General features: G+C 43.5%; 3 protein-coding genes and 1 long non-coding RNA gene across 9 annotated transcripts in view; 3 read left to right on the top strand and 1 right to left on the bottom strand.

Annotated features, from left to right (window-relative positions):
* LOC102453500 (uncharacterized) overlaps positions 1-13,297 on the top strand; it is a 91,999-nt gene extending 78,702 nt beyond the window's left edge. Inside the window, exons 2-4 of the long non-coding RNA XR_331905.5 lie at positions 7,142-7,258; positions 12,225-12,419; positions 12,651-13,297. This is a non-coding gene — a long non-coding RNA (uncharacterized LOC102453500). The remainder of the gene's footprint in view (positions 1-7,141; positions 7,259-12,224; positions 12,420-12,650) is intronic.
* A 17,352-nt stretch (positions 13,298-30,649) lies between these two features.
* LOC102450862 (uncharacterized) lies at positions 30,650-68,712 on the bottom strand. Of its 5 annotated transcripts, none has more exons than XM_075940239.2 (12): positions 68,579-68,609; positions 67,427-67,493; positions 63,089-63,121; positions 58,558-58,638; positions 48,645-48,727; positions 46,824-47,039; positions 40,441-40,567; positions 37,404-37,603; positions 36,263-36,538; positions 35,335-35,553; positions 32,317-32,454; positions 30,650-31,019 (listed from the first exon to the last, which is right to left on the bottom strand). In XM_075940239.2, the coding sequence occupies exons 2-12, from the start codon at positions 67,483-67,485 to the stop codon at positions 30,958-30,960; spliced, it is 1,494 nt and encodes a 497-aa protein (XP_075796354.1). In that variant the 5' UTR covers positions 67,486-67,493; positions 68,579-68,609; the 3' UTR covers positions 30,650-30,957. The 5 variants fall into 5 exon arrangements, with proteins under 5 accessions (XP_075796354.1, XP_075796355.1, XP_075796356.1 ...); XM_075940240.2 differs by having other exon boundaries at positions 46,824-47,036; positions 68,579-68,608; XM_075940241.2 differs by lacking the exon at positions 63,089-63,121 and having other exon boundaries at positions 68,579-68,712.
* Positions 68,713-73,728: 5,016 nt separating this feature from the next.
* Positions 73,729-84,986, top strand: CNEP1R1 (CTD nuclear envelope phosphatase 1 regulatory subunit 1). 2 transcript variants are annotated; one of them, XM_006121148.5, is made up of 6 exons: positions 73,729-73,913; positions 76,548-76,619; positions 80,432-80,505; positions 82,795-82,904; positions 83,003-83,057; positions 83,634-84,986. In XM_006121148.5, the coding sequence occupies exons 1-6, from the start codon at positions 73,889-73,891 to the stop codon at positions 83,673-83,675; spliced, it is 378 nt and encodes a 125-aa protein (XP_006121210.1). In that variant the 5' UTR covers positions 73,729-73,888; the 3' UTR covers positions 83,676-84,986. The 2 variants fall into 2 exon arrangements, with proteins under 2 accessions (XP_006121210.1, XP_006121211.1); XM_006121149.5 differs by lacking the exon at positions 73,729-73,913 and adding an exon at positions 74,134-74,290.
* Positions 84,987-96,573: 11,587 nt separating this feature from the next.
* HEATR3 (HEAT repeat containing 3) lies at positions 96,574-142,057 on the top strand. Its single transcript, XM_075940245.2, has 15 exons — positions 96,574-97,005; positions 104,379-104,551; positions 105,844-105,931; positions 116,155-116,267; positions 120,257-120,366; positions 121,287-121,427; positions 122,717-123,000; positions 126,069-126,159; positions 129,313-129,470; positions 132,653-132,735; positions 133,049-133,185; positions 136,252-136,340; positions 137,824-137,967; positions 138,069-138,245; positions 140,469-142,057. The coding sequence occupies exons 1-15, from the start codon at positions 96,871-96,873 to the stop codon at positions 140,589-140,591; spliced, it is 2,046 nt and encodes a 681-aa protein (XP_075796360.2). The 5' UTR covers positions 96,574-96,870; the 3' UTR covers positions 140,592-142,057.
* Positions 142,058-144,179: the final 2,122 nt, after the last annotated feature.

Below are 144,179 nucleotides of genomic sequence, written 5' to 3'. Positions count from 1 at the left end.
ATAGCTTATTTTGAAATACATGTGCAGTGTTGATGGAGCTTGAGAAGGAAAGTGATGTCAGCCCTTAGCTAAGAACCAGTAGGCTTTTAGATCTTGTGGTAAAGCAGAGATGGGCAAGCTAGGCTAGTGAGTGGGTCACGAGTGATCCTCTTTCATCTCAGTGGACCATCTTGTTGTAACCAAAATGGTCTCCTGATACACAGGAGTTTTGCTAACTGCACTTGCTGTGGGGTATGCTGAGTGAACCATAGCAGCTCTGATTGGATTCAGAGGGAGTGCGTGGTTCTCAAGACCAATATTGTGTGTAATCAGCATGCACCTCACTTCATGTGCCCTTGTTTTACGTGTGTATCACTTCAGTAATATTGGTAGGAAAAAAAACCTATGTGGACGGAAACCAGTAGAATCTGACAATGCTGCACATACATAATAGTAAACAAAATGTCTTGTGGGCCAGATATAGAACCCTGATGGGCTATTTACCACCTGTGCCCACTAGTGTGATAGAAGCCAGTTGCTTCAGCTCTAAAGATCTCAGGTTCAATCCCACTCGCTGACCACCTAGGCCTGCTGGCCTTGAATAAGGATTGTTTTATCTGACAAGAATATGAAAATGAAAAATGAAATTCAAGGGGACCAAAATCATCTCTTTTTTAGCCAGAACCTTTTTGGTTGTCAGGTTTTTGAGGAAAAGTCAAAGTTCCCCATGGAAGACAGACACTTTGGCTAAATAACCACTTCTTGCGCAAGAGCCGTTCTTCCTGAAAAAAATGCGGAAGAACGGCTCTTGCGCAAAAGCCTCTTGTGCAAAAATGAGGTCTCATTAATTATGCAAATGAGGTGCAGCAATATTCCACACTTTGCCTCATTTGCATATTTTTTGCACAAAATGGGGGCAGTTTAGACATAGCCATGTTGTGAAAATTTCATCTTTTCCTCAAAAACCTGATTTTTCATTATTTAAAAAAAACACCCTATTTTGATGGAAATTTTTTGAGCAGCCATATTGCTAAGGGAAGAACACAGCATCCTCACAACCTTTCCCTAATTAGCTACTGAGCTGCCATGCCCTGACAGCTGGTGTTGGTGGGCCCAGCCTTCATCTAGAGCACATGAAAAGAATCACAGGTGTGACAATCAGTAATGCACAGTTATTGTGGTACGAAGGGGAGCATGGCTGCATGAGGGACCTGAAACAGAAGCATCCTGTCTTGCTTGAAGCTCCAGGAAATGGGACCAAGGAGAGGAACGTCCTGGTGCAGCCTCCGGAGTGGAGATCACAGTCTAGGAGTCTACTTGTGCCTTTAGGCTATGTCTACACTGGCAGCTTCTTGTGCAAGAACAGCTGTTCTTGTGCAAAAATTTGCCTGCTGTCTACACTGCACAAGCATTCTTGCACAAGTACATTTACATTATAGTGTTGTAAAACAGGGCTTCTTCCAGAATAGTTATTCCTCTCCTCACGAGGAATAAGCCCTCTTGCACAAGAGCTCTTCCACAAGAGGGCAGTGTAGAAGGCAACATGAATTTCTGATGGTTAAAATGGCCATCAGAGCTTTCTTGCGCAAGAGCGCATCCACACTGCCATGGATGCTCTTGCGCAAAAGCACATCTCTTGCACAAAAGCACATGGCAGTGTAGACACGCTCTTTTGGAAGATTTTTTGCACAAGAACTCTTCCATGCAAGATTTCTTGCACAAGAAGCCGCCAGTGTAGACGCAGCCTTAGAGTATAAAGCCCCATTGTGCTGGTTTTGTTTATGGGAACTGTAAAGGCAAAACCATGTGTTGCTTGTGCTCTTTTACGCTTCTTCACAGCCAGTCTATAAAATCTTACAGTTGAAAAAATGAAACAGAATTGCTGTGTTTCCTTTGGAAACACCTTCGACATGCCAGGTCTTAGCTTCCCTTTCTGGTGTTGGCTGGAGGAGTGCTTGGAAAGGTAGGGAACTGAAGTGGCATCTTTCACCTTCCCCAGGTGAAGGGGCACCAGGTATCAAACAAACTCCACTTCTACCTCCCCCTTTGCAAGCTGCCTTCCATAAATGTTTTATACTTTGTGTCTTTTTTTGGCAAATAGAGCAGTTGGCCTAGTAACACTGAAGCTGTGTCTAGATTACATCCCTTTTCTCAAAAAAGGTATATAAATTAGACACTTCGAACTTGCAAATGAAGCCGGGATTTAAATTTCCCACCCTTCATTTGCATAATGGCAGCCGCAGTATTTTTCAGAATGGCGCTTTTCAATAGAAAAACGGCAGTTTAGATGGAGATCTTTCAAAAATAAAACCTTTTTTCGAAAGACCCTTCAAACCTCATTTTTGAGGAGTACAGGGTCTTTCGAAAAAGGGTTTTATTTTCAAAAGATCCCCGTCTAAACTGAGGTTTACAGGGTATTTCAAAAAAGGGTTTTATTTTCAAAAGGTCCCCATCTAAACTGCCGTTTTTCTATTGAAAAGCCCCGTTTTGAAAAACTGCGGCCGCCATTATGCAAATGATGCGCGGGAAATTTAAATCCCGGCTTCATTTGCAATTTCGAAGAGTCTAATTTACATCCCTTTTTCGAGAAAAGGGAAGTAGTCTAGACACAGCCTGACTTACCCTGAACCATCTTATAACTGCAACCACAGTTCCAGCCCAGGATAGACACTGTGGGTACAAGCACATGGTAATCTTCAAACATTCTCCATTCCTGTGCACATGCCAGGCTCATCATTCACATACACAACATTTCTGCATTCCAGAAAGTGGTAATGTAAACACAAGCTGGATATTTTAGGCTAGGAGGCAGTATGTGGCTTTTAATATAGAGAGGTATTTTTAAATACTGGCAGCCCTTCAAGAATACCAGAGCCAAATCAGTTCTCTCAGAATTTTCATGGTATCTCTGATAGCTAAAAAGCATTGACCATCTTGTCAGTGTTTGGGCTTTTTTAACAGTTATGTGAAAACAAAAACAGATGTGCTTAGTCAATGGGAATTTAGCCACAGATTAAGATAGCTCTGAGATCTTCATGCTCCCATTCTCTGTTTCTGTTTTTTCCGTTTGTAATAGCTTTCTCTTTTTGCCGGAACATTGATCTGCAGAGAAGTTTTTTACTTTGTCCATTTTTTACCTTTGATCAGGGATTCCATTTGTGTCTGTGCTTTGTCTCTCTTCATTTCTGAGTCTCATAACGTCCATTTTTCTCACTGCCATCTCTTTCTTTCTCTTCCCTTCTCTCCCATTCTGCATCTGCTAAGTAATTCCATTACTGTTTAATGGTTACAGCAACCACTTTAGTGGATGGCCTTGATCATTGCTCAGGTTTCCATTGGTTGCCTATCAGAAACCTTTAAAAAATATCTTCAAACACCAAAGGGAATAGAGATAGAGATCATTTTAAATAGAGAGGAGGAAATCAGTCCATAGACCATGCAAGTATCTTCAGTGCCTTTAAATAAGATTTTTACACCTAGGTAGCACAGCATCCTCACAAAGAAAGGGGCAAGTACTGGTCCTCCTCTAATAGGCTGTGGGAAGGAGGAGGGATTTTTAGGAACAATTTGAAAAATAATGGAGCACTGGGGAGGTTTGTTACAAAACGGAAACATTTTCCTCCATTTCCTGCTGGGTCATTCCACTTAGGACTCAGAAAATCAGAATCCATTTTAAGTAGTCTGTAGTGAGCTTGCTATTTAGTACCAGGTTTATTTCTGCCAAATCCTAAATAAAGAGGAGTCATTATTTTTCATCATTTGACCTCAGCTTCTTCAGCTATTCTAGAAAGAAGCTAGAGCCTAATCATAATGGCCATCCTCCCCCATCACCTCCCAGGAAATCCTGCTATCAGCCTATTACTACATATTACAAGAGGAGCAGACCACTGTCAAGTCCTAGCCTGGTACTGTTCTAGGACTTCCAAATAATGGTTCATTTAAAGTATAGAAAAACTAGTTCTGAGTAAGGACTTGTGGGCAGCACACGGTCTCTGTCCTTGGATTAAAGTGTTCCCTGTAGAGGCAAGAAGCCATGGTGTTCAAAAACATGCAGTCATGCAATGAAATAAGTGCAGTTTCGTGACAGAGGATTGCTAGAGAGAGTTGTCCCATGGCCTTCACAGGTCAGGTCCAACTGATTAAATAAGCTTTAAATAAAACAGAGAATAACAGTCTCTCAGACTCCCAAAGTAGTGTTTGGCGATGAGAGGCCTGTGGGATGGTCCAGACATAACCATCACTCAGTAAATTCCTTCTGCACAGCTCAAGTGCAAACCAGGGCCTGCCAACCAGTTTTCTTTGAGAGAACTGAAGACAGTGAGTGACATCCTGGCCCTGTTGAACTCAATGGTAAAACTTCAATTGACTTCAGTAGGGCCAAGATTTCACCCAAAGTCTCATGGGATCAATTACAACTAGGATGAATTCAAGTGATATTTTGTACAGTGGTGGTTTGGAGGTACATTGATAAACTTGTTACATTCATGCAGTGAATCAGCAATATTGCTAAATGGCCCAATGAAGATGACAGCTACACCAGAACACTTCTTCAGCTACAAAGACAAGAATACAGTGAATTACATAAGGTTGCATTAACACCAAACCAGTTTGTCCTGCTCTAAACAGCCACAGGGACAGGAGATGACTGGCTACCTCTAGTGTGTACTCTTTTGCACCATGCCAGAATATAGCTGGGGTCAGTTCCTAGTGTGGTGGTTGTGTTGTTAGGAAGTTAATATGTAAGATTATTTTCTGTAGAGGAATGGAACAAAAAAATTTCATTCCGTAACAGGTATTAACTAGAAGCATTTTGCAAAGTAACCAGTTCTGGGAATGTCCATGAACCTATTAAATTCATTTTCATGTCAACTACTCTTGCTTGAGACCCAGCCAGGGACGAGTTGTGTTGCAGAGGTTTTCTCTGTCAAAAGCCCTGCATTATGTAACTTGTCACAAAATGTGATATTTATTTCTGGGTAATATTAGATGTAATACTAACAACAAATGCAGTGAAAAATCAAGACAGGCTGAAACCTCACTTTTCTTATTAAAAACAGTGATTTATTTGCTCTTTTAATTTCAGTTCAGCTTCCTAGGGAAAGCAAGGCAGATGAACTTCCATCATGCACAGTCTCATTCCTATGTTGATGTGTCATATTCACCTCCCTTACTCGTGCCTTACATGTTTTTTAAATCACATCTAGCATTGTTCCTTTCAAAAGTCAGTTTACAAGCAGAGTCATCAACGGAAAAGGTACACAGAGTTGGAAGTTATTTACTTTTTCCATAATTGTCTTGTACTCTACTACACTTAAGAATGGCTATTGAGCAAATAAAAAATGAAATGTTACAGTAGTTGCTGTCAAGTATGTTACCCTGTCAGGATAAAAAGGAACAGAAACTGTCAATAAATCCATAAAAAGTGAAAGATTGTGAAAACTACTCATAATTGGGAGTGAAGATTTTAAATCATGTAGAAGTGCATCTTTTAACAGTTTTAACATTAAGCAGCAGCTCTAGAGGCTAGTCTCAGTAAAGTTGAGCAACAGAGTATGAGTGTTTCAGTTCAGCTTCAATATCTTCACAATTTTGTAACATTTGACAAGCGTTAAAGCAATGCACTCACCTATGAACTATTCCTTTAGCACAGCACATCATACCATTCCTTTGAACTCCAAAGAGAAAGTCATTGTGCCACCTATTATTTAGGTTGTCTGACACTTCACACAATAAGAATCTTTTTACAGTTGCTTATAACTTCACCAGACTGACTGTTTGGACTGAAATTCTGCATGCTGGGCATTTGCTTTAGGCCAAAATTTTCTGAGCAAAAATCAGCCAAAATGGTTCCGCTATTTTCAGGAATAAAGCTAGGAAAAATGTAATTTTGCCCATATTAAAACACTGAGATAACCCTTTCAATGAACAGCTCTAGATCCTCCATGCTTTAGGGCAGGTATGTGAAATTTGGAAGAAGGACCTCTGCATCGGAGCTGTATGGATTTGTCATGTTCACGAATTTGGCAAATTATAAGCCTCTGAAAAACATATAATTTGCACATGGTACATAAGCACCTGATTTTTAATTGCTTACATCTCTGAAGAGTCTATCTGGGTATGTTCAAGCCTCTCTTATTTTCTATAGGTTTAATCTTTTTAGTCTGGCATGCTATGGTCCAGCAACATCTGTGGTCTGGCATGATTTTAGTATGTTGGATGTCCATTTATCATAGGTGTGGTTGAGATTCTTGCAGTCCCATAGTGTATTTACAGTCAGCAGCAGTGTCTCCCAGTATGCTGTGCTGTTATTTAGCTCTAATTTACCCCTAAAATATCTTCCAAGAGCCCAGTAAGTGTTGGAAGTGTTGTAATGCTGCTAGACCATATTGATCTCCCATAGTTTGGCACTAGTCAGATCCTGAGAGTGCAAGACTAGAGAGGTTCAACCTCTAGTGCTGATCAGCCTCACAAAGCAACTGAGCATGCTTCAACCCTTCATTGCTGCTAGCATTGACCAGACTTGAGCCCTCCCTACAAAGCAACTGAGCATATGCTCCGCCCAGCTCAATACTACAAGAGTGAAGTTGGACTTCTTCTTTAATTGCTGCTTTGGGCTAGCATGAGACCAAGCCCTGGAAATGAGAGCAGTGAGCCTCTCTCTTCTTGCTCACAATGACCTCTATAATGGCACTCAGACAGTGAGAAGGAGAAAGCCATGCAATCGGGATGCAGAAGGAACAAACTAGAGCAGGACGTGGAGGGGAAAAAAGTAGATTGGGATTGGCTGGGCAAGCCTGAGTAAGCAAGGAGAGCGGGAGTGGAGTAAGGAGCTAGGGATGGGAAGATAGAGGCATAAGGCAGTGACAGATTGAGAAGTCAAGTATGTCTCCACTAGAGGCATTCCAAAGATTGGAATCAAACTCAAGATTTCCAGGTCTCAGCATGGTTCTGCTGCTAACAAGTTGGTGAAATTCACTGTCAAAATATGTCTCATCCCCTGCAAATGCTGGTCCACACAGAAGATGACAACCTCCGACTGCTAGTTACTCTGTTAACTCAAGTGGCAGAGGGCTATACGGTGTATCTAAAGGTTTGATGATGACCCATGTGGGCCTGCTTTTTTATTTAAACCTATTTTGCTATTCTGCTATTTTTTCCACAGGATCTCTGCCTCCTGCAGCCCATAAAGTGGACCTGAACTGGGGATGAAACATGATTGTGGAGTGAAGAAAATGGTTGTCTGCAAGACTCCTGCCTCATTTGTTGCAGAAGTTAGAAGGTGTGTGGTAAATAAGACAGGGGACTGAGGGAAAAGAAAGAACCATCTTATGACTAAGAGTTGAATGCTGCCGTGCAGAATTGGAATCTATCCCTAACTCTGCCACAGCATTTCTGTGTGTGATATGGGCAAGTTAATTAAACTGAACTTTTCATAGGCAGCCACCTATTAGGAGTTTCTTATTTTCTGGATATTTTCTGACTTCCAGAAGAGCTGATCACTCATAATTTCAACTGAAGTAAATGGGAACTGTGCTTTAATGTATTACATCTGAGGGCCTTCAAATTTAGCAGGTACTTTTCTTCTCAACCACTCTGTGCCTCTTTTGCATCTGTAAAATGGATATAATGTACACACACCTTTACCTCAGAGGGCTGAGAAAATAAATCAGTTAATATTTGTGAAGCACTCAAGTACCAGTGATGAATGCCACAGAACAGCCCAGGAGGAAATTAATCATTTTGTCTAGAGAAGACAGTTTGAATAGCATGTAGCAAATAAGGCCTGAGGTCACTCGCCGACCACAAGGAGAGAATAAAATATTAAATAGATGCTCATTTTCTATCCTGTGCATTGAATGAGGCAGGGGTCCTGTTGAAAAAACTAGTATGTGAGCATGTGATTAAATACTTTATCATAATGCATATTCATGTAAGGGCTCAATTAATGTTGCACAAGCCCCATTAATTCTTGCATTCCCTAACTTCTAGTGCTTGACTTTGGAACCTTAATAATATTCTTTTAACATATAGTTTTATATGATCCATTCCACACAGGACTATAACAATACACAGGGTATGTCTACCCTATGCACTTATTTTGAAATAAGCTGTTTTGGAATAACTCCCAAAATAGCTACTTCAAAACTGCGCGTCCACACAACAAATGCCCATCAAAATGGTGCAGATCTCTATCGAAATAGCACGTTTACACTGACTGGAGGCTGAAACGCATTTAAGGCTTCTGTCACAGGGCTGACTCACCACCCTGGCACCTCCAGGTGGCAGTCGTGGGAATTAGCTCGCTGGCCTCACTGGGTGCCTCCCTCTAGGTGGTGTCTCCCCATGTTCCTCCTGTCCATGGCGTCCTCTTCAGGACACTGCCCTCTGGCAGTACCCACTCCAGTCTCTCTGTGCCCCCTTGCGGGGGGGGATGTTGTTTACTCCACTGCACACTTCAGGGTCCTCCCCTCCCCAGGACCCCCAGTTCTTCTCACAGGAAACACCGAGTTCCCCTGCATCCACCTCGCCTCAGCAGGGCTGGCTCTAGGTTTTTTGCCAGCCAAGCAAAAATTTTTTTGGCCCTCCCCCTTTTTTTGTCTGGAGAGGGTCCGCCCGCAAATGCAGCTTGCACAGCTTGCTGGGGGTGTGTGCACAAATGCAGCTTGTATGGCTTCCTGGTGGGTGGGGCGCGCACTTCAGGGGGAGCCCAACCCCCCCCCCCAGGCATTTTCATCTCCTAGGAGAGCACCAGGGCGCCCCACGTGAGGACAATGGGAGGTCAGGTTCATCCACAGCAAGCCAGTTAAAGACTTCCAAAGCATGTACAGCTGTTCACATCACCTAGTACTGGAGTCCCAGTCCCACTCCTCACTCTGCAAAGGGATTTTATTATTAGAAGCCTTATAATCACTCAGACTCCAACCCAACATATAAGCTGTACAACTCTTGATGTCCATGGACAAGAATCAGCTTCACTATACAAAGAAACAGTTCAAAGGGATTAAGAGAACTTTTGTTTCAACTCCCCAGTTCAACTGTCCAGAACAAGACAAGCACCAGACAACAAAACCCCACTAGCCTAGGACCTATTTCATGAGTGCAACCCTGTGCTTTCTCCTTCAGGGACGGACCAAACAGCCTCTGAAGCAGGGAGGATTGATTTAAATAGCTTTGATTTAAATCTCTCATTTTAATCATAATTTAAACCGGCAAGCAGAAAACCTAGGTTTAAATGAGCAATTAATCATTTAAATTATACTTTTAAAATATTTTCCTAAAGGATGGTTGAGTCTTATTGATTAGCAACCTTTAAAACATGTTGATTTACAACTAAATATAACCTTTATGCCAAATTTGGTGCTTCTATTTACTAACCAGGAGAATACACTCAGTACAGCTACCAACTAAATAAATGCCCAAATAATTGTGTAACTTAGATGTAATCAGATTCTTAATTTTTACATTTTTATTTTATTACAAAATGGTGTGTAATAGGAACACTTAAGAGACAGGTTTTACCCCATTTATTATTCACTAAGTGGTGGCTACTTTTTTTAAAACATATGATTTGCATCTACTTCTGTCTGGACAGAAATTCTATTTAAAAAAAAAACAAACCAGCATTTAATTTTTATATGAAATAAAACTACCTTCAATGTGAAGGACATATAACAAAAAAGTATCCAAACACATTTTGCAATAAAATTCATTTATTAAACAAAGGAAATATCCATAGTGAATTTAACAGATCGAATCTAATCATCATGTTCTTCAAGATGTTAGAAGGCTCTCATAATCAGTTTTTTACTGAGAGAAGAGGAAAACAAGTTTTTCTGCTTCGTCAACTCTTGGTTTTGCAATGGTGAATGAACTAATCATTGGATTGAACCAGCTGAATAAACCAAAATGATAAAAACATTCTCTCTTCACCTGCAGAAGAAGCTACTGCTGATATAAATAGTGGTTCTGGGTACTTACACTAGTGAACTGGTAGAATTTCTTTAAAAATTGACAGAAGACATGTTCTATTTAATTTTTAAATTTAATTCATAAGCTATTTAAATAGGTTATGATAAATTTAGGCCATAACAATTTTAAAGGTATATTATTTAAAACAAAGCCTATTTAAATGGGATCACAATTCCAATTTTAATAAAGGTCTCCTGCCCCAGACAGGAAGGGACTTGGGGACATCGGCACTGGCAACACCAGAATTCCCCTTCCTCAGATAAAGGGAGAGGAAGAATCACCTGGGTCCCAGGCAGATGTGAGGTTGTAAGGCACAGCACAAGGGGGCTGGGTTCCTGTTCAGGTGTGTGTGGGGGGGGAGGAGGGATCAGGGCCCAGAGAGTAGGGGGAGGGAGGATTGTTTAGAGAGCCAGACAGGAGATGGGGATCCAGGTGGGAGGCGGGGTAGAGGAAGGGAGAAGAGGAAACAGGGTCCCAGCAGGGTTTCAATGGGACAGGAGGTTGGGGTTGCTGGGCAGAGGCCGAGCCAGGGGCGGGTGGGATCATGGGACAGTGGGCAGGGGCACATGGGCTGGGAGGAGGGAACACAGCTGGACAAGAGGAGTTCACAGTCAGGGGAGATGCGGGAGAGAGAACACAGGTGGGGGGAAGCGGGGGAGGAGGAGTTGCGGGGAGGGCACACAGGAGGGGGCGTGGCTGGCTGGGGGGGCACACACTCACAAAGGTGAAGAAGAGGCTGCCGGACTCAGCCTCACCAGCTGCGGCAATCCCACGCCACCCTCCCAGCAGGGGCCGCGCCTCGGGGCTGCCCACGCAGAGCTCCTAGCACCCCGGAGCCAGGCACAGGCTCCAAGCAGCTAGGCGCAGGGCTCCTAGCTCAGGGCGGCATCCGCGGGGCTCTCTGCTCAGGGGTGGAGCCCCGCCACAGAGCCCCAGTGCCCCCCGAGCCCCTGAACTCTGCTCCAGTGAGCCGGCTGCTGGGAGCAGCCACCATGGCTGCAGCCTGCCCCGCCGGTCTCAGCATCACCAGGCGCAGCCACCCTCCGCCAGAGCCAGGCGCGGCCGCCCTGCGCTGGGGCCAGGCGCCCAGCCCTCCCAGCGCTGTGCCCCTCTCCGCCCTGTCCTGCCCTCCCAGTGCCCGGGGCCAGGCACCCCGCCCTCCCCGCGTCCCGCCCGAACCTCCCCTCCCAGTGTCCCGGGCCAGGAGCAGGCTCCGAGCAGCCGGGCATGGGGCTCCCAGCTCAAAGTGGCCTCTGGGAGGCTCCCCACTGCCCTGCTCCTCCTGCGAGCCAGAATGCCACCCCTGGCAATGTGACACCCCAAGCACCTGCTTCTTTTGCTGGTGCCTAGAGCCAGCCCTGCGCCTCAGTGACCCACTGCCAGTCTTCATCCAACCCCTGCCTCAGGGGCAAACTGCAGTCTGTAATGGCCACTCATCACTGGCAAAGGGGTGTGGACCTGCTGTCCCTGCCTACCATGGCTGCCCCTCACAGCCCCAGTAGCTTCAGGCCTTGCTTCAAGCCCTGCAGCCTGGGAGCTTGCCTGGCCAGACCCTCTTGTGCTCTGCCTTCCTCCCCCAGCACTGCTCTATCTCCAGGAAGGCTTCTGCTTCCCTGGCAGTCAGGTCCCCACTGCTCTGTGTCCTGAACAGCAATCAGTTCTCCCCCCTCCCTCCAGGAGTCCATTATGTAGCCCCCAGCGGGGCCCTCATTAGCAAGGATGCCTCAGCCCTTGCTCAGGGCTGGGGTTTTGCCCTTAAAGGTCCAGTGCAGGGCAAACGCCCTGTCACAGCCCCCCAAAAGCACTCCAGGAAGGGCATCAGGACAGCAGTCACTTCCTGGAGCTGCTGCCTGAGGCTATCTGAGGGTCATGCTTGAAGGGTCTCCCCTCTAAAGCCGCGTATCAGGCTCTTCACCTTTGCCTACCTCCTTGAGGGACAGCAAACACCACACTGCGTGCTCTGGTTGCCCTTGTGGACACCACAGCACTCCAGTCATGGAGCCAAACCTGCTGCAAAGCACTTGCTGGCTCTTAGACCTCACGGCGCAGTTACTGCAGGCTGCCCACGTAGCCTTGCAGAACAGGACCCACAGTTCACTGCGGGGCAGCTCCTCGCCTCTCTCCACATGCTGCTCACGCAGCATGACCTCTCCCACCCTCCGCAGCACACCGTTCCCCACTGCTTCTGGTGTCGGGACACTAGCTCCTCCTGGTAGAACCGGATCGTCATGGAGCGGTGGGATGACCAGCAGTGACTCCACATGTTTCGCTTGCAGAAGGACACCTTCATGGAGCTGTGTGAGTAGCTCGTCCCTGCCCTCTAGTGATGGGACACCCACATGTGACCTGCCATCCCCTTCCAGAAGGGAGTTGCCATCGCACTTTGGAAGCTTGCCATGCCGATCAGCTACTGCTCCACTGGGAACCTGTTTGACATGGGGCGATCGACCATCAGGACTGTGCTCATGCAGGTTTGATTCTCTCACTACTGTTCTAGGAGGGTGGTGAGCTACTGGAAATGGGGTTCCCTAAGGAACAGGAGGGACTCTTCCTCTCTAGAGGTTTTGCTGTCCTGCCTTCACAAAGCCCTGCCAGGGATGGAGAGTAAGTTGGGGTTGCTCCTGTTGTGAGAAGGGGCTTGGGCTCAGGGAATCCCAAGAGCTATGGCAACCCTGTGATTCTCTGTTTGTATCATTCTACAGGTGGTGAGGGCCATCAACACCATCCTGTTGCTCAGGGTTGTCATCCTGGGCGACGTGGACCCCCTAGACACTGGCTTTGCTGTCATGGACTTCTCCAACTACAAGAGGGCCATTGACAGCACCCATATCCCCATCTGGGCTCCTGACCACCAGGCCTCCAATTATATCAACCTGCAGGCCCTCGTGGACCACTCCGGCAAGTTCACCAACAGTGTCGGATGGTCAGGGAAGGTGCACAACCCATGTCTTCAGGAATCCTACTTTGTTATAGAAGATGCACGCCGGCACATTTTTCCTCTGACTGCACCATCGGGGTCAGGGACGTGGACATGGACAGACCAATGTGCATCATGGAGGATGTAGCCCATCCTTTGCTGATGAACCCCCACACGTGTAGTCCTGAAATTTTGTAACTAATAAGTCAGTTAGTTATAATGAATGTATGTTATAGCAAAAGGTTTGAATTAAACTTAAATACAAGATGTAGTTCTCAGACAGGCCAGGCAGCTTTGTTAAATTAGCTCCAGCTCTGTTTGATGTTAGCATGTTCTGATGTTAAAGTGAAGGATGGAATATTTGTAATGAATAGTGATGTCAGCATTAGATAAAACCTTGGAGTAGACAGAAAGAAGTTTAATGTTGAAAAACTTTGTTAAAGTGACTAGAAGTACCCCTTTGTTCTATGCTGCAATTCTGTAAACGTATTGTTTGTGTGAATGAGAGAGAGAATATTTTAGGAGAGATGTGTGAAGGCCACTCCATGCTCAAATGGTCAGAGGAGGGGCTGGAGACTCAGAAGCACCAAATAATTATCAACTAAGCTAAAGCACACTGAAGACGCAAATTGGACATAGGCAGATTGACCAACCCTGAAGTTAGTGGGTCAGCAGCATATGGATATCAAATGACTGAGAACAATTTCTTCCTGATAAACACATGTAGGAAGATTGAGTGTGATTCTGAATGACTGATAAAGGCCTGACAAGGCAAAATGCATAAACTTGCATGGAAGGAAAATCCTATAAAGGATGGGGTGTCTTGTATGGTTCTTCAGGTTCCCGTCCTGCCAAGTGGAGCACCAGTTCAGACTGACAAGAACCGGGCTCCTTCCTCGCACCCGAACTATCTGGCCAATAGGTTGGGCCGAGCAACAGACAGGTAACTATTCCATCAGCAGGATGTGTGTGTGTGTATGTGTGTGTGCGCGCGCGCATGTGCATGTGAGAGTGAAGGCATATGCTACTTTGTTATATTATCACTAAATGTGGCCTGTTGCCTTATCCTCCTGGAAAAGATCCCGTGTGCTTCTTTTAAGCATAACACCCCACCATCCGGACCCCACCAAGGAAAGTTTCAATGGCAGGCTCAGCAGGGTCTGCATCATGGTGGAGGACACCTTTGGCCATTTGAAGAGAGGTTCTACTGTCTCCTCACTCACCTGGGTGAAGTCCTGGGAGGAGGGTACTGGCTTCAGGGACAGGATGACCTCCTGGCTGGTGCATCATGTCCACGCTGGCCTCATCTTCCTCCTCAACTTTCTCTTTCTACTTGTCCACTGTCCCACCCTCTGAGATGCTGATGATGGGTGTCTCCATCCAGAGTCCAGAACAAGGAGGGAGAGGAAGGGACTGACTCGCCTCCCTCCTAGGATGCAGTGAAGCTGCTGCACTCCAGAGCAGGAGCTCCACTCCCTCGCCTTTGTGTAGGCCTGCCTGGGTTCTTTAACTTTCATGCACACCTGCTCCTGGGTGTGCATGCGGTTCTTTTGGCCCAGGCTGTTGGCCATCTGGCTGTAGATGTCCTCATTCCTGTGCCTGGTGTGGAGATCCTGGAGTTTTGCCTCCTCTCCCCAGACCTCAATAAGATCCAGGATCTCTGCACCAGAATAGCATGGTGCCCGCCTCTTCCACCCTCGGGCAGGGTCTCGGGAGCTGGCTGCTGGCTCAATTGCAGCCATGAAGGGCTCGCTGGAAGTATGGGGGTCTGCCATGGCACCACAAATGTGTCCTGCTGCATTGCTCAGTGCTGGCATGGCCTTCCTTCTGCCACAAGCAGTTTCCCCTGAAAGAGGTAGCCTGAAGAGGAAGGGGAACTATAGAGTTATGATGGGTGTGGGCAGAGCGGCCACCAGCTCAGCTGTGAGAAGCCCTAGAGGCCACTTCTTCTGAAATAACCACAGCTTCACCATCTACACACACACACACACACACACACACACACACTTTCAAAATAGCTATATTGAAATAGGCATTATTCCTCATGAAATGAGGATTTATTATTCCAGAATAAGAAGCCTGTTATTTTAAAAATTATTTCAAAATAATGGGTTTGCTGTGTAAACGTTCACCTTGTTATTTTGAAATAATGCTGCAGTGTAGACATGCCCACAGATGGCAAGATACCTTAAATTGATGTTCCTGCTTTTATTATTTTCAGAATCTGCCATTTGGTCTAAGATCTACCACTGAAGTGTAAATACACTATATGCAGAATATGAAAGCAAACATTTGAGTGATTACTTATAAGTGAAGTAATATTAAGAAGACAAGATATCAAACAGTTTAAGTATTAAGCCACTAATTTACATAATTTCATTCATGATAGACCTGAGAATGAAAATCCCTTTTCCCCCCCAAACACATTCCTTAAATGCAGTGTTATAGTAATAGTAAGTAGTATAAAAGGTTGCAAAAATAAAGCAATACCAAAGAAAAATATGCAATAAAATATTTACTTTTACAAACATCAGAAAGTGTACAATACACTGATTAATACTAAAAAAGCATACGGACTTTGCGTTCACACCATTTAGCTTATCTACAGCCTTAAAAAATAAATCAAGCAACATGCAACATAACTAATTTTGTGTGACAAGTGGAAATACCATGCAGGATCTTCATGCAGTTTTTCCATTTTAAAAAGCACTCATGGTTAACTACAAGCTTTTTTTTAAACTAAGCAAAAAAAAAAAAAAAAAAAGTAGTTTGTACAAAAGGCCCATAAACTTAGTGACTACTACAAATAATTTCCATAAAACTCTTTGGGGACAAATGATAGAATTAGTGAAATATTTAAGAAGAAGGAGTTACTCACCTTGTGCAGTAACGATGGTTCTTTGAGATGCATGTCCCAGGGGTGCTCCACTGTAGTTGTCGACCTTGTCCTGGTGCCGCAGATCGGAGATCTTTTCCAGCCGTAGTCTGCCGGACTGCACATTCGCAATGGGCATCTCGTGCCTTTCGCACCACCTGTGTGTGCATGCTCTTACTCCCGCCACTTCCTTCTGATCCTCTATGGTCTGAAAAACATAAGAAACAAGGTACTCTGAAGAGAGGAGGAGGGCACCCACGGGCCATGCATCTCGAAGAACCATCGTTACTGCACAAGGTGAGTAACTTCTTCTTCTTCGAGCAGTGTACCATGGGTGCTCCACTGTAGGTGAATTCACAACAGTTGCTTGTGTAACGGAGGACGGATTTTGAACTATTGTGCTGCAGCAGTGGAGAGGACAGGTGAGGCAACCGCTGTATTGGCTATAAGGAGATTGGGTATGGCGTAATGTTTAGCGAATGTGAAGCCGGAGGACCATGTAGCTGACCTGCAAATGTCTTGTAAGGGGATCCCTATGATGAAGGCAGTTGATGTTGCCATCGCTCGCATTGAGCGGGCCTCCGGCGTGTGAGGAAGAGGCTTATTATGGAAGGTCATTTTATACAGGAGACGATGATTGTGGAAACACGTTGCGCCAATAAAGGATGGCCCCTAGAGCGCTTTGCTGTGGACACTAGGAGGCTTCTGAGATTTGTGAAAGCATCTTGTCCTATCGATGCAGAACGCCAACACTCGACGGACATCCAAGGTATGGAGGCATGCCTGTTGTGCTGAGGAGTGGAGTTTGGGATAGAACATGGGAAGAACAATTGGTTCATTTATGTGGAATTCCAAATTTACTGTCAGTAGAAAGGCAGGCTAAGGACACAGTATCACTCCTTTAGGGGTAAATATTGTGTAGGGCGGTGACGCTGAGAGGGCAGACAACTCCCTGACCCTTCAGGCTCAGGTTATTGCCAACAGAAAAATGACTTTAATTGTTACGGTGTGTAGATCGCACGTCACCAGAGGCTCGAAGGGGGGTTGCATTAGGGCACTCAAAAGTAGCTCCAGGTTCCAAGGGTACGTGGGCTGCCTGTGGTGTGGGAAAACGTTAGCCAACCCTTTCATAAATCTTTTAGTCATTGGATGGGAAAAACACAGAATAGCCATCCACCTAGTGTCAGAAAGCAGTGATAGCCACTATATGCACCTTGAGGGAGGAGCAGGTGAGGCCAGAATTTTTACGATATAAAAGATAGTACAAAATGTGATGAATAGGTGCTGAATATGGATCTAAGGCTGTGTCAAAACACCATGAAGAAAAGCAGCTCCACTTATGGAGGTAAGTAGTCCATGTATTACGTTTTCTGCTATGTAGCAGAATGTGTTTGACAGCTTGAGAACCTATCATTTCTGTTTGTTGGAACCAGCCAGGTACCAGGCTGTCAGAGCAAGATGGTCGAGTTGAGGATGCATCAATCGCCCGTGGTTCTGCGTCAGCAAGTCATAGCATCTGGGTAGGTGATATGGAGAGTGGATCGACATGTGAGACAGGTAAGGGAATCACGTCTGTCGTGGCCAGAAGGGGGCTATTAGTATTATTGTGGCTCCCTCGATTGCTATTTTCTCTAAAACTCTTGGAATGAGGGGAGTAGGCGGGAAGGCGTACCGAAGATGGTAACTCCAATCACATAGGAAGGCGTCCCCCATGGAGTTCCGTCTGATCCTGGCTCTCGAGCAGTATCAAGGACATTTCATGTTGCAATGCGTGGCAAAGAGATCTACTGATGGGAACCCCCAGTGATCAAATATGGGATGGAGTACCTCTGGGTGTAGCTCCCATTTGTAGTTAGTGGAGAAATGTCTGCTTAGTGCATCAGCGGTGGAGTTCTGTTCACTAGGGAGGTATGCTACGATGAGCGTAATATTGTGCTGATTGCACCAATTCCATAAATGTATTGCTTCAGCGCAAAGTGAGAACAGGCTCCTCCCTGTCTGGTTACATAGTATACCGTGGTTGTATTGTCAGTAAGGACTCAAATAACTCGACCACGGATCAGAGGGAGGAAGTACCGACATGTGTTGAAGACCGCCTGCAACTCGAGGAGGTTGATGTGTAGTAGTGATTCTTGGGGGTACCATAGTCCTTGGGTTTGTTGGTCCTGTAGATGGTGTCAGCCAACGGTCAGGGCAGTGAGTGGTGTGTGTGTGTGTGTACTATACACCCAAGACTTCAACTGCTGAGACCGGGGTCCCTTGCAGTGGGCAGCCTGGAAGAGGCTGAAAGGCGCCCCAATAAGTGTACAGGGAGAGCTTATTACGCTTCAGATTTCAGCTGCTAGAATTTCATAATTCCTTCGCAGCGGGCAGCCTCGGGGAGACTGAGAAGCGCCCCAACTGAATTTTGCCACCTGGGTGTGACACAAATCCAAACGCCCAGGCTCTCCCTATATCTGTCCCTTTATGACCGGCTGAAGTTCTTTTAAATTGTGCTTGGTTCTATTACAGCAACTGAAGGAGTCAGGTTAAAGCTTAAACAGTTACAGGTTTATTTGAGGAAGCTTATAAATCATGTGGTTGCAATGGCTATTGTTCTATTTCTTAACTGCTGGCAAATTAGATAGATAGATAGATAGATAGATAGATAGATAGATAGATAGATAGATAGATAGATAGATAGATAGATAGATAGATAGATAGATCTTTAAAAAAATGGTTACAAGGAAAATAAAGATAGGAAATAGAAAATAATGGTACCAAATGACAGTTTAATCTTTAAAGAGCTCTATTCTATGCATGCACTAAAACAAAAGGACACATACAGGTACAATTTTTACCCCTTTCTGCGTCACTCGGTCCCAGCGTGTCAGGCCAGGATCGGTCCCTCAATTCCTCGGAAAGACGAAAATACGAGGTGGGCGTCCCCGTGGACCTCGGGAGGTCAAACACCTAACCCGACCAGCAGGTAAATGGTAGTTTGACACTCAAAGTGAGTGTGTGCTGGGCCCATCTTATATACCCATTGGGTCACGTATTTTCTCTTTCTTATCTGTAATGCCAATTGATGCTGGTCTGTCTGCTGTGAGACCAGTTCTCACAAGGAAGTTGTGAACTTAATTTACACTTGTAAGAGAGAATTGAGATGATTAAATTTTGAAGTACTGGACATTGTTTTCTCAGTGGGAAATTCCTCTTCCTGGGACTGTGTGTTCGAATCAACATAGGTGCCAGCTGACACTTCTTGCAGCCTCGAGCTTAGCTTATTTCCTTAATCGTTACTCAGAGTCAGAAACTTGCATATCCTGGTCAAAGCAGATCAAAGCTTAATGGCTATGCTGATCTTCTTATTGTTCCTTCTCTGCTCTGTATACAGACGACATCTCAGAGGGCAAGCAAGATTGTTTGAGAAAGGGTTGGGCTGCCTGGCTGCAGATGGGTGTCCCAACCTTGGAGTGATGCATAGGGGGTAAGTTGCATTGTTGGTTGAGGGCGATGAAAGAGAATCCAATTGTCCATCCAATTGTCAGAGATGGTCCACCAGAGCAATGATTTTCTTACGTGAGAAGGTATCGTAACTCTCCTGTGGACGTCTTAGCTGTTTGGGATATATATCGTAGCCATCCAATGCTGAAGACATCGGAAGCGTAATCTTGCGCATGCTACAACATACTTTGTGGACGCCATATGGCCATGAGCTACAGGCAGGTGAGTACAGGTGTCCTGGGACTGGCAGAGAAAACTTGTACTAAGTCCTGGATCTCCTGGAATCTGTTCATGGGTAAGAACGCACACACCTTGGTCGAGTTGAGGCGTGCGCCAATGAACTCTATCAATTGTTGCGGTATCATGAACGACTTCGGGACATTGAATATAAGCCCAAGTGTCCCAAATACACATCTCGTGGTGTTGGTGGCGTGAAGCGCTTTGGTGAACAAAGGTGCTCTCATTAGGCAGTCGTCGAGATAGGGGAATATAATGATTCCCAGTTTTCACAGGTATGCTGTGACTACTGCCAGTGTCTTTGAGAAGACCCTGGGAGCCGACGAGAGACCAAAAGGCAGGACCTTGTACTGGAAATGGTCTTTGCCTATTTGGAAACTTAGGAATCGTCTGTGGGCCGGGTGAATGGCCACATGAAAGTAGGAATCCTGTAGATTCGGGGACGTGAACCAATCTCCGCTGTGCAGTGCTAGTATGATAGTCGCCAGGGTCACCATCTTGAAGCGTTGTTTACGAAGGTACTGATTTAAAAGTCAAAGGTCCAGAATGGGTCTCTAGCCTCCCGACTTCTTCCGGGTCAAGAAATAGTGGGAATAAAAGCCTCTGCCACCTTCTCTATTGCTCCGATGGTCAGGAGACGAAGTGCTTCTTGTTTTAAGAGAGGCTTGTGAGATGGGTCCCTGAAGAGGAACGGGGTGGGAAGAGGCAATGAAATGAAGGGGATGGTGTGGGAGGGGTGGGAGGAGGCAATGAAATGAAGGAGATGGTGTAACCTAATGCAATCAGCTGTAGGACTCATCTGTCGGTGATAATATGGTCCCATTGGCGGTGGAATGGCCTTAGATGGTGATGGAACAGTGTATTGGCAGCGCAAGTATGGTTGTCTAGCGGTGTGGTCCGCAGTCCATCGACTGAGACATCAAACTTGCTGTCTGGTGTTTTGCTGGCCAGATGCTTTGGGTTGAGGTCACCTTCTCTGCTGTCTCTGTCTGTTGCGTTGGTGGTCCTGCTGTCTATAGTGGGTCATTGGATGCGAGCACGGTCTCTCCCTCTGGTAGGGTGTGTACCTCTTGTGCTAGTAAGGCGGGGTGTACATGCCTAGAGTTTTCAGTGTGATTCTCAAGTCCTTGCCCGAATGGAGAACTTGATCCATCTTTTCTGCAGGAAGCCTGTCAAAGGGGAGATCTTTGACTTTGGACAGGAGGTCCTTTGGTACTGCTGCTTGTTGCAGCCATGATGTCCAATGCATGACCACCGAGGTGGCGGTGGTCTGCGCTGCAGTGTATGCTGCATCAAGGGCTATGTGCAGGGCTGTTCTGGAAGCTGCATACCCTTCTTGTACCACCGCCTTGAGAACGTCGCGTTTGTTGTCTGGCAAGTGTTCAGTGAGTGGAACCAGTTTTGAGTAATTATCAAAATTATAATTGGCCATCTGTAGGGTTAATGTCGCGAAAGAGTAGACTTTTTGGCTGAAGAGATCCAGGCGCTTACTCTCCTTGTCTCCGCTGTTGGCTTTGAGCTGCGGAGCTTTTGCCCTCTGCTGTGCTACATCCACAACGAGAGAATTTGGTTGTGGATGTGTGAAAAGGAATTCCATGCTTTTCGTGGGAATGAAATACTTTTTATCTGCTTTCTTGTTAATAGCAGGAGTTGATGCTGACATTTGCCATATGTCATCTGCTATTTCTAAAATTGTGTCATTGATTGGTAGTGCCACTTTGGATTGTTGTGATGGTGGGAGGTTTCTGAGAAGATGGTGCTGTTTCTGTTGTACCTCAGAAAGTTGAACCCGTCGGCTACCCTTTTGAACAACTCCTGAAATTGGCAGAGGTCATCAGTTGGTGATGCATCGCCTGGAAAGACTGTGTCATCTGGTGATGATGAAGGCTGGTTAGTGGGTGAGTGCCCCTGTGGTTCTTCACATTCGGATGACTGCTGTTGTTGCAGATCTCTATGAGGTGGCACGGACGGGTCAATTCCCGTCGGGGTAGGTGGTCTTCTTGTGGTCAGAACAGATGAATGAGCCCTGGTACATGAAGGTTGAGACGGATGATGGGACGGTGATGGTAATGTGTCCTGGCAAGTGTGAGCGATATCTATCGTAACAGTAGGGCCTCGAAGAGCAATCGTAATAGTGCATGCTGTATGGGAACCTGGAGAAGTATCTGCGCCTATGTGTCCCATGGTGTCCTGAATAGTTGGAGACTGTAGGGGATCTACATGATCATGACTTTCCCCTTGAGTGTGTGGACAATGCTGGTGAGAGCTGGCGCCAATGGTGATAATAAGGTGAGGCATAAGGAGAATAATGACTTCGCCTTGTGGTGTGATGTCCCAGTGAGTGCCTTGACAAAAATGAATGAGCTGGAAATGGCGAAGGCGGTTCTGGAGAGAAGTGCATTTGCTGTGGGCTCTGAGAAGGTGTGGGTAACTTATGGGGCTTTTGGCGAGTCTTAATCTGCACCTGAGATTGCTCGGGTGAAGATGAACCCTGGGTTGAAATGTTCCTGGGTGCGGGCTGCACTGCAGCGTGAAGAGGTGGTGCCGCTAGTGAGCTGTACTGCGGTGCCGAGTGTGTTGGCAGTGCCAGCTGTGCTGGTAGTGCCGATGTCAGTTGGTGCACTTATGCCAGTTGTATGGCCGGTGCCAAGGTGGTTGTTGGCGCTGAGATGGTTGTTAGTTCTGATGCTTCTATTGGTGCCGGCTCAGGGCTCAGTGCCAGGTGAGCTACTGTCAACATTTTCGGTGCCACATGCCTCGATGACAGCGGATTCAGTGTCAATATGCTGCAGCCCTACTTCATTTTATTGGGTCCGTGCGTGGGAAACGTACCCAAGGTGCCTGGCTTATCCCCTGTGCTAACGTGCGTCAGTGGTAAGGAGCGTGAAGGAGAAGGCCTCCTCTTTGCATGGGTATGCTTAAGTGACGAGGGCCGGCGTCTACTGGTTTTCATGGGTTCCGTTAGGCAGGAGGAGACGGTCTCTTGTAATGCCTTGTAAACACGAGCATTTTAAGCCGCATCTCCCTGTCCCGTATAGCTCGCGCTGTAAGCTTAGAACAATGGGGACATTTCTGGGGGATGTGAAGACTAGGACTATAACAGAGTTTAAAGAGAAGCTAGATAATTTCATGGAAGTTAGGTCCATAAAAGGCTATTAGCCAGGGGATAGAAATGGTGTCCCTGACCTCTGTTTGTCAGAGGCTGGAGAAGGACGGCACGAGACAAATCACTTGACTATTGTCTGCAGTCCACCCCCTCTGGGGAACCTAGTGCTGGCCACTGTCGACAGACAGGCTACTGGGCTAGATGGACCTTTGGTCTGACCCCGTATGGCCATTCTTACGTTCTTATGTGTCCCTCGCTGAGGCACCGTATGCATAGAGCATGCCCCTCTGAGGAGGGCATTGGCTCACAGCATGCACCGCACTTTTTAAATCCAGGTGATCCCGGCATGACTCATCGGCGTCTCTTGTAGTCTACAGCGGACTAGACGTGTTTGAAATTAAAAAAACAATGACTAATGTGTCGCCTCAGAAAAACACTAACTATAACAATTTTTTTTTAAATAACTATATCAACTGGAACAGTAAAACTAAGGAGGATTACGACTATGTAAACAACTATTATAACTAACTAACTAACCACAATTTTTCTGTGTCTGTTCACTCCATCCACTGCTGGTCAGGAGGAACTGGCAGGAGCGGGATCACGCGCACGCAAACAGCATGAAAGGTACGACATGCGCATTGTGTATGCGTGGTCCGGTGGACTACGGCTGGGAAAGATTTCTGATCCTCGGTACCGGGACAAGCCTGACCCCTACAATGGAGCACCCACAGTACACTGCTCGAAGAAAAAACCTATATTATAAAAGCATTAAAATGCTTATTTACCAAAATGTCAAGAGGCAATAATAAATAAAAGTGTTCATCTTCTCATAACAAGTACTATAATTAAAATATTAAGCTTCATTTACATTTTTCAGCATACACTTGTGAAGGTTTCATGGGTATAGACATAAATTTATTGCCTTGATAAGCTGAATAAAAGTAGTCAAGCTCCTGGTCTGCATGCCTTGCTTTTAAAATAGTTTGCAAAGAAAAAAAAAAGAAACTTGCCCTTTTCTTCTTTTTTATGAGCCACACATTTACCCTCTATGGGTGTGTCTAGACTACAGGATTTTGTCGACAAAAATAGACTTGTCGTCAACAAAATTATACCTGTATCTACACTACCGCTGAGTTCTGTCGACATAACGGCAGGCGGTAAACCTCATTCTACGAGGAATAACACCTTTTGTTGACAGAGTTCCGTCGACAGAAGGTGTTATTGCATGTACACTGTCCTTTGTGTCTACTCTCATGTCCACAAAGTGGCTTGCTTTGTCGACCGAACTGGACGTAGTCTAGATGCTCTTTGTCGACAGAAGCTTTGTCGACAGCCTCTGTCAACAAAAGTCTGTAGTCTAGACATACCCTATGATTGGGAGTTTGTGTACACACATCTTAAGAGGTTTTTTCGCCCCTAATGTAACAGAAACATTACAATTTTTGCTCTTTAAAAAAAGCTGCATCTCCTTTCTGCATTACAAGGAAGCAGCAAATGGGCACTAAAACACTTCCCCCTACCTTTTTCCAATTATAGTTAAACAACCTGTTCAGAACTAAACCAGCTGTGCTAATTCATGGATTAGTCTGACCGTAGACATGTATCAAGAAACAGCCATTTTACCAAATGATGCCTTTCCTCCTGTACAAAGACAGCATCATGGCTCAGTGTTGGCTGCTATTACAAAGCTGCTGAAGCTATGGGAAAGTGTTACAAGCTAGTTTGTGTTTCTTCCCCTCTGCTAAAGCGCTCTCACAGAGTTCTGCAGAGGGGAATGAGACTAGCCCTAAATGCTAATGTCACTGAACCTTAAGGTTTCCCTTTGCTGTGCTGACTCACTGTGCAATAGAGCTGAGCCCTGCACCGCAGATGAGTGCAGAGCCCGGTGCCCTATACCAAGTCCAGCTACATCTCCAGCCAACCACTCAATACAGCCACTGAACTCCCCTGCATCCCTGCTCAGCCACCCTGACACACTAATAGAAGGCTTTTCCCGCCTCTTCAGCCATAATCTTGCTCTCCATCTACCGATTGTCCCTTCCACCCAGTCTGCCTCTAGGAATGATGCTACATGTAGAAAACTATCAAAAATAAAATCTCTAAATATCAGTTTAATTTAATGTGGGGCTGAAAAAGTGAACATACATTAATCCTAAAGGCTACTGCACCGTCTCACTAAGGGAAGAATGAGGCTTGTTTGAGAGCCTACATTGTGTATTTCTTCAGCGTAACAGAACGCGCTGGTTTTGGGAATCATTTCAACACGTATTAGGTGCATACTCATGTTTTACAGATATTTATGCTCAACTTTAACTCCCTGGTCATTTTTCTGTTTGGGAATTCATATAGAATCCTTGGGAACTAGTCCAAGGTATTGCATTCTCTCCCCTGCAGCCTTTGGATAATGCACATTTCTCTCCCCACATCCCACCTCCTGCTATCAACCATTCCTTACACTGTTATGCTGTCAAATAATTTGGTAAAAAACTAGCTGGTGGGGTCTATGCTTAGTCTCAGCTCATTCCAGCTGTTTTCTGATTGAGTTTACAAGAAAAGATCTTTTAGCTGCTAGTCCTGCAAACTCAGCCTGGAATGTGAAGGACCAGTTCTTTGGCTTTGCTTACATGGGGTGACACACAAAAATTCATCAGGCCTTAATTCTTCGTTTTCTTCTTTGAGAGGATATGGGGGCAGAAGGAATTTAGTTAAAAATTCTGCTTGCGATGTACAAATGGACTAGAATCCAGCATGCTCAACCCCAGCTCTAGTGAACGAGCAGCTATACAAGAATAAAATGCTTTGTAAAGAATGGGATTTAATAAGTTGGTAAGTGATTAGTCATGGTCTGTTTAACATTTTAAGCGATTAATTTAGCTCAGTTGAGGGCTTTATACCCAATTTCTTGTTTTCCAGAGTAGGTATGTTAGTTATGACAACAGCACCTGCCTGCAGACAACCAGCTGCTGCTCACAGCAACAGATGGCTGCTTGGGCATGCATGTGCATGTGTTTAATATAGCAACTGCTCCCTTCTCTCTTCACCTTGGGTGGGGGAGGAGAGGAGAAAGGGAGAAACCAGCATCATGACTCTTTTATGCCTCTCAAAATAAATGGGAAGCTGAGGGAAGGAAGTGATCTGCTTACTCACACTTGTCCAGCTGAGACTGCAGCAACTCTAGATGCCTGGTAGCCGTTAGATCAGCTAGTGCAAGAGAAGCCCCCAAAACCTCTCTCACTCTCTAGCCTGTGTGTAAATTCCAAATTCATAGTGAGGAGCTAGAAGATAGGTTTGGGAGTCTGACCTTTTTGTGTCAGCCCTTTAAAAACTGAAGTGTCCATAGCACACCCTAATGCCTTTCAAAGTGCTCACAGGTGGCTTCTCTTTTTCATGGATTTTGCAGGGCAGACCCATGGTTCTTGCTCCTCCCCCTCCAAGGTCTTCCAGCTGATGTTGCTATTACCAGAAACACTTCAGTCTAATGCTTTCAAAGACACTCCTGTATTGAGTTGCAAAAAAGAAAACGAATAAAGTGTCCTAGAAGGTGATCACATGTCCCAGTATTAAGGGCTTTGTCTTACATAGGCAAATATTATTCATCACCCTATCCCACAGAGACCTATTCAAAAAACAAAGAAAACATGGTCATTAAGTCACCAATATCTTCCCTTTTCAAAATGGGAGGTCAAGTAAACAAAGCAATAATATTTTCACCCAGACTCAGTGTTATTTGCAGAACAGGATCATTGCTGAACAAGAGACTTTTCTTTGTCAACAGGATGTTTTTACTACTTTCCTAGATGTACAATACTGAGTTCAGAAGCAGACAGGTATCCACTGGAAAACTAGTGAAAAAAAATCAAGACATACTACCAGAAAAGCTAATTAGAATATACAGGGGGGAAGGACAAGAAACTAAATACAGTTTTGTGGAACTATGATATTCAACAACTAAGGGTACATCTAACATTGCATGGCTATTTTGGGATACAGGTGGCATCCCAAAATAGCTACCCTGTGCCTACACAAGCCACCCGTTATTTCAAAATATTTTTCAAACTAACATTCCATGAGGGCTAAGGGATACCTCAAAATAGCACGTTATTTCAAAATTTGGTGCTGTGTAGATGTGCCAGATTTCAAATTAAGCTATTTTGAAACAGATTCGAAATAATATACGCAATTTGCACTACACAAATTGTGTATCTTATTTCAAGTTTAGGGTGCTGTGTAGATGCACCCTAAAGGACAGAAGTCAACTGAAGTCTTATTGGTGCTAGAAGTGTTTAACAATTCAAGCCCCCTGGTCCATACTAGCTTCAAGTTTACAGAGAGTAGATCTTCACTTGAGCACCAAATCAAGTTTATGGTTAAGATCTCCCGCCTTACTTGTTAAACAAAATTAAATATTATAAATCACTAGAAAGTACAAAGTAACAGTACTAAGCCAATCATTTCAGAGTATATTGTAAGGATGGAAAAATTCATATCCATTTATACCTTCAACATACAAACTTTCACAGTACCGGAGGAAGAATATTTATTAATTGGAAAAACTTGAAAGTGTATCAAATAAAAGTTAAAGCTATTATTCCTCTTTAAAAAAAAAAGAGTACAAGCTGCAGATTTGATGCAACAATCTGTAATTAGGTATCTGCGAGGTGATGCAAAGGTTTTTGAAAAAGCCTTCCAAAACCCATTGGTAGGCTTACAAATTTACCTGCAGCACTTGCACCCACCTCCATGGATTGCTTCAGTGCTTTGGGAAGTCAGCCTGCACTGGCCCTGGCAGACAAGTTATTTTTTGCCCTTCTACTAGGAAGCCTTTCATTTGTGCATTTCAATGATGAAGTCTCAGCTACCTACCATCAGAATTTAGAGCATGAATGATTGGCAAGTTGAGTCTATGTCCCTAGCCAAACCAGTAACAGAGCACATCAGGTCTGTCAGAGCAGTAACTCAACTCCACTTGCTAAGACTATGTTGTCATTGCAATCAATCCACCAAGGAAAAGAAAGGTCCTCCACCCAGGCACTTCTTGATACAGAATCCTAATGGAGACAAAGCAATGTAGATTATACCTTGATGCAGGAAGCTAAAGTAAACTCAAGGCCTTGTATCCACTATAATTTATATTATGATTGCTACCTAGATGAAAAAAATCCACATACTTTGACGTAAAGACATAGTTTCACTCCCATGGGCTTTCATGCCTGTAGGATCAGGATCTTTATGAATACAAACTATATTCATCTTTAAACCCTTCTTTTAAGGAGAAGGAATTCTGTGATTAAGGCATTACACTGAGGTTCAGATCTATGTTCAAGTCCTAGCACTGAGACAGACTTCCAGGAAAGTCCTTCAATCTGTACTTAAGGTCCTCATCTTTAAAATGGAGACAATACTTCTGTACTTCACAAGGGTGAAGATACATATACAGTAAAAGTCCTTTTAACTAGCACTTCACCAACCAACAAGCTCAATAAACCAGCATTTCTGATCTGCACAGAAAGTCTAGTTTATAGTGCTATCAGTATGGGGCCAACAGTGGGCTGGTGTGTAGGAAGGACTGCAGGGTGCACTTTGGGAGGTAATTTGGGTCCTGGATGGTGCTTGGGGCAGAGATTGGAGCACAGAAGGTGATGGGGCTGCAGATGTGAGAGGGCGCTCACATCCACCAGCCCCCACAAGTAGCTCTCTGTCCTGGCTGTTGTTGACAGAGGCCTGGCTAGGCGGCTCTGCAAAACACAGTGCCTCCAACTTCCCATTTCTGAGTACTGACTCTGCAGCTTCCAGCCCATTGGCCAAGAACTACAGCCAATGGGAGCGGCAGAGCACAGCATCTACAGATGGAGGCAACATGACTCCCGGCCTGCAGAAGAGCTGCCTGGCCACGCCTCTGGTCGGAACAGCAGGGATGGGGAGCCGTTTGCAGGCACCACTAGAGATGGATATCCTCTGACCCAGCATTCTGAGGCCTCATGTACCCCACCTCCCTAACCCAGCCTATGCCCCACAGGTCATCTCCCATCAATCCCACACTCCAAACCCCTTTGTCTTCATTAACCGGCATCTTTAATTTACTGGGGTGCACACACATTCCCCCAGCATGCTGCATAAAATGGCTTTTACTGTATTAATGTTCAAAGCTCCATGTTAGCAGGCAGATAAACACACAGGTAGAAACTATATGGCCTACAGTTATTTCAGATGACCTGTGATAGCAGCTTGCTTACTGACAAGAGCTTTGAAACCCATAGCTATTCAGAAAAAACAAACAAGTTAGGGTAAGATTTGGTTAAAGAATAAGTTACAGGCAGACACACAATTTAGTTTTGAATAAAGGTTTGTTATCTGACAACTAGTTCTTAATTCAGGGTGATCAAAAAATTAGCTCACGTGGAGCCACCTCCTCCATCCCTTTGCTGCCTCCCACAGAGCCGGTTCAAGGGGCAAAGCCCATTGAAAAACCTGCTGCCCACTGGCACCAGCTTCACAGAGCTGCCTTCCCCCCATGCTGCTGCCACTCCCAGAGGCAGCAATGTGGAGGCAGCTGCACGGGGTACAGGGAGCTCCCTGGGAGTGAACTGGCTACCAACCCTGTCACCAGTGACTATAGAATAATTGTGTAACCAATAATATTGGGTGTGGTTACATGATTATTCAATTAAACGATATAGAAAATCCCTAGTTTGTGTTGCAGACTGTACTTTGCAGTGGCTTTGCTGAACGGAGACTTATAGGTGGGTACTTAACTAAAGTTAAATAAATGTGTTTGTTGAAAAGCAAATTATGACAGAGCTGACCCACTAAATTCTGTCTACTATGGTAAGAAAATTGTACTGTAGTTTTGCAAGGTTCTAATTGAGCAAATGCTCCGCACTCTGACATGGAGTAAAAACACTCAAAAGTCACTACAAATATGCCAGTGAAATGCCTACAAAAAGATTACAGAACTATTATGTTAATAAAACATGCACATTAGTCAGAGTCGCTTTAGCACAATGCGTTAAGACTTGAAAATCTTGCATCCATAGAAAGATTAAGAAACATTATAACACACATCTGACAAAGTTTACATAAAAGAAAGAATTCTCCAGGTTAATTCCTATTCTTAGAAAGGCACACCAATTCATAAAGTCATGTTTCTATCTGAAAAAGCATTTTTGTCATCATCACGAGTGATACTTATGATTAGTATATAACTGAAATGTTAAAGAAGTCTTTTCAGTTCTAACCTGCATATGTCCGAAATTTAGCTCCTGAGCTAGCTGATTGTTTTTACTGTATTGCTGTTTTTACTGTATTGCTATTTTCTCCTTTTGTTTGTGTTTTCTCCTGTTTGTTTGTTTGTGTTTTTCATAAAGGAGAGAAAAAATAAACCCACAACTAAAAAACAAAAACATGGGGATAGTATTGTAATTCAGAACTTACACACTAGGTGGGTAACTGGATGCTGAACAGTTTTTGGCAAGTCAGTTATTTTCTGAGACAACTTACATGGAATGGAGAATGGCTGTACACAATTTTTTAAAACGTTTTACAAAATGGAACTGCATAGCAGTAAATTAAGGAGTTAAATCTGGTACATTACTGGTTTGTGTAGAACATTAATGTCCTTAATTGTACCTGGCAGAGTACAATTAGTACAGCATTTTTCTTAATCCTTTCACATTTTATCATTAACTTTAAGTTACAATAGAAATTGAAAGACCCACATTCCAACACATTAAAGACATAAGATATCACAGCATAATATAGTAATCAACACAAGCTCTCATTTCAAAAATATTAGAAGTCAGCTAAGCAAGTGACATACTGAATAAGAGTTGAGATATGGCCATGGTGTATTCACCTTTGCTCAAAGATGCAAGGAGAGTAGAAGCAACACTTCTGTATTAGTGAAAAATACAAAATCCTAACAATCTATGGACAGCTCACATTTAAAAAAAAAAAAAACACACACCTATCTACGCCTTCCCAGCACCATACTGATATTACGTCTGACTGGGTCTACTTATCTTTCTAAAATAATTATATGGAAGATTTAGGCAAAACTTAACCACAAAAGAATCAGTGATGAGTTGTATAAAACAAGTAGTTTATTTTGTGACAATATTTATTTAAACAACTTCTAATTTATACGATCATGAATCTACAACACTGACTTTCCACAAATACATATTGTGTTTGAACAGAAGAGCCTCCTGAAATTTAAAAAAGTTCCCATAGGAATGTGTATAACAGAAAATGAGATACATTGAAGTTTCTCTGGGTGTACAGACACTAGCAATACAAGTTTTTCATGCTCTCTGCCATCTTGGAAGAGGAATGCCACCATCATGTTTAGTGTGTTCCATTATTAGTCATGGCTTCTCTGATGTCTTCTCAGTTAAGCAAAGGCTTTGGTTTAGTTGCCCGTTGGTGCTGCACAGGTTTAACATGAACAGCTGTTACAAAAATAAAAATAAAAAGAGTAAGTCTGTTTTCTAAGTTACTGTAAAGAACTTCAGAGGGGTAGATGCATTAGTCTGTAACCGGAAAAACTTAACAATGAATCGTTAAGCCGCCAATTGGTTAGGACTAGCCCTGCCTCTAACTTTCCCACTACTAAGGCATCTGCTCTCAGATTTAAGATCAACTGTTCATACCCTTGAAGTCACATCAGACTCCAGGCTAAAAATCTCAGCCAAAAACCACTTCTTCCACATGTGACTCGTCAGAAGAGATTGCACCCCAACCCTTTGAATATGGCCACAGAGATCAATATATTGATCTTGCTTTATTATTTACATTCCTATACAGGAACAAAACCCACTCCTGAATGAAAAGGCTCTAACACAGGGGTGGGCAAAAGGGCCTCCGCGGGCCAAATCCAGCCCGCCAAGCGGGTTGATCTGGCCCAAGGAGGCCCTGCTGCTTCCCCGCTCCCAGACCTCAGGAAAGAGGCTTCACATGCTCCCCCCAACCTTAGGCCCTGATTGGCCTGGGAAGCGCAAAGCCTCTTCCTGCCCTACCCCCACCCTGTGAGGAGCATGTGGCACTCTGAAGTGCCGTATGCTGCTCGCAGGGCGGGAGGAGACACCACACGCTCCCCCGCCCCCAAGCCCTGATTGGCCTGGGAGCAGGAGAAGAGCGCAAAGAGTACATATTTAAAAGGAATCTCTACTATGGCATCTTTTAAAAGTTTCCACGCGGCTTGTGTAGTGCTTGCTTTTGGCATTATACCTTTTAATTTCTCTTCAACTAACTTCATTTTTGTGTAGCTCCCCTTTCTGAAATTAACATCTACCATGATGGTGGACTTCTGCAGCGTCTTCACTCCTCCCAGAGATGTTAAATTTTTGTGTTATGGTCACTATTACCAAGCAGTTCAGCTATATTGACTTCTTGGATCAGATCATGTGATCCACTTGGTACAAACAAATGGAAACGTTGTATTAAAACACAATCTAATTAGTACCAAGTTTTCCTGATTCTTTGTGTTGCTCTCACACTAATTTGCAATCATATATACAAAACAAACATATTCTTCATTAGCTTTTTAAAGGAAGATCATTGCATTTTTCATTGGAAATGTCAAATAAGTCTTTTAGTTAGGAGAGAAAATCTGGCTGGATAGCATCAGAAAGCTTTTAGCTACAAGTGTTATATAAACTACAGATTTAAACTTTTCCAAAAAAAGCAAAGTGACTGGTCTCAAAATATTAGTGATTCTAAGATTCTACAAAGCTTGCCCATTCTCACCAGGTGTTGGCAAAAGGCCAGGTTTTTCCCCAAGCAGTGGCCGTTTTGCAGGCAGATGCGGAGAGTATCCTAGAAGACCAGGTCTTTTAGCAGGTGCTGCTAGAAGAGGTGGAGGTTTACCCTTTGCACTGGATATCCCTGTTTGGAAATTAGAGGCTTTTTATTTTTAATAAGAACAACATATAATTTCTTTGAGCAAGATACCCACATTTTCTATGTAAACAGATTTTAAATAACAATATCTGATCATAACTTAAAGCAAGGTAAGAATTTGGTTGTGCCAGGAAAATGGGATATGCCTGGAATGGGATTGCTTCTCATAAAACCATACAGAAAAAGACTCACCAGGCATGTACAAAGGGGGTGGCTGGGGGTGTCCCCGCTCCTCTCTGGGACTGTCCCAGCCCTGAAACTCCCATCCCCTACACACCCTTGAGAGAGGTATGGGGAGAGGGGGTCTAAAGCTCCTTCGCCCAGATTTGCTAACTGTTCCCCCTCGTCAGGAGAAGAGCACAGTTTGCTGAATTCCTCACTCTGGATGGGGAGCGCAGGGCATAGGTGAACTGTGGATTAGCTCTTGCCCCCTGAAGGGACAGGAAGGGAAAGAGCCAGAAGACCTGGCATGAATCTTGGAAGGGAGGCCTGCCACCCCGTCACCCTCCTTCCCGCCCCACACAGTCACCTCCTCATCCACCAGCCTTGACTCCTGCACCCCTTACACCTCCAGCCTCCTGTCCTGAGCCCCTCCTTAAGGGCCCGAGCAACACCAGATAAGTGTGCTAGTCAAATATATTTGACAAAACCCTAGGCAGACTTAACTTCTTTAACATAGCACTTCAAGACACCAGTTGCAATGCAAATTTGTACCTAGCATCAGGCCTGTGGCTGAAGACTCAGATCATGTACGCATCAAATTATGAATATATGAAAATTCTGTCTAATGCTAACATTAAGCTAACCTGAATTCCCAATAACTGTTAATAAGCACCCCAATTTCAATTTAAAAACAACAAGCATTTAATTTTAAATTAACACAACATAGGCTTACGCAACAGTCTTAAGCATCTAGGGGTACATCTATGCTGCACACTTATATCGGAATAAGCTATTTCAGAAGAAATACTCTGAAATAGCATCTTTTGAAATAGCGCGTCTACATGACAGGGAATCCTTGAAATTAGTCCGAGGCAGGCTCCCCTAATGTGAATTCATTACATTGATTTAGAGCCCCCAGAAGCAGTAGGGAGTAATTACTTTGAATGGCCCTGGGGAGAAGCTATTTTGAAATAGAAGTAGTGGAACGTCCACACTACGGCTATTTCAAAATAATTTCAGAAGAGGTGTTATTCCTCATGGAATGAGGGTTCCAGAACTCAGAACTCGGAAACCATCCATTATTTCGAATTTCTTTCAAAATAATGGATTTGCTGTATAGACGCTCACATTGTTATTTTGAAATAATGGACATTATTCCAAAATAAGGCTGTTGTACAGACGCACCCTAGGAGAATTCATTGTTGAAAACCTGAACTGCTCTCACTGTCCCAGATGCCCTTTAATATTCTATAAGCTTTTGTAAATTAAATTAATTCTTTCACTAGAGCTTAACTTTGGCAATTGACGGGGGGGGGGGGGGGGGAAGCCTTCCCAATGGAAAAAAGCTTTTGGTCAGGTGTTTGCCTCAATCCACATCAGCTTCAAAGGCTACAAGGACAGTAAGAGAATTTAATTAAGATTAAAAGCATGAAAGATCCTAACACCCTTAAGTATCTATGCTTCTATAATATTACAGAAGATTCATTTTTGACAGGAATAGAACAATTGTTTTTCTCTACCTTCCTATCACATCCTGGAAAGTTTGCTATAAAAGGCAATAAAGGTTAAAAACATCCAACTTGAACTATTGTGGCTTTTTTTATTTAATACTAAATTCAATATAAACTCCCATGGATTCAGTTTCTGGTACTATAGTTTCAAGCTCAAAGTAAAAAATCACTACATGTGCTTTTCACCAATGTGGAGACTCTAGGAACACAAGATGACCAGGGACAGTAGCCACAGACAATCACAAGTACGACGTTTTATCTGCACTACAAGTTTTATTAAAGCAATAAGTTACCTATGCATATATAAATCCCACAAAATCCATGCAATGACTAAGACTGTCGTCATACTCACACCCTAGATATTCTAGGGTCCAACGCACTTTTTAACAGATGATCATTGAGGGTCTTTCAACTTTTACCCAACCAGGAAACATCTTTTATAGAATTGTTCCACATGCATATCCATGAGGGTTTCAAACCTCTTTTTCCTTATATGTACATGAATATCTCATGAATATCAGGGTGCCCCATTTTACATAGATTATTTCTAAGTTCTTCTTACTCTCATTAGCATCTACACACAACATACAACTTGTGATCAGGACATGATGTTCCATGATGTTACAATCAGATATTTTATGGACTTGACCAATACACTGTAGTCTATTTCAGTTTGCTGTAACATCGCCTATTGTTGCATCTGCTGCAGTAATCTTGTGACCTTATGGCATTGGGTTATTCCTACATCACCCATTCATGTCAACGATTCTGAAGCGAATTACAGCCCTCAGCCTATAGGCCTTCCATTCCAGCCCTCAGCCTATAGGCCTTCCATTCCAGCCTTGTTTTACTTATCACACTTCTATAACTCTACAATTTAGGTCAATTTAGCATACATTGATTATACGTGAAGTACTATATGAACTGACCATAAAAACCAAAACACACCATAATGATACATGGATGACAAAATAAATTAATTGGCTACACTATTTAATTACCACCCTCAATATTTGTAAAGGAGCTAAAAAAATTAGTCAATCTCACTCACATTATTTTACTTTCCATAATGATTATAATATTGCTGTTACATTTTTAGGAGCAAATCAGTCATGAAAAAGTTCAAAGTAGTAAATTAGACTTCAAAATATAAAATTTGACACAGGAGGAAGTTACAACAATTGTTACTAACCCGGTGTTGGAAGAAGAGCTCCTGACGGCCTATCACCCAACAATGAAGGTTTAGCTGGAGAAAGGAGCGACTGGCCTAAAAGAACATTCCTGTTGGGTGTTGGCAGAAGAGGTGGAGGTTTACTTAAGGTATGTGTGGCAGTGCTTGTACTTGGCATCATGTTTCCTTGATACAATGAGTCTTCAACTTGAGTTGAAGGATCACTTCGTTCAACAAGGGCTAGTTTAAGAAAACAACAAACAACAACGTAAGTAATTCTTAAGAGCACAGCTTTATGAAGACTGCATAACCTATAATGGCAAGATTATTTCTAATTATCAACCCCTTAGCCTAGAGGTTCAAGAAGTCTCTGTAGGACTGCTCCTATGGATCCAGAGAACACCAGAATATCTTTCCAAAATACATGTTTTCTGCAATTTATGCAAGTTTGTTGGTTTGTTTTATCTGTTAAAATTGTTCTGCTGAATTTCTCTTGAATACTTTGCAAAATTTATATAATGGTTGAAATAATGTTTATCATCAAACCAGATGTGAAATTCTGCACAATGGCTTCTTCTATGTGACTTTAATTTAGAATGCTTTTATACGTGTATGTTATTATCAAAACTTAAAGGTGTAATGTTAAAAGAAGTGCTACAAAAATTTACTTGTAACAATGAAGCTTAAGGGAGAGTGATTACCCAGTAGGGGGCTTGGATATAAATATTTAAGTGTTGGATGTGTAACCATATCTAGAGGGAATATATATATGACTTTAGGATAAATATACACGTGCTTTAATATACATTGACATGTACAAGTGGGCTTTTGACCTTCATCTATATTAATAGACTATTTATGTGGAATGTACCTGAGAGCTAGATTTGTAACAGTTCGATTTAAAAATATGTGTAAAGCTGTATTTTTTTGGGGAAAAAAGCATGAATACCTTCAAGCTCATCTTTCCTCGTCTTCAGGTAGTCACTTACTGAGTTCAACTCCTCACGATATAAATATTTTCCCTCACTTAACAGAAAGAGGAGATGTCTAATGGCTAGAGGCACACTGTAACTCCCATTGAGCTCCCGTTCTATGTAGTCATCCGCCAGATCAGCTGCTTTGTGTGAAACTGCGGTACGCTCCTGCTGCTCACGCTCAGCAAAAATTTTCCCAAATGCTTTAACTACGAGAGCCAATGCATCCTCCATGGGCATATTACGGTGTACTACAGAGAAGAGAGATAGCTTGCTTTATCAGTCTTGTGTTCCCATCTACTTGACACATTTATAAAAAGACAAAAACAGTGCTATTAAGTCTGTGTGTAATTCAATAGGATGAAATTTAAATGGTTTCTGTTTCAGGATTAACAGGGTTACCCTGTAATTACAAAGGTTAGTTTGATTCAACACAACTATGTGCAATGTTACTTAACTACAAATTAAATTTAAAAAGTTGCCCAATTAAAAGATACTGCGCACTTGTCAACTTAATTTAAGCTTGGGCTATAAAGATTCTTGATTTTACCCTTGAACAGTAAAGTAAGAGGAAAAGTAGTATTAGCACAGACTTACTACTTGAATTCAAAACAAATTTTACCTGAATGGAGGAACAGGACAGTTAGATATTTTTAATTTAAAGAGAAAGTACCTTTATAATAATGTCTAGAACACTTGTGTTTTTGTTAAAAGGGAAAGATGTGACATATGAAGATAAATGTTTGAAAACCGAAGACTTAAAATAGATGGATTTTAACTTGATCCATCTATATAGCTGTAAGAGAAGAATGTGAACTGTAATCATGTTATTTATATATAATGCCTTACTATTACTTACTATGCTTAACAGCTTTTGTTGCCTATGTCATGCCATTTATGAAAAAAATTCAGGGCAGATGGATGTGTGTTTTGTGAATTATTGGAAATTAATTCAATGAAGTATTTACAAATCAACACATCTTAACTTGGTAAAAAAATCTGACCTAGAAGTGTAATGTGTCAGTATTAAATATTTTAACATGTTCAAAGAAAATTAAATTGCAGTTTTGAATGGGGACTATTTTAAGTGACATTTCTACATGAAGCTAAACTTACTTTTGATAGACTCATGAAGCATGATTACGGTGCAAGAGGAAAGTGCTACATTTGACTGTTCAACAAGAATACAAAATGGGGAACCATCATTTTTAACTTCTTGGAGGGCGCGTGTGAGACCCAACTCAGATGTAAGGTATATCATTTCCACCACAAGGCCATGATCCTGCAACCGATGGCCTATGACTGTTGCATATTCCCTTAAAGAAAAAAAAGAGGCTGGTTATTTTACAAATAAAAGTCTGTGTCATTGTTGTTGCCATGCTGTAGTTCATGTTTTGTATGTTCTCAGTTACAGGTAACAATTCTAGTTATGTGACGTGTAAGAAAGAAACAGTTTTCGTTCCACAAATGGAATGTTCCCTAAATCAGATAAGCTCTTTTAGATGACAAAAATGCAGATTAAGAAGTACATATACCAACAATTTTAGAAAAAAAGTCTCGGTGTTCTATTGTTTAGAAATGTGATCCTTTCATAGAGGGACATTTTTAATTGAGGATCCCTATGTGGTCATGTATTTAGTGCTATTTTTGGAAAGTATGTGCATATATTATTACACTAGTGATTGAAAGTATTTATATTTAGTTTTTATTTATTCTAATTCATCTATATATCACAGATAGTCAAATACATTCAATTAAAATTTGACTTTTTTTAGCATAAATTGTTATGACTGGTATTAGTGTAAGCCTTTTAATTGCATTAACTAGTTGGCTTTTTAAAAAGAAAAAAGTGTGAGGAAAAAAAGGAAAGGCGTTGAGAATTAGGCTTAAAGGGCATTTATGCTTAGCAAATGTATAGCACACATTATACTACATGTACTCTGCTCTATGTGTAACTTCTGAGGGCTTGTCTACATTAGCAAGTTATTGCATTGTAACTGTCTTGGTCAAGGGTGATAAAACACACATGCACACACACCCCTGAGCACAGCAAGTTACAGCACTATAAACAACAATGTAAACAGGCCCCTCGTGGAAGTGGTTTACCCAGAGCACGGGTGCTGTTACCACACTGTCATGCTTGGCAATGTAGACAAAACCTGAGTCTTATCTGTTTATTTTACAGTTGAAAGTTTATTAGTGTTAACACCAGGGAAGCAATAGGACAGGGGAAGCCTTGTTCATTCTGGCTTCATCAGAATTGTTAGCTTACATTCAATAACATAATATACATAAGAGAAAAACACAGATAACTTTGTACCATGTGGTACAGACTATTTTGGCAGTTAGGAAGATGTTACTTTAATATGTAAATTAAGTATTGATGTGAAAGCAAGTGAAGAAAAATGGAGAGCAAGATGTCAATTTTACACAGTTATTTTTAACTGAATCAAAAGTATACTTTTACAAACTGCTTACAGAATCGAGTGTTATCACTGCGCGATATAACCAGTATTATCTGGTGACTCAACAAGCCAATCTAAGTTGTTCCTTCAGACAAAGCTATAGTTATGGCAGTGTTTTCACCATAATTGCAAGTCTTTCCACTACTGAATACAGAACATCCATTTCACTGAGCACTGACTCTTGACATGTTATGCAGGGTACTGACAGTGCATTTGCCAAGTGCATTTGAAGTGATCACCTATTATAACATCTTTCAGATGGTGTCACGAATTAAGAGATGATGAAAACCTCTACTGTAATTCAAGTAACATCTGAATATCAAAAGACTAACATGTCAGATGGAGGGAAGAAAGAAAGGGGATTAAGGTAACATTTATAGCTACAGAATCCAATATTCAAAAGAGAGCAGCAGTATCAGCACTGCTTTAGACTGATGAATTTGTTGATTCACTTACTAGACGTTGTATAAAAGTGTAAAAAGTATAATAAATCATCCACAAGTAGTCTCTAAGGTGCTGAAAGACTATTCGTTGTTTAAGTTTTCCAAGTTTCCATGCAGTTAGTCCATTTGAAAACAAGCGTATTGGTAATTAATTTTGTACTAGACACTAAATATAAGTACATTTATTTTCTTATTGAAACAGAGGGAAGGGAGAAAGGAAATAAATAGCATTTAATTGGTGATACTGACCATTAATGAAACATCAATACTAAATTTAAGCTTTCTTGAACCAATCCTCCTTCCTCCCCTCAAATAAAATCTATTCTGAATGCATCAATGATTGCCAAGACCTCCATAATGAAGTTGATCCTGGTCATCTCTATGAGATGGACAATTGTGATATGAAAGTTAATAGTGTATGATAACCAAGAAGAAATCTCTCTGCATTCTACTTCATGTAATGTTCCTGTGTTGCCAAATATGTAATTTCAAGCCTTTATACAGTTGTTAGAAAATTACATTGAATCTTTAAATAGAAAGTGTAAGGTTTCACTATGCACATTTCACTACTCACAAGGATTAATCTGGAAGAAAACAAAAGTTACTTAACATGAAAAAAGCCTAAAAGGTTTGCTTTCAGTTTAAAGGGAGGCTACACTTAAAATTTTTAGAACGGTTTAGTGTTTGTTTTTTTGCTGTAATCACCATTTAACAGACCAAAAGATTAAAGAAAAAACATACTTGAGTTTGTGCATTTGATAGTGCCTTATATTATAGCTAGTTCCCCTATTGTATATGTGGATCTTTCATTTGGCAGCTACAGAGAAAAATGTAAAATACTAAAAATTGTTGAGATGACTCAAGGACAGGTGTAGGATCTGAACTTACTTTTAACATTTTATATAGATTAGATTTCATGGTTTCTAAAAAAGTGTTTCTACTACTAAATGTTAAAATATAAGCAACAGTAAGAGTTAACTAAGAGTTAATTTGCTTTAGAAATATCTTAAAGTTCTTCTGTGTGCCCCCATGTATACTTAATATACTCACTGGCCTGGGAGATGCATAACAATTTTAAATACTTAAGCAAAAACTAAATAGAATTATGTTAAGGAACTTCAGAGAGAAAAAAGTAGGCTTAACATTCAAATATTACCTACATCCTCAGTTCTGAGAGAATATCATCGTCAACTGAGTATCTTAACTGAAAACATAAAACATCTCATTTTTTAATTAGAAACCTACGTTTGTTCCTTGCTGATGGCTACAATGATACAGTCAGAAGGTCTTTCTTTATCATACTCTTTTTGTATCTGCTGGTAAAACTGCATGTATAGCTTCTCCCTGCGACCATCCCTGGTATAGTCATCCTCTAAAATCAAAGAACAAATTGATTAAAAAGTAACAGTGACTGGTACCATTACTGGAGCATCAGGTTTCTTTCCCATTCTATTTCCACAATACTTAATTGAGAAGTCCACTAAAAACTGAATTGATCTTGGACACATAGCAAGACACAAGGAATGTGATTTAACTAGGAAGCAACTTAACTAACAACTGAGAATTATCCAGTAATAACTCATTTTTTGTATGTCACCCTTCCTTCCTAAATCTGTTCTACATGATAAAGACTGTCTTGAGACCTCTACTTCAAACCTGATCCCAGTCCACTGTTAGGATCCTATTACCACCCCTCATAAAACGCTGGGGAGGAAAGGGGGCTGATTTCTCACTCTATGAAGTATTTGGGGGCCCAACCCTATTCCACACCTTCTTTAGGTTACTTTCCCTAAATCTACTTCCAACTCTGGTTCATTAAAGAACCAGACTTCTATTAAAAAAGTACCTGCACTGGAAACACGCTACCAGGAGGAGACAGCAATTAGCTGGGCTACTTCCCCTCATCCCCAACCAGGTTCCCATATGTTAACAACTCCTTCCCTAATATTGGCCAAAAATATATTCAGTCTCTGTCAGGGTATTTCCTGAGGAGCCCAGATAACCCATTTTATTGTGTAAGTGTGATCAGTTCTGATTTACACATTTTCTAGCCTCATGAACATGCAGCAGCCTAGTGACTCTCTACTATAATCTCTGCTGAAAGACTTCAAATTGCAATTGCTCATAGGAAAAGGTTCTGCCCTCTCTTTGCCCTAGTTATTAAAGCAATCTTCTCACAAGATTCCCAAATTGTTTTTGCCTCGTCCTTTGTTACCAAAAATGGTAAGTAGATATCAGCTAATCTTGGAGCATGTGTCTTCTTCCATGCAGTTATCCCCTCACCACTGTGAGCCTTCTGGGCAACTGGCTTCCCACTTCTAAGCCCAGTGAACAATATTTGGGCCCACAGATCCAAACATCATCTCTTGTAACCCGCTTCCTTGATACAGAAAACTAGGTATGCAGCAAAACATAGAACATCCACACCAGCAGCCTCTACTTCTCAACTGGAGGCCTTGAATGCACATCAACCAACTGTATCCCTCAGACTCCTATTACTGTACCCGTTTCACTGCAGGAGTTGCAGCCCTGATGCTGAAAGAATGGCACCCAAATTCGCCAGCACACCACAAACTGGAATTTTCTGGAGCAACTCCTATCAACAGGAAGAAAGAGTGGCCCAGCATTAGCCAGTCTCAGCAATATGTAGGTCCTTAATGCTCTGACTGGGTAAGTCCCTGCCTTCCCATACTCTTGCATTACTATAAACTTTTTTGCCCCTCCCTGGTCCATTGACATTGTAAGAATCAAAACGACTGATTATTCCCCCAAATGTAAGTCCCCAAATTCCAAAGCTCTACCTGAAATACTGCCATGCTGATCTCGGCACAAGTGCTTCGATTAAATGCTTAAAAAACCCTCCTTGCGGCAGCTGCCTCGTTCAAATTTGCATACTGGTGATATTAACTTGTGATGAAGAATTCATACCACATTCCAAAGCATCTGAATAATGAAAGGCTTATCAGGGATGTGTTATAGGACCTGTGAGGTGAGACGACCCATCTGCAGCCTCCTAACTAAATATCTGCCACAACAATCCAGATAGCCCAATTTTCTACAGGCTGAGCCTCTCTAAACCAGCCTCTCTTGGCTGGCAACAGCCGTGCTCTGGCAGGACCGTGGATGTTCCAGGACCAGAAAGTCTTGGTGGAGTGCTGTTGGCTGGAGCCCAGTAGTGGGGGTGCCCTGTGGCAGGGAAACTGGGAGACCAATAGCAGGGCTGCTGCCTGGCAGCAAAACTGTCCAGGACACCAGGAGGCAGCAGGGCTACCACCTGATGGTGAAACCAGGAACTAGGAGTACGGCTGCCATCTGGCAGCAAAATCTGGAGGACCAGTAGTAAGGGAGCACAACCAGCAGCCTTGCAGCCCAATAGAGGGGCTGCCTGGTAGCAAAGCTGCCACAACAAAAAGCCCAGCAGCCGTGCTGCTGCCCAGCGGCGCAACTGGACCCTAGCAGCAGGGCTGCCATGCCAGGGCTGTCCGGCAGGGGGGAGCCATCTGAGAGGCTGGCAGATAGGCTGTGGCAGGGGCAGAGGGAAGAGGGGGGAAAATCAGTGCCAGGGAAGAAGAAATGACTTCTCCTGGTCCAGCAAAATCCCTCGTTCAGGACTAGTCAGGTCCCAGATCAAGGAGGTCCAACTGGTACTACAACAGGTCGAGGCTGATAGACGGAGACCGTCATTGATGCCAGCCAATAGCATATCAGACACCACGTACTTCAGGAACTGGCCAAATCCATCTATCCCAAAAATGAATCAGTTCCCTAAATCCCTAAGCATTCATTGGGGTACTGATCTCCACATTAATCCAAACACAATCAGAAGCCAACGCTCCAAAAGGCCAGCATCATGTGCTCAGGCTCCTTGTTAGCTGTTAGTTCCAAGTCCCAAAATCCATTCATCTGAAATCAAGACAGCGTGGTCAATGCCATTATGAATTGCAGGGACATGTTAGCAGTAAATCAAATTTTACAAATTAAGCACTTCAGGACAAGTGCCCTCATCAACCTCGTAATTCTGAGCGATTTGGATTAGTGGGTGTCAAACTGTCACTATAGAATTTAACTTGTTTGTGAGCTCATGCCCTCCCCCGCAAGTCACTTCAACCAAAATAGGGGGAAACACCCAGTAATGTTATATACTTTACTAGCTCTCTGACTATAGGATTCCTAATTGCCTCCAAATACACTACCCATTCTGATTTAAAAAAAAACAACCTGGTGTCTCCAGTGAATGAGTGAATTTTCAGGTCTGACTATCTACCCCAGCTAGGCATCGAGGCAGCAAAAGACATTACTTTTTCCAAAATTAACACAATTGAAGTGATTTAGGAACTGAGCAGTTCCCATGCCCATAAATTCACCTTCATTTCTTTACACACACTTATAAAATGGCTGGGCTTAGCTATCCCTGACATGGCAACTGATGGCAGGGCACAAAATGCCAATCCATGGACTACCAGTCTGCATATAAAACCAAAAAAGGCAAAAAACAAACTGTAGTTCACACAATGTAATCTACTTGGTTCCTCTGTTCTTGTTAATCTGAAAATTCTGCCAGTTTATGCGCAGGAAGCCTAGAGATTCCAGTCTCTATATCTAACTTGATCCCTCAACAAGTCTTTAAGTGAGCACCCCTTTCTCTTCTGCTAGCAGTAATCACATGCACCAGCTAAGAGATGATCTACAGGCTGCCACGGTTTAGAATTTATCCTGCTGATAAATAAAGTGGCATCCAGGTAGTATGCTACTTGCTGTAAGCCTGATTCCCATACCACTGATCTCCAGCTTTGGGCTAAGGACAGTACTGAGCACCCCACTGATATGGCCATTTGAAAATAGAAGTTGACCTACCAAATAAAACCCCAGAAGTCTGAAATCTGAAGGTTTACCGGTAGCAGTTAAAAGCCAATCTAATGTTGCACTTCACTAATATTGCCCGGGGGCTGCAAGCCCTCATCATATCCACAATGAAACAAATGACAGAACTATGTAGCACTTTAAAGACTAACAAGATGGTTAATTAGGTGATGAGCTTTCGTGGGCCAGACCCACTTCCTCAGATCAATTTGTGGAATTTTCTTCCACAAATTGATCTGAGGAAGTGGGTCTGACCCACGAAAGCTTATCAACTAATAAACCATCTTGTCAGTCTTTAAAGTGCTACATAGTTCTGTCTTTTGTTTCAGCTAGACCAGACAAACACGGTTGCATCTCTATCACATATCCACAATGGTATCAAAAGAAGAGTAACATATTGAACATTACTCCCTGAACATTACTCCTGGTCTGTTGCATCATACATGGAGCTTCCTCATGGATACAATAGGTGGTAGATCAAGCAATACTCCTTGGTGCCATTTTGGGGACCAAACACATAGGATAAATTTGCAGTCAGTCATAGATCAGAGATGTAAAAGCCCATTTAATTAGTTAACTGGTTAAATGTTCCCAAAGAAATACCTAAACCACCTTGAGCTGGAGATAAAGTTCCTTTCTTCATTCCTGCTACAGGCAGTCCCCGAGTTACGCGGATCCGACTTACGTCAGAGCCGCACTTACGAACGGGGCTCTCTCATCCCGGAGCTCGCAGGCAGCGGAACCGCCCAGAACACAGCGGTCCCACCACCTCGACCTCCAGGGCGAGAAAAGCTACTCCGGGTGCCCCTGGTCTGCTGGGGACCGTCTCCAGCAGACCAGGGACACCGGGAGCAAAGCCGGGGAGGTGGAGGGGTCCCGCGCCTCTGAGGCTTTGCTGAGGCAAAGCCTCAGAGGCGCGGCACCCCGCCGCCGCTGCCGCTTTGCTCTCGGTGCCTCTGGTCTGCTGGGGACCGTCTCTAGCAGACCAGGGACACCGGGAGCAAAGCCGCAGCGGCGGCGGCGTCCCACGCCTCTGAGGCTTTGCCACAGCAAAGCCTCAGAGGCGCGGCACCCCGCCGCCTCCCCGGCTTTGCTCCGGGTGTCCCTGGTCTGCTGTTGGGGGGGGGGGGGGCACAGCTAGTGCACCCCCCCCCCCCCAGCAGACCAGGCTTTTGTTGTGGACCCTGGGGTAGAGCATCTGGGGTGCTGCCGGGTTGGTCCTGCAGGGACCTACCTGGCAGCCCAGCTGTTCTGTCCCAGGCTGGAGATTCAGCCGCTGTTGAAACTGATCAGTGGCTGATTCCAGGAAGCTGGGGGCAGAGCAATTCTGCCTCTAGCTTCCTGTATTCAGCCCCTGGTCAGTTTCAGCAGCAGCGGCTGAATCTGGAGCCAGTTCCAACTTACATACAAATTCAACTTAAGAACAAACCTATAGTCCCTATCTTGTACGTAGCCCGGGGACTGCCTGTACTTGGTCCTGTGTTTAGGGACAGAGGGAGCATCTGACTGATCTCTCCTTCTACTGGTCTGGAACTTTCCACAAATGCTGTGGCAAATGAGTGCCCCACGAATACCAAAACACTTCTCTCAAATGATTTTTTATTTGCATCAGTTCCAGAAACATCCAGGGAAGTCCCAGTATACTTAACTGCAAGAATCAGATATCTGGTTAGCCTGCTGTAGAAACAAACTGCTGTTGGTATGTACAAATGGCACTGATTAAGCCAACGTCATTTGCTCTAAACATCGGTCATTATGAATCCTGTCATACCTAATTTGTGGACATACCTGCAACTTAAATTCCTTGTCTTAATGGGCCCATGTTATATACTCAAACATACTGTGTGCATTTGTATAACGCTTAGCCTCTTCCACTATGTACCATACTTCACATCTGCATATATCACAAAGGCAGGATGCCTGTTTTCCCAGATTCAAGTCACCATTTGATCTCTCACATTCTTAGCAGACTCTTCTGCATTCTGCCTTCCCTCATTGCTACCCTGCACACTGAGAATATTTCTCGAAAGACAGTTAAAAATACAGAAAGTGTATTTGTGACCCTTGATTAAAGATGACACTCCTGTGTAAGCATGTCTTATTTTCACCTGAAAAACAAAAAACTGACAACTGCACTGGAACCCATCACATTACCTGCTCCTCCCCACCCTGTCATGTACCCATTTCGATAGCCTTGACACCTATCCCTATGTTCCAAGCCTAAGTAAGATACAGCACCTGCATTCCTATCCCTCCTTGACTGTTAGCTCTTTCTCTGCTGATGAGACTAGAATCAATCTGGCTGCTGCCATTACCCCAAACTGAAGACCATTGGGTGAGCAATGGTTCCCATGTTAGATTTTCCTAAAGGAAGTTAGGGGATAAAAAGAATAAACTTACTTAAACTTGAGGTCCCAAGAATACACAACAGTGTTAAGTTTGGCCACCTGATTGGAAGAATAATTTCTCCTGCAGCCAGTACCCCAGACTGCCTGGGGACACCCTTCCCCCAAAAATGGGATAGAACCCTCTGTGGAAGCACACCCAGTCTCTCAAAGACGAGCGCCAGTGACACTCTCCACCTCAGACACCCCCTCCATTGTCCCGGTGGGAAGATCTGCTGCCCCAACTAATTCTGTGATTCTGTCCCTGGAAGAGGCACAGCCCTTCACATTGTAACTTCCTGTTCCCCCAGCACCACCACCGCCAGTCCAGAGGTGCAGCTTCAAAAGTATATGCCCTTGGCACTCCCAAGAGTCAAAACTCACCCACTACCGGCAAAGGAGATACCCCAGCCGGGGGAGCCACACTTGTAGCACTTGCTGTTCTCCACTTGTCCCGGGAGCAAGGGGTGGTTGGGCCAGCTTCCATTGCTGAAGATTCATGCTCCAGATCCTGTCGCCTGGAAGAACCTGGCTGCTGGGCTGCCACTGCTGACTCTTGTCTTCTGGGGATCCCTGGGGTCTCATGCAGACTGGGACCTGCTGGGACCACCGCCATCAACTTGATGTATCTTGGGATTCCCTCACACCAGAAGGCACCCCATGCTCCCATTCTGCTAAGCTACTTCCCTGCCAGCGTGTAAGCTACTTTTTTGAGAATATAAGGATCTCTCAGCCGGATGGAAAGGGCTTGGATGCATATGAGTTCATGGGCTTCCACCACGCTGCTCAGACCAGACAACATCCCAGATAAAACCAATCATCTCTTCCAAACCCAAGAGGAAGCTAAATTCCTAAGGGGGTGGGAGACCCTAAAGACCCGTCTCCCCAACTAGGAAGGACTGACATACCTAGTAAGGATGTTAAATAACAAGTAATTTAGCTGAATAGTTGATGGAAATTCCATCGACTAATCGTTGATAGGCACTTCTGCGTTCCTCTTTGAAAAACGTACAAGAGCCCCGCTGGGAGGAAGGAGGAATGCGGAACTCCGCATGCAGCCCGGGGCCAGTGGGAAGTGCATTTCAAAGCAGAAGCGCCCTCATGGAGTCTTGAGTCAGCGGGACTTCTCACTGGTCCAAGGCTACACACAGCGTGCCAGCTTTGAAATGTCCATTTCAAAGCGGAAGCACCCTCATGGAGCCTGGGGTCAGCAGCAGACTCAGAGACCCCTGCTGACCCAGGACTCCATGCTGTGCTGCTGCTTTAAAATGCCATGTGGAGCCCAGGGTCAGCTGGGGCATCTCCAGCTGATCCCAGGCTCTGCGCAGCATTTCTCCAGAACCCGGGGTCAGCTGGGGATTCCCCAGATCACCCCGAGCTCTGCGCACTTTGAAATGCCATGCTGGAGCCTGAGATCAGCTGAGGACACCCCAGCTGACTCCAGGTTCTGCGGAAATGCTGTAGGGAGTCCCTAGATGATCAAGGGCTCTATGCGGCACTGATGCTTTGAAATGCCAAAGCAGCATTTCAAAGGGGCAGTGCCGCACAGCTGATCCCAAACTATGTGCAGTACTGCCCCTTTGAAACATCACCCCAGCGTTTCAAAGGGGCAGCACTGCATGGAACCTGGGGTCAGCTCCATGCCATGCTGCTGCTTTGAAGTAACCTCTCTTCCCCCGCTTTGCTGCCTCTATCTAATACAGGCAGCAAGGGGGGAGAAAAATCAACTAGTCAACTCGACTATCTGATAAGCATTTGCTTATCAGATAATCAACTAGTCCTTAACATCCTTAATACCTAGAGTGGGATTTGGACCCTCTCTCAGATTTCAGCTTTATCTTTCCCACATAAACCAATTATACTTGACATGTCTCTGCCTCTCAATGCAAAATCTTTTGGAGAAGCCTAGTGATTCCTTACAAGATTCATTTTTCCTTGCCCTTTGCCAAAGTATTTTGCCTCAGGGCCTGCGTAAGTCAACCACCACCTTCCTATAGCTCCCCATATAACCCAGGCATTTCCTACAAGAGCTTCCTTGCTCTGGGCCTGCCACGGAGACATCTGCTGGATTTAACAGTAACATGATCCCTAGCTGACTGGTCATAGATGAGGTTGGGTCAGCCACTGAGCTCCTTTTTTCCCCCATGCAAAGGCTGCTGATGTTATAGTCTAACAAAGGAACATTAACTAATTACAGATTCTTACCTTTTTGGGAATACTGATATCTCTCATAGTAATCTTCATTCCCTGTTGAATAGTCATACTGTTGTCCAAATAGCTCTTCAAAACTAAGGAGGAAATAATATTTTGTGGGGGAAAAAATACACTCAAAACAGGATAGGTGAATTCATACAAATATCCACACAAACTAGGATGATAAAAGTTTGTAGCAGTTGTAGTGTAAATTACTGTTATGGAGTTTCAGAGCTAATGACTTTAAGCTATGGAGAAGTGATGTGTGTTAGTCTTTCCATTCTTAAAGCTATGCTAATTTTTCATTAAAAAGTGTTTGACATCCCAAGTAGCTTCACTAAAACAAAACTGATATGTCTGACTTCTTAAAATATATCTGATGTGATGCCACAGTTGCTTTTAAAATAGTTTGAGGCAAATCAAATAAGTTCTTTCAAAGGTGAGTATTATAAGAGTTAGGTATTTTCAAGTACAGGACTGACTGCGCTGCGCGGCTGTGCCGGCTTGTAATCTACTCGCTCGTGGCAAGTAGATTACACTAATTGTCAAGCCCTGTTCATGTATTGCAAATTTTAACAGCCACCTCAGAAACAAGTTTTTTCCCCTATGTTGGTACATTTATGTAGCTTGTAGATTTTAGCAATTTAATTACATGCAGTTTACATAAATATTGCAGTTATCCATTTGGTCTAATGTGATGCATGATAGTGATCTACATTTTCAATGCTCAGCCTTAAATCTCGGCACAGGCAACTCTCCAATCATCTAGGGCCAAAAACTACCTTAAGAACATTAACACAGCCATACTGCATCAGACTAAAGGTCCATCTAGTCCAATATCCTGTCCTCCAACAATGGCCAATGCCAGATGCCCCAAGGGAAGTGAATAGAACAGGCAATCATCAAGCAATCCCTCTCCTGTCATCCATTTCCAGCCCTTGACAGAAAGAGGCAAGTGACATCATTCCTACCTTTTCTGGCTAATAAGTATTGATGGACTTAACCTCCATGTGTTTATCTAGTAGTTTTTTTGAACCCTGTTAATGTCCTGGTCTTCACAACATCCCTGGCAAGGAGTTGCACAGGTTGTGTTTTGTGTGCTGTGTGAAGAAAAATTTCCTTTTGTTTGTTCTAAACCTGCTACCTATTATTTTCATTTGATGACCCCTAGTTCTTATGCTATGGGAACAAGTAAATAACTTTTCCTTATTCACTTTCTCCATGCCGGTCATGATTTTATAAACCTCTATCATATCCTCGCTTAGTCTCCTCTTTTGTAAGATGAAAGATCCCAGCCTTTTTAATCTCTCTTCATATAGCACCCATTCCAAACCCCTAATGATTTTTGTTGCTGTTTTCTGAACCTTTTCCAGTGCCAAGGTATCTTTTTTGAGATGAGGTGACTACATCTGTACACAGAATTCAAGATGTGGGCATACCATGGATTTATATAGCAGCAATAAGTCTGTCTTGTCTATCCTTTTTAATTATTCCTAACATTGTTTGCTTTTTTGACTGCCGATGAATATTGAGTTAATGTTTTCAGAGAACTATCCACAATGACCAAGATATCTCTCCAGTAGTTATAGCTAAATTAGTCCACATCATTTTGTATATATAGTTGGGATTCCCCCCCCCATGTGCATTACTTCACATATCACCATGAAAATTCATTTGGCATTTTCTTGCCCAATCACCTACTTTTGTGAAATTATTTTGAAGCTCTTCATAGTCTGATTTGTTCTTAACTATTTTGAGCAGTTTTGTATCATCTGCACATTTTGCCACCTCACTGTTTACCTCTTTCTCAAGATCATTTATAAATAGGTTAAACAAGACTGGTCCAATTACGGACCCTTGGAGGACACCACTAGTTAACTTTTTACTTCAGCACAGGAAGGAGAAATATAAAAACACTCTATATACTTCTATATAGCCCTCTGTTGTGTGACAGTAACTGTGAGCTACGATGGGTTTAATATTATCTGCTCTATAACCAGAAAGTTGTGACAAACTATAGCTATGCCCATAAATAGTACTCATTCACGTATTAACTTTATCTTTATAGCAGAAATACCCACTGATGTCTGACTCCTCCCTTCCACAGACATGAGGCTTGACGCTGCAGCAAAGATAGTCTAAGGACTACTGCTATCTATTCATAATTAATTTTGTTCCCGTCTCCATACAATGTACAGGCAGTCCCTAGGTTTGTTCTTAATTTGAATCTGTATGTAAGTCGGAACTGGCGTCCAGATTCAGCCGCTGCTGAAACTGATCAGTTTCAACAGCGGCTGAATCTGGACGCCAGTTCTGACTTACATACAGATTCAACTTAAGAACCCCAGGCATCCCCAAGTCAGCCGCTGCTGAAACTGATCAGCGGCTGATTCCAGGAAGCCCGGGGCAGGGGCTTCCTGTAGTCAGCCACTGGTCAGTTTCAGCAGCGGCTGACTTGGGGATGCCTGGGGCAGAGCAGCTGGGGTGCTAACGGGTTAGTCCAGCAGCGCCGCCGCTCCTCGGCGCCACTGGACCAACCCAGCAGCACCCAAGCTGCTCTGCCCCAGGCGTCCTGATTCAGCCGCTGCTGAAACTGACCAGCAGTGGCTGAATCAAGACGCCTGGGGCAGAGCGTAACTCGGGGACTGCCTGTAATGGCAACCACTCACTCCTTTTCAACCGTATGTTGTTTGTTTCTGTCCCAGTGACTAACCCTCATTGGCTTCCTTTCCACACAAGAAAACATTCTAAAAATATATTCAAAGCAAGAGAAGAGCAAAGACAAGATAGACCCATTAATGAACAGGGAAAAAAAACAGAAAGTGTAGAAATGGCAGAGGTGTTTAATGATGATTTTGTTTCCATTTTCACCAACATGGTTGGTAGCGATTGCCAGTTAAAATGGGGTAGGTTCAGAAGTAAAATAGGTAAAGAATAAGTTAAAAATTACCAAGGCCATGTCTGCACTACAAGATAAGGTAGAATTTATTAAGGTCTATTTCTTACCACCCGATTTCGTCAAGTCAAAGGTCTGTCTCTCCACAGTGTGCAAGAATTCAATGTAGTTCGAAGCAGCGCATCCCTAGTAGGGAAACTGCTATCAACTTTGAGAGTGATGCACTGTGAGTAGCTCTCCCACAGAGCCTGCACCGCTTTGCATTCTGGGCCATGCTCTTGGGGCATGCTGGGACCAAAATTGTGCAGCAGGTGGTTCTGGATTCACGCCATCAGTGTCCTGTAATGCACTCATCCACTCCCTTCACCCATGCTTGAAATCAACGGGAAACAGTCGTTTTGAACCTTTTTTGGCCCTTGTTACCTGCATGGCTCTCTTCATGAATCTCCTTGTGCATCAAAGCATTGTGATGTTGATGTCCACCTTGGTGTGCTCTTGAATATGCTGCCATGGGGCAGGGAAGCCTCCTCCCCAGGAGCCAGATGGGCAGGGGTTTTAAGCTTTATACTGCAGATCCCCCAGCATATAACCATGTAACTGCCAAGATTTTCAGTGTGATGGGGTGCAGTCACAGAAGACCCCTCGGAGGTGCTTCCCAGGGTGCTGGCAAGGCCACTGCCACTTGCCTTTTTGCTCTCTGGGACTTCTCATCGCTCCATCCCGCTGGGCCAGCTCCCTGGTCTCTCCCAGCCAACGCACAGAGCTGAGATCACTGCCTCCCCGCCCAAGAAATAGTACAGACACTGAAACTCTTCAGGTAAAAGGAAAGTGCAGTTTGGGGCACCACTTCCCAGGATACCATTCCCCAGACAGGATCAGAACCCCACTTGAATTATTTAGGTAAGCCCCCTGTAACAATGAAAGGGGGAATGTACACATTGGTTGTTTCCGCCAGGTAAAAATTATCTACACTGGGTTTGATAGTAAATTAAAGTGTTTTACTAAATACAAGCAGTAGGATTTAAGTGGAAAAAATGAGAACAGGCAAAGCAAAGCAGATTACAAACTTAAGACAACAAAACTCTTAGCTAATTCTGACATTAAAGCTTCATTACAAACTCAATTAGAAACTCACCCTAAAAGTGTTCCTTCTCCAGCTAAGCCTTCAAAACAGGGCAGCCCCTCAACCTGAGCTCTTTGGTTCCTTCTTTTGGGTGTGTCCAGCAAGCCAAAGACCTGCTAGTTTCCAATTGTTTTCAAGATTTCACTTTGGGCGGGAATTGTGTTTCTACATTCCACCCTTCCATTGCTTGGTCAGCTCCTACCAGTTGGGATGGACATGTGACTTCCTCAGACCAACTGTTGCTAAGACTTAGAGGACAAAGGAGATTGTTTACAGCTGGTCATGTAGACATTGAGGGTAACACCCTTGATGGCTTCGTTTGCACATTTAAAATCATAAACCATTCCATAGTCCTTGTATCTAACTTTACACACAAGAATGATACATACACCAAAACGAGATATACAGACCCAGCGGATTAAGACATTAAGAGTAAGAGGTTACATGAAGCCATTTGTCAAAGAATCTTTGAGTTATGCATGCGTGTCCATAATCCATTTTATGGATTTATGGACACAAATATGGGGAAGGCGGGTCACAACACGGTTACCTGTTTTAACTGAATTTTAACATCCCTAGCCTCATCCGGAGTATTATGTCCAGTTCCAAGTGCCACAATTCAGGAAAGATGTGGACAAATTGGAGAAGGTCCAGAGAAGAGCAACAAAAATTATTGAAATTCTAGAAAACATGACCTATGACAGAAAAAAAACCCTGAAAGAATTCTATTTAATTAGTCTGGAAAAAGAGAAAACTGAGGGGGGAATATAATCACAGCTTTCAAGTATTTAAAAAGGTTATTACAAGGAGGAGGGAAAAAATAATTCTTCTTAACCTCTGATGATAGGACAAGCAGCAATGGGCTTAAATAGCAACAAGGGAGGTTTTAGGTTGGAAAAAACGTCCTCACTGCCTAGGTGGTTAAGCACGGAAATAAATTGCTTATGGAGATTGTGGAATCTCCATCACTAGAAATTTTTAAGAGGAGGTTGGACATATACCTGTCAGGGATGTCTAGATCAGGGGGACTCAAACTCCCAGCTCTCAGGTGAGTCCTAGTCAGAGTGAATGTGCAATCTGCTACACCAGTGGTCCCCAACCTTTTTGGGTGGTGGGGGCTGCTAGTGTGCCCGGAGGCGGCACTAGGCAGGCACACATAAATGCCCTGATGGGTTCCATGGTGCCCACGGGCACCACATTGGGAACCACTGTGCTACACTCTGCTTCCCCCATGGCTTCTGCCGCTGCGGGGAACATGTGGGGAGCCACAATCACTGCTGCCTCATGGTACCAGGGCTCCCCAGTGATCCACAAAGCTGCATGCTTGGGGAACAGATGCCATGGGGAGAGGGTTAGGCTATAGCAGAAGGGGTGGAGCTTGGGAGCTAGTAACAATCAGGCCCCCACTGGCCCTCCAGGAGTCCCAGACAAAACTGTGCAATCGCACCAGCAGGGACTGGCTTGCGGGCCGGTACTTTGAGACCCCTGGTATAGACAGTGCTTGCTCCTGCCATGAGTGCAGCGAACTGAACTTTATGACTTCAAGGTTCCGTTTAGTTCTATTATTATTCTACAAGTTCCCTTCAGTTGCCAGGTATCAGAAGAGTCAAATACACGCTGAGAGGGTCCACCCAGGCATGGAGGGTGGAGAGCACAGATGGGGACTCTTGATCGCCACCCCACCTCCACATGTGGGAGGTATACAGGAGTTCACGTTTCACCACTCCCCACGTGTGTGGGAAGGTAGGGGGAGTGTCATCCCTCCCCATGTGAGCACTAAAACCTTAAAGATACGGTAAATAAAAAGGATCCAACTCTGCAGTATTTCTTTTTAACAGGGTCTCAGTCAACAACGTTAATTTGAATATTTGTATCGATTGCTGTTGAACTCACTTGAATAAGAGTAATTTTACCAAGTGTCCCAAACTCAGCATAGAGAAATATGGTCACCCTATGTATAGGGATATTTCTTTTCTGAGTTTCTTCTCTAGAAATACTAGTCCTTTATGTATGTATATTATCACATCTCTATTTATATTGCTATAGCATTTCCTCTTGGTTTACAAGTCACCAGTACTGATGCTGTCTATTTTCAGCACTAAGCTTTTCCCCCTAGTTTGAGATATATGAAAACAAAAAACCCCACTTAGGTACCTTGGCGTGAGGCTCTCTCTCTCTAATACTGCATATATTTGGCAGTCACGGAATCTCAGAACACTAGAACTGGAAGGGACCTCGACAGACCATCACGTCCAGTCCCCTGCTCTCATGGCCGGACCAAGCATAGGCCATATCCCGGATACATCTGTCTAACCAACTCTTAAGTATCTCCAGCGATGGAGATTCCACAGACTCCCTAAGCAATTTATTGCAGTGTTTAACCATCATTATTCAGAAAGAAAGAACTGATATTTACTTCATAAATATACCTAGCACATGGAAAGTACCGTTAACTAAGTCGTATATGTAAGATTTTCATTCTTAAATAAAAATGTCAAGCAATAACTAAAGGTTTGGGGGAGGGGGTCCCTCAGGAAGGGAGAAAGCAGGGAACAACTGTTTTTCCCCACGTCTTAAAAATATTAGATCAGTAAGTGAACAAGAGCTTAGACACTGCAGGGTTTCAACTCAGAGTTAGGGGTTAGCGACAAGGACCTAGGGAGTGTTGGGTTGCCTCAGGCTATTTGTCCTTAGTTGCAGGCGCAAAATCACCAATAGACCAGTGTTTCTTAAACTATGTTCCATGAACCACTCGCAAGTGTGCCACGACCTCTTCTTTGTCTTTTTTTTGTCTGATTATTTTTTTTACGAAAATGTTCATAGGTGTGCTGCATAAAAAAAATATTATTGTTTCATGTTCTGTGGTCTCAAAAAGTTTAAGAAACACTGCAATAGACAGTATTGGCCAAAAGAATCTGAACTAGAAGGCACAGCACACACGTACTCCATCAGCGGAATATACATGGACAAGCACCCTAAACTGAGCTACTGGTTCTAGGGAAATGAATGGTTAAATCAGTTAACCTTACCGGCTGATGCTTACTGGTCATGGTTACCCCTCCTACATCCAGAGCAGCCCATCAGTCTGCCAGCCCAGCCCAGCCCAGCCAGGAGCAGCTCACTCCCCATTCCCATTTAAGCAGTTAACTGGTTAATCATAACATAATGGGATTTTACAACCCTAATTGGTTCCCAATGCAGTGGGAGTTACACCTAGTGAGGTACTCAAAATCAGCTTAATTATATTTCACCACCTGGATCGGTCGGTCTTCAGCTATCGTTAAGATTGGGCAGATCACAACACATCCACTAGTCTTCTCGCATTCTTGCCTTTCTTCTCCACATTCGTCCAAAACGTTTAACAATGTCATCTTCCCATCTTCTTAGAGGCCAACCGGGAGGTCTTTTCTGTTCTCATGGGTACCACTCCGCAATAATTGAGGTCCACCTATTGTCCGTGAGCCATGCTGTGTGGCCTGCCCATCGCATTTGGTTATGTCTGCTTTCCACAATGATATCTTTCACACCGCTGCGTTCTCTGCTCATTTCATAGGATTTTGCAGCTGCGAAATCCTACCTCAATGCCTCATTGTGGTGTAGCGGTGACCCTGGCCGTCTGACAGCTATGGTAGTGGGGCGTATACCCTAACAGGTCTAACCATGCTACAAAGGTGTCAGACTATCCAAACCAGGGAGAGGATTGCTCTCTCAGTTTTTCCTTCTCCTTAGAGGAAGGAAGCTAGCTAAGTTTGAGGAGGTACGCACGCCTGCCCACCTAGCCAGTGGGATGGCTTGAAGTCCATGGCTAAAACAACACGATTAATTATATTTATTTTGTCAAATTATTCTGGACCAAAAAGGAAGAGAAAAATTCCAAGAAAGATCAGAAGCAAACTTCTAGCTTTTTCTTATTACACCACGTAAGTTGGGTGCAAGTACTTAAGCTAAATCTATAAAGCCATCAAAGTTCTTGGGTCCAATTACTAGAGTCCAGGCAAGACGGATAGAGGCATTTCCACTCTGATCCATACACTGAACTCAGAGATAAGTGGCAGGGCAACCTCATCAAACAGCTTTCTTGTCCAAAATTTCTTCATCCCATGAAAATTCAAAGTTTGGTATCCAAAGGTACAACCCTGGTAGGCTTTACTACTGGGGTATGACCATCAAATACAAACGATATTATTTTAAAACAACTGTAGGTTGCCCAGGTGCGATAATATTAGACATCATGACCAAACTAGGGTGGTGGTCTCCAACCTTTTTATACCCAAGATCACTTTTTAAATGTCAGAACAAGCCAAGATCTACTGCCCCCATCCTTCCAAGACCCCACCCCCTTCCTTGAAGCCCCGCCCTCTCTAGTCTCCTCCTCTCCATCACTTGCTATCCCCAGCCCTTATACACTCTACAATGCTGCTTTTTTTCCCAATTCTTCTGTAAGAAGAGGTTTTTCCAACATTTGGCCTGTCTAGACTGGACCAAATGTCAGAAAAAACCCTTCTTTCAGAAGCCCCCTTATTCATTGTTGGACAAGAAATACAGGAGTTACCGAAAGAGCATGTTAGCCCTTCCACTTAAAAAAAAAAACAAACAAAAACAAAAAAAAAACGGAAGAACAAACGTGTCTCTGGACACGCTAGAGTTTTTCCGAGATATCTCTGGAATGCTGGAAAAACTTCTGCAGTCTAGCTGTACCCTCAATGAGTTGAGACAGGATGTGGACTCTGGGGTGGGAATGAGGGATTTTGGTGTGGGAAGGGGTGAGTGGTGTAAGCTCTGGGAGGACATTTGAATGCAGGAGGAGGTGGAGAAGGGGACGCTGGCTCGGGGAGGGGGCTCCAGGTTGTGGACTGTTGGGGTCAGACAGAGGGTTGGGGTACTAAGTAAGCTACAGTCTTGTGGATGTGAAGGTGCAGGAATTTGAGTTGGGATATGTCAGGGGCTCAGAGCAAGGGGTTCCAGTGTATGATAGGCTCGGATCTACAGTCTGGGGATGGGGGGCGGTGCAGGAGTGTTATGATGCTGCAGTCAGATGGGGGCTTGACGGCCAGTATTTCATTTTTAAATAATAAAAATAGTATTTCATTTAAAAATATGAAATACTATGTCAAACACAAAAAGTTTCTGCACTGACTTTATTTATGAGAAGGGCATGGAACCTGTTTTGAATCAGGGTCACTGACCCACGGAAAAGTCAGTTGGAGCCACACAAGTGAGATGCAATAACTCTTCCAGTCCCCCCCCCAAGCCTCACTAATGTGGCTCCAGCTGTGGTGGTGGGAGCAGGGGACATGGTACTAGGGAAGGGTGCTGGGGCAGGGGACAGGGGAGAGGAGACAGGGTGCCGGGGGGGGGGGGAGGGAGTCCCCCACACCCGCCTCCTGCTGGGCAACTCCCTCTCCTCCCTCACAGAGGAGGGAAAGCCCCAGCACACACCTCCTCTGCAGACTTCCCCCCGCCATCCCTCCGCAAGTTCCTGGCACACCACAGACCTGGGGGAGGGGGAGCAGGCAGCACACTTCCGGAACCCCTGGAAGTGGCGCGCAGCTGCTGGATTTCCGTCCACCCTGCAGGAAGCTGGCGCTACCTCCATTGTCGCTGGAGGTAGGTAGTGGGGCTTCTTGGAGGTGGGGGGGAAATCAGAGGGGGAGGGGCCCCAAACATCTCGCAATCAACTGATTGGTGACCACAGAACTAGGGGTTTAACACACACACACACACACACACACACACACACACACACACACACTTCTGTTAAATTCCTAGTTATGTAAAAAGGGACAAAATAATTATTACACAAGTGAGCTTGTTTATAGACATAAGTATCTTCCCACAAAAACATGAGTAATTCACAAAGTCTTTAAATAATTTATGAAGTTATCTTATTGAAAAGTGTGTCTTACCTATTCAGGTCTTCAAAGTCCTTTGAATAACCATCTTGGGGAGAATACGGACTTTTCTGGTAGGGTCTGTAAGGATTTATACTAAAAGGCAAGAAATATAAGAATAGGTATGTTCTGTCAAAAGAGCTTTTACATGGCTACAAATAAAAAGCTTTAAGTTTTATATACTGGTACTCTAAAAATACGTAGTACACTCTCCAAATTCCTATTAGTTTTGGTTTTAAAACAAATGACATTATAGAAGAATCTGCATAATGCCAGGGCTGCAGTACTATATTATGGGGACAAACACTTTCCTTTAAGTCAAAGAAAAGACAAAACCGCTCCAAAATTTTTCCTCCACAAATCTTAGGTTCCTGTAAGCAAGTGATATTTTCATATTTCCTTATAACGTTTTGCCAACATTGAGCTAGGATTACACTACAAGCTAGGGGTGCAATTCCTCTGCTCCTTTTGCATACTTACCTTAGCTCTCAAGATAGCTCAGATATAAACAAAAGCCCAGCCACAGTAACATTGGTAGTGACCATGGAGGCATGGCTGAGCCATGCTGAGTGTGTGCTACCTTAAGCCAGCTCAGTTATGCTTCCACAACTATCAGTGCTGATGCAGCTGCACTGCTATTTATACATGCACTCTCTCAAGAGCTAGCATTTATGTAGGAGCAGGAGAAATCCCAACCATGGCTTGAAGAGAAGGCCCGGTATAAGATAAATACTTTGTAATATATAAGGTTGCTATGTTTCATTTTCAGCCAGCTCCTGCTAATGTTTTATTCTTTTTAATGAAATGCTGATGTCACATGAATTGGCATGAAATTTTGCAATCACTGATGAGACATTTAAGGTAAGCACTATTTACATTCTGTTTACATAACCTCTATCTGAAGCTTTGGATGATCCAACAGTTTTCCGTGAACCCATAGTTGCTAGCGAGTTTAGAACAGGAGTAGACAATTTTTGATGGGAAGCCACTCCAAGAATGTGCTAAGTGGTCAAGGGTTACACTTTTCTAGCCTATTAATGGACAGAGTATGCGCCTGGGACGGAGGTTGGATGCAGAGTGAGGGATCTGGGAGGGAGTTGTGACCAGGGTCAGAAGTGCAGGAGGGGGTACAGAGGGTTTGGATTGTGACCAGGGGCAAGGATGCAGGAGTTTAATGGGGTGCGGGTTGAGAGAGGGAATGGGGTGCCAGATTCAGGCTCTGGATGGTAGGTGCTTATTGTAGTAGAACACTCAGGCGGGCTCCCTGCCTGCCACATCTCCACATGTTGCTCCAAGTGGCCAACTACTGGGGCCAGTGGGTGCATCTCTGTGCAGCGTGCACTGTTGGGGTGTGTCTAGACTACATGCCTCCTTCGACGGAGGCATGTAGATTAGCCAGATCGGAAGAGGGAAATGAAGCCGCGATTAAAATAATCGCGGCTTCATTTAAATTTAAATGGCTGCCCCGATCTGCCGATCAGCTGTTTGTCGGCAGATCGGGGCAGTCTGGACGCGACGCGCCGACAAAGAAGCCTTTCTTCATCGGCACAGGTAAGCCTGGTTTCACGAGGCTTACCTGTGTCGATGAAGAAAGGCTTCTTTGTCGGCGCATCGCGTCCAGACTGCCCCGATCTGCCGACAGTCTGGACGCGATGCGCCGACAAAGAAGCCTTTCTTCATCGGCACAGGTAAGCCTGGTTTCACGAGGCTTACCTGTGTCGATGAAGAAAGGCTTCTTTGTCGGCGCATCGCGTCCAGACTGCCCCGATCTGCCGACAAACAGCTGATCGGCAGATCGGGGCAGCCATTTAAATTTAAATGAAGCCGCGATTATTTTAATCGCGGCTTCATTTCCCTCTTCCGATCTGGCTAATCTACATGCCTCCGTCGAAGGAGGCATGTAGTCTAGACACACCCTTGGGGGGGGGAGGGGCTGTGAGCTGCCTGTCCCTGCAAACATGACTCAGGCAGTTCCCATTTGTCTGTTTCCAGCCAATGGGAGCTGCAAGGATTATGGGAGCAGTGGCAGTGTGTGGAGGCTCTCTTCCCTTCCCCTCCTCCCCCCAAGAGGCATGCGCTGCGCAGAGACCGAACATTGGTGGCCCCGAGGTGTCCGACAGGACAGATCCAAATGTATGATGGGTTGCTTTTTGCCCACCCCCAGTCTAGAGTCTGAAGCACATGCTGTTAAGCACCAATTAACACAACTGATTTTGAATCTTGCTGTTAATACTTCACTGATTTGTTGCCCACAACAAGAAGTAGATAAATAATTTAAGCAAGAAACTTCTGAATGGTAGTAAACATCAGTTTGCCCATCATTTTAAATATTTGATCTTCTACAAGAATCCAGTCCTATCTACAGGTTCATTTTGTTCTGTGAGACACGCCTATGCTAACAAATCCAAATTTATTTACACAAAGGTCACAGGGGTGTGCTTCACTTTCTTACTCTAATATTTGTATTATGGTGGTAACCAGAAGCCCCAATGAGGATGAAGGTTCCAGAATGCTATGTGCTGTACACACTGTTAGACAAGCTTCCTAATTCAAAGAGCTCAGCAATCTAAAACAAGCAACACAAAAAGGGTGGGAGAAAAGTGAGACAACCTAATGCGTATATTTACACAAACACACGGTTTTAGCGGCCTTGGAGTAGAGACATCATAAATTTACATACAAATTAAAGACAGAGAATGAGTTTAGTTTATCTATTTCATAATTATATTAGTCAGACAAATGAAATTTTTCTGCACTAGCAAAAAGATTGACTAGATATCCTAATATAACTTGATCTCTAAATTCCATCTTTGTTCTACTTCAGAAAGAGCACGATAGGATTTGACATATAGAAAGGACAAAATATACACAAAAGATCACAAGAGTTACTTGGGAAAATGTTCTTACTCTGAGGTGAATAAGAGAAAGCTAGTATGGGATATGCAAGTCAATAACAGACCTGAGTTAATAAGAATTACTCAGGCTTTGGTACAGTTGTATTTCAGGAAGACAGTGCCAAATATGAAGTCCACAGAATAAAAGGAAAAAGCAGATGGCTCAGCATGAACAAATCAAAAGAAAGATGCTTTAAATGGGAATGCAGACCGATTTAGGATGCCTAAAAGCAAAATCAGTAGCCACAAAAAAAGCAGCATAATATTTGGATCCTAACTAACCAATAGGAGAAACAGCGAAGTTAATACAAAGTCTCTTGTCAAGGGATCAGAAATCCTGCAAAACCAGCGGAGACCCAGCTTCATTTGAAATAAACATTGTAGCTGACTTAAGTTATTTGCAAGTTTAACGATGCTGTCAAAGTTACAAATATTTTATCACCTGAAAAATGGAATTGTTAGCTATTCATGGTGAATATAATACCGTGTTGGAAATCCTACATTAAAAAACTATTCAGGAACTAATTAAACATAAGCTAGATGTGCCTAAGGCTTAGTTGCACCACATGTATCTTGATGAGGCAGGGCCAATTTACCACAAGACAAATGGTTACCGGAGCAAGTAATACAGATAACCACATTGCTCAAGTACAGAGGTGCTAACATCTGGGGAGCTGTCAGCCATATGACACTAATGGGAATCCTGCAATACTAGTCTGTTGTACTTGTAGGCAGCATCACTGCTATCAGTGCTTTTCCATGGCTGCTGCTGAGATAGCAAGAAAGAGACAAGGATTAAAAGATGACTGGATAAAGAAAAGTGATGGTCCTAATACTAGTCCAAAAATTCTTCTGAAAAGAATGAGAAGAGGACATTTTCATATCCAAAAGATTAGAAGAACGTTTAGTTTGAAAAACAAAGTTTTTCAATCTAGCTTGTAAGAATTTGGATTCTCCAAGAGTCTTATTTTGAGGATATAATCGGATCAAAGTCAGGAATCTAAAGTGGATAATTGTAAATAAAATATTGTTCCAGAAAACACAAACTTAGTAACTGCTATACATTTTCATCCATTATAAGAAAACTGGAGAAAGCCCGTTTAAAAAAAAGAAAAAAGAAAAGTGAAACTGTAAGGTCAGAGTTCACATTTTAGAACCTCTTAAAAACAGTCATCCTGGAAAGATTATTAGAAGTATCAATGTGCATCTCTGAACAGGGAGAAATTGGCAAAAACCTTAAATCACTCCGTTAGTAGTATGAAACAGAATATGACTGAAAAGGAAATAAAGTGGGAGATAAGAGGCTAGGGAGTCACTACTTGGTAAAATGATAATAGAAGAAACTGGGGAAAAAAATCAAATGCACATTGTAAAAACCTGAAGATTGGTTAAGAGCTGACTTACACTAGTACTAAAAGAATATTAAGGAAAAAGTGAATAAAAACTGCAAGATTGTCCCCTCTAACATTTTGTAAAGGAGCCTTTTTTACTTTGATAGAAGTCTAACTTATGAAGACATCTAGAAGGGAAAACAAGTGTACACTTACAAATAGAACACACAATAGTGTCTTTACACAAAACTGGATGAAGAAAAAGTTCACCTTATTATAATCCATTTAAAAACCTCAATAAATCTGTTACATATTACTTACTCCAGAAGGCGTGGAATCCATCCGGGTCTATGCCTGGACCCAAAATGAAAAGAGCTTGGATTAAGTTATATTGAAGACAAATCGTTTAAAAAAAAAAAAAAAAAAACACAGCAGTTAAATCAAGATTAGTAAAATGTTCTGAGTGTTTTCTGCTGCATAGACCTTATGCATCTCATCTTTAGATTATCACAAAATGTTTTAAAGAGTGAAAGAAACTAGAGAAAAAAATGTAAATTATGTTGTGTGTAAAGGAATCTGATTTTTGGAATAGGCGTGTTCCTTGTAGATCTCTTATAGGCCCCACATACCCAAAGGCATATGCAAACCTTATCTCACCTCAATTGTAGAAAAAGAGCAAAGAAAAGAGAATTAGTGATACTGATAAAATGAAATCCAACCACTAAACTGTATTTTATCCCTCAGGCCATGAGCTACACAGCAATTATGAGCCAGATAGCAAGGCATTATATTGTTCAGAAAATTGCCATTTCTAATATAGTATCAAGAGATGTATAAATTAATTATTTTATATGTATTTATACAACATACGCACAAAATGTTTCAGTAGGTTGCTCTGCTACTGGCTAACAAAAGACTTCCCTTTTTCAAGATGCAGTTAGTTGGTAAACCTGACCTTTCCATGACGAACTTCAAAAGGTTTTATAATGCATGTTTCTGTTCACCTGGCAAGAATAATTGTGGGCCAAAATAAGAAGTCATACATTCTGATCTCCTTACCAAAAGACATCAATGGATCTGTGTATTAACAATTTTCTTTAAGGAAATGAAAGTTTGGAAAGAAATAAAAAGGTAATTGCTTGGTAAATATGAAATTTAGAAATCCACTCAGAAAAGAATTAGAAATGGAGTAAGAAATTACCCTTGTGAAATGGAACCAACATTAGGATAATCTTAATCCTCCTGAATTTCTGGATGAAGTAGCTGCAGTAATAAATAAAGGATTTATGAAAAAGTCGAACTGAGAGAAGACCTACTCAACTTCTTTAACAGCTTGAAAATTTTACAGTAGATCTTAAAAGTGACATGGTGCAACAGGAGAGTGGATTGTGCAGAGAAATAATAAGATGACCAGAACAGGGGGAAACTAATGAACAAGTTAGCTATCCTAATTATTTCTACAGTCACTGCTATCAGATGCTCTTGGATTATGCTCCAAGTACCACTATGATATTTTGTAAGAGATACCAGCAGATTGGTACACAATCAGGGAAGCTTTTTCCTCTGTGCACAACAAAGAAAAGATAGTTCATATCTAATTCTGTGCTGAAAATGCAGGAGGTCTTCAGATATTTTATTAATTTAATTACCGAGCAATCAAAATTTACTCTAAGCCTTTCTATTTAGGCTGTTCATTATAAGGCTTCACACACGACAGCAGAAGGTACATCTAGGATTATACCGACAGATGTATTACTTCCAAGAAACAGATTCTTCAAGCTACAATGATAGTATACTGATGAGAGCGGTTTAGTTTTATTTCATTTACCTGGACTATTCTTGAATGAATTGCATTTGACAGGAGAACATAAACTACTTCAATTCTACTGATTTTATGACTTCTATTTAACTGCTTAAGTTAAAAAAAAAAAACGCATTTTGAAATATCCTGGGAGTTTAACATTACATCTGAAGATTAAAAAAAAAAGGTTTTGACTCAGGACATCCTGGGTCAATTATCATTGCTATAAAATAGTTACTTGATATAGGCCAAGCCTTTGAGTATCCCAAAGGGTCAGAAAATTGACAAAATTATTAAAAATATCTACTAGCAGAAGTAAACCTAATAGTCAATGACAGATATAAAAGGTAGGTAGAGAGCCTTCACATCAATGAGCTCTAGGAAAAATCTGTTGTAAACAACACTCTCCTAACATAGGTAATGGAAGTGCAGTGCTAGAATTCATGCACGGGACTCTAGCTTTCATATCACCATCTGGCTACTTGCGATCTGATACATTTGAAGCTTCGCCAACTTCTAATTACTTGAAAGGAAAAGATGCTCTCTGGATACCACAAGAGTAAGGAAAATACGGAAAGTTTTCCAGTTCTTTAATGGGTGGCGGGGGGGAGGAGGGACAGGCAGGGGAAAGTCTGTGAAAAACTCTAGCATTCGATTAATGCTGATGATGATTATGCTGAATGCCAGCAGACAAAAACTAATACAACTATTTCATTGCTGCCCATACGGAACGATTCATCTTGTTAATTTTACATTGCTAGTGGACAAAGCTCAGAGGAAGTGCAGACTCAGGAAAACTCCGCCACCATAGTGGCTTCTATGCAGTAGGTTATGTTCAGAACAGAACTGGCTAGAAATAGCCTTTTTTTTTTTTTTTTTTTTTAATTAAGACTTAATTCTGCAAAGAATTGATAGCTAGGCATCCTCATGCAGAGAAGGCTGCCCACTAGTGAGCAGACAATATGATTTTTTTCAATCTCTACTTTTGATGTGGTAATGCTTTGATGTGTGTGTTACCCTGGATAAGTTTTTCCAAAAGATATTTTAAAGATAATCCATCTTTTCTATTTTAATCTACTTTTAATTTACACAATTAGTAATTTAGTTATATTTTAGTCCTTTATTGGACACCTTAACCCCAATTACAACACTTGAACAAAGTAAAGGAACCTCTATACCTTCCCCACCCCCTTAACCTTTTCTTGAACAGTATTCCACATTGAAAATAAATGGAAGGCCAAAACCTTTCAGGAATTAGCTGGTAATTAGGCACAGTAGTTCCTCTAAAAAAAAAAAAAAAAAGCTGTGAATTATTCCTTCTCAATCGTTGGAAGACTAGGCTCCTCAACAGAAGCTGGCTCCCTACTTTCAGTTTATCAGTTAAGGTCGGACTTATTATGCCTATTACTTTGAAATGTTTAACAATAATTACAGAAAAGTGTATGAAATTCTTTGAGTCATAAACTGACCATCCACTAAAATGTCAAATTTATCCTTGTGGATGGGATTTCTGATCAATTTTAGTGCAAGGAAGCTTTCTGTTATGCAAGCACAAAATATTCCTTTTACAATCATCTGCCCCTTTGAAAAACAAAATAAGAAATTTGACTAAACCATTTGTCATAGACTAATCCTTGCTGATATATATGAAAAATTATGTTCATTAAAGTCTTGATCCTGCAATTTACAACATTTAGGCCAACTATTCCACTTTCAGAACCCCAGTAAGTGTCCTCCGAGTATGTTCAAATTGTACAGTACTACCAATACAACCAGATAGAGTAATTCCTTATTCCTCTGTAAATTACAGAAATGATGCTAATAAGAACGTACAATATCCATTTCAAAATTTTTACAAATTGTGGTTCTAATTAGGGACATTATGGACTAGTCGACTATCCAATAAGCAAATGCTTATCTGATAGTTGACAGGATAGTAGACTAGTTGCTTCCCCCGGGCTCTTCCCCAACTTGCTGCCTCTATCAGAAAGAGGCAGCAAGGTGGGGGGGGAGAGGGGAGAAACGGACAAAAAAGGGGTACTTCAAAGTGGCAGCCCAGGGTCAGCTTCTCTGTGTGGTGCTGCCACTTTGAATGCCATGGGCAGCATTTCAAGGCAGCAGCACTGCTTGAAGCAGGGTCAACTGGAGACTCCCTAGCTGATCCCGGGCTCTGTGCAGTGCTGCCCCTTTGAAATGACATGCGGAGCCCGGCATCAAGCTCCTCATGGCATTTCAAAGCAGCAGCGCTGCCCTATAAACTAATCAAATAGTCAATGCAAAAATGCATTGATTACTTGATTAGTCAATTACACAATACTTAACATCCTTAGTTCTAATACTGACTATAAAAGTTCCTTTCAATCTATTGTTCAAAACATATACTGCACATAAAAATAACAATTTTCCAGAAGATACCAAATGTTAGCTAAGCATTTAAAATAATGTTATTTCATTTTCTAGATTAAAGAAACAGAATATAACTGATTCATTTTAAAGGTAGGCTCCAATTTAAAGCATATTATTAACTTAACACAAGTAGGCCCACTCTATTCAATGGAACAACTCACTGCATTAAGTCAATATCCTGAAGTCTTCCCAGGACTAGGGAGGCCTAAAAGAGCATAATTCATGGACTTACAGTAAATAGATTTGGGTGTGACTGTTTCTAGGTTTTTTTTATATATTCTTTATATGTACATTTGTTTTGTTAAAGACATTCAACCCTTTAAAGTGACTGAATTTTAAGAACTGTGACAAATTACCACAACTTTCAGTCTGTTGTATGAAAGTAAGTGTTAATTTTTCTGAAAGCATAGGTAGAAACAATTGTTGAAGTATTTATATTTATTTTACTTTACCTTTTATCTGCAACAGGTTTCTGAACTTGACTCCTGTTAACTTTAACCCAAGATGACATTTTAATTCCTAGGAAAAGATAGGTTGCATTTATTCTCTTCACAAGTGAAAAGAGTCTTAAAACAGCCAGTGCACATTGCAATTTTTTAAACAGTTGATAGCTTGCAACTTGTTAATAATGTAGTTCATAATCAAACTTGTAGATCTTGAATGAGATCCCTTTATATGTTTCTGCTTTGGACTAGGAATGTTAAATTGCCTTTTATCAGCTAATTGAGTAGTTGATGGAATTTCCATTGACTACTTGATTAGTCATTAAGGGGGGAAAACTGCAGAGCCGCAACAAGGTTAGCCCTGCTGCAGCTCTGCCTTTTAAATAGAGTAAGAGCCACCCGACTCTTACTCCATTTAAAAGGCAGAAGTACATTGGGGGGACTGTAGAACAAAGAGAATGAAAGGAAGAAAGAGAATGCATCCCCGCCCTGCCAGAGAAGGGGGCCTACTGGCCCACTACGAGCGTTTAAGGACTGGTCCTACAGCCAACTGAATTTGAGACCCCTGCCCTCATACATTTAAGGTGCCACAAGATTTCTCTGTGTTCTGCGGAACGGGAGCAACAGGGCTAGCTGCCTGAATGGTAAACCCTCCTTCCACCCTCGCTAGTTCACCAGCGCAAGCCCCTCGCCCCCCTGACATGGCTGCCTGTGGGAGGTGGCGGGGGCGGAAAGAGCCCGCTCCACACAACACGAAATCGGAGCCGGGAGGTTTCACGCGCGGCGCGGGACAGCGGGCAGGGAAACAGCAGGGCCCAGGCGGGACTCGGCAGCCGCAGGCCGTGCTCCCCAGGGGCCGGGGGAGACAGGCCGGCCCTGCAGACCCAGCTCACCGCAGCTCTCCCAGCCGAAGGGGAAGGATTCCCCGAGCAGAGCCCCCGCCAGCCATTCGGGCCTTCGCGCAGCATCCCGAGCCCGGCTGGAGGCAGAGACACTGAACCCTCCCCGAGGCGGCCGCCGCAGGGCGCGCAGACCCCTTCCCGCCGCTCCCGGATGGGCTGCCCGCCTCGGACCCGGACCCCAGGGAAGAGCGGCCAGGGAGCGCCCTTCCCCCGCCCGCCGGGACCCAGCAAGCCCACCCCCCGGCGGCCCGGCACTCACGGCTGGGGGCTTCCGCGCAGCCGCCTCCACTTCGCGCCCACAAAGCGACGGCGGCGGGTTTGACTGAGGCTGCTGGGGTGAAAGGGAAGCACTTCCCCGTCCCCCCTCGGCGCCACAAGAGGGAGCATCGGGGCCGGCAGCGGCCGCAGTCTCCCGCCACAGGGACCCCTTTCGGTAGCACCGGGGAACTGTGCCCCAGCCAAAACCCATTCGGGCAACCCTCTCTCCCTGCCCCTCTGGGAGTTTGGTTACCATGGGGACCCCTCTCCCCCCTCCGCCGGGTTCAAGGCAGCTCTTCGCTCCCTTCCACTCTACAGAGCTCTGGGTACCAGGGGATACCCCTCAGTTACCTATCTGTCCCCCTGCCCATGCCCTTGCGGGTCTGGTTACTGTGAAGAACCTCTTCCTCCTCCGCACTCTCCCTCTCTTCCCATCCTCTCTCTGACGTCCTGGTTTCTATGCAGGACGATCATACATGTGAATAGCGATCAAATTCATTAATGTGTTGAGGTGCCAGTTTTCTAAAGCTGACAGTTTACAGACTACATTTGCTAAACATTATACCCAGTATTGGAACTGAATTGGATAATTGCTCATTACTGAACCCAGAGAGCTTTAGATTACTAAAGCTAGATTATTTTCAGGCCAGCTTTTACCTTGAACAGTACTTATCAAATCAGGATACTTACCCAGACCCTCAAAGGTATTTAAACTGCCATTAAAATCAACATTTAAATACCTTTGAGGATCTAGATAAGTGACCTGATTACAGTTAGGAACCTAAATACCTCTGGATCTTAGTTACTATTAAACAATCAATATGTTAATTGATCAAGAACCACACTGGTGCATCATCAAGTTTGATTATGTTTAGATATTATCTGGTCTACTCACCTACCACACCCTATCTTGAAGCCAGGCAATGGATAAAGATAGCATTGAGGTCAAGCACAAGCATTTATCCCATAGAACAATAAAAGTAACCAAGAGTTTTAATTATATTTACTTAAAATAATCAGAGGTATAGTCATGTTAGTCTGTAACTTTAAAAAGAATGAGCAATCCTGTGGCACCTTAGAGGGAATGGAAGTGGGGTTGGCAGGATTCCTGTGCAACGGCACAGATGTTAGCAAGGCAGGGGGAGATCTAACCCTGACATCCCCATGTCCTTGTGCTGGGGACTAAGTTTCACGTCTTTTGTAGGATCCTGGTTCCTGCCTGGGCTCCTGAACATGGAGGAAGATACTATCAATTTATATGGTCTTACCAACCCCGAGAGTTCAAAACTCATGAATCGGCCCTCCCACCCCTCAAAAAGAGAATGGCTTCTTGATATCACCAAAAAAAAAATACAGTTTGGGATTTTTTTAGTTGGCATCTGGTGTTTGAGGTCTTTGACTGGACTCAGGGCACATATTTTAGCTTTTCTTCACAAACCATGAGACTTAAAGTCTTGCTTTAAAGAAAAAAAGAAGGCTGGAATTCTCTTTTAATACATGCATCAAGCCATGAGCCTAATCTACTCAGCCAGAGTGATCACAGACAATAGGGCTGTGTCTACACTCGCAGTTTCGTGCGCAAGAACATCTTGCACAAGAAAACGTCCACACTGCCATGTGTGAGCTCTGCTTTTGCACAAGAGCGCCCATGGCAGTGTGGATGCTTTCTTGCGCAAGAAAGCTCTGGTGGCCATTTCACTAGGAGGGTGGTGAAGCACTGGAATGGGTTACCTAGGGAAGTAGTGGAGTCTCCATCCCTAGAGGTGTTTAAGTCTTGGCTTGACAAAGCCCTGGCAAGGTTGATTTAGTTGGAATTGGTCCTGCCTAGAGCAGGGGGCTGGACTTGATGACCTTTTGAGGTCTCTTCCAGTTCTATGATTCTATGAGGAGGAGTTGTGAGACACACAGAAGGGAAGGGAACACCAGAAAGGGGAGCTTGCTGGCCCACTTCTTCAGATGACTGGAGTAATGAGTTTAGGATGTGAACATTCATAATAAATGGGAGAGGGGAAGGGGGGAAGAATAAGGGAGGGGTGTGGGAGACAGAGCATCAGTAAGCATCTCACTTCTTCCTATCCCTATTCTGACTGTATCTGAAGGCTCCTGCAGCAAGCTGTTTCCAGACTGGTAGTCCCTCCTACCCCAAGTGGATCTACTAACTTGAAAGTGAAAAGCCTTCCAGTGTGCCAGCTCTATTAGCCTAACATTGAACCTGTGAAAAAGCCAATAAGTGGTAGTGAAGCCATTTAACAGGCATGTGTAACCCTGAGTTTACTAACAAGAATAGTTGTGCATTATTATGTCTACAGGACATTAACATTTGCTTTAAATATTTCATTAATTTGTTGCTGAAGATTATAAAATCACATCTCTAAAAATCCTTGCATAGATTTTTAGATGCACAATCTATTCAGTTTAAGCCTTAAATGCTTGGGTCACCAGACATGTAGTTTTTAAAATAAACTATTCTAAAGACCATAATGATCTAACATACACATTTTAATTGTAATTAATATAGTACAAAAACTTGCTTACAAAGTCTTCCTGTCCTTTCTATCCATCCTTACTCTCCTTTTACCCCCAACTCCCCTATTAAAGAGCCCTAAAGGGACAACATTCCTGGGACAACATATGTGGACAAATGAATTTCCCCCTTTTTATTTGTCTATTTGGTGAACTAGTTTTAAGAGAATCCTCCACCAAAATCATTACCTTACTAAGATACAAAATTCTTTATTATGCTTAAAATCAGTTGCTGTTAGACACGGTCTTTTCTAAGAAATCAACAAGCCATCTTTTGAGTGTTATATTTAAATAGTAATACAAGTCATCCAAATTAAACTCAGCCATCTTTCATGTCAGGGTAGACGTGGCAACCAAGCATTTTTATAATTTCTCCATGCTTAGGAGGCTCCCTGTCAAGCATACAGCAGCATCTGCAAAGCTTCATTCTATAGATGCAGATGAACATCTGTTCTGGAAAGCTTCATTCTATAGATGCAGATGAACATCTGTAAGCCATTTCAAAGGTCTCCTCTGTGATTTCCTGGGTATCATCCAATTCACCTTTGAATCCACATTTGGGGCACTGCATTATCATTTAATGGGTTAAATGTTATCACAGTTGCACAAAGGGGAGTCTTTGATCTTCCACTATAGAAAAGTAGCTGCATTTCCTATAGCTTGTTCTGATGCAGTTCAATGTGGTCCAAAGTCTTCCTACAGTTCAAAACCAAAAGGGTAGCTTTTTGAGTCTCTAGTCATGTGCTGCTTTGGAACAGTAGATGTGTTCCACACTTCGCTTGTCCTGGCAATGATTAATATTATCTTTTGCAAGAAGATTGAGATAGAAAAAGAATACATCTGTCTGAATTTAAACTTTCTTGGCTTTGGAAAATCAAATCCATACATAAAAAAAATCAGTGATTATCACAAAATCATAGTGTTAGAAGACCACAAGGGTCGTCCAGTCTAACCTCCAGTTTTAGTGATTGTGACTTGTCTTGTAGAACAGATTGGGGCCAGTGTATGCTCCCACCCAGTGGCATAGGAGCAGTATTTGGAGCTGCACCCCTCTTGACCTGTGTCTGTGCCCCTCACCACCCATTAGAGCTGGGGCCAGCAACCAAGACCACACATGTGGGTCAGTGGCCTGGACCCTGCACATGGGGACAAAAGCCAAGAGGGAGTCAAGGCTGGAAGCAGAGTGTCTGGAAAACAGTGGGCCCAGTGCCTGGGTCTCTGCACAACAGCATATGGCTGGGATATCTAAAACCTAGAGATGCTGCAGCACCCCCTGCACCCCTATTTCCAGTTACGGATGTTAGGGTGTTCCTGTTAACACTATTAACCAATAAGCTTGGGCTCATTGGACAGAAGCAGCAAGGTGGGGGAGGCAGGAGCCGATGCTCCTGGGGAAACAGCTTTTAAGCCAGCTCCCAGCATGTGCTGGCTCCTACGTCACCAACTGCCCCCCCCCCCTCCCCAGCTGAGGGGCTGGGGAAGTGGGAACTGGTAGATGCAGGGAGCCAGCTTCAAAGCCAGTTCTCCACGTGCAGTGGCTCCCACTGAGCCAACTACTCTCAAACCCACACTGCTGCTTACGTTTCAGAAGCAGCAGCCTGGGAGCGCAGATAGGAACCAGCTTTTGAGCCGGCTCTCTGTGTAGGCAGCAGCATGGAAAGGTAGGCGGAGCTGGTTCTCAAGGGGAGTTGACTTAAAAATTGACTCCCCACAAGCACTGGTTCCCATGGAGCCACCTGTCCCTCTCCCATTTCTGCCTCTGATAGAGAGGCAGTAATGTGAGGGGTGAGGAGGCAGTCAGTACACGCAGGAAGTCAGCTTCCTGTGCATACCACTCCCAGAGGAAGCAGCATGGGGAGTGAGGGGAGGCAGGCAGGAGCCAGTGCTCCTGAGGAGCCAGCTTTAAAAGCCAGCTCCTGCAAGTGAGCACTCCCATCTGCCCTGCTGCTGTGAATATGTAACAACTAAAAAATTCAGCAGTTACACATTTACAAAAATATATTTTTTAAACATCCCTACTTCCTGTGCCTCTGCTCCCATAGACATAAGAGATACATACAGATACTAAATACTGTGGCAAAGAACTGAGAGAAAATGTGTCTCATTTCTTTTCCACTGCATTCTCCAAGCCAAGCAGTTGTTTTTCTGGCTTTTTATGTTACACATCCCAGAACTGTTGATCTGGATGTAATTTATTTAGATTAACAATTCATAAATATTATTTGGTTTACAATTTCTTTGCCCCCCACAACCCAATGCAGGAATTTCGTCTTTAACATGAAAGATGGAAATTATTGAAAGGGGCAAGTATCTTGCACACGTTCTTAAGGGAGTAACTGTAGAATTGCCCCTGGCCTGTGCTGCAAGAAACCCAGGCAGGCACCTCAAAGGAAGCTGCTCATTGATTCCATTGCCTTTGAATCAGGCCTCTTGTCGCTCTAATTGTGCGCACGCAGAGCCATGCACTCCCGGCTGCAAACATAGGAGACTAGCCCCAAAGTTCGCCGCACGCACGCACTCTATTCTCCCGCCCCTTTCCTGGGCTCGTCCCACCTGAAGCCACGCCCCTTCCCTCCCCAGCCAATGAGGAAGGGGTTTGCTGAGGCAGCGTGCGAGCCGGAGACATTGTCCAATGGAGTGCAAGGTTGTTGGAGGCGCGGAGGACTGCGGAAGGGGTGGAGAGATGGGACCAGGAGCCGGTGTCGCCCCGGGTCTGTGATGCGACCGGCTCCGAGGCGCTGAGGAGGGGGCGGCGGCTGTGCGTGGTGCCCTCCCTCCCCTGCCCGCCATGAATTCGCTGGAGCAGGCAGAAGGTAATTGGGGGCCCTGTTCCGGGGGAGGCCGGGGGCAGGAGGGGGCTTGTGTGTGCGGCTCCCGCGCCCCGGATCTGTCACTCCGGCCTAGGGGCTGGGTTCAGCTGGAGGCGTCAAAGGACGCTGCCCGGGAGCGCGGCGGTGGCCAATGGCAGCTGGCGGCGAGGAAGGGAGGGGCAGTTGGGAGGGGCGTTCTCCGCTGAGTGGCACTGTGACAGCAGAGCCTCCGAAGTGGGGCGGTGGGGGGAAGGGGAGTGAGGGACGCCCCAGACCGGCGGGGGAGGGGGGCTGCGGTGCGTTGTGCAGACCTGTCGCAGGACAAGGGCCCTGGATCCCGAGCCCCCGTGCTGGGGGGATGGCTCAAAGGCCGGAGGCTGGTGAGTCAAGCAGTTTTGCGAGTGGTTGAGAGTTTAGTTCGCTCCCCTTGGTGGAGGGAGGGGCAAGCTGCTGTTCTGCTAGCGGTGCTTGGAATAGCGAGAGAACGGATTCGGTTTCAAAGGCAAACCCAGTTCTGTCTGTTCATTAAGTTAAGTGATTTGAATGAGAACGTGCGTATCATTTTTCTCCACCGAGAAGAGACCAAAAAGCTCTCGAGTAGTCTACAAAACTTCTTTTTTTGGGTCACCTTTCTTTGGTTGAGTTGTATAGTGTGGCCTGTTAAATTTCTTATTTCTGCCTTGGTAGGAGACTTGCTGTACAAGTTGGAAACCTGTCACACAATATGTACTCATTCCTGTCCTTTTAAAATGTAAGCCATGTATCCAACACAGCTGCAATTCTTTAGTTATATTCTATATCTAAAATACTTTAAGAGGCACTAATTAACTGAAAAATTATGTTCTTGTTTGTTGAAACAGATCTATGAAACGTATTGTTTTACATTTTGGTATAGCGTTGTAGTGAAGGCTATTAGAAGTAACTTACAGCTGTTTTCTTTCTGCAAAAAATCAATACAACAGAGTATTTTGATGACATACCAGTACTTCTAAATACAGCATTTACTAATCTAAACAAATGTAGATATATTGCCAGAAATATTAGAAAATATGTAATACTGACTTGACTGTCAACACTTACTCTGTGTGTAGTGTGTATAATATAGGCAATGTAAAATTAGTGTTCCAATAAATTGTTTACAAGTTCTAATCAAAGAGATAATTATCTCCATATCCATCAAAATTGTCTCTTTAGTTAGAATGTGGGGACACTATTTTTAACACCAAGACCATCTTTTTTTAATTTTCTTGATAATTTGAGTATTGAAACTTAAATTGTAGTGCAAGCCTTTTTTTGTATGTACTTTATTTTTTTAAAAGTTTTCTATTGATTAATAGTTACATTTGTTCCCACAGGGAACATTGAAATAATCTTTGCATATATTTTAGATTAAGTACACACTTCAGTAACAGTTATATATTTTAATAAAAGTATATTGCTTGTATTTTTTGGAATTGATACCTTTATTAGAGCTTGAGATGCTAATATAATATTAAATTATTTTCAAGAATAGTGGTTGTCACTTGGAGCCAGTTTGAAATTTTTATTAATAAGTCAAACTTCACATTGTATGATAATGGATAGTTTAAGGCCCAGAGCTTGTCTGGTTCAAAAGGAAATCTTCCCAGAAGTTAAAATGAGTAGTTGACATTTTTCAAAATCTGAAAATATTTCGAAAGTAGACTTCTCCATGTTAAACAATGTTGCAAAGCCAAACATGCTACTTCATTAATCAGATTCTAAAAAAGTTGACAATTTGTGATTGTATTGTAAACATGATCGACATGTTAAAAAAATAGGTTATTGGAACTGTAAGGAGTGTAAAAATCTTAAATGATTCCAAATGACCTAAGAATTTCTGTAGCGTTACGGTGATCATATTCTAATCCCAAAACACCAATCTCTATTTTAATTACCACAGATAATAATGGAGATTGTCTATCTCCTAGAACTGGAAGGGACCTTGAAAGGTCATTGCGTCCAGTCCCCTGCCTTCTCTGCAGGACCAAGTACCATCCCTGATGAATTTTTGCCCCAAATCCCTAAATGGCCTCCGCAAGGATTGAACTCACAACCCTGGGTTTAGCAGGCCAATGCTCAAACCACTGAGCTATCCCTCCCCTGCAATATTTGTTTTAGAGTATTTTAATCCATTAATATTAATGGCTTGCATTTGGACTTACAAAGGGATACTTTATCAAATCATTCTATTCACTTTCATATCGATATTGATAGATAGATAGATATGGGGCTTTTAGATATATGGAGATGCCTGTCACATACATTACCTTTTGGTAGAGGGCTTAATTAAAAAGTATGGTTAGCTTTAAAGCTTACCATACTTTTTAATTAAGCCCTCTACCAAGAAGTAATATACGTGACCGGATTCCATATATGTAAAAGCCCCATATCTATCTAATGTGCTGAGATACAGTGCTATACATCTTTCAATCCATTTAGCTTAATCTTAGATGCAAGTGATTTTTGATGATTTATTACAGCTTTCCTCTGCAAGTTGAGACTAAACTACACATGGCATAAGTAATATAATAGAATCTGAAGCATTAACTATTAAAAGTTCATCTAATAGATGGACGACTTACTAGATTGCTCTCTCTCTCTCTCTCTCTTCCTCAGACCTCAAGGCTTTTGAAAGAAGACTTACTGAATATATTGCATGTTTGCAACCAGCTACTGGACGTTGGAGAAGTAAGCTTAATATTTTAAAGGAGAAGTTGGACTGACTCTTTAATATGTTAGTTGGCATTTACCCCTATTTATCCCTATAGATTAATTGTGTTCACAAAAACAAATCGGTGCTTTGAAAATCTCATTGTACGTAATTTGTTTATGAGCCTAAAAGTCTCTTAAATATTTGAAGATAACACATACAGACAGTGGTCAAGGCTGTTCCCCGTTCTGGCGCTTCAAATGCAAAAGCTGGGAATCCCGTGAGTGACCTTAAAAATACCTTGCCTCTATACGCTTCTGCTTAAAAAAACTCCCAAAGGTCATAGATTCCCGGACCTTGGAAGGGTTGCTGCCACCACCCAAGTGTGAAAAAACTCCTTTCTTCTTGAACCCAGGAAGAAATCTCTGGGGAACTTCTTCCAGAGGGGTACCCCAAGCTCTTTTAACACGAGAGCTTGAAAAAACAAATGGTAATCTCAGATAGCTGACCTCTCAGTCTTAGGCATGCATACACAGAACTCCTATTGCCTTCCAGGACACAATAATGTGATCATAGCCTTAAAAAAGAAACGATTTTTATTAACAAAACAAAAGATACACTTGGTAAAGCATACTTGGTTTCTAGGTGTTATGGAGCAACTGAGAAAACAGTGAAGCATAAAGAATTTCTTCTCTGGGATTCAGCTTTAAAGTTATGGTGTTTAGGGGGGCACATGGTCTTAACCCAGATAAATTTAACCAAACAACAAAATAAATAACCTGATAGCATCTAAATAAACATTCCCTGTCTACTCGAGTATGTATCCATACTTCCAAAGACCAGTCCATTTCTACAATTGGGGGTATTCTCTTTCTGGGAATGGGGTGCCCCTGCCAATTTTAATTCTTCCCCCCCAGCTCCTGGCTTAAACTCAGACAAAGAAAAACAGAAAGCAGATTCCCTTTCAATTCAAATCTCAACACTTGCTTCCTATTGGTTCTCCTGCGTCCCTGACAACACTTTCTAGCTATGTGGGTTTAATCCTTTAGTTACTGAATGCTGGGATGGTTAGAAAAGGACAGCACTCCTATTCATCACAATAGTAACAGTAAAATAATGGTTTAATGCTATTGCATCTATATTATGTGCAGAAAATGCTAAAAGCATTTGTACAGTTTCTATTTAAAAGTAGATATAGGCTGACCTCTCTTGTTAAGTCTATCTACCTGAGGACCTGACTGTTGCTAAACCAGAGACTTTGCTGAACCATAGGAGGTCAATATTATCTGGCTGTATTACCAACACCTCCACTGCTTACTGGGCTCCTAGAAGATATTTAGGGATAAATTAGAGCTAAATCATAGCACAGAATACTGAGAACCAGGACTGGTGTCTTGTAAACAAATTTTATAGGATCACAGGAAATTTGGCCACATTCATAAGTGGACATCCAGCTAACTAAAATCATTCCAGATCATGGATGTTCTTGGCCCAGAGAGCGCTGGACTCGAGAGGTTCAACTTGTATTGGCAAAAACAACACAGCTAGAAGTATAATCAGAAGGAGGACGATTTTGTAAGCAGCTTTAGCAAAGAGGGCAAGGATTGAATGGGCTTTGAAGACTGAATTCAGCTTTTTAAAAGGAACTCTTCATGACACACTGAGGCTTTGTGATTAAGGCCATCTCTATGCTACTGCTTCTGTCACTCACCCCCCATGAGTGACAGAAGTTTTGCTGGCATGTGTGTTAGCAATATATGTGCTTTTCAGCAGGCGAGCTCCCGCCAACATAATTATTGTTTGGTTTGATTTGTCACTGGCAGAGCTCTTTCGTAAGGCTAGAGTATGTACATGAGATCTTATAGGAGCACAGCTGCATAGGTACAGCTGTGCCACTGTGAGCTGTCTAGTGTAGATGTAGTTGAAGCCTGAACTGGGAATGCAAAGGGGAAACATTGCTTTCCTGGCATGCTTACCAGGGTAACCAGTTAACTGGTGCCTGCTCGACCAGAACAGCTCTTTGTGTTATGAGCAGGGGGTTGCTCTAGCCCATCAGGGCCCACCACGCCACAGGAAGGGTATACTCCAGCAGCCCACTGCCCATGGCGTGATGTGGTGGGCCGGTTAACATTTTAAACTGAATTTTACATCCTTAGTCTGAACTGCCTTTTTTCAGTCTTGTATCTATTTTGTGGCTGAATAGAGGGGTTTGGTTTCTAAGTTGGACTGTGTTTTCATGATAACGTAAAACAACATGGTTATCGATGACATACTCCCATCCCTTATTATGTTTTTCAGGGTTTCCCTAAAACCCAATAAATTTTAAGTTCATTGGTTCTATAATTGATTATTTTAATGGTTGTGTTCACTTTCCAACTGTCTCTTCCAAACCTGTTCAGTTATTTATACAACCAGACTAAAGTTTTACTGACTTAAGGCACACTCATGAAGAAGTTTTAAATTAAAATTGGCTGTGGCGTCTATTGACTTCATAATTCTGTTATCTATATAATAATTACTTTATTCCTGGGAAACTGTTATTGATGTGGTTAGATCTTTATTATCTTTCTGTGTAAATTGGAGAAATAACTTTTATTTTTATAAGGCAGAGCTTTTTTTCTGTCCCTTTAGAATGTGTCAAATCCAGCCCTTACTTGGACTATTTTTATTTATTAGTATTCTCTGACCCCCAAAATTAAGGTATCACAAGTCTGCTTTACAAGCAATGGGGTTTGAACCTTTAGAGGGTGCATGGTTCACATCTTACAGGCTTTTATCCACAGTTGTGAGCAGAGGGCTTGAAATCAAACTTAAACTTTTAAGATTGTTGCATAATTACTTGTCTCCTGGAGCGGGAGCTTTAAGAAAAGTACAAAATATTGCTACACTTGCAGTAAAACTACAAGAGTTGGCAACACTGCCTGCCTCTATGTACAGAGCAGCTTGCAGGACTGGAACCTTAGTGGTGTTGGCCTTTACTGCAGAGTAATGTGTGTTGTTTGGTTTTGTTGTTTTAGCATATTGCTTAGAGCTAATTCTGTACTATTCCTCAATTTTATAAATCAGTGCCCCAAATCCTTAAGTGGCCCTCTCGAGGACTAAACTCACAATCCTGGGTTTAGCAGGCCAATATTCAAACCACTGAGCTATTCCCCCCCCCCCCCCCCCGCATGAAAGTTGTTCCTTAGGAAGCTTATAGAATTTTCAAAGTACAGTAAAACTCCAATAGTCCGGCACTCCTGATAGTCCGGCATCAAAATGGCAAGAGCCTAGTGAGTGAGCTTCGGCAAAAAATGAGTAACACGATAACAGCCGCAGCAGCTGAACTGAGCAAAAAGGGTAAAAAAAAAAAGGCTTAAAAACACCTAAAACATTACTGTATATAGTATGTACAATAAAAAGGGTTAAGAACACTTTATATACATTATATAATGTATAGTGTGTGTGTGTGTGTGTGTGTGTGTGTGTGTGTGTGTGTGTGTGTGTGTGTGTATATAAATAAAAATAACCAGCTAATATCCGGCACATCTGATAATCTGGCACCACCTAGGTCCCATAGGTTCTGGATTATTGAAAGTCTACTGTATTGCATTTTTTTTAAACAATAAAACTTTTTTTTACCTCCTTCCACTTGGACTTAAATAGAAAGGTGGAAGTCAAGATAAGAAACCAACATGATATGGAAGTAAAACTCTTCAAAGAAATCTTGCATTTCTTCAGCCATTGTAGTAAAAAATCTGGAGGTGAAACAAAATAGAATGTAATCTCTCTTTCAAGGCTTTTCATGAGACATTGAGTATTTTCTCATGAGTATGAACCAGCTGTGTTTATGACTTCTGTTTTCCATCAGTGATTCTTATAGTGGTATCAGTCTGCACAGCTACTGGTGCTTGGAACTGGTTAATAGATCCTGAGACACAGAAGGTAAGTTACATTTTAAGGTTGAAATACTAAATTCTCATAATATGTGACCTAGATAATAAAAACCAAATGTATGTAGTTGGGAGTTGTGGACTGCCTTGAAGAGTGAAAAAGCTAATAGCAGAGTTATTTACCTAACTGATTGAATCAAGACATTAGTGACTAAGAGCAAATTCAGAGGATCATTTACATCACAAGGATTAGACTTGGATTTGAAGGGGCAACTAAGAATATTTGAGGCATTCCACAGCTGTGCTGAGTAAGGGTGATTTCCCCAGAAGAATAACTTTGTTTTCTCTATCTATAGAGCATAATATGCTGAGGCCACCTTCAACTAAACTGATTGATGATCAAGAAAATTGAACTTGTGAGGACACTAGCAAGCTAATTGGTCCTGAAATTTTTTTTTTCTCCTTACATACCTCTGCACTTTAGAAGTACAGGTTGGACCTCTTTGGTCTAGCACCCTCGGGGTCCCAAATTAAGGATGTTAAATATTGATTAATTTACTAGTCGAGTAATCGATGGAATTTCCATTGACTAGTCAATAGGTACTTCCACATTCCTTCTTTGAGATGTACAAGAGCCCTAGCAGGGGCTTGTCTGCATTTCAATGCGGAAATGCCTGCATGAAGCCCGGGATCTGCTGAGGACTCCCCCGCCGACTCTGGGTTTCACAGAAATGCCACACGGAGCCCGGTGTCAGCTAGGTAGCCCCCACATGGAGCCTGGTATCAGCTGTGCAGCGCTGTCTCTTTGAAATGCTGCCACAGGTTTCAAAGCGGCAGTACCGCACGGAGCCTGTGCGGTGCTGCTACTTTGAAGTACTGCCTCTGCTGCCTTTGACAGAAGGGGGTGAAGTGACTAGCTGATTCGACTATGTCGACTAGTCCTTAACATCCTTATCCCAAATAAGGTAATTGGCCAGACCAGGTGTGGTCCCCAGTTACTGGTCTTTCCCAGCTCACTGCCCTTCCCCACTGCTGGCCCCAGCCACTCCCCCTAACTGGCTGCAATGCTGCTGTGGCCCTGGCAGCTCAGACTGCCTCCATCCTGCTGTGCTACAGGGGCTTCAGCCCTGGTCCCAGTCCTGCTGCTGCCAGGCTCCCAGCTCAGCAGGTCTCCCAGCTTGCCACTGGGCTCCCAGCCAGGACTCCCTGGTGCAGGAACATGTTGCTAGACCAGAGAAAGTCTTGGATTTAGGAGGTCCAACCTGTATTTCCTTTTCTCTTTGACATAACTCTGTGCAGCAGTGACACTGTTTAAAATTTGTCACTGTAGATCTGCATACAGCACCTGTGCACTTACGTTTTTGTATAATACGAATATCTGAGATGATCACAACTGATTTTTTTCCCCTAAAGTGTGTGGATGGAGTAGACCAAGATTTGATATTGTAAATTTCAGCCCAAACAAAACATTTTGTGGCGTTTACTGAAATGATGGCAGAGTTTTTGCTACATTATATCTATGAAACTGAATCTGAAGGTGTATTTGTTGAATGACCTTTACATGGATTCTGAGTTTTGTGTGGAATATAAGAAGTTCGCTTTACCATCCAGCAGAAAAAATTGGTAAAGGAGTCTAAACTTATTTTCATTTTTACGTCTTTAGCAATAAACTGAGGTAGAGCTATAGCATTTTATTCAGAAGTGGAAGGAAAAATACACAATGAATGATGAACAATTGATTTTTTTTTCTGTGTCAGTAACAGAAAAGTACTCTTTAATTTTAGACTGTTCTTATGGAACCTAAAAAAAGAAACTTAATTGCAGAGATTCAAACAGTTTTACTACAATAAGAAATGAAGTTATCAAATCAGAAAATGAAGATAAAATATCCTAGGGAATCTCATAGTTTTAAAAATCTTTCTTCATGTGTTAACTGGCTATTTGGTTCTGAGTTTAAAAGGGTGCTGTATGATCCAGGGTAGAACTAAAATGTTACTTGGTGGGTTTTTTTTCTTAACTCAACACTTAATAGGGCAGCTTCTCTAATTGGGACATTCCTAGGAAATGGGAGACTATTTTCTCTGTTACCTTCCAAAATATCTGAAAGCAGAAAGGACATTGATAGGGAGGGTGTTTTGGCAGAAGCCCTTTTTGTGAAGAGTAGCAGTGTTAAACACGGGGTAACTTCTGAATAACGAGGGAATTTTAAGTGATCCATTCCAGCTAAGTCTAGTGGCCTAAACATCAGATTTGAAATGCTTGGTCTCTAACTGGATGATGTCCCTTCAGTTATGGATTCTTTTAATAGTGTTTCTTCAAGATAATTTGATTTCTTTCCTAGGTGTCCTTTTTCACATCATTGTGGAATCATCCATTCTTCACAATTAGTTGTATTACTCTAATAGGCTTGTTCTTTGCTGGAATACACAAAAGAGTGGTGGCACCATCGATGTATCCTTTGATAGTTTGTCATTAAAAGCTGAGAATTCTTACTGTATCTTCAGCCCACTCTAAATGTTTAGAACTTTCCTTTGACCAAATCCACACAGTATAGCAGCACGATGTCGAACAGTCTTGGCAGAGTATAATATGTCCTGCGATGATGTAAGTAACTAGTCTCACTGACTACATGTGCATGTTTAAGGCAGAAATAAATGCAAAAAAGGAGGAAATTGCTCTCCATGAGTAGACAGTGCATTCCCTGCTGCACAAGTATTAATAGCTGTGTAGAGAGTAAGGCAATGTTTAGGTGTGTGGTCTGGCTTACTTACATGAGCTGCTTAAGCAGTGCTTCCCACATCTATACTGTGAGATACTTTGCTGCTAAAAATAGTGAAATAATATGCAAATATTGGAGCTTTCCCTGCTGTAGGGAAAGGCTTTGACAGCAGTAAAGGCTTGGAAGCGGGGGGAGCGGTGCATTGTGTAGCTACATGTGCAGTGCCTATACTATGCTGTTATAGGTAGATAGTCTAAGACCACATATTTACATTTTTTAAAGCTAATGTATGACCAAAATGTGAAACTACAAGTTACTTAGTGGTTCTTTGGATAGAAACCCTTAGTTCTCACTCCCTGTTGTTGCAGACTAATGACAAATGAACACAGATAACCTGACTATGAGTTGAATGTTATGTTAAATTTTGGGGTTTGTTTGAACTTCAAATTTTTCTTTTGCAGACTGGAAAGCTAATTTTGAAACCTAGGCCCCATGTTCAATGATGGCAGTCTTCTTTCACCTCTGTCTACTACCATGGAAACCAAAAATGACCTTTTCTCAAGGTAGTGTGGCACCAAAAAGCTGAACAGGACTGATTTGCAGTTGCTTAGAAGTGAGAGTCTTAGTCACAGTTGACAGCGAAAGTGTGCAATATTACTGACGGGCATATTTGTCTAAATTCTCTTTTGACTATCCTGATATCAGTGCTTTTGCTACTTTTGATTACCTCTTTTTTCAGTATTAGTGTCACTTATGTTGTTCAGGTAGAGGAAAACATACAGGTAAAATATGTTAATTGGTTACTAAGTTAAACTTGGAAACCCAACGTCATTTTGTTTTTTATAATGTGTTTTTTGCAGACTCTTGTAAATAGAAAATCAATGCCAATGTTAAGCAAAGAGTAATACAGTTCTGTGATTTCTTGTTTTCATTAACCAGTATTTAAAGGGATGCTTATTTGCCATTCCAACAGATTTTTATTAATATACTTATTAATTACAGTTGTCTTTTTCATTCCTGATTACAATATTTTTGAATCAGCAAACGAGAGACTTAAAAGAAATCTGTGGTGGGGTGGGAGAAAGTCTTATTATGTTTAAGAATATTGCAAATACGTTAGTGTCACATGTTTACCTACATACAGTACTTAGGCCACTTTCTCTGTGGTTATCCTTAGTTCAGTGCTTTCATCTAATTCAGAATTACAACTTGTTTTTAATGTTTTTAGCATTTTAAAATCTCTTAAATATATTTACATCTTTCCTATTATAAAAGTTCTGTACTTTATCTGAATTCCATAATCACACCATTTTAAGAGTGGATTTTTATGCTGTGGTAATCTGGCTATAAAGCTAGTATTGCAAATGTTGAATGTTGTATCAAAATCATTTGATAAAGGAAATATGATCAGTGCCACAAATAAATTAATACAAATTTCTAAAGTGTTATGAGAAATTACATGTGGCTCTTATGTATATGCAGTATAATAGCTCTTGAAATATTTATAATAACAGTTTAATTTTAAGTGTTCAAGGTGCCTTTTTACCTTTTTCAGATTTTTTTTTTAAATTGAGCATAAATCTGCGTTAAAACAAAGCTATTGCCGGCATAGTCATCTCTCACTACATTTAAGACTAGGAAGACTGCCTCTTTAAATGAGCATAGTTTGATGTATTTAAATTTTCATTCATTTGAGGCAATAAAATCATTTGCTCCTAAACTCTTTCAGAAAGTTTGTACTTCTGTCCTTTCTTTTTAACTGATGTAAATTTTGTACATAAATACATGCATTAAATAAATACTTTATATATGTATATTGTGGTATGTTTGGTTTTTTTGTATTGTAAACTGGCATGCAGATGTTATGTACTTTAATTATGAATAGCTGAAGACTCTAATGATGGAGATATTATGTTTTTTTGAGTGAAATGTTATGTTTGTAATTCTGGATATTGAAGACTCCGAAACAGGGAGAGCATAGAAAGTAGCAGTCCTGGTCCTTCTACAACAGGGGTGTCCAAACTTTTTTCAAAGAGGGCCAGATTTGATGAAGTGAACATGCGTGAGGGCCGACCATTTTACCTGACATTCTTTGAACCATTAAAATTAAATGCAAATTAACTATTTTATGCAAAGTTTATTGCAAACGGCATACTTTTCATTTCGTCACATGGATGACAAATCTAAACAGGTGTTAAATCACTCTGCCTTTCATATCTGAAGGCCAGATGAAAAAAAAATCCAGGAAGCTGAAATATATGTCAGGAACATTGTAAAGTACATTACATATTATTGGTAATAAAGGTTGTCTGTCAACTTTTAAGTTCAAAAAATACGAACAGGAACATAACACCAAGTATACATGTTGTGTCCAAATATATTTATAACTGATTTAGACCAACTGACATTAATTGAGATTTTACAATGTATTCATCTCAATACATATGGATTCGTTGGGGGCCATAAAAGATAGATATTGCCAAATTACCTGTGGGGCCGTATTAAACCGGAACACGGGCCGCAATTGGCCCGCGGGCCGGACTTTGGACATGCCTGCTCTACAACAATTCTCTAGTGTATCTAAATCCTGTTCCATGTATATTCTCATGACAATAGCAGGTATTGTCTCTATCTCCATTGATTCTGTCCTCTCTGAGGCTTCAGGAAGGCCCCAGATTCAACAAAGCATATAAGTATGTACTTGGATGTTAACAAAGGTGCCAGAGACATAGATGTGATAGGACTACTTGTTGATATGGTGGGCTTATGTCCAATTCCTGGTGAACATATATCATGTAAGCTCCTGAATCATCATATCATCTTCCAAATTGGGCTGGATGTGGATTTAAACTAATGACCTACAGGTCATTCAGCTTCCCTGGAATCCCTATATCTGTGGCTGGCTATCTATCCAGAATGTTGTACTCCTTTCAGGAGTCTGATTAATCTTGGGTATCCCCAAGTATCAGCAATGGTGTCACAGCATATGGTTACTGACAAATTGCTTACTTCCTAATTTTTATCATATAATGCTCTTCCAATATATTTGAGAAATGTGCATCTGTCCATCTGAATTAAGCTAAGAGCTAGGAACACCAAATTTGATAGGCCATTTCCTCTTACCATAACTTAAAGGAAGGTAAGGGTTTGATTGAGCTAGGAAAATGGGATGTCCCTGAAATGGTATTGGTTCTCATAAAATGGAAAGCAATGGCTCTGTTATATGATGACCACATGGGGGCAGCAGAGCATGTGGGATGGGAAGCTGGAATAGTTATACTGTGTAATGACCAACAGGGGCAGCCAATAGCCAGAGGCTGGAATTGGGACAGCTATACCCCCATTGGGCCAACAGGGATGGAGAAAGGATAGCTATCTACTACATATTTGAGAGAATTTCGGTGTGTCTGTCCCTCAGCAGGGAGACAAGCATCCTTCCCCTGACTGTGCCTGCTGGATCTGCAGTGGGGGTGGAGAGGTGCTTCTCACCTGACCCCAAATTTGCTGCTGTGAAAGAGGACTGGGGTAGTCCTCTCTTCCTAGAGCAGCCTGCATACTGGACCCCTCATTACTCTGGACTAGGGCTGGGATGATTTTAAATTAAAAAAAAAAAAGAAAAATGAATTAAGGACTTGAACAATGCCAGGTAAATCTTCTAGTTTAAAAAAAATCAATTGGGATATAAATATTGTACATTTCAGCATAGGGTATGTAGAGCAGAATAAAAAAGTATTGTATGAAATTTTAGTTTGTATCTGTCAGGGCCATGAGGGATGGCCAGCAGTCTGGGGACTAAGGGGTTAACTATGTCCCTTGTACCTAGCCAGGTAGCAGTCAGCCAACAGAAATGCAGATAGGGATTTCAAACTGAGACAAAAGAATGTTGGGGTTTTACCTCCTTTGTCTCTGAGCCAGTTTGCTCTCTAGATACTGAGGGGCTACGTCTAGACTGGCATGTTTTTCCGCAAATACTTTTAACGGAAAAGTTTTTCTGTTAAAAGCATTTGCGGAAAAGAGCGTCTAGATTGTCATGGACGCTTTTCCGCAAAAGCACTTTGGCATGGATGCTTTTCCGCAAAATCTAGACGCGGTTTTGTGCAAGAAAGCCCCGATCACCATTTTCGCGATCGGGGCTTTTTTGCGCAAAACAATACCATGTTGTCTACAATGGCCCTCTTGCACAAAAGCATTTGATTCAGAATTGAGGCCATAGATACTCTTCACAAAGCTGATTTTTTTTTCTTATTCACTGCACAAAAGCAGTATTTTACCCATACTTGTAGGTAACTGCCTTTCAGGTACACTTTTCTATTGAAAAGAGTACTCCAGTAAACTGAAGGTTCTTAACCAACACCAAATTCACAATTAATACCTAAGCTCTTACCACTTTTTCCATTCACTATAAATTAATAACTTCTGTGTCAGTGTTCCCTCTAAGCTACCTGGCTGCACAGCTTCACAGGTGATTAATCACCCCCATCCAGTCAGAGGCTCAGGGCTTCATTCACAGAGCTGACTCACTAGGCAGGGCTGATTAATCACCTGTGAAGCTGTGCTGCCACTCAGCTTAGAGGGAACACTGTTCTGTGTCAAACTTAAGCAAGAACGGCTCCTTAAGTCTATTTCTCCCTGGCTTTGTCTATACTGCAGGGTTTTTGCGCAAGATGCTTTTTTGCAGAAGAGATCTTCTGCAAAAACTTCTTGCGCAAAAGCGCATCCACACCTCAAAAGCACATTGCAAAAGCATGGATGAATCCACTGCATGGATGCTCTTGAGCAAGAAAGCTTCGATTGCCATTAACAGAATGGCCATCAGAGCACCTGTGCTTTTTCTGATAGGCTCTTTTTGCACAAGAAACCCCTGCGGAGTGTGCACACGTGCCTTTTTGTGCAAGAGCTGTAGCGTAAAAAGGAGTTATTCCTTGTGGGGAGAAGAATAACTCTACCGGCAAAAGCCCTCTGTCCTGTCGATTCCCTGTTTTTGGAGGGGGGGCGTTGCACGGAAAGGCGCTTGAGGTCTGTACGCTACACCTTTTTTGCGCAAAAACCTTGTAACGTACTCATAGCCACTGTGATTAATTTCACTGAATGCACTGGAACCACTCAGTTTGAAAAATTCAGCGTAGATTAGTAAATTACTAGAACTGGAAGAGATCTCGAGAGGTCATCAAGTCTAGTCCCCTGCCCTCTCAGCAGGACCGAACACCATCTAGACCATCCCTGATAGACATCTATCTAACCTGCTCTTAAATATCTCCAGTGATGGAAATTCTACAACCTCCCTCAGCAGTTTATTCCAGTGTTTAACCACCCTGAGAATTACAAAGTTTTTCCTAATATCCATCCAACCTATGTCCTATCCAAGCATGTGTAAGGTATTTGCAGGAAAAGTTCTTAAGTTTTGTTTTCTTTATATTGTGGTCCTTTTATTGCATTGTAAGATTTTAACTAATAGGGTGAATAGGGTTAAATCAGAAGGGTTTTAATCACAGTTTTAAATCAGCAAACTGAAGTAGGAAAGCCTTGATTAATATTGAGGGCTTTGCATTTGTATTTTTGGTTATTTTCCTGAAAACATGTCGATTCTCATTGGTTGATAACTATTAAAATATGTTCCTTTGCAGCTAAATTTAACCTTTATACTAAATTTGTTATCTTGTGCAAACAAGGATACATTACACCCATATAGTGTGGGTTTTTAAAGCAACTGTATAGCTCAGGTCCTTCATTTTAACTATTCCTTTTTATGTTAGAAAATTATGAATGATGAATTTATTTACTATATGGTTATCTTTACTAGCAAGTTGTCAAGCTCTGTTTGTATTGAAATTGAAGTTCAATTAAAAATGCAACATTAAAAATTAGCATTTTAAGATGGTTTTATTTTTTGTATACGCTGTTCTCAAATTGTAGGTCAGGACTCCAAATTGGATTTTGATATGATTTGATTTGTCAGAAGGGGGCTGTGGTGCAACAGAGTTTGAGAGCCCCTGACTTAAGACTACCTTAAATGTGCTGGAGCAAATGTTTACCAAAATCGGTTTTGTATTTAAAACTGATGTATTAAAGAATGGAAGTCTTAAATCTAGTTAGTGAACTAAACTAACTGTTCTGGTCACCATCCTTCAAGAACTGTAATAGATCTCATCCTCTCTCATCTAGTTTTCATAGATTGACAGGAAAACCAGTTTTCTGCTTTTTCAGCTCAATTTCTTGACTTGAAATGAACTAGTCACTTTACTTGAACTAGTAGAATCAACTGAAAGAAAGCAGGTATCTTGGTAGAAAAGGCCACTACTATCAATAGCTGCTTTAGCACTTCAAATTCTGGTTCTAGGTGCTCAGTTAGATAATTTTACCAGTGCAGTTTCACTTTCCTACTTTGACAGTGAAAGTACTATTTAAGTACCTGGTTAAATTTAAATTTTAAATTTTAGGCCTTACTATAAATTGATATTCATTTTTTATTTTACAAATCTATTTAAATATCTAGATTTAAAACTATTTTTAATTTTTCAAACCCTTATTTTAGCAGTTTTGTCAGCTAATCAAAATCATTTATCAAATGAAAGGTTTGACTGCATGTCTCTAGTCTCAAATGTTGTTCCTGAAAATATAGTAAAAGCTTAACAATTTCCAAAACAAGGCATTTATTTCAATGCCCCTTGTTTTAAGCAGTCAGCACACTTTTAGAAAATTGTAGCCTTTTTAAGATCAGGAAATACTGGATATCTTGTCTGATAAAACATATATTCAAATTATGGCTACTAATATAATTTTAGTCTGAGTTCACTTCTATACCCCTTGGAAATAAGGGCATTTGCCATATACTTCAGTGGCAGCAAGATTGGGCACTAAGCAACCTGGATTTGGCCTGGTCTACACTAGGGTTATGTCTACACTCGCAGCTTCTTGTGCAAGTATGGCCATCCTTGCGCAAGAATCTGCAGAGCGTCCACACTGCCCGCCCGCTCTTGCGCAATGAAATTTACAGTTCAGCGTGGTAAGAGAGGTCTTCTCGCGCAAGAGTTACACTCTTTTTTAACACGTGTAAGCCCTCTTGCGCAGGAGCTCTTGTGCGGACGCTCGGCAAGGATTTCTTGCGCAAGAAAGCCCTATGGCTAAAATGGTCACCAGAGCTTTCTTGTGCAAGAGAGCGTCCATACTGCCATGGGAGCTCTTGCACAAAAGCACAGCTTGCACATGGCAGTGTGGACATTTTCTTGGGCAAGAGTTCTTGCACAAGAACCCTTGCGCAAGATGTTCTTGCACAAGAAGTCGCGAGTGTAGACATAGCCTAGGAGTTGAGATCAAATTTAGTTGCATAAAGTTGATTTTTTTTCTTTCTTAACAGTGAGTCCACACTACCAAGGCTGAATTTGTCACCTTTAAGGGTCATTGAAGTCTATTTTGGATATTCCAGTTTTTATGAGTAATGCAAAATTTGACCTGGCCTGATCAAGATAGTGTAGACCCAGTGTTGGGAAAGTTGATGTGCTGAGTCTCTGGGAGCCAATTCACAGTGTCTTGCTCTGGCCAGAACTTGCACCTCTACTGTTCTGTAGGGGTGAACAGGAAAAGCCCCAGGCAAGTTTGAATTTCATTTCCCATATAGACAGTGTTGTGCTCACATCTCAGAGCAGGTGCCTCATGTAGCCATGACTTTGAGTTCATGTCCCATGAGCTCCAGTTCCTAGGACCACAAAAGAGAGCCAGCATCGAGCGTGCAGAAGCTCTTGGACCTCACTGAGGCATGGGGAGAAGAATCCATTCTTTCAGAGCTCAGAAACAGCAAAAGAGACACTGATATCTTCATGAAGATAGCATAGTGCAGGGTGGAGAAAGGATACTCCAGAGCCCCCCCAGAAATGCAGTGCTAAAATAAAGGAGCTGAGGTAGTCCTACCACAAGAAAAATAAGCAAACATGTTGTCTAGTGTAGTAATGGGTAACCTTTTGTGGATGAGTGAGTGGTGCTGACCCTCAGAAGTGAGAAGTTACAAACAAGCCCAAACCCTCACTCATGCGGCCTCCGACGGAGAAGGAGACAGATACTCCCCACATTCCCCTTGCATACCAGAGCCTATGAGCTGCTGCCAGCATAGTTTCAGTATCTGGCACCCTCTCCCTCCCAACCCCAGACTCCTGTGGAGTAGCACTCTTGCGGGAAGCCGCATGTGGCAGACATAAGAGGGAAGCCATGTGAACCATCCTGCCTCTGTCCCTAGCATGACTGGACTCTATCCCTCCTTCCCCCTTGCAGGATCATGCACTGGCAAGTCCCTTATTGTGCCTGCTTGCAAACTGTGAGAGTCCAGATGTTCTCTGGAGAACTCTGTACCTGTTATACCGTGGCTGCATTAAAGCATAACTTTTAGCTTTGCACAGAACACATCTCTATCATATTTAGAGAGACCTTCACTGTATGTTAACAGATGAGGTTTTAGGTTCCGCAATGTATCTCCTGTAAGGTGCGCCTTTTGTAACGTTTCGTTACAGGGCGAACAGCAGGCAGCTTGCTGCATACTCCAACTCTAGCAGCTGTCTATCTCGCACAAACCACAGATGAAAATGGACAAGAGAAGACGTGTTTGAAGAGCAAATGGGGTAGAGTAATACACTCCTGGAAGACAGGATGGTTGACCAGCTGGACAAGAAAGTGTGCAGGGAACTGCAAGCAAAGTATCAGGAGAATATCTTTGTCCTTGACTGCTGTATGGAATGCCTGGCAGAGAGCCTAGAAAGGAATTTCTGCCCCACCACCACCCCCAAATACACCTTGCAGAATAACTTTCCCTCCTTGCCCAGTTCTATAATGGCCACCCTGACAGTGGGGGAGATTCAAGGCGAGCCTCTCACTCAATCTACAGGGCCTTAGCAGAGAAAAGGGTGTCCTAATGTTTCTGATTTTCCTCTTCCCGCCCTTTGCATCCCACCATGGATTCCTTTTTTATTCCTGCATAATTTTGCCTGAATAAAAACACGATTTATGAACAATAGTCTCTTGTATTACGGAGGGAGGGGAGAGGGGTTACAGGCAAACACACTGAATGCTCTCAGTGAGAGCAAAGTGCGTGACTCTGAAAACTGCCACTTATAAAACTTTCTTTCAAAGCTTCTCTGATTTGCACTACTCCATGCTGTGCTCTCCTTAGCACCCTGGTGGCTGGCTGCTCAAAATCTCAGGCTAGGCATCCGCCCTGACATATAAAGGTTCCCTTCTTGCTCTCACAAAGATTATGGAGCACACAGCAGGCTGACACCACAAAGGTAATGTTGTGTTTGCTGAGGCCTAACCTAGTCAGACTTCTAAGCCTTCCCTTAAAACACCCAAAAGCACATTCCTCCACTAGTCTGTACTTGCACAGTCTTGTCGTGGAACTGCTCCTTACTGTAGTCCAGGCTTCCCATGTACAGATTCATGAGACACAAGAGCAAGGGATAGGCTGGGTCGAGGATCACTACAGTACTGGCGTTTCTACTTCTCTGATCTTTTTTTTCCAGTCTGGGGAAAATGTTCCAGTGTGCAACTTTCTGAAGAGGCAGGAAATGCTAAAGATATGTGCGTTGTGTATCTTTCCCAGCCATCCCATGTTCTTGTTGAAACGGATCTTGTGATCCACTAGCACCTGCAGCACCATCAAGAAGTACTCCTTGCAGTTTGTGTACTCCTTGGCAGGGTGGCTGGGGGTGAAGGTAGTGATGGTATTGATTGTTTTGGCCAGGGCTCGACAAATAATGCAATCTAGTCGCCCATGGTGAGTAGATTGCAACCTGGAAGAGCCGGGTTCGGGCGATCTGCGCATGTGCATATCGCCAGACAGTGCGGCTGGCGAGCAGGGCTCGCCACAGTTCGGCGAGCCCTGGTTTTGGCTACTTATATAACAGCCCCCACTGTGGATTTTCTCACTCCATGTTGATTCCCAGTTGACTTGTAGCTGTCTGGTGTTGCAAGCTTCCACAAGGCAATCGCCATTGTGGAAGAAAACATTGTCCTCTCTCTGCATTTGTAAGCAACAAGTAGCCAGAGGGCAGTTTTATTACGAGCTGCAGCAAGGGAAAAACTGATTCGGATGGGGGGGGGAGCGGAATCCCCCCTCCCCAAGGCAGATCTTCGAATACAAGCAATTACGAAGCAGTTTATATACTATCCATTAGATATAATAACAATTAGTCTCCTTCCCATTACAAACTCCAATGGCTAACAGTTATTTTAGTTCCACCCAGATGCTCCTTATCTCAAGGTCCCTGCCAAAGTCAGCATTCTATCCTTATCTCCGTATGGAGGCGAGAGGCGAAGGCAGCGTCTTATTACAGCTCTCACGTTGTCAAGAGTCAGAATTAGCCTGACTCTTGCTCACAAGACTAAGATGGCTGCACACAAATTCCCTTATTCCCTTTTCCCTGCCTCCCCACCATGCGCTTCTCTACGGTCAGTGAGTCTCGAGTGCCCCAGGCTTCAGGGCAAGATAAAGCCATTTGTGAAGTTCCATGAAAGTGGCCTTGTGCATTTGGAAGTTCTGCAGCCACTACTGATTGTCCCATACCTGCAGCACTGTCTTAGGGCACCAGAACCAGCGTTCCACTATTTCCAGAGGATCAATTACTGGCTGTCTTTTTCCAATTCACTGAATGCAAGGGCTTGCCTGTACAGCGCATCCATGGCACTCTGAGGGTGTATCTAGACTACACCTCTCTGTTGACAGAGAAGTATAGATTAGGCACGTCAAAATTGCTAATGAAGCTGGGATTTAAATATCCCACTCCTCGTTAGTATAAACATGGCCGCCGCTTTTTTTTGAAACAGAGCTTTTTCAAAAAAAACGGCAGTCTAGATGCGGCTCTGTCGAAAATAAAGCCTTTTTCAACAGATCCTGTAAACTTCATTTTTTGAGGAATACAGGATCTATCAAAAAAGGCTTTATTTTTGACAGATCCACGTCTAGCATGCCATTTTTTTTTTTTAAAAAAAAGCTCCATTTTGAAAAAACCGGCAGCCATGTTTATGCTAATGAAGAGCGGGATATTTAAATCCTGGCTTCATTAGCAATTTCAACGTGCTTGATTTGCATGCTTCTGTTGACAGAGGGAAGAGTTCTTGTGCAAAAACTCTTCCAGAAGAGAGTGTCTATACTGGCATGTGCTTTTGCGCAAGAGCATCCATGCCAGTGTAGATGTTCTCTTGTGCAAGAAAGCTCTGATGGCCATTTTAACCATAGAGCTTTCTTGTGCAAGAAATTCATGTTGCCTGTCTACACTGGTCCCTTGCACAAGAACAGTTGAGCATGAGGGCTTATTCCTGAGCAGGAGCATCAGAGTTCTTGTGCAAGAAGCACTGATTTCATACATTAGAAAGTCAGTGTACTTGCACAAGAACTCGTGGCCAGTGTAGACAGGCAGCAAGTTTTTCGCACCAATGTAGACATAGCCCAGGAGTCATTTGTTTCTATATTTTGGAAAATAAAATCTTGACTGGATGATGTAGTGTGATTGAATTACTCTGTTCTTGTAAGTTAATGGAATGGAGATTCAGCCGTGGAAACGACACAAGGGTAATCCATGCCTGATTGGGAAGAGGAGCATAGAAATCCCCAGAGGCAGCTTGAAATTGTCATGTTTTGTCCTTGGCTATGCTGAATCTACATTTATGCAGCATCAATCAAAAAAATTATGGACAGCACTACATGGAATCTAAGAACACTGTGTCTCCCTGAGAAGCAACTTTATGTAGGGGGATTTGCAGTACAGTAAACTTCCGATACTCCGGCACCTTTAGGACCCAGGAGGTGCCGGATTATCAAATATGCCGGACTATCAGAAGGGGGGGCTATAAGGGGTCTGGGCTGGGGTTGGGGGAATGGCGCTGTGGGACCAACCCGGCAGCACCCCAGCCGCTCTACCCCAGGCATCCCCAAGTCAGCTGCTGCTGAAACTGACCAGCAGCTGACTTGGGGAAGCCCGGGGCAGAGCAGCTGGGATGCTGCCGGGTTGGTCCCGCAGAGCAGAGGGACGGTGCTAGGGGACCAAACCAACACCACAGCTGCTCTGCCCCAGGCGTCCCCAAGTCAGCCACTGCTGAAACTGACCAGCAGATGACTTGGGGGAGCCTGAGGCAGAGCAGCTCCAATTGTCCAGCTGCCTGGAGCACTTCCGGGTCCCGGGTGGTGCCGGACTATCAGGAGTGCCAGACCACTGGATGCCTGACAACTGGAGTTTTACTGTACGTGGGGGAGGGAGACAAAGCAGTTTGCTAAAATTGTATTAGATTTTTAAAATATATCACGAAAAGTTTAAATGTTAACATATTAGGTACATTTTACTTAGAGTTGCACAGGTTGCAGCCTAAGCAATACCCTTAAAAAAACCCCATCATCCTGGAACGAAAAAAATGTAATTTTTTTTTTTTACAATGTCCAACTTTGGTTGTACACAACTTAAATTATAATAGTTACAGCCAATATTCTCTCTCAATTTTTTTCCATCCATGTGTGGAATATATTTTATGTGCATCAAGGCATGTGCAGATGTACACCACCAAAACACATGCTGCTGGCTGTGGGCACTCTGCTTATCACCTGGGTGGAACCTGAATCTTGGGCCTATTTGAAATCATGGGAAGGTGGGTGGGCAAAGCCCGCCCACATTCTAAAAGCCCCTCCCCAACCTTATGGGAGGGACACTGAACCCATGTTCAATTGAATCCGGGGGACAAAAAATGACAACAGGGTCAAGGAGTGCGGGTCACAGGTTTAAAATAAGGGAGCCGGATGGGGACACCGAGCAGAGACGCCCACTGCTCCTCAAAGCTGTCGATGGAGCCAGTGGACGCCGCCCAGAGGAACTCTGCCTGGATTCGTGACACGAGGGAAGAGCGGAAATAGGCCCCACAGTCGCAGAGAACCCCCTCGTCTAACTTCCTCCTCCTGAATCTTGGGTAGCCAGCCTGCTAAAAAACATACTGGCAAGAGTGGGGAAAGGGGACGGAATGCATGTAGTCTACAGCAGTGTTTCTTAACTTTTTTTTATAAAGTACCCCTTTTAAAAAAATAAGTACCCCCAATACCTACAGTTTTCAGACACACCATTTTTTTCTACCATTACAACACATTTGTTTAAACAACTTACTAGTAGCTGGGCGGGCACTGACATTTGTTGGGTGTAAAGAGTACACAAATAATAAAACGCTGTAAAACTTAAAACAAAAATTCAGTTGTCGCCAAATTTCAGTTGTGTTGATGCACCCGCCCCCCCAGCTTATCGGTTAATCAAGTCCACTGTTACATCCTTACTGGGAGATGCAGGGTAACGTTGAGCTGCTAACAGAACCAGCAGCCTCTCACTTTGGAAAATGTAGCAGGGCAGCCTTGCCCCCCCCCCCCCCCCCAGGGGAGAAGGCGGGCACTGCTTAGCATACAGGAAAAGGAGCAGGCCTGCCTGGGCCTAGTCTCCCAAAAAGCAGCGAGCGCTGCCCGTGCTACTTGGTTTCCTACCAGCCCGGGGCCCGGCCGGGCTGTGCCGAGAGAGCCTGCGGGTAGCACGCTCCCTTAGCGGAACGGGCAGCCGCAGTTTCCTTTCCCCGGCGCTCGCCGCGCCTGCGCCAGGTCCAGGGCCGGGCTGCAGCCGCACACGTGGGGCTCAGCGCTCGCCTCCGACCCGGCGAGGCAGGGACGCCGCCGCCCCCCGTCCGCGGGCAGGCACCATGGGCAAGAGCAAGGCCAAGAGGTTCCGGAGAGCCCCGTTCTCCCCAGCAGGCCCGCAGCGGCCGGTCAGCGCGGAGGCGCCGGCCGGAGATGGCGGCGATGCAGGCTCCCCGGCCGCTGAGCTGCTGGAGCAAGTAAGTGAAAGCGGCTCCTCCCGGGCGGCACGTCGGTGTGTGGGGGCTGAGACAGGCCGGCGTCCTGCCGCGCCCGCCCGCCTGCCTCTGCCCTGCAGGCAGCGGCTCTGTGCAGGGGGAGCCTCCCCTAGAGCCTGGATGGGGACGGGTTGTCCTCCCTGCAGGTGGGCTGGGGCCCCCTAGCCTCTGCGGAGACGGGGGGGGGGTGAGTTGTGCCCCCCAAGTGGGCTGGGTCCATCCAGCCTGGATGGAAACTGGGGGTCCATTGTGCCTCAGATGATCTAGGGGGCTCCGTGTGTGGGATGGGGGGGAGGCTTGCTCTCTCCCCATGTGTGCACGGGAGGAGAAGGCCCCTGTGTGGTTTCACTAGCATGTTTGGGGCGATTGATGGGTGTGTTTTTGAGCGTGGCATTACCCTCCCCTGGCTTTGGGAGGGGAGCTGGAGTCAGTGCCAGAAGAGGATGTACTCTGCACCTGGCTTAGGCTTGAGCTGTGGTGTGCAGGAGGTAGCTTTGGAGCTAAAGCCTGGGCTGACCAGTTTTCCACCTGGGCTATGTGTGCTAACCATGTGCAGGGAGATGAACTTTTTTGTTCCTGTCAGCATCTCTTCAGAGGGGAAGGAGCTAAGATGTGGGGAGTAGCCTCTGGGTGAGAGAGAAATGCACAGATTGATGGTCCAACACCAAGTATCAGGTTGCCACTCTCTGACTCAGAATCATAGAACTGTAGGGCTGGAAGGGCCTTTGAGAAGTCATCAAGGCCAGTCTGAGGCAAAACCAAGTAAATGTAGACCACCCCTGATGGGGAGTCCACAACCTCCCCTGGAAACCTATTACAGAACTTACATAATTAAAATGCTTTTCTAATATCTAATCCAAATGTCCCTTGCTGGAGATTAAGACCATTATTTCTTATCCTGCCTTTAATGGACATGGATCACCATTGCCTTTATAAAAATCCTTATCACACTGGAGACTGTTTCTGCCTTTTCCAAAGACTGAAAACATGCCTAGCTTTTTAATCTTTCTTTGAGGTCAGGTTTTCCTAACTCTTTTCTTGTTGTGGCTGCTCTGAGTCTTCTAAAGCAAGGGTTCCCAAACTGGGGGGTGTGCTTCCCGGGGGGGGGGGGTGAAGAAATTCCAGGGGGGGGTGTGAGGCAACCCCACCTTCCCGTCAGTTCCTTTTTTGGCTCAACAAGTTTTGCTGCTATTGGGGGAGGAAGCGAAGGGGGCGTGAGGGTTTCTCAAAAATCAAAAAGGGGGCGTGATGCCTAAAGGTTTGGGAACCACTGTTCTAAAGTGTGGCACTCAGAATTGGACACACTATTCTAGCTGAGGCCTCATCTGTGCCAAGCAGAGCAATTACTTCCTGTATCTTACATGTGATGCATGTGTAAATTAGGGTTGTAAAATCCCAGTTAATCAGTTAAATGTTAGATTGACCTAATGTTTAACCAGTTAACTGACTAAGTGGGTTCCGGGCTGAATCTGCCGCTGGCTTCTGGCTTGAAGCCCCTGTCCCCAGTGGGCCCGGTCTTCCTGCAGACAGAGGGAGGAGCCCCTGACTGGAACTAGTAAGAATTACCTGTTTAGGGCACTGCTTACCTGTTAATTGGTTAACCAGTTAACCTTTCACATCCCTACTGTGAATACACTCCAGGATATAAGTTTTTTTCCAGAACTGTGTCACATTGTCAACTCATATTCACTTCGTGATCCATTCTAATCTCCACCTTCTTTTCAGTAGTACTGTGATTTAGGTCAGTGGTGCACATACCTTTTCAGTCATCACCCCTCGTTAGCATGAATGGAATCAGGCTGCATTCCCCCCGCCCCCGCATCACTTCACAGCCCTGGGTTCCGAAATGGAGCTTGGGCTGAAGGTGGAACTGGGAAGAGGGAGAAGCTGGGGATAGAGGCAGCTTACATGTGAGCTTTTGTCACCCATTCCCTTTGAATGTAGTTTAAAACCTTCTTGCTCAGTTGGAGAGTTAGTGCACGAAGATGCTTTTTCCCTTCCTGGTCAGGTGGACCCCATCACTTCCTAACAGACCTTCTTCCCAGAACAGCATCCCAAGGTCGAGGAAACAAAAGCTCTCCTGGCACACCAGTGCAGCCCTGAATTCATCTCTAGGATGAGCATATTCATCCTTTACCCTCAATTGGGAGGATAGACAAGAAGACAACCTACATTTCTGATTCCTTCACTCTCCCTCCCAGAGCCTTATAGTTGCTGTTGAACTTTTCCAGATCAGACCTGTCAGTATCATTAGGACAAGAAACAATGGGCTTAAACTGCAGAAAGGGAGGGTTAGGTTGGACATTAGGAAAAACTTCCTAACTGTCAGGGTGGTTACACATGGGAATAAATTGCCTAGGGAGGTTGTGGAGTCTCCATCTCAAGAGATATTTAAGAGCAGGTTAGACAGACACCTCTCAGGGATAGTCTAGACCAGTGTTTCTGAACCAGTGGTAAGAGTACTCTGAGGAGTTCTTGAGAGAAGTCTGCGAGGTACGTCAATACAACTGAAATTTGGAGAAAACTGAATTTTTGTGTTAAATTTTACAGCACTTTATTATTTTTGTACGTTTTGCACCCAAAAATGTCATCACCCGTCCGGCTACAATTAAGTTGTTTAAACAAATGTGTTGCAATGGTAGAAAAAATGTTTGTGTCTCTGAAAACTGTAGGTACTGGGGGTACTTACAATTTTTTTTAAAGGGGTACTTTATTAAAAAAAAAGGTTGAGAAACACTGGTCTAGATGGTACTTGGTCCTGCTGTGAGGTCAGTGGGCAGCAATTGATGAATTCTCGAGGTCCCTTCCAGTTCTGGTGTTCTGTGATTCTATTATCATTGTGAGCTTCTGCAGCCTTTCTGTCATGTCTTAGATGCAAGCTATAGGCAGACAGCACACCTCCCATGACATCATATCAGAACTGGAGTGTGATGCCTCTGTCCAGCTCAGAAGAGAGTCCTTAATGACTAGCACCCTACACTGCCTCCTCTTGGCTGCAGTTGTCCTGAGCTTCCCATTTTGGGGGCAGGTGGCTCCTCCTCAGCCATTGAAGTCTGCTCCTCATCTCCTGTTGCTGGTACTGCATACTGGTATTCAACCTTGATGAAAGAGGGACCTGGGATGTTTGTGGTGCTGTCTATCGCCTGAGATTGCTGGCAGCCAGTTCTTCTCTGATGCAGTCATCTGTAATTGGCTTGCATCCTCCATCCCAGATGTTTCCATGAGCATCCTGCCAATAAAGCCTTCATACTCTTGGATACTATGCAGACAAGTTGCCTTGTTTGGCAGCTCCACAGGTACTGAAAATAGGAGCATGGCAGCAACACCCCCTGGCTTGAAGTGGTTTCCATCATATACAGGATTTACAGTTTGGTTTAATGGCTCTCAGCACCTCCACTACAAAAATTGTTCCAGAACCTCTGGGCAGCTCTTATGTCTTTCCTGAAGACTCCACCAACAGACTCATTTCACACCAGGCAAGGATGTGTAAGCTGTGTTTTCAGCAAGTCACAACCAACACCTGTGTGGAAGCCTCTAGGATTTGGATATGTCTGTCAAGGGGCCCCACAGAAACAGTGTAAAGAAAATCTAGCAGTGGTATTGGCAACCATCACTCTTCCCTCATGGCAGCTTCTTCTCTGTAGAGCAAGGGTGGGCAATACTTTTTAAAGTGGGGGGGAAGGCATTTTTGGAGGGAGATATACCTATCTCATAGAGCTTGAAGGGATTTTGAGAGGTCATGGAGTCTAGTCCCCTGCCCTCACGGCAGGACCAAGTACCATCCTTGACAATTATGCCCCAGATCCCTAAATGGCCCCCTCAGGGATTGAGCTCACAACCCTGGGTTTAGCAGGCCAGCCCTCAAATCACTGAGCTATCCTTCCCTTGCGCTTGGCGGGCTGTATCCGACCCCTGGAGGCTCTCTTGCCCACCCTTGCTGTAGTGTGCCTGCAAGTTAAGGGAAGGGAGACAGGGAAACAAAAACAAAAACAAAACCAAGAACAGAAAGGAAAAAAGGTGACCTGGAAAACTACAGACTTGTTAATTTGACCTCAGTTGTATGCACAGTTTTGGAACAAATTTTAAAGGAGAGCATAGTTGAGGACATGGAGGTAAATAGTAATTGGGATAGATGCAACATGGACAGGTAGATTGTGCTAGACAAACACATCTCCTTCTTTGAGAAGATTCCTCTGTCTAAAAAAATCAGTTGATCTAACCTACCTGGATTTCAGGAAAGCAATTGATACAGTTCTACATTGGAAATTATTAGTTAAATTGGAGATGATGGGAGATTAATATGAAAAATGAAAGGTGGATAAGGAACTGGTTAAAAACAAGTCTACAGTGGGTGAACTACTGAACGTGAACTGTCCAGCTGGCCAGAGGTTACTAGCGGAATTTCTCAGGGATCGATCCTGGGACCTGTCTTTTTAATATTTTTATTAATAGCCTGGAACAGAAAGTGGGAAGTGTTAATAAAATTTGCAGATGACAGAAAGTGGGAAGGTATTGCCACTATGGAGGAGGATTGGAATATCATACAAGAAGATCTGGATGACCTTGAAAACTGGAGTACTAGAAATAAGATTAAACATAATAGTGCAAAATGCAAGGTCATGCATTTAGAGACTAATAATAAGAATTGTGACTATAAGCTAGGGCCTTATCAGTTAAAAGCAACAGAAGAGGAGGAAGACATGGGTGTATTGATTGATCACAGGGTGATTGATTCCCCCAGTGTGATGCAGCCATGAACAAGGCTAATGCCAGTCCTAAGATGCATCAGGCAAGGTTTTCCAGTAGAGACAGGGAAGTGTTGTTAATCTCCTACCACAGTGTTTTTCAACCAGTGGTACGAATACATTTATTCTCAGTAACTTGAAGGTTTTAAACCAGTGTTTCTTAAACTTTTTAAGACCGAGGCACACCAAACAATATTTTTTTTTATGAGGGATACCAAGGATTTTTTGTTGGGGGGGGGAGGGGAGGGAAGTCGTGGAGAAAGTTATTGAAAGAAAAAAAGGTTGCCTGCCCCTTTAAGGGCAGCAGTTTTGATTTCTGTTCTCTGCGGCACATCTCCGACTGCCTCGCGGCACACCGGTGTACCATGGAACACAGTTTAAGAAACACTGTTTTAAACCATGATTTGAGGACAAGACCATCCCTACCAATATGCAAAACATGCAACTTCATATGGCATCCAATTGCCCTGAATTTTATGGTGCCCTGTGCATCTGTTGCATATAGACCGGTGCCAGCTTTGGCAACCTGCAGCCCCCACGCCCTTACCCTGGGGACTCTGTGCCAGCTCCAGTGGCCAACCTGCCACCTCACCTGGCTGCACCCAGCCACTGTTCACTAGTCAGCAGCAAGTGGCCTAGGCTGGAGGACTCCAAAGGAGCAGAGGCCAGCCACACAGCTGGTGGCTGGAGAGAACTGGTGCTTTCCCCTTCAAAGCATTGCTTCTCTCTGGCTGTGTGGCCACCCTCTGCTCCTCCAGACCACACTCACCATGCCCATGCCTCCTGTCTACTCCCCTGAGGCTGTCAGGTGAGCCCCTGCCCTGCTCCTGTTTAGGGCTGTCATCTCTGAAGAGAGACCATTTGTGGCAGTGGTTTCTAGTATGGGAGAGTTGGTAATGCTACTTCTGTGGCAGGTTCTAGTGCTGGGCTGTGTAGGGTACCAGCACTGATGAGAGACAGTCTTGTTTGAGGGCTTCAGTAACTCCACCAGAGGATATGGGTTTATTACAGGAGTGGGCAGGTGAGGTTCTGTAGCTTGCAATGTGTAGGAGGTCAGATTGGATGATCGTTATAGAAGTCTCCATGTCCAACCATACCTCCCTGCCTTCCTGACAAACTCTTAGACTTGCAGGTGCTTTCATCTCACCAGCCACATGTTTTGCCCCAGCTCTTCCCTTGAGTCTTGCTGCCATTCTTGAGGAGAAAAAGAGGAGGCAACTGAATGTCTGAAGTTTGACCTTTTTTTTTCACCTGGACTATTGTTTTTCATACAGGGGAGGATCACACAGAGTAAATGACCAAACTTGCTCTACCTTTGAAGAAAAATAGTGTAGTTTAATCTTTGATATGTAAGCCCCCACCCCCTCTTACTAACCCACTCTTCTCTGTTCTTCTGCTTCGTCAGCAGAGGCACTGCTCTGGCGGACTGGAATGTGACTGGAGTGAGCAGGGGCAGCAGTGACTTTGAAGGGTGGCACAGCTGTGCCTCTCATCCCCTCTCTTTTTTTTTTAACTTCTCTATTATTACTGCTCTTTGAAACAGCTGTTGTTGGCCCACTGGCCTTTAAACCATGTGACAAGCTCAGGGCAGCCTGGGGATTACTGTGGGGGCCTGGTGCTGGCATCAGGGGGTTAGGCCCATCTGTGCACTCCTCAGTGGCAGCAGGAGCCGTGAGAAGCGAAGTGACGCAGCCTGAGCATGCAGTGCTTTGCCATCTCCCCGCTCGGTCTCTCCGCTTCATTGTGGCTGTGAGAAACAGAGCAATCCTGCCCACTCTGCTCCCCCCAAGCAATGTGCCTGGGACTTGGGCTGGGGGGGAATGGAGTGGCCTGGGTCTGGGCCATTCCACTTCCTTCTGCTGTGATGAGTGGGTGGGGAACCCAACCCCTGCTGCTGGCATCAGGCCCTCTGGTAATCCCCTGGGCTGCCTCACTCAAGGGAGGGGATTTGGAGAAGGGGTGCAATGAGGGTGGGAAGAGGTAGGACGGAGAAGGGGTAGGACTTGAGGGAAGGGATAGAGTGGGGGAGGGGCCTGCGATGGGGGGGGGGGAGTTGTCCTGGACACTGCACCCCTATAGGGATAGCTGTTCCCTGTGAGAATTTGAGTCTACCTGAGCCGAGCTTTTTCCTGCAAACAGCGAGGGAGATAATTAAGGACTCAGCAGTATCAAGAGAACAAACATAAACCCCCCCAAAACTAGTTTTAGCCTTTCACCCATCGTAACCCTTCACATTTAACTGTCATGGAAGAGGATTACACGTAAGGCCCAAGTAGACATGTTACATGAGTGTGAGAAGTCGCAGCTGTTTTTCCATCATTAGACTTTGTAGTCTCATTACTTGAACTGATTGAACAAATGCTTGCTCCCTATTTCTGATTATTCTTTTAAGATTTAATTTTTTACTTTCAGAATTTAAAACCTAGATGAGGATCTTTGTTTTTTTAAAGTGTTTTTATTTTAAAAACTGTTAAATCTTCTTTACAGAAATAAGAAAACATAATAATGAAGGGGGAAGACAATGCAGAGCAGGAGAAAGGATAGTTGTTTTTTTTTTTTTTTTTTGCTATAATAGTGAACTTGCTTTCGGATTTTGTTGCATCTCTTTAGCTGCAGCATCCAAGTGCGGATGTAAGAGAGTTTGCCTGTGCCAGCCTTTCCAAACTGTTGCAGCAGAAGCTTGCAATCCCAGCCTTTCTGCAGAGAGATGTTGTCCGGTGTTTGGGTCCCATGTTGCTTGATCAAAGTTTAGCTGTTCGTGAGACAGCTGCTGGAGCTCTCCGGTAAGTGATTAATAATTCTTATGCTATAAGAAGTTGTTACTGTTGCTGCAGCAGCGAATAGGAGTTTCTGATATAAGGAAACTAACTTGAATATAGTCGTCTAATAGTGTCAGGTTGGCAGAGCAGTCTAAGATGCTGTGTTAAGGTTGCAGTATCCCCTGGAGATGTGGGTTGAATCCTACCTGACAGTTGAGTCCATGTTCCAGGCAGCGGCTGGATCTCATGGCACCTTTTGGGTTGGGGATTTTCTGGGGCATCTGGTATTGGCCACTGTCGGCAGATGGACCACTGGGCTAGATGGACCATTTGGTCTGACCCAGTGTGGCTATTCTTATGTTCTTATCTTTGAAGTTTTTACTGTAATCCTATTATATGGTACTATAATCTGAAATCAGAGGGGTAGCCGTGTTAGTCTGAATCTGCAAAAGCGGCGAGGAGTCCTGTGGCACCTTATAGACTAACTGAAGTGCATCTGACGAAGTGGGTCTTTGCCCACGAAAGCTTATGCTCCTACACTTCATTTAGTCTATAAGGTGCCACAGGACTCCTCGCCGCTTTTATAATCTGAAAAGTATTGATGGATGAATGACTACAGTCCTAATCTCACCATGAGGTTCATATGGGCAGATGCTCATTGACTTCAGTAAAGTGCAACCATGTTCTCATTGTAAGATCATGGCTTACTTTAGTAGTTGTTATTCTATGGCCTGCCTCTTGTGGCATGTTGTTTTCCATCTCTGTCAAACAAAGAAATACTAAGGGAAAACATTTTAAATGCTTGAAAATATTTAATGAGGAAACTTTCGTTTTGATAATGGTTTGGGAGCAGCTCATTAGTGAGAATTCAAAATAGCTTTTTTATCTGACAATTTTATGGGACTGTGTGGCACTCAGGCCTACAGTTGTTTTTCTTTATTTGCACAAAAACATAATGTTTGTGTTTCTTTTATAAAAGTATTTAGTAACAGTTTCCTGGAAATGTTTTGCGCACACATGCTTAAAAGATTAGCTTCCGGGATATCAGAAAGAAAAGCCTGGGAATAAGTTTCCCAAATGAAATCTTGCCATGCTATCCACATGAGACATCACTTCTCTGTTTTTAAAAACTGAGTTTTAATATCTTTTTAGATTAAGAAATGTAATAGACTAAAAGCAGGTGATTAATACAGCAGAACCTTTGTAATTAAACATTACTTAAAAAAAAAAGTAAATCTGTCTTAACCTCTAAGTCTGTTATCGTAGAAATTAAATCTATTGTCTTTGAAATATTCAAGGCATTTAATTTGTTCCAGAAATCTCAGTGCTTGTGGAGGATTTGAAGTTTGTGATGACATGGTGACTAAAGATATCATGACACCTCTTGTAGCACTTTTGAAAGAGGTATGTTTTTTTTAACTTTTATACAATTTTTAAATTGTCCTGATCTTTCTCTTTTCAAAACTATAGTGAAATGTTTATATAATTATTTTGAAGGAGTCATTTGATATTTAGGCAGAAATTTTGTCAAGATTAATATATCTCAAGTGTTAGAATTATAAGGCTACGTCTACACTGCAGGGTTTTTATGCAAAAACGGCCCAAACAGAGAGCTTTTTGCGGCAAACCTCCTTCTATAAGGCATAACTCCTTTTTGCACCACAGCTGTTTTGCAAAAAGGCATCTGTAGATGCTCTGCACAGGTTTCTTGCACAGATAGAGTCTATATGAAGAAGCACAGATGCTTTGATGGCCATTCACAGAATGGCCATTAGAGCTTTCTTGCACAAGAGCGTCCATGCAGTGTCCATGTGGTGTGGACATGCTTTTGCTCAAGAACTCTTCCGCAAAAGACTTCTTGCACAAAATCCCTGCAGTGCAGAGGTAGCCTAAATGTTTTTTTTTCCTGTTCGTAGTAGATATAATCAAGCAGAATTAAAACATTAGCTGAAAATAAATTGCACTTGTGACAATCAGAATCCTGAAACTCCAATGGGAAAACGGGATTTGAATCCTAAAGAATAAGCAGTTAAATTAGTTAATTGTATATGATATTATTATACTAGATCAGTGTTTCTTAAACTGTGTTCCATGGCACGTGGGTGGAGAACAGAGTACAAAATGGCCACCCTTAAAGGGACAGGTGACTTACCCCACCCCACCCCATAACTTCCCCCTGACACTTCTCCCTCTCCCCTCTCATTCAACAAAAAGTCCTTGGTGTTCCTCATTAAAAAAATTATTGTTTGGTGTTTCTCCATCTTAAAAAGTTTAAGAAACACTGTACTAGACAAACATGTCATAGTCTTATGTGAAAGGATGTAATGTTCTGAACTTAAAAATCATTGAGATAACACCCCTGTACTCCATCTCCACAGATGGGGGGGGCATGACAGGGCTCAGAATGGGGGGAACTTGCTGACAGCTGCTCCTACGTCTGAATGTGCTCAGCATATTTAAAGGGGAAATGCACATCTGTCACTCGTGGAACGAGGTGTACAGAAAGTTCGGAATGGCTTGTTAGTCCGAACTATCTAGCCTGTGCCGCGTGTAGCCGCGCGGCACGGGGTTCGCACTAGCCGGCTTTTAAAAATGGCGACGCCGGCTTTATGCTAATGAAGCCCGGGAAATTCAAATCCCGGGCTTCATTAGCAAGTTCGGTATGCATACATTACCCCCCTAGTTCGAACTAGGGGGGTAGTGTAGACATACCCTGTCACCCACACATATTGTGTCTCACTCACACACACTGTCTTTCACACTCACCTCTTGACCCAATACATTGTTGTTGTTTTTACTTCTTTCAAAGTGTGTTTTTAGATTTTTGACCGATCTGTGCATTTCATAATGTAATTCTTCGAGTAGTGTGTTCTAAAATGTCTATGTAACCCACACATCTAGTGTGGTTCACTGTCTCTCATGTTGTGCCATGTAGACCACTTACCGTAAGAGGTAAGAACAAGAGACCTCTACAGCCTGGGCTGAGAGCCAGCTGGCTTTTAGCTCAAACAGTAGAGGCTCCTACACTAAGCCCTAGAGGTCCTAGGTTCAAATCCACACGGTGGCTGTTACACCTAACCTGTTGTGGCTGGTGCACATCCACACATTACCTCAATAACAGAATTCATTCTTTAAATGGATGGAAAAAAAAACACCCTAGAGGGAACACCAACAGGGAGTGTTCTCGAATTGGATTCAATCTTCTGGAGGCTCCTGCAGCTAAACTGGGAGATTGTCTACTAACAGTCCAGAAACATGGAACGAAGGCCAGTGGGGGCAGTGCCTATAGGTGTGGGTCAGTGCATGGAGCAACCTGCCCCTCCACCCCAGATAGACATGCTGACTGCTTTTGGGAGTTGCACAGGTGCAAGTTGGGGATGAGACTGATTTAGCCCTGCTGTTCCACTGTGCAGGAGCCATCGGAGCTAAGCGGTGCCCAGCTGGAGCTTGCATCCCGAGTCCCTACCCCAGTCCTGAACCCACGACTGTCATCTTCCCCACACTCAGCAGATGCCTCCAGGAGATCAAGTAGATCCTGGATTGTCCTTAAATTAAAAAAGCGATCTTGTGTTTAAAAAGGTTGGAGACCACTTCTCTAAACAGACAGAAGAGCATTCTCCTGTCATCTTAACTCCACCTCCGCAAGAGACTTTAGCTGTGTAGGTAGAAGATACTCTCCTGCCAGCATAGCACTGTCTCTACAGGAGGATGAGATTAGTATAACTGTCGTTCAAGGGTGTGAATATTTCATACCCCCCAAGTGACATAGTAGTACCGAAGGAAGAATGTGGTGTGTAGACCATAGGGAAGGCTACATCTTTGGTCGCCTGTGCAACTTGCATGTGTTTGCTTTCTTGACTATTCTGGGCTTTTTTCTATTCAATCCACATCTTTTGTAGTTGTTTATCCCCAAGCAGAGCTCTGTGGTGCAAACTGTATGGCATGTGTGTGTGTCAATGTGAACTGATAACTAGGGGCCCTGTTTTATGCCTTCATGGGAGTGGTCCAGATGCCTGATATTTAAGAGCTTGAGGAGGAGTTAATACTTTAAATACTTAAATAGTTCTGTTCATTCCCTCTGGGGCACTTGACATTGGCAAGTGTTGGAAGACAGGATACTGGGCAATGGACTAGGGCAGGGGTGGACAACCCATTCCAGACGAAGAGCCACAATAACAGAGGAGACAACGTGAAGAGCCAGGGCAAAGTTGTTGAGTGTCCAAAAAAAAGAAAAAAGAAAGAAAGGAAAAAAAGTCAGGGCTGCGAAGACCCGGGGAAAAGTGTCGTCCCCCCCCCTTCCCCCGGTCAACAACTTTTCCCCGGGTCTTCATGGCCCTGCCCTGTCCCTCCCGCCCCCCCTCTTTTTTTTTTGCACTCAACAACTTTGCCCTGGCTTTTCACGCTGTCTCCACTGCTATTGTGGCTCACAAAAAAAGCACTGGAAAAGAGTGAGAGGTACAAGCTCTGGGAGGGAATTTGTGTGGAGGAGGAACATAAGAACGGCCGTACTGGGTCAGACCAAAGGTCCATCTAGCCCAGTATCCTGTCTGCTGACAGTGGCCAGCACCAGGTGCCCCGGAGAGGGTGGACCGAAGACAATGATCAAGCGATTTGTCTCCTGCCATCCCTCTCCAGCCTCTGACAAACAGAGGCCAAGGACACCATTTTATCCCCTGGCTAATAGCCTTTTATGGACCTAACCTCCATGAAATTATCTAGCTTCTCTTTAAACTCTATTATAGTTCTAGCCTTCACAGCCTCCTCTGGTAAGGAGTTCCACAGGTTGACAACACGCTGTGTGAAGAAGAGCTTTCTTTTATTAGTTTTAAACCTGCTACCCTTTAATTTCATTTGGTGTCCTCTAGTTCTTCTATTATGTGAACTACTAAATAACTTTTCTTTATCAGCCCTCTCCACACCAGTAGAGAAGAGGATGCTGGCTTAGGGAGGGGGCTCCCAGGCTGGAGAGTGTTGGGGTCAGATGGAGGGCTGGGGTGCTGAGCAAACCGCAGGGTTGTGGCTGTGAGGGTGCAGGAATTTGGGCTGGGGTGCATTAGGGGCTCAGGGCAGGGAGGCTGGGAGTATGATGGGCTCAGGACACAGATTTGCAGTGTATGGATGGTGCAGGAGTGTTGTGGCAGAAGACTGGTGCTGTAAGAGGCAGGAGTTTGGGGATGAGAGGCTCAGGACACGGGATTCCAGTGTATGATAGGCTCAGGTTTGGGATCGGAGGGGGGGGGGGGGAGTGTTATGATGCTGCAGCCAGATTGGGGCTTGGCCCCAATTGGGGGCTTTTTGGCCATGATTCATTTTTAAATAAAATATGTCAAACAAAATGTTTCAGCACTGTCTTTGTGAGAGGGGCCGGGAACCTGTTCTGAGGCAGGGGTCACTGACCCACAGAAAAGTCAGTCGGGGCCACACAAGTGAGATGCAAAAAAACAACTGCTCCAACCCCCCCCCCCCCAAACCTCACTAATATGGCCTCAGCTGTGCTAGTGAGGGCAGGGGACATGGTGCTGGGGCAGGGTGCTGGTGGGTGCTGGGGTAGGGTACTTGTGCGGTGGGGGAAGGATCTGGCCAAGAGGAGGGGACAGAGACAGCTGGGGCCAGTACTGGGGATCCCGGGTCACAGGAAGCGCGCTGGCTGCTCTTCCCCTCCCCTCTCCCAAATTCCCCCCCCCCCCCGCTCTAACCCAAACCTCCTCCCCTTCCCCAGAGCCAGACGCACACACATGCACCCTCCCCCCACCCCCAACCCAATTCTCCTCTCCAGAGTCAGGCACACACACCCTAACCCAATCCTCCTCCCCTTCCCCAGAGCCAAGCACACCCCCCCTCTAACTCAATTCCCCTCCCCTCCCCCAGAGCCAGGCACCGGCACCCCTGTATACCAATCTCCCTCCACCCCGCCGCTCTAACCTAATTCTCGGGTTCCGGAACCGCCGCTGCTGCTACAGCCACGCATCTCCCTCCAGGCGCTGGGGAAGGGGAGGGGGATTGGGTTGTGCGCACCCCCCCAACCTCCCTCTTCTTCCCCAGAGCCAGACACTTCCCCTCCCTGCTCTAACCCAATCTCCCTCCCCCACTAACTTTATGTCCAGGTCCTGGAGCTGCCACACCCGGAGCCACTGCCGCTGCCTGCGCTCAGCAGCCGGCTGCTAGCATGTGCAGGCTGGGACGCTGTGTGCAACCCGGCCTGCACGTGCAGGATACGACGTAGTGCGCTGGGGGCCCTCAGCAGAACGGCGCGGGCTCTGAGCATGCATGGGGCTCACAGCGGCCTGGCCGTGCGAGCAGCTGACCTGAGCAGTTCCAGGTTCCGTCCCGGTTCCATCAGGAGCTGCAGTTTTTTTTTCACGAGCCGTGGGTTGGCCACCCCTGGACTAGGGATCTAAAATCCTGGTTAATTAGTTAACCAGTTAAACCTAAAGTTTAACCAGTTAGCCAATTAAGCTGGCAGCAGAAGCTAGCTTCTCTGCCCTCCAACCCCCACCCATGCACAGGGTGGGCATCTGCTCCTGGGTACTAGTTAACCTTTAACTGGCAAGCATCACCTGGTAAAGATGATGGGTTACCTATTCACATCCCTACTGTGGACCTTTAGTCTGATCCAGTGTGGCTGCTCTTATGAGGATGGACTTTGGGAGATTCAGGATAAGGGCTGTTGGAGTTACCGCCAATGGAATGACTAAGCAAGTGTAAGCCAGGGTAAGACCCTGTGCTTGTGTGCCAACCTGATGTCAGGGTTCTGAGCCATCGCAGTACAGCAGTGGTCTCCTACCTTTTTACTCCCAAGATCACTTTTTAAATGACAGACCAAGCCAAGCTCTACCACCCAGCCCCTTCCTTGAAGCCCCGCCCTCTCTATTCTCCTCCTCTCCATCACTTGCTATCCCCAATCCTTATACTGCAGCTTTTAAAAAAAAATTCTTCTGTAGGAAGAGGTTTTTCTAACATTTGGCCTGTCTAGACTGGACCAAATGTCAGGAAAAAAACCCCATCTTTTGGAAACCCCCTTATTTCCCGTGGAAAGAGGAATATAGGGGTGACCGAAAGATCATGTTTGCTCTTCCACTAAAAAAAAGCGAAAGAACAAATGCAACATTGGATGCAGAAGAGTTTTTCTGGGATATCTCCAGAATCCTGAAAAACTCGTGCAGTCTATCCGGACCCTTGCTGGATTGAGACAGGATGTGTAGTCTCTGGGGTGGGAATGAGGGATTTGGGTGTGGGAAGGGGTGAGAGGTGCAAATTCTGGGAGGAAATCTGGATGCAGGAGGAGGTGGAGAAGGGGACACTGGCTCGGGGAGGTGGCTCCAAGCCGGGCAGTGTTGGGGTACTAAGCAAGCCACAGGCTTGTGGATGTGAGGGTGCAGGAATTTGGGTTGGGGTATGTGAGGGGCTCAGGGCAGGGGGTTCCAGTGTATGATAGGCTCAGATCTAGGGTCTGGGGAAGGGAGAATGCAGGAGTGGTTGTGGCCAGATGGGGGCTTGGCCCCAATTAGGGGTTTGTTGACCAGGTTTCATTTTTAAATAGAATACTATGTTAAATACAAAAAGTTTCTGCATTGTCTTTATTTATGAGAATGGCAGGGGACCCCTGCCTTGAGTCAGGGGTCACTGACCCATAGAAAAGTCATTCGAGAGCAGGGGACACAATACTGGGGAGGGGGCTAGTGGGTTCTGGGGTAGGGAACAGGGTGCTAGTGGGGGCAGGGAAGAGGGAGCAGGATGCCAGAAGGACAGGTTTCTGCAGCGGGGGGACAGGTTTCTGTAGTGGGGAAGGCAGGGGGACAGGTTTCTGCAGTAGGGGACAGGGTGCCAGAGGGAACTGGTTTCTGCAGGGGAGCCAGGGGGGCAGGTTTCTGCAGAAGGGGGACCAGTTTCTGCAGGGGGCGGGGGGGGGCAAGGGAGAGGGAACAAGGTTCGGGGGAGAGGGAGTCCCCTACACCAGCCACGGAGGGAAGCCTCTGACCCGTGCTCCCTCCGGGCTGAGCACAGGGCAGCGAGGCTGGAGCGAAGAGAAGCGGCTTCTCTTCGCTGCTGCCCGACTGTCCTGCACTCAGCCCCGGGAAGCTTGCTCCAGCACAGCTGGAGCTAGGTGCAGCCTCCCTGGGCTGAGCACAGGGCAGCAGGGCTGGAGCGAAGATAAGTGGCTGCCCGGCCAGCTGGCCATGGTGCTCAGCCAGGGTGCCCCACGCTCCACGTGGGCAGGCGTAGAGAAGCCGCCCGATCAGCTGGAGCGCAGGGCAGCCTCTTTAAGCTGAAAGCCACAGCCAGCTGGCTGGGGTGTTTAAGCCCTCCTGACCTCCCAGCTCCCACCATTCCGTGCAGCTACTCATCTGTGGTGTTGCTCGGTGAGTAGCTGCTCCTCAAATGAGGAAATCAAATGTAAATGTACTGCGCAGACGCGCAGTGCAGAGAAAACTCAAGATCAACTCTTAGAGCCCCTGAGATCGACCGGTAGATCGCTTGGTGACCACGGCAGTACAGTGTTAAGGCACCCAAGGTATAGGACTGATGGTGACAACTCCTAATCATCTGGATGATCTGAAAAATGTCTTAGTAGCATAGGTGGTACAGGAGTTGCACTCCAAAATCTTGCTGGACAAACCCTAGTGTTGCATTTGTCAAACTATGGGTCTCGACCCCCCGGGGGGACATGGTATCACAAAGTTTGAGAACCCCTGTCCCAGCGGATTCAAAAGTGAGGGGATGAAATACAAGCTTACAGGTTGTTATTTTATTTTGTTTATTTCGGGATCAGAGGACTACATGAAGGAAAGGGGAAAATTAGCCAATTAACTTGCATTTAATGGATAAAATCACCTTGGGAATGTATATTTGAAATCTGAGCCATAGCAGCAGAACATTAAGGCACCCCAAGGTTAGAGGGCAGGTAGTAATGAGCCATGACTGATTGGGATGATTCCCAAAATGTCATATCTCCCTAAGGAAGAGCTGTTAAACCCTTTTCACATAAATTATTACATGAATGCAACTGTTTATTTCGATGATAATTCACCAAAATTATATGCAAATCTAGAGCGAGAGCCTAAGCAGTGTCTGCTGGCACAGAACTGTGTGCCCACACAGAGGTCTGTTAAAATGGGCCTTCACACAGGTATGGGGAGGGCGAATCATACTAGCACATCTGTTTGCAGGGTCTTTAGAATTTTACATTGTATGCCATGTGTACTGAGGTTCATAGTCAGTGCTGTAATCCAAATTAATGATTGAATTTTCAGTTGGCAACATAGTTATTGTAGCAGTCAGAGTAAGATAAGTAATACCTGCAATTGTACTACATAGTTTCCATTTGGTGGCCCAGTGGATAAGGCCCATGACTGGGAGTACAGCTCTTGGTTCCATCTATCTGCTAATTTTACAGTGTTGTCTTGGGCAAATCACTTAATCTCTATTCCAATTTATAAAACGTGGATAATCCCTAGGGAGGCTGCTGTGTCTGAGACCCTGTTCCAGTTCACTGTGGGAGGTGCGCACTTCCCCTTGTAGGATGGGATCCCATGAGCCTTTGCTCTCCCAGTGGATCTCTGATTTACATCTGTGAGCTGTCAACTGTTTTACTTAGCTAGCCCAGTTTGCTCAGCAACAGGCAAGAGTTTTCCTCTGTGAGCTTGTGGGTAGGAGTAGTTTGCAGTGATACAAGAGCAGGGTCTTGAAAACAAAGAGTATCTCTTTTTCTAAAGAGACTCAGCACTTAGAGAAGTGGGTTCAGATTATCAGAGGTCTACGCATACATTGCCTTGCCTACACTTGGCATTGTCCTTGAGGCCCTGGATAGACCTGACTTAGCTCTGGTGCCCCTTCTGTTCTCTCTGGGCACCAAGTACCAGCTTGGATGCTACAGATCTCTAGCTTGCAGTTAAGTCTCTGGGCTTGTCTTGACTACATGGTAGATCACTGCTGCAGCAATTGATCTACCAGAGGTCGATTTGCTATATCTCCTTAGATGCAGTAAATCAACCTCTGAGTGCTCTCCTGTGGACTCTGGTACTCCACCAGGACTAGAAAGAGTAACTAGAGTCGACGGGAGAGCAGCCCCCACTAGGGATGTTAAATATCGGTTAATTGAATAGTTGATTAACCTCATGTCTTCCTATTGGTTAGTCGACTATTCTAAAGTCCCTGTAGGTGGGGCCAGCAGCCACTGACCTCCAGGCTCGCTCCAAGCAGAGCCCCCTGTCACCCTATGTTGCTGCCTCTCTATCAGAGGCAGCAGCATGAGATGCCAGGAAGGGGCTGGTCCATGAGGAGAGCCAATTTAAAAACCAGCTCTCCTTGTGGACTGGCTGCCTGCCACCCTGTGCTGCTGCCTTTGATACAGAGGCAGCAGTGTGGATTGGCAGCAGCTCCTTCCTGGTGAGGGTGCGGTCTGAGCTCCTGGAGCTCCAGCACAAGTCAAAACTGAGCCATGCTGCCTGTGCACCTGGCTCCTAATACGCTTTAAATGAAGAACCGCAGCAGGGGTAGGTCCCGAACCTGGCACAAGCCGGGACTGAGCCAGACTGCTGGTCAGCCTGATAAAAAATGTACTGGGGAGGGGGAAATGCGAGTAGTCTATAAGATTTTCCTAATCGGTCAATTGTCTATACTATTATATCCCTAGCCCCCACTGACCTTACTGCAAAGAAGACACTGCTGGAAGAATGTCATCTTCAGCTACGCTGTTTGGTAGCTGTAGTTGCTTAAGTTAGATTGATGGGAGGATGTATTATAGACTAAGCCTCTGTGTCAGCTTGACTAACAACTTCTCTCAGTGTAGGGTAATAATTTAACAAAAGTGTATCTTGAATCCCAGGTTCTGAGCCTTGGGTATTGTTTTACCTTTTCCTGTCTCTTTTTTTTAAATCCTTTTTGGTCTAAATATGAATTCAAACTAGGGATGTTAAAAATCAGTTTTTTCTGTAAACGTGTAACTACTGAAATTTTCAGCGGTTACATGTTTACATGCAAGGAGGGGAGGTGGCTCTGTGGGAGCTGGTGTGTGCAGGGAGGCAGTTTTTAAGCCTCACCATGTTTAAAAACTGGTTCCTGCTGGTGTTCCCTCCCCTCTCACCCTGTGCTGCTGCCTCTGATACAGAGGCAGCAGCTCAAGGGGCAGGGAGGATGAGCTTGCATATAATCATGAAGTTTAACAATTAAGCTCAGGTTCATTGGTTGACTGTTTAGCCATGTATCCTAACATATCCCTAATTCAGATATTTCACAGTTTTCCACATTATTTGCAAGATAAGCGCTTTTACAGAATATCATCTGCCTAATGATTAGCATTAATGGAAATTCCAGTTTTTTGGAGAAGTGTCTGGCATTGTTTTCTTGTGAAAGCCCGAGAAATGTTTAACAAGTTTTTGTCTATAAGCAAATGCATTAGAAAACTACGGTATGTGTGATAAGACATAGTACAAGGTGATTCTGTAAAGGTGTGTGACTTGATTTCTGTAGCGAGGAAGAGTTGAATTTTTATAAGATTCTGTTTGCCATGGAGAGTTGCAGATGAGCCGTAATTTCTGTCACTAAGTAGCTGTTCTGAGATTGGTGCTTTCAGTTTCTTTTCTCTTGTCTAGTTCTTTTCCAATTCCTTTTTGCCTATTTATTTACAGTGTGGTGCTGGACTAGTGGCCAGTGAGGACTCCCCCATGAAAGTCAAAGATACGAAGAAAAATTGTGTTGAAGACATAGCCAATGAGGCTGTTCATGTGCTATGGAATGTATGGTAAGCTCCATGTTAACGTTAACACAGATGCTTTTCTTAGATATCTAGTTCTTTTGAAATATAGTTTGACCTGTTAAGCACTGATTAGGGTAAAAGCAATAATACCCAATCATGTCATTCCTGAAAGTAGTTTGTATATTAACATGGCTGTCCTTTTTCAGACTTCAAATGCCTTTTATCTTGTAAAGGGCAATAACATAAAAATTAGGGATGTAAGTGAGTAGTTGACTAACTGATAAGCCTAGACTTATTGGGTAGTCAAGTCACCTACTTGACTATGTGCTTCTCCCCCATTGCTGCCTCTATATCAGAGGCAGCAAAGGGTGGGGAGCAGGAGCTGGCGCTGTGGGGAGCCGTCTTTAAAGCTGATTCTCCCCCAGCACCATCTCCATGGGGGAGAGGGGTCAGGGAAGACAAAGGCGCAGCAGGGGAACCATTGCGAGCCAAGACTGAAGCAGTCCTGGCTCGCTACGGGTCCCCTGCTGTGTGTCTGCCTTGTAAATGTAGTAAGAGCCATATGGCTCTTACTATGTTTACAGAGCAGAGATACAGCAGTCCTGGATTCAGAGAGAGCCGGGACTGTTCAGTTCTAGCTCACACTACCCTGGGGAGCTAACCCCGGTGCGGCTCTGCAGTTTAAATGATGTAGATGCCGGGCAGCCTATAAACCTGGATCCTACTACATTTAAACTGAAGAGCCGCACCGGGGGTAGTGCGCACGCCTCCCCTTATTGATTAATTGAGTTGTCGATGGAAATTCCATCAACTACAAGATTAACTAATTAAACACAATTTAACATCCCTAATGAAAATATTTTTTAAGTTCAAGATCTTGCAGATCCACAAATTTATTTTTTTACTATTATTATTAATCAAGCAGGCAGAACTGTGCTGGAATTTGAATTACTCCCGATTTTGGCTTTTGTGCAACTACTATACCATACTGTCTCTTCAGCTGAAAACTTTTTGCAGTTCATGGGAGATTGAAGATTACCGCTCCCCAAATTTCTATAGGACCATCTTGTAATGGAGCAGGAAGGGAATATTATATGCCAGTCAGGAGATCCTAGTATTGTCCCAGTCTAGAGTCCTTGATGCTCGAGCCTAATATTTCACTAGAAGTTTGACCTTCCTGGTTCGGCACCCTTGAGACCTGAGTGGTCCAAAAGGAGGGATTTTGCCAGACCAGGGAAGGTTATTTCTGCGCCCCTGCCACCAGCCTGGCTCATCTTCTGGCATGTGTGACTTGCCCTGCTGTAGCACCCCATGGTGCCACTGCTGTAGATCTCAGCTTTGCTGCAGCATACCACTGCCCCACCACAGAAGCTCCAGGTCCACCCCTGGGACTCCTGACCCCCTCTCCGCCATCGCAGACCACACTCCTGGGTTCTCAGCCCTGCCGGTTCTGCTGAGGCTGCTCTGGCCCCGCTGCTAGGGCAGCCCTGCAGCTGGGGCTCCTGGTCCCACCATAGCAGGCCGCTGCTTGACTGAACCCCACTGGTGTTCCGGCTGCCTTGCAACTGGCTCAGCTGGACTCCTGCAGCAAGGCTTTCAGGCACTGGCCTCCCTGCAGCCAGCCTGGCTGGGTTTGCAGCCTCCACAGGGCTTCTCCCTTTGGCTCTCCACTGGGTCTCTCTTGTTCAGCAGCATCCATGGTCGAGCAGGATATTGCCAGGCCTGGGAGTCCTGGTTGAGAGAGGTTCAACCTGTACAATTAATTTATTTTCTGTGGGCCTGATCGCGGGCTCAGTGAAGCCAATAGCAGTTTCATAATTGATTCTATTGAGTTAAGGTCTCAAGTTCTTGAATACGCGAAATCATGGAAATCCACAGATGATATAAAGGAGAGTCCCTTAGCATTCATAGCAAAGCCACTGAATGGAAACCTAGAGTGGCCCTTATACTGTTGGACTCTGCATTCACCACTGAAGGGGCAGAGTGGAGCTTCCTAATCTGCATATGCTTTGCCCATTCTTGCAGCACCTGAAGATCACTATGAGAAAGTGTAAAGTGCTAGATCTAGAGAGAGAGAGAGGACATTGAGGAGAATGCAGAATGTCTAGATAGCCCTATGAAGTATTGAAATGGGAAAAGAATTAAGACCTATAGAACACAGAGGTTAGTAACCTTTGGCGTGTCTAATGGAGTTAATGCTGCATACGTGTAAAATGATAGTAAAGAGAGTGCTGAGATAGGAGCCTCAAAGTGACCTGTGCACATGTGTAGCATAAAGAAAGGGAACACTGACTGGGAACTGTATTCAGCAAACTGTGAAAATCAAAAGCAACTGAGGCAATACACAACCTGGTAACGTGCGCTTTTCCTGGCTACCGCAATTCTCAGGGGAAGATTAAAATGATTTATCATGCCACCCTTGCTAAAAATAGCTCCCTTGCCCTCCTGCTATCTGATGTTCTAAAGAGAAAATACCCTTGTTTAAGGCAGTCATCTCTGTTGGGTCAAATCCTGCCACCACTAGTGTGATGATTAGGAATCTGAGTGGTTAACTGGTTACCCGGTAATCATCACCTTCAACTGGGAGCAGCCCCCTGCCCATCCCTGTCTAAATTAAATTTAACATTTAACCAGTTAACTAATTAAATGGTGGGGATGGGTGGTCACCTTAAGTTATGCTATACATAAGGGGAGTGATTTTTCTAGTTACCTATTCTATGAAGCAACTGTGTGGCCATGTTGGGGGAAAGAGTGAAGATTTGTTCTCTTCCTCCTCTCTCTGAAGATGTTTCCACTCCCCAGTCTGACTATGTGGTATGAGTGCTGGGGTTACCTGTTAGTGCTCTGATTAGGGATGTGTATGGTTAACCAGTTAGGGGCTGGAGAAGCTCCCTGCCCACCATGGGCAGGGAGCTGCTCCAACCGCAAGGGGTCCACTGCAGCAAGGGCTGCTCTGACCAGCTGGCCAGAGCAGTCTTAGTCTGTAGGGAAAGCAGGGCTCTAGCACAGCCAAGGAGGCCACTCCAGCTTAGTGGTGCTGGAACGGGCCCCCCTGTTCTCCTGTTTAACTGGTTAACCAATTAAATGGGATTTTACATCCCTAGCTCTGATGCAGGAATGGTGACTGCTTAAGCATATGAATAATTCTGTTACTAATTTACATCCATTTGTGTACCTGATATGAAGAAAATTAAAGTTTGCATAAAGGAAAATAGAAACTTTGGTCCAAACATTGGTATGACAGAATGTGACAAAGACTTGGGCTGAGAGTTCAAACTGAAATTCAACCGAGAATTCTTTTGTTATTGTTCATTTAAGCTGTATCATGTAAGCTGCTCTAGGAAAATGGAACCCTGAGCCACTATGAAGTCCTACTGTCTTCATTTGGGCTTCAGGAGCAGTAGCAGTAGTAGAGTTGAGGCCTTATTTAAGCACTAAAATCTATAACTATGAAATAACTTCATGCACAAGTCTCTGTGCTGCCACATAACCTTTTGTTGTAACCCTTGCCATGAAGAGAACAGTGTTTCTTGTATTTATTTGTAGTGTCTTATTTTGAATGTAAATGACTTGCAGACTAGGACCATGTTTTGTAAAGCACTTTGCATAGTTTGGCACTAGACAAATAATCATTTGGATGAGTTTATTAGCAACTGGCTATGTACTGTGATATTTCAGATTCATAAATGTCAAGGTCTTGCCTTAATATTTTAGTTCTAAGTGAAATAGATGATGCAATTTAAATACAAATGAGATTAGTAAGATAATTAAAAGAAGTGGCATTTTTCAGATGGTTTTAGAAAAATAGTCTAGATTTCTGAATGTCATCTCTCTGTGGAGGACCTATGACATCATATTGCTAGCTGGGGAAAAAAATCCCTTAAAGTAGAAAATATGGCTGTTAGAATTTAAAAAAAAAACCTTATTAATAAAAATATGAACTGAAAAAATAAAATGTTTGAATAATTTGTTAGAGCTCTACTATAGAAATTTTTATAAAAAATGAAAAATGTTTTATTCTTTATTTTTCTTAGTGAGTGCAATGGTACAGCAGTATCTGTATTTAATAAAGAAGGGTGTTTGGATGTTTTGTTACAATATTTGAAGAAATTTTCCACCAACGTAGATCTGGCTATCTCCGTAGGTAAGTGCTTAAAAGGGTTCTGATCATCATGGGTTTCTTGATCTAGGAATATATATTTAGCATTAAAATACATGTATTTTGTCATAATAATGATCTTATAGATCAGGGGAACCTAAGGATGCAGCCCCTGGCTTGCCTGGATGCAGTCCCAGAGGCTCAGGGCTCCCACCCAGAATTGGGGAGTCCATATTGGCATTCCAGGTCCCCCACTGGGCCCTGAAGGCTAGTAGAGGGGAGTGTCTTTCCCTCTGTTAGGGGCCATGGCAGTGTTTTTTTTTTTTTTCTTTCCTCATTTGTGTGTGGCCCCTAACAGAGGCCCCCGACCCCAAAAAAGGTTTCCCATCCCTGCTATAGATTCACAACTGAAAATAAGAGCTTCAGAAGAGATGGGTCTAAAAATTACACTTTGGAGTTTGAAATCTTGTATGCGTACTGTCACAACACTACCCTTTTGGGGTATTATAGTGCTCACAGCAGGTTGGGAAGTCGGTGGACCTGTGGGAGTCCATGGGGCAGGGAGGCTGTCAAACCCACAGCCAATGGGGCTGGGAAAGGGCGAAGGGACTGCTGGGGCTGCCGCTGGAGCTACGTGGCTGCCAGGGCTCATGGGGCTCCGGAGCCTGCTGGGCTGCTCCAGCCAGGGGGCCAAGGGCAGTGGTGCCAGGTAGGTGGGGAGAGGAGCCCAACACAAAGGCTGCTCCCCGCCTTCCCTGGTCAGGAAAACTCTCTTGTCCAGGATTGGTCAGGCCTCGAGGGAGCCGGACCAGGGAGGTCCAACCAGTAGCAAAAATAAGTTAATGTGTAGTACAGTAAACTAATTGTATCCTGCAATTGTAAAATTGAGTAGCTTTCACAATAGTGTCCCATGCAGTTAGAGAGCTGAAAGCATTACATTTTTGGTTGTTTTTTGTGACTTACAGCACATTGCTTGCAGGCAGTAACAGAAGATAACCCAGAGCTGCTTTCTTCTTTCAATGCTTCTGCACACCAAATGCTGGAATCCATATTGTTGTCCCAAGACAACACCATGGAGCATATCCTTTTAAGGACATTGTTGGCAGGTATGATTCAACTGGACCCTAACTTTTATCTTTTGATTATATGACTATAGGGATGCAAGAGGCAGAGATTTTAGTTCTCCATCATATAAAAATAATAGCAACAAATGATGTGGCCTAAGTGCCAGCTTAGAAGCAAGTGCTGGATAGATGGTTCTCAAATCTGTTCCTGCCACTGTTGCACCTTTGTCAGGGAGGCTGCGGTTTCATATGTCGTCATTTATAACCACAAAGGATAATATATTCAATATTTGAATCATGACTAAAGGCTCTTGATTGTGACTTCAGTCCCAATTTGGTTTGGTGTTACTCATTCTTTAGTGCTTCTAAGGAAATACTAAATATTAAAGACATCAGGTTGTTCTTGATCTTACCTATGCTGGGCTTCAAAGCATTTGAAACCCGATTTTAAACTTTGCTTCAGCAAGAACATTTAAACGATTTCTAGCATGATTTATCTGGCTGCTCCACAAGGCTAGCCTATTATACTGCAACAGAGACAAGTCCAATGTAAATTGTATGGGCCATTGGGTGCTTTGCCTTCAGCTTCATTCTGTTGTGTTGTACCTTCCAGTTAAGATGCTTAATTCTTGATGATTTCTGACAGTGAAATACAATTAACTGGAATTCTCCTGACTCGAGCACTCTGTACCTGTGCTTGGAAAGGGAGGATTTTATTTAATTTCTCGTTAGTTTTTTTGTTTGTAGGTCTGAAGAAGAAAATCTCTCTCTTTGAGCTATTAATTGTCTTAAAAGAAGTGGGACAAACTTATTCAGTGTCCTGAAGATGTGCCATATCTATCAAGCAGAACGTCACTCTGTGCAAATGTTTTGTCCATCTTCATGTGATGTGGTTTGCCCCAGCTTAAGGTTTTGGGCCCTTGAATGATCAATATTGGTTGACACTTTAAAGAACTGAACAGAAAGTCACAAATCTTTGGGAAACTTGAAATTTCGGTTCATAAAGGACTCCTATCTTTCTGAAGGAGTCAGTTGCTTCTCAGTTAATGGAAGGGGTTAGAAATCAGGAGACATGGGTTCTGTTTCCAGCCATGCCGTGAAACGTCTGATCCTGGGGAAACTTTTATGTGCCTTAGATTCTCCTTGTATAAGAGAGGAATCCATAGCTAGCTACCTTTGAAAACTACTTTTGAGATTCTTGATGAAAGAGGTGGTAAAGATAATGAGTATTATAGTGAGCACAAGCTCTGGTTTTACAATGGCAGTGGCTACAAGAAGGTCATGCACCAGGTAGCTTACATGTTTTGACATTCTAACTCTCCCATATTTAGGCTCTGTCTGGAATATAAAGGACACCATTCCATCCAGTAGCCAGGCAAGCACAATTAATGTTATCCTGAAGATTTTCTCAGAATCATTAGTGGTGGATGCTGGCGAAACAGTTATTCAGCTGAAGGAAGCTGAAACACAGAGGCTAAAACTCCCTGTCGAGACAGAAACTGAGGAAAATGTGGGTGATGTATTAGACAGTGCTGTGCTGAATGAAGATGAAGAAATGGAAGAACCACCAGAAGGAAAAGTCAAAAGAGAAAATGACATTTCAGATCTTCTTCCAGTAAGTATGGCAGATCGTGGCTGGCTGCACTTAGTGCAGTGTTATGCTTCTGATTAGTCTTTGGTTAACTGTCAATCTCATTTTTCCATAATTCTTCCTTACAAGGGTGAAAATTCAGTCTCAGACACTTGGCATAAAAAATTTCATCCTGATCTTAAAGTAAAAGTTTGGCAAAGTTATAAGCCACTGAAAATAAGGCCCTATAATAGAAGGTGCACCCTTAATTATAGGCAGGGCATACCAGCATGGTGTCAGTGCCACCTTCTGCCTGCCAGCTGGCCTCTGAGACAGGAAACAGCAGTGGCTGCTGAGGCTGGAGTTTGACTGTCCCTCCTCCTTCTGCCTACCCACGCCCATCTGGCAGAGGCCCATCATGGTAACCCCCACCATGCAGCCACAGCCTCCTCGCAGACTGAGGGGCACCTAGGCCATTGTGCCTCTTCTGAGAAATTCCAGGCCTTATCCATGAATCTGCTGCAATTTATTATTGTTGTCGTCTGAACCTCCATAATCTGGAACACCGATGGGTTGGACCCTGGTGTGCTGCTGCTTTCCCTCCCACCCCCCACCTGGGGAAACAAGCAGCACAGTGAAGCGCTTTGCTGGAGGCTTTTCCCTGCCACTCCCATGGGGAGGAGGCGGGGTGTCTTGAACCAGCAGAAGGGGTGGAGCCACATGTTCTCCAGGGAGCAAAGCGCCAGGTAAGCACCTCACTCCCATTCCCCCCCCACCACCCTTTCTCCCATAATGAGCCTGCCTACCATCCTCCATGGTCTGAAAACTTCCTTAATGCAGCATGCCCTATTTCCCAGGGTTGCCAGATCAAAGAGGTTCAAGTGTATTTTTTATTTCATTAATTAATTTGATAAACTCTCTGCAATTTACAAAAAGCCTTGTAACTAGACAAGTGTTGGATAGTTTTTATTAGGACAGCAAAAGGCATATGCCAAATTTCAGGTCCCTACCTTCAAGGACAAGGGTGCTAGACCGGTGCGGGTAAAATACGGCTCACGGGATGGATCTGGCCCATCCAGCCCACCCTACCAGGACTTTCGGGCACTGAGCAGCTCCATGCCACTCAAAGTGATTGGCTGCTCCGTGTGGCTCTCTGCGCTGGGGGCAGGGCGGGAGTTTGTGCACTGCCCCTGCTCCCAACACAATATTTCAGCTCCCATTGGCCAGAAACCAGACCAGAATCCTCTCCTGTGCACATACCCCCCCCCCTTCCTGTACCCTGCATCGCAATCCCCTGCTCCAGGTCACAACCCCCTCCTACACCCAAAAACTCCCTCTCATATCCTCTCCTGCACCCCAGTTTCCTACCCTGAGCTCCCTTCTGCACCCAACCTCCAGCCCAGACTGTGCACTCCCTCCATAGAAAAGTGTGGCCCTTATCCATTTGCCAAAATCTTGGAATGGCCCCCCCATCAAAAATTATTGCCCACCCTTGTGCTAGACCTTCTCAAGTATATAAAGATTGTTAGAACTGTGCGAGGATAAAACAATAGTCTCATTCTCAGAAACATCTGGTTCACTTTGGCAGAATTTTTTTAAAGTAAATTCAGCCTTAGGCAGATACCCTGCCTGTCAAATTTCAGCTCAAATGGTTGAAGTTTGTGAAGTAACTGAATCAGTGGGGAAGTGTCAGGCAACCATATAGGTCCATGGTGTACAACTAGTTCTGAAACACTAGCCACTATAGTGGCTACTGTTATAGCTAACTAGCCACACTCAACCGGCTGAATAGCCACATGTCTAGTCGCTAATCTATTGAACACCATAGCTATAGGCAGTGCTACTAGTCACACCTATAATTTTTTTTTATATACATAAATTATGAGAATTCAGTAGGACATACTGAAGAGGAGGGAAACAGAACAACTACGAGTTTTTGGCAGGTTATGATGAGACTAGCCAATTAGCCTGTCATAAGACGGGATTTTCAGGTCTCTCCTCCACGTCGGTCTTCTCTCCTGAGCCTCCGGTCTCTCGCTTCGTCTTTCTCTCTCCTCCTCCTGCTCCTACTGCCTCCCCCCTCTCTCTCAGCTTTCCTCTGCCTTCTGCCTCTCTCTCTGTCTCTCTCTTTCTCTTCTCCCCCTCCTGTCTCTCACTCTCACTCTCTCTCCGCTCTTCTCTGTCTCCATTGGGAATGCACGCTCATCCAGGTCCTGCCCCATGGGCGTGTACGTCACTGCCCCGCCCCCCTTTGCCTTCCGCCATGGCGCTCGGCTGACTTCTGCGCTGCTCAGCTGGGCCGCCGTGCGGAAGCAAACGGCCTCTCTCTCTCTCTCTCCTCCTCCTCCTACTGCCTTGCCCTCTGTCTCTCTCAGCTCTCGTCTGCCTCCTGCCTCTCTCTCAGTCTCTCTCTCTTTCTCTTTTCCCTCTCCCGCCTCTCACTCTGTGTTTCTCTTCTCCTCCTCCTGCTGTGTCTCTCTCACTCTCTCTCTGTCTTCCACCTCCTCCGTTCTCCTCTCTGTCTGCTCCGCTTTCCTCCTTTTGAATCCGGCGCCCTTTCCTGACGTCAGAGACACACTCTTGTCCAGGCCCCGCCCCCCGGCTGTTCCCTCTGGGCGGCGCTGTTGCCTCCCGCAGTGGCACTTGGCTGACTTCTGCGCTGCTCATCTGGGCCACTGCGCGGGAGCAAGCAGCCGTTTGGGCTCCGCGCTCCCCATGCAGCACCCCTGCATGCTCCCGCGCGGCGGCCAGGCTGAGCGGCGCAGAAGTCAGCCGAGCACCACAGCGGGAGTCAACAGCGCCGCCCAGAGGGAACAGCCAGTGTTACAGAGTCACAGACATTGGGCTACTATATATATGATTAGACCTTTCAGGATAGCAAGTGATCTGTGCCTATTAGTAGGGCTAGAGGCTCTGTTGGTCTGCAGAAGACAATACTTAACAGTTTCTGAAGTCTGGCACACATCAGTGGTGTCTGAATATTCGATAGTCTCTGTTCTGTTTTTTACGTGACACTTATTCACAATTATTACATTTTGTCTACATTGCTTAACGTGTACCTGTTTTAAAACTAGAGCCCTGCCCTCCAAAATTGTTTGTTTGTTTTTCTGTAGTCTGATAAGTGGGAGCTGAAACAAGTGACAGCCTTACTGATGGCTCAGCAGACTGCCCTGGAAATCATTGTTAATATGTGCTGCAGTGAAGGTACGTAGGCAGCTTTTTCATTGTTACCAAGGCTTCCACTTTCAGTAACATGGCAAATTTAGTTGGACTTTTCTGGGATCTTATCTAACTTGACCTGCTAATCCTCCCATTCTTAAAGGTGAACAAACATACATTTGCATCTTTTCATGCCCTTTAACGTACATAAAGATTCTCAGTACAACAACTTCTAATCCTTTTTTTGTGTGTTTTGACATTACAATATTCAAACTGCCCTCTCTGTGTTGGAATCTTGTGACAAGATCTAGACACGATCTGAGTCCAGGTCTCCATTTAAGTTTTGCCAGCTCATAAGTGTGATTTTTCTTCATTACATAGTTGTTCCAGCAGAAGCCTTAGTGTTGATGCAGTTATATGGGCAAAAAAGTGCTTTTCTTGGTATAGCTTAGTTTTCTGGCCAAACAGAAAAAACGTGTTTGCTTTGCTGTGATAACTACATCTACACTAGAAAGGTTTTGTGCTAGGCTTTCAAGAGTCGACTGAGCCAATCACTTAGTAGCTGTTTCATCTTCATTTCAGGGCTGGGAGCACTGCAGCGCAGGTGTCAGCTTTTTTGTGGTGTTGCTATCTAGGTCCACCATCAAAGAGGGAAATTTTTACCCTGATACCATTGATAGTTCTAAATTAAGACAAAACAAAACAGAAGGGGAAATGTTTTAAAGAGTAATATAACAAATGCCTTTTGCAGGGATCTGGGACAGCAACTACTTTGCTTAATCACTATATGATAAAACCATAAATGGTTGGTTTTACAAGAAATAGGCTAATGCCATTGGAATGTACATCATTTGTCTTTTGGACCTTCTGTGTTTCTCTTATGATTGCAGCGATGCCAGAGAATTATTAGTTTGTTTTTAAGCCAGGGTTTACATACAGTGTTCTGTTTCTTCTCTCCATTATTTCTATAAGACTTGCCATAGCAGCTGCAGTTCAGTATCCCAGTTGCTTTCTTTCGATTATAAATAATTACATTAATGCTCTCTCTTTCTTTCTGTAAATCTGTGCACCAGACATTTTCTCTTGTGGATAGTAAAAACTTCCCCAGTCATCTTGCAACTAGTTAAAAATGCTGGCTTAAACTTCATGAAAGTAATTTAAAAAATTAACTATGTGATAGATCCCTTTTTTAAATGGTATACCCTGACTTCCATTTTTATTTATTTTTAGGGGAAATAAAGGCTTTTCTAATCCTTTGTTTTGCTTATGATAGTTTCCTGGGAAAACCGAATTAAAAAACTGCTCAGGCTGCCCAGGCCCACCTCTCCTCTCATTCCCTTTTTTAAAATTTTGTTGTTGTTACTGATAAACACAGACTTGGGGAAGAATGTGTGTATAAGCTCCCTCATGAAAGTGGTAGAACCAACCACCAACAAAAGATAAACTGATTTGTATATGAACTCCTGTCCAAATATACCTACTACATTGGAAAAATAGATTTTTTCTTTAATTTTTTATCCTAGTAAACTTACGGGTTATCTGCAGGAATAGTAGGTTAACACTTTCAGCTGGAAATGTCGTTTTCAAGTCGATGATGGTTCTTTGAGTATCTCACAAAAAGAATCTCTCCCTCCCCCCGCCTGTTCTTTATGTCCAAAACTTTCAGTGCCATTAAGGCCTTGATCCTACATTTGGACCTGTGCAGCGTGTGCAGGTCGGTGGCTCTTGAGCAGAATTCTGGACAATCAGAATTAAAGGAGCACCAACATACATTTGCAGGACCGGGGCCTAATTTGTTATACTAGATAGATGTTCTGCAGTTCAGTCACATTCTGTCTTCACCTCACACTGGCTTTCTTACTCTTTTGTTTTAATACAATTTTTCCTGTAAAGTCTCTGATTCCTAGAATTATGGAATGCAACTTCAGAAATGGGGGGAGAAACAACTCTTGTACTGTGCTGATAATAGGAATTATATGCAGTTGTGGGTAGTCCACAGGGCTCTATGTACACAAAATTTCTTTTGAGAATAGACTGTGATTTATTTTTAAAAGCGGATTTTTTTTTTCAGATTTGACTAATCTCTTCAGCTGTTAGTTTCTTATTTTCAATTTGAGTTTATTAGTTGTTCTTCTGACAGTTAATAAAATAACCAAGGAACTGAGGAGTCCTCAACATGAATATTAAAATGAATAGCTGAAATTTGTAATCTCTAACGCTGCTGCTCCTGGCCATAATGTAAATGTGATCCCCAAGCAGCCCACATTTAGGTGATAACTTCTTAAGTAAATCTTGCTGGTTCTGATGGAAAACCTGCTAATGCCATATGTTCTCTTTGATAATTTTGCCATGTGAGAAAATCTGCATGTAGTAAATGAAGGTCTTTTTAAACTGCATATCTCTTCTAATGAACAATAATTCATAAGCTTTCCTCATTTAATTAGAGAATCTCTTGTGAATAGCTGCATATGCTGCTGTTTGTTTACTCAGTATAAAATGCAAACCAATCTTGTGTTTCTGCAGTACTAAACAGTCCATAAGTAGATTTAAGAAAAAAAAGGTCTGGAAGAATTGAGAGGAAACCAGAGATGGGTGTTCATTTAATTTTCAGGTTGTTTAAGGACTAAGATATTTTGATTTCCAAACTTTAGCCAGTGTACTGAACTAACAGACATACCCTGCTTATCAGGCAACCGAGGGCATTAGCTGATCTGACATGAAAGAGTCCACACCCTAGGGTCCTGACTAACATTGAAGGAGTGTTACTTCCTCTCCATGGGGCATAAGGCAGGGAGTAGGAGTCAACAGGTGGTTCTGCAAATATGGGTTTGACTGGGAGTTATCTCTAATGAGGAAAACCTTAAATATATTCCTTGCCCTCTACAGATGGACTCTGGGAATGAATAAAATATACCAAAGTGAACAGTATGTTCCATCGTGTAGTATTTGATAAATTGAATAATCTTAAATTAAACATGATCCTTTTATTAAAATAATTCATATAATACTGTTTAAACGTATCATGAACAAGCCTATGGGCTTGAACTGTGCTAGCGCACTAGTTCCTAGAGACTTTGTCTTGTAACATTTTTCTGGAGTTAGTTAAACTAAGCATCAGACAGTAGTTTGCACAAGAGTTGGGTGCCTAGTTTGTGTGTGAGTTCAGATTTCATTCTTACATCTATGTTCTGTTCTCAGATCCATCTGATGATGAATGGGAAGAACTCTCCAGCAGCGACGAGAGTGATTTGTTTATGGAGAACTCTTACGATGAGGGAAATGGGCAGCTAATGTCACCTCTTTGTCTCTCTGCTGAGGTTCATGCAGCACTCATGAATAACCTCATTCCAAAGAAGGTAGAACTGCTATCTATCACGTAGTCACAAATCACATATAATGTTTTCACTGCACTTGATTTAGGCCCTAGTTTAAACCCTCCCCCCAAAAAACTAATCCAGCTGTAGTACAGGAAGATTTATTTTTAATCAAACCTTTGGCATTTTAAAATAATCCTAGATATACAACATTATTCATACAAGCTGACTTACCTAAAATAAGTCTGTGATATAACTGTAACTTAAAATTTCCCCCTCCATTATGGCAAGAATTAAATGAGATATTGGGCTTTTTCTAAACAGTATAGGATTTTTCCAGGTTGGATATGTTAAGGGACCTGCATAGAGATAATGAAATTTGAACAAACCAGGGCACGAAATGCCATTTTTCACTCCTAGCTAGGTTGGGAGAGAATGCCAGAGATCAAACGGAAATAAACTCAATTCCCCTTATCCCTTTTAAACTGTAAATTTCGATACTCCACTTGCCAGTTCTGGGTTTGCTGTTGAGTCCCCAGAACTCAACATCTTAGTAGGACTTCACAGGCATCAGAAAATGTGAGAATCATTGTAAAAGTGACTATAATAACATTTTTCTTAAACACGGTACCTGCAGCCCTTTGCCTGCATGTTTAGAGGTTCAGTTCTTAGGTTGATTCTCCAGCATGATGTGTTCTGGAACCTCAACAACCAGCCTTGAACTGCTGAGAAGATTTCTGTAGGTGCTGTAAGGAGGGGCCAAATACATTGTCTGTGCTGTCTGCCCTTCCCAGCCTAGATAGAGGCAAAGGGGCTGAGGTGATACCTATTATTGGACCAGCTTCTGTAGGTGAGAGAGAAAGGCTTTTGAGTTCCATCTGAAGCTCAGAGATCACCTGAAGAAGAGTTTTGGGGGACTTGAATGCTTGCTTATTTTACCAACAGAAATTGGTCCAATAAAAGAGATTATTTCATCCATCTTGTGTGTGTCATAGGCTGGGACCAACATCTGTATAACTACACTAAAAACTTCATAGCCTAGTAACGTCATATGATTATTCTTTCTTTTCTATTAATAGAACTATCCATCTCAGGAGGATATTAAACAGTGATTGTTAAAGGTAGACATTTTAAAATCAGCAGTTCCACATAACTAGCATTCCAAAAGTTTTAAAGAAGCTGGCTGAGGAGCTTGCAGGACCATTAATGTTGATTTTAGAACTTGAAAAGCTGGGGAAGTTTCAGAAGACTGGAAGCAGTCCAATGTTATGGTTTAAGAACCTAAGTACTGTCATACTGGGTCAAACCAATGGTCAGCTATCTTGTCTTCCAGTAGTGGACAATGCGTGGTGCTTCAGAAGAAATGAACAAAACAGGTCATCATCAAGTGATGTATCTTCTGTCGCTCATTCTCAGATTCAGAGTCTAGAAACACTTCCTTTCTAGGCTACTTTAATAAAAGCAGAGCCATGACTTTTACTGTTTATTTTAAATATATAATACATAAACTTGGATCCCACATAAAAATATACTATGTTTTTTATTAACAGGCTTTGGGTTGTTAAAACTTGTTTCCAGTTCACCTTTATAATTGATGCATGCCTGGAAAATAACTTTAATCCTCCAGTACTTAAAAGGGTGCCACCAAACACCAGCATGTTTCTGGAAAAATATTTTACCTGCTATTTCTACAAGTAACAGCTTAGATCATTATAACTGGAAACATGAGGAAAATATTGATTTTAGTTTGTTCGCTTTATTTGACAGTGTTTTAGGGTTGTTTTTTTTTTGTTTAGTTATTCCTTCTTGGTGTGTTTAGACTACATGGCTCTGTCGACGGAGCCATGTAGATTAGGCAGGACGAAAAAGGGAAATGAAGCAGCAATTTAAATAATCGCCGCTTCGTTTAAATCAAAATGGCCACTGCGCTGTGCCGATCAGCTGATTGTCGGCACAGCGCAGCAGTCTAGACGGGAATCTGCCGACCCCTGAACCCTTTGTTGGCAGATCCTTTACGCTTTGTGAAACGAGGCTTACAGGATCTGCTGACGAAGGGTTCTGGGGTCGGCAGATCCCCGTCTAGACTGCCGCGCTGTGCCGACAATCAGCTGATCGGCACAGCGCAGTGGCCATTTTGATTTAAATGAAGCGGCGATTATTTAAATCGCCGCTTCATTTCCCTTTTTCGAGTACACTATATGGCTCAGTCGATGGAGCCATGTAGTTTAGACATACCCTCTGTGTAAAATCCCTTGTATGTGTAGGTGTTCCAAGAAGTGACAGGGAAAAGGAAAATATTTTTTTTAAAATAAGACACTAAAATAACAAAATAGCAAAAATTCAACGGGGAACTTCAAGTTAGGTGTGAAATCTAAGAAAAAGACTGAAAAGGTGTTCCCTTGTAATAAAAAGTTCAAATTTTCAGACATTGTGTTCAGTGATAGTATGTACTATAAAGCATAATGGGGACTCTGTCATTAAGGGTTGTTTTTTACCATAAAGATGCTTTATTTCGCTGGGAAGATGAAGTGATTTGATTTTCTCTCATACAAGAATCCAGAATGGCATTCGATTATCTGAATAACACCTGATTTTTGTAGAAGCCTTTCCTGTTATTCTTTGACAGTCTGATTTGCTCTCTCCATCTTTTCAGCTACAGACATCTAAACTTTTTAACCTTAAAATTTTGGTATGAAGGATTAGAAAAAGTTTTAGGCAGTTTATTTGTAAAGTGCTTTCCTTATTCTTAATTGTGGGTTGCAGAGGTAACATGCCTCATCTTGTAGTAGTAATCATAGTAGTTTGATAGTGTAATAGAAATGAGAACAAAGAGTGTCTCAATATAAGATGAACTGTATTCAAGGCCCTGTTTATTCTGTGGCAAAGTGAACATAAAATCTGTGGCAAGGTCCCCAGATTCTGCAGCATTCTAGAAATTATGTAGCATAACCATATAAATTGTTTAAAGAGATTTTAAATATGGAATCAAGTAATGTATTTAATTTAATATAAAAATGTTAAGGCATAACTTCATCATAGAAGTTGTCAGAGGAGAAGCTGGAGGTTCCAGTAGTTGAGTAAAAACATGGTTGGAGCTTTGACATCTGGGGGATTGTGGGATAAAACATATAATTTAATTTTTCTGCTGAATGATCAACAAAGAAATGGCTAACGTTAAACTGTCCTTCACCACAAAAAAACCCTATTGCTGAACTTTTTTCCAGATTCTTGAAAAAACCACTTTTCCAAATAGCGTTGCTGTCGACATCTGTATGCACAGTCCATCTTGGAAACCATTAATTAAAAAGTAGGAATTTCTTTGACTTCTTTTTTTTTAATGTATTAAGCTATTTGTAATTGTCTTATTAAAGTCATGCAAACATTGATGCTTTCATGTCTGCATCCATCTTGGGTTGCCCCAGACAACTGGCCTCCTACGTGTCGGCTATATTGTTTAGTAACAAAATACAAATATTTATATGCACATACGTTGTGATCCACAGGTAAATTATACTCCCTCTCAATGTCTCATAATTAAATTAAAATTCCTTGTTTATGTTGATCACTTTTTAATGATGAGAGGCTCTAAGGGCACATTTCTGTAATTTATTTTGTTCTAGAATGAACACAGTGCAGTGCAGAGCTCTCATGTGCCTTCATAGTATTTTGTTAGTGTCTGATGTGGATTGCCTTGGAGGAGCTTCAACACTTCAGTCACTTGCACAGCACCTCTCCCAACTAGTTTTTTCTCAGTCAGGTAAGGCCACGGTATTAAACTTAACTCAGAAAGGTTTGTTTCTATTGTAAGTAAATGTTATGTGTATTATTTATTTAATACTGTTTTATTACTAAATCTCTCCACACTGCCTTCCAAGCGCAAGAAAAATGGATGTTGAGAATATGCTGCTGTGCACCGAAGCTATGTATATCTCATGTCATCCATTTTCCCAGGAAAGCTCAGATGAAATGCAGTTTTTGGAGTCCATAGTATGTTTCACAATTGCATATGAAAACACTAAAATATTAAGGGATTGAATTAGTGAGCCCCATCCTAACATGAGACCACCTCATCTATGTTTGCTCATTTCTGTTACCGTGGCAGTTTTTTCTATTGATTTTATAAATCAAGCTGTTGTTATGGAGACCAGGACTTCTCCCAAGTCTGTATAAAGAAATACGATTTTGAGACCGTTAATTTATCTGAAGTGACTTTTTACCAGCATCATAATTCACGTTAGGCACCACGGGAAGCTTAGTCTCAAAGTGATTTCCAAAGCTGAAACAAACTCTAGTGCAGGAACCTTGACTGGCCCTGAGCCAGGGTTGGACCAAAGGAGCTCGGTGCCAGCCCCTGTGCTGCCACCGACTGTGGGGCTCCACTCTGACAGCAGCAGAAGTGCCGGCATTACCCACGTAGGCGCTGGGGGGAGGGGGAAGGAAATGGCACTCAGGGAAGAGGCATGGAGGCTGCAGAGTCCTGCAGCCATGGGCTAGGAGCACAGTCCTGCGGGAGTGCGCCAAGCCTGGGAGTGGCCAGAGAGCAGTGGGATGAAGCCGTGGAGTTAAGGCAGGCTTAACTCCTGCCCCGGCCCTGCACCACTTCTGAAAGCAGCTGTCATTTACAGCAGTGGCTCCATGTGCTGCCCCTCATCTACAAGCACCAACCCCACAGTTTCTCCTGGCCACAGTTCTCCATTATTGATCAGTGGGAGCTGCAGGAGTGGTGTCTGCAGGCAAGGACAGAATGTGGAGACCCCCTGCTCTGACTTTCACAGGGACATTGCAGCCATTGGGCCCCGCTGCCATCCTGCCTCTCCCCCTGAGCATTCTCCCCAACCCCACTTCTACTAACCTCCCCCACCCAGCTTGAATGTGGCAAATGAGCCATTTACAGCACTCTGGAAACTCTAAGAGGGTGGGAGGCCCAGCTTTTCCCATGGGGGATGCCAGACCACAGATGTTGCTGCAAGAGGAAAGTTTGCATTATCGGGGTCCAACCTGTATTTCCATAGGAAATACTGGAAGAGTTACCTGCTGTTGCTTGGGACCTTAATTCAAATAAGTTTTGTTATTCTTCATTTAAATCATTATTCTGGGATAGGGCTGGGGTGAGGGACTCAGTATGCAGGCTGGTCTGCAAAGAGAGGACAAACCCAACACACTCCCACCGCAGAAGCATGGAGCCAGGTGAAACGTGCCTATTTATTGTTGTTGCAGCTAGGGGTGTCAGTGTGTAATCGACTACACAATTAACCGATAAGCCTGGGCTGACTTGTCAGCTATACCTATTTCCTTCCCCGCCCCCCTGCTGCCTCTATATCAGAGGCAGGAATGGGGGGGAGCAGGAGCCAGTGCCCATGAAGAGTGGGCTTTAAGTAGGCTCCCCATGAGTACCAGATCCGCGCCCCCCCCACCATGCACTGCCGCCTCTGATAGAGGCGACACCTGAGGGGAGCTGGCTTATGAGCTGGCTCTGCAGACCCACATGCTCCCCCACTTGCTGCCAGTTCCCCCCAGCGCCAGCTCCACAGTGTTGCCTGCATTCCCCCCAGCCCCATGCACACTGCTGCCTCAATCCAAGGCTGCAGCATGGTGGGCAGTGGAGGCTGCTGTGAAGCAGCCTCTGCGGCAGCCCAGACTTGCTGCAACAGAGGCTGCTCCATGAGAAGCAGAGTAGCATTTGTCCAAAGGGAGCTTGGACCGCCCATGAACCAGCTTCTGTCTGTGGTGGGCCCAGGCACACCATGGACAGGGGCTGCTGCCACCCCTCGCTGCTGTCTCTATATCAGAGTTTTTAAACTGGCTTCCCTCGCAGACCAGCTCCCACCTGCCATCCCATGCTGCTGCCTCCGATACAGAAACAGCAGCATGGGGGTGGCAAAGGGGCTCCCTGGGAGTGGTGCTGCAAGAGCCAGTAAATAGCAACAAAAGTATATTAGGGGAGAATGAAAATTGTAAAAATACAGAGGAATATACAAGAAAATATCTGGTATTGAGGAGCAGTTGAGTTTGAAAATTTATGAGCATAGTTTGAGTCCAAGGTTTCCCAGGGTTACTGCATACCAATGGGAAACTAAGAAGTGAACTTGTTTTTTTGTGTTAACTGCGGGGAGACTGATACTCTGGGAGCTTGTTGGAACTCAGAGTCCCAAACTGAATGTCTTACAGTTCTGCTTAAAAAAATCTAGGAAGTGAGTTTTAAAATACCCACTTAGCTTCTTTTCAGTGCTTAGTGTTTCAATAGCACTTATGGTCTGAAATACTGGTGTGGGACAGGTATGCTAAATTTTCATTGTGGCCTTAAATTAGGCCCCTCTTTTTCATGCATAATTTTACACTTATATTTTATGTCACTTAGAAGTCCCAGTCCTGGATTCAGGGATTTCCCTACACTCCCCCCTGGGGATGTATCCCTCCCCCCCAAATATCCCCAACATCACTCCAGTTTTATGAACTATGGTGCCATACAGCCCACCTTCACCCTCATGGTGTCACCCCTCATCGGCTCTGACACCCCCCGTGTAAATTCGAACACCTCCCCCCCATTTCAATTCCGGGGGAGGCTACTGCCTGGATTGTATCTGAAAACTAGGACTTCAAACATCTGTGACATAACTTGAAGGTACAGTCATGAGTGTGAAATTGTTGGCAATTTCCACCCAGAAATCAAGGGGACCAGTTTCTGAAAATCTAGCTTTTAACTTAGAGTAGCAACTGTAAAGGTGGAATGGAATGAAATTTTTCTCTTCTCTTAGTGCAGAATCTCCCTAAAATGATCTAAAGTTTGTTCTGACTCTTTGGCTTTGTTTTTGTGTTTGTGCAGAATTTCCAAAACACACTGAGTTCCTGGAAGCCATAACTAGTGCTATGAGAGCTCTATTGCAAACAATGGCATCAAAGAATATATCTCAGGTGAGAGGGTTTTCGACCAAACATTGGACAGCCTGGTAGATACAAATATAGGTTGAAACTCTCTTAACTGTGATTTTCTGGTCCAGCAACATCCATGGTTCAGCATGGATGTTGCAAGACCAGAGAGTCCCGGTAGAGGGCCAGCAGTAAGGATCCCTGCAGGGCTGGCAGGACAGTGCGCTGCTTGCAGGGAGCTGACAGTAGGAGTGTGTGGTGTCGGGACTGCCCAGGGAGCACCCCAGCATGAGGTGTACATGGCTTCCTGGAGCCCCAGCAGCAAAGGCTGCCCTACAGGGCAGTGGGGACAGCAGGAAGTGGGGAGCTGGCTGGGAGGCCAGAGGCAGGGCGAGGGAATCCGGTGGCAGGGGGTCCAAAAATGACCTCCCCTGTTCCAGCAAAATCCCTCATTTGGGACCAGTCAAGTCCTGTGGGTGCTGAACCAGGGAGGTCCAACCTGTATAGTACATTTTACATCAGATTGTACTTCTACGGTTTTGAAACAAACCAATCTTCAAAGAGTGTTAAATTCTTAACTTGATGTTTAATGTTTAAGCATTGTAATGGTGCTCAGTAGAGCTGTTAGAATTACGGGTTCAACAAAATTCATCCTCATTTTTCTCATAGATTAATAAGGTTGCTGGAAAAATATGTCCCTAGAAAAAACCTTTCATAAAAGTTCTGAGCCCAGTGGTTATTTCATATACTTATTTAAAGACACACAGTTGGGCCAACTTTTTCAAAAACAAAAAGAAATGTAAAATCAAGCTGTTTTGCAGGTGCCACAGGTTTTAGCATTTTGTTTACTAAACTGCCAAGGCTAGTGGTGGAGTCTCTCTGACTTGACAGCTTCAAGACTGGATACCTTTCTAGAAGATGTACTTTAGCCATACAAAAAACATTTAAAATGGCGAATGGTCCTGCCGCACCTCAGAGATTAACAAAAAATGTAGATGGTGGTATGGGCTTTCGTGGGCACAGCCAACTTCTTCAGATGAATGGAGCAAGGGGTCCAGAGGTGCCATACAAGTTATTGGTTCAGTATAGGGGTTACTGGGTGAAATTTAATAGCCTGTGATATACTTCAGAGTAGATGATCTAATGGTCCTATCTGGCTTTAAATGCTATGGGTCTATGAATAAAGAGTTTCTGAAGTATTTTTAATGTCTTAGAGGGAGGTATTAAAATATTACAGGTAAATATGTGGCTTTTTTGGTTCAGGACTTTTTTACCTACAGAACCATGACAATCAGCTTTAAGCCTATTCTGGAGGAAGTTTCTGAAGGAGTAAAAGAATAGTTTAATGATCTCCAAACTGATTCCATCTTCAGCCTTAACATTTTTCATAATATACAAAGGCTGATCATCTGCTATAGATTCGTCTTCTAGAGAAGCAAATGACCTAAAGATTTTTCTTTGAAATAGAGTTTATCTGGAAATTAAAAATTGTCTGGCGTTAAGTTTTCTTCCCTTTTTCTTTAAACAGAGTATGTCTCCTGAGCAGCTGATGACTTTATGTGAAGCTGGTATTCATAGCAGTAATATCAGTGTTAGAGTAAATGTAGTTAGTATCCTGGGAATAGCTGGTAGCGTGCTGGCTAAAGTAGAAGATACAGCTGAAACACTAAAGGTAAAAAATACATTGATAGCAGCCCCTAAACTGCTTTAGTGGCAATTACTTGCCATTGTTCTATAATGCCATGTTTTTTAAAAATAGGTATCTCTTTTCAGATTATTGGAAAATTTCTTCTTGAGGTTGCTATGAAGGATTCTTCTCTTGTGGTAGCTGGAGAAGCTCTGGATGCTCTCTTTGATGTGTTTGCAGATGGGAAAGAAGCTGAAAAGGCAGCACTTCAGATTAAATTGCTCCCTGCACTGAAGGAATTCCAGCCAGTCTTCAAAATGAGGGTAGGCATCCCACAAGCTAGTAACTAGTCCAAAGTTTCAAAACACAGTGCAAGTTAAGACTTGAGATTGGTTTAGCTGATCGTACTACCAGGAAATTCTATGGAATATGCCCACGTCATTGTAAACAATTTTGGTGCACAGAAAGGAGCAAAAAACCAAACGTCTTATATTCTTAGCATGCTATAGATGGAAAGAAAAATTCCTTTCTTAATAGTGAGTTTAACCCTGTGCATAAAGAAACAATCCTATATTTACTTCCAATTATTGTCCATCTTTTTCTGAAATCCTGATTGTTTATTCTGCCAATTCCTCCATGAGTAGAGAGGGCCAAACCCTGAGAGGGGAGAGAGAAAGTCCTCTGCTGAAACTAGTTTGTCTTTTTGTTTTAATTTGCATGGGTTTCCAAATGTGCATATACAGGCAGCCCCCGACTTACGCAGATCCGACTTATGTCAGATCCGCACTTACGAACGGGGCTTTTCTCGCTCCGGAGCTCACGGGCGGCGTGTCGCCACCTGTGTCCTCCGGGGCAAGAAAAGCTTCTCTCGGTCTCCCTGGTCTGCTGGGGGGGGTCCAGCAAAGCCGCTGGACCCCCCCAGCAGACCAGGGACACCCAAGCAAAGCCGCCGCCTGGCAGCTTTGCTCGTTTGCCCGGGAGTTGCTCTGCCCCAGGCTTCCTGGAATCAGCCGCTGATCAGTTTCAGCAGCAGCTGACTTGGGGACGCCTGGGTTTCTTAAGTTGAATCTGTATGCAAGTCAGAACTGGCATCCAGATTCAGCCGCGGTTGAAACTGATCAGTTTCGCAGCGGCTGATGCCAGTTCCGACTTACATACAGATTCAACTTAAGAACAAATCTACAGTCCCTACCTTGTACGTAACCTGGGGACTGCCTGTACTTATCCTGTTGCTGTTAAGATAGGTCTTGGCCAGAATCCTGTATTGATAAGTGAAATTTACAATCCCTCAAATTAAAGTGAATTGTTTTTTAAGGGTAGCACATTTTGAAACTATTTTGTTGCTTTAGCCAGGTGACACCCAGAAAGCTTAAAAACTCTAATATACTTTTAAAATGTATGCCTTTTATTTTATTGTTGGATGGCCTGATATCTATTGGTCCATCATTCTAGGGTGTGGCTCTGTGGCTGTGGTAAATAAATACACGGGAGTGTCCCAGTTAGCAGGTTTCTCAGAGTGGTTTCATGGACCACTTTTGAGAGACACTTTTTCAGGGCAAGACAAATCCACTCTAAGGCTACTTCTAGACTACAAGCAGATTTCGAAAGAGAGCATCTAGACTACAAGCAGATTTTTTGAAAAAGGGAGCCGCTTTTTCGAGAGTCTATACAATCTCGAAAATGCAGAGTTTGCATTCAATAGCACCTTTTTTCGAAAGAGTACTTTAGAAAAAAGGTGTTATTCCTTGTAAAATGAGGTTTACTGTGACTGAAAGAACTACCGTGTTCTTTTGATTTACTTTCGAAAGAACACAGCTGCAGTCTAGACGCAGGTGAAGTTTTTTTGAAAAAAGACTACTTCTTTTGGAAAAACCCTGTAGTCTAGACATACCCTAAAAGAATTGGTTGTCATACTCCAAAAATGGACTCTTCATTAAATATGTGAATGATTTGCCCTAGGGATATAATCTGTTAACTGGATGATCCTTACCTGTAATCAGTTAATTGGCACCTGGCCATGATGGAGCAATTGCCCCACAGTGGGCGGAGTGCTGCTCCAGCACACCTGGGCTCACTGCACCATGGGCCCACAGCCAGCAGCCCTGCAAAGCTGGCAGCTGAGCCCCACAGTTAAGCGAGTAACTGATCGAATTGTTATCCTTTACACGGTTATTATTTGTAAATATTTTTTCCATCCCTACTTTGCACATCATTTTATTTCTGAGAGCAATGCTAGGGCTTTCCCCTACAATATCTACAGAGAATAAATATGTGTTAGAGGTTTAACTGTGAAATCGGATGCCAATAATAGTACTGGCCAGATATCTGGTAATGCCTAATCTTCATTAAGAAGGGGTTCTGTGGAGCAGTAAAATGTCTTATAGTATGAATTGCTAACCATTAGAGAGGAGAGAGAGTGTGCTGTGAATTTACAATTTTTGAGTTATCCATCGTATCTTGCCAGAGGGCTTCAGAGGAGTACTTGGCTGTCCTAATCTGAAGAGCAGCCTTCTCAATTAAAATATATATTTATATTTTTATTGCAGATGCGGAAAGAAGGAAAAGGACAGTACAGTACAGATCAGTTGTGTGTTCTTGACAATGTAAAAATGAATTTGAGAAGATTCATTGTCTATCAAGAAACATTAGGGGGAAGAAAGACTACTTGAAACAGACCTTTAAATTAAGGGTCTCTGGATTGTTTGATTGTCAATTTGAATTCTAGTATTTTGGGTAGAGGGAATTTTGTTTTTATGTTAACATTGCATTTCTTACATTATGCATATTTTATGCTCTTTGGGAAGATGCAATATTCAAGCTGGATTCAGCATATTAAAGTATTTCATTACTTTGAAATTTAATGTTAATGCATTTAAGAATGTGGTGTTGCAGTCTTGGGATATGTGTATATAGTTTTCTCTCACTATATGGAAACCTTCATATACCCTAGCAGAAAATTATTCCAGTATAAATTAATACAAAAGAATGAGTTACCTACTGAATTGAAAAAACCCATAAGAAACCTAGAGTTTTTAAGAGAATCTAAGTGGTGACTGAGTGCCTAAGAAAGTTAATGTGTACTGACAGCTGTGTTCAAAATTGAAAGGGCAGTTTTTGGCAGGTTTCCTGAGTAAGTGTTAGGTACATAGATTGTGATCAGCATTTGGATTTTTTTGCTCTCCAAATCTTATCAGAGAAGAAGCCATGCCAAACTCACTTTCATCCAGTATGATAAATTCTTACGGGGGAGAGGTAATTATTATGGAAGTCAGTTAGGAAGAAACCTGAAAAAGATATTGGGCCTGGTTTTTCCTTCATTTTGTGGATGTTCCGCTTTCTGATTTTAGTTCCCATCTGTCGATCCTCCATTAACATAAACGTTTATATTCAGGGAAGTAATAGTCTTAATAGATACAATTATTTTTATATTGAAATGTGATATAAAAGATTTTTTTAAAATTGTTTAAATGGTATCCACTCAGGCTACGGCTGCACTGCCTTTTTTTTTTTTTTGGAAGAAGATATGCAAATTGTGCTCGTATTTGCATATCTTCTTCCGATTGTTTTTGCAGAAGAAGCTTTTCTGATATTTGGCTCTGTATAGATGAGGCCAAATGTTGGAAAAAACCTTCTTCCGCGAGACCCCTTATTCCTCATAAATTGAGGTTTGCAGGGTCTTGTGAAAGAGGGTTTTTTTCCAACATTTGGTCCTGTCTACATGGGTCCAAATATTGGAAAAACCTCTTCCACAAAAAGAATCAGAAGAAGATATGCAAATGCAAGCATGATTTGCATATCTTCTGGAGAAAAAAAAACGGCAGTGTAGCCGTAGCCTCAACTTTGTTTTGAGATTTTAAACTGAAGCTTATAAAATACATTAACAATTTTTGAAGAAGTCTCACTGATTATGGATGCATAAAAAAAATGGCCTTTATATATGAAACCACTTTTATTTCTTAAAATGTATTTGTTTAATTCTTGAAATCTAAAGTATCAAATACACAGTGTAGAAAAATGATTTGGGAGGTGTGTATATGTGGCTTTGGAGAACTGGGAATAACTAATCAGTTTTATTCATAATGCAAGATGGTACTTTATTCAGAAACCAATAAAATTGGAAGAATTAAACTTTAAAGGTATCAAATATTGTATAAACTTTTGGGACTATGGGGAGTGTTTTTAGAGCTTGCCTGTTAAAGAAATTAGTATTCTTATGCTATTGTGGTAGTGCCAGAGAGGTTTTAATAGCTAACAGTAAATTGGATTCTTCTAAACACTGAATATTTTAACTGTTCTGGTCAGATTTTTACTCCTGTTCTGCCCAGGAGTTTTTTTCCAGATTCCAGAAATTGAAGTATTTTGCTTTATTGTTCGTTGTCCTAGTGCCAGTGAGAAGAAGAAAAAAATATTACTTATTTTCTCTGCAAGAGGAGATTTTATTCCCAACTTCTACCTGTGTTTTTGTTTTTTGGCACTATACTTAGTTTTTTCATTGTGAAAATGCAGATCATTCCTAAGTGTGAACTAGCAGACACAACACTTTTTAATAACTTTTTTTTTGTGCTATAGTTTAATCAGGGAATAATTCCAGGAAGACCCGTGGCTTGTGTGATGCAAGATGATCCAACTGATGATGTGTGTGGTTTCAAACCAGACATTTCATCCAACTGATGAATGTGGAAGCCACCATCAGAATTGTTGGTTTTAGGTGTTTGCTGCTTCATTGGCCATCTACAGGGCATCATTGATGGCTGCATTATTTGCAGAAGCCAGTATCCTGGCTTGATGATCTTAAAGCCTTGAAGTACAGAAGCTGTCCTGATTTTCTGTCTACACTTAAGAACACTTCCCTAGTGATAATGTTGGAGGCAGATGCCACAATGTATGCAATGAGATTTTCAGCCAGAACCATGGATCCAACTCATCAGCCAGATGCAACATCTGGCTTTGCTCCTGAAAGGTCAGTGTTCATTCCAAACAACTTCTGTGATCATCTACAGGCTTTCTCCTCTTTCAGTAAAAGCTAGACAAAATAGTGGGAGAAAGCACTGCTAAATTGAAAGTTCTTCCCCTCTCCTTCCCACTCAGTACTCTGAGAAGCGACTACAAGCAGTAGACAGTCGCCCCTTCCATCTGCCTCACAAATGTACCAGAGGAAAGAGAGCAGGTGTCCTGGGGAAAACCTTAAGAGTTCACTATGACAACAACTGAGCATGCCTCTTCCCAGGCCTGAATTTAGGAGGCAGAATTTCCTACTTCTCAGAGCAGGTCTACACTAGAAGCACTACATTTGGTGCAGCTGGTGAAGATACTCTGTGCCAATGGGAGTGCACTCTCCCGTCGTCATAATTACTCTTCCATAACAGGCAGGAGAGTATCTCCCATTTGCATAGTACCAGTGTGGATGATGGCACTTAGGTCACTAAGATGCATTAATCATTGGGTGGGGGGGTGTCTCTTTCATATCACAGAGGGATTGAGGTTAGATTGAATGTAAGTGGTAGTGTAGACCTTTCCTAAGAAGAATGGTCTCAGGGATGTTAAAATGTGATCATATTGGTAAATGTGTATTTACACACAGGGAGGGGAGGCCGTTGCTTGCACCTCCCAGTGCTGTTGCCTTTGTATCAGAGACAGAAAGGAGGAGGAGAGCAGGTAGCAGGCAGAAACCAGTACTCATGGGGAGCCAGGTTTTAAGTCACACGTACTGGTTCCTGCAGAGCTGCCTGGTCCCACACAACCCTCCCCACTCCTCTGTGCTGCTGCTTCTGATACAGAGGCAGCAGCGCAGGGGGTGGGGAGCCTGTGTGAAACCGTAAAGGTTAACTGGTGAGGCAGGGCTCACCACTTACACATGAATACTATCACATCCCTAGTTTCATTCTAATGGTGGTTTACAGGACAAAAAAGTTGTAAATGCTTCCTTGAACTTAAGGCCCTCCCCGTTGCTTCATGAGTGATCCCATCCAATGGGAGTTGGTGTTAGATGAAATCTTGCATTTCCTGAACATAGGAGAAATAGAAAGGGTTCCCTCAGAAGAAAGATTCTTGGGAGTAAGCTTCATTTTCTTCATTGTCCCAGAAACATGTGGAGAATAACGGGCATCACAGCTATCCCAGATCTTAAGTGGCTCAATAACTGGATGAAGAAAATGGGATGGAAAGACTAGTATCCCTCTTCCAAGAGGACTTTCATTTTCTCCATATTCCCATAAAACCATGCCACTGCAAATTGCTCAGATTAGCATATGGCATAG

This window comes from Pelodiscus sinensis, chromosome 12 (assembly GCF_052426305.1).
Source record: "Pelodiscus sinensis isolate ZL-2025 chromosome 12, ASM5242630v1, whole genome shotgun sequence".
In the NCBI taxonomy this organism is placed as follows: Eukaryota; Metazoa; Chordata; order Testudines; family Trionychidae; genus Pelodiscus; species Pelodiscus sinensis.
The sequence above is the reverse complement of the archived record's forward strand: the minus strand, read 5'-3'. Positions and strand labels throughout refer to the sequence as shown.

Coding starts and splice junctions, on each gene's coding strand:
- HEATR3 (XM_075940245.2), top strand. CDS start 96,871: ATGGGCAAGAGCAAGGCCAAGAGGTTCCGGAGAGCCCCGTTCTCCCCA. Junction 137,968..138,068: donor ATACAGCTGAAACACTAAAG/GTAAAAAATACA, acceptor ATCTCTTTTCAG/ATTATTGGAAAATTTCTTCT. Junction 138,246..140,468: donor AGCCAGTCTTCAAAATGAGG/GTAGGCATCCCA, acceptor TTTTTATTGCAG/ATGCGGAAAGAAGGAAAAGG.
- CNEP1R1 (XM_006121148.5), top strand. CDS start 73,889: ATGAATTCGCTGGAGCAGGCAGAAG. Junction 73,914..76,547: donor TTCGCTGGAGCAGGCAGAAG/GTAATTGGGGGC, acceptor TCTCTTCCTCAG/ACCTCAAGGCTTTTGAAAGA. Junction 80,506..82,794: donor TAGATCCTGAGACACAGAAG/GTAAGTTACATT, acceptor TTTCTTTCCTAG/GTGTCCTTTTTCACATCATT.
- LOC102450862 (XM_075940239.2), bottom strand. CDS start 67,485: ATGTCATCTTGGGTTAAAGTTAACAGGAGTCAAGTTCAGAAACCTGTT. Junction 63,122..67,426: donor AAACCTGTTGCAGATAAAAG/GTAAAGTAAAAT, acceptor TTTTGGGTCCAG/GCATAGACCCGGATGGATTC. Junction 48,728..58,557: donor GACTTTGAAGACCTGAATAG/GTAAGACACACT, acceptor TTTCCTCCTTAG/TTTTGAAGAGCTATTTGGAC.